The sequence below is a fragment of the Citrus sinensis genome, chromosome 2 (assembly GCF_022201045.2).
Source record: "Citrus sinensis cultivar Valencia sweet orange chromosome 2, DVS_A1.0, whole genome shotgun sequence".
NCBI classification, from domain to species: domain Eukaryota; kingdom Viridiplantae; phylum Streptophyta; class Magnoliopsida; order Sapindales; family Rutaceae; genus Citrus; species Citrus sinensis.
Genome location: NC_068557.1, coordinates 23,377,304 through 23,493,421, shown reverse-complemented (window position 1 = coordinate 23,493,421; position 116,118 = coordinate 23,377,304). Strand labels below are relative to the sequence as shown.

At 30.5% G+C, this 116,118-nt stretch overlaps 13 protein-coding genes and 1 pseudogene across 20 annotated transcripts in view; 6 read left to right on the top strand and 8 right to left on the bottom strand.

The window, feature by feature from the left end:
- Positions 1–2,245: 2,245 nt before the first annotated feature.
- LOC102629809 (probable ascorbate-specific transmembrane electron transporter 1) lies at positions 2,246–3,535 on the bottom strand. The gene is made up of 4 exons (XM_006469269.3): positions 3,269–3,535; positions 3,127–3,175; positions 2,832–3,031; positions 2,246–2,629 (listed from the first exon to the last, which is right to left on the bottom strand). Exons 1-4 carry the CDS (start codon positions 3,425–3,427, stop codon positions 2,372–2,374), a joined length of 666 nt encoding a protein of 221 aa, XP_006469332.1. The 5' UTR covers positions 3,428–3,535; the 3' UTR covers positions 2,246–2,371.
- Positions 3,536–4,398: 863 nt separating this feature from the next.
- LOC102616642 (probable transmembrane ascorbate ferrireductase 3) lies at positions 4,399–5,769 on the bottom strand. Its single transcript, XM_006469233.4, has 4 exons — positions 5,490–5,769; positions 5,325–5,373; positions 5,021–5,220; positions 4,399–4,923 (listed from the first exon to the last, which is right to left on the bottom strand). The coding sequence occupies exons 1-4, from the start codon at positions 5,652–5,654 to the stop codon at positions 4,663–4,665; spliced, it is 675 nt and encodes a 224-aa protein (XP_006469296.1). The 5' UTR covers positions 5,655–5,769; the 3' UTR covers positions 4,399–4,662.
- A 23,499-nt stretch (positions 5,770–29,268) lies between these two features.
- LOC102616939 (probable xyloglucan endotransglucosylase/hydrolase protein 28) lies at positions 29,269–31,808 on the top strand. Its single transcript, XM_006469234.4, has 4 exons — positions 29,269–29,662; positions 29,766–29,866; positions 30,193–30,401; positions 30,930–31,808. Exons 1-4 carry the CDS (start codon positions 29,476–29,478, stop codon positions 31,435–31,437), a joined length of 1,005 nt encoding a protein of 334 aa, XP_006469297.1. The 5' UTR covers positions 29,269–29,475; the 3' UTR covers positions 31,438–31,808.
- A 2,424-nt stretch (positions 31,809–34,232) lies between these two features.
- On the bottom strand, positions 34,233–38,228 carry LOC102617249 (anthranilate synthase beta subunit 2, chloroplastic-like). The gene is made up of 8 exons (XM_006469235.4): positions 37,934–38,228; positions 37,651–37,823; positions 36,826–36,896; positions 36,632–36,669; positions 36,410–36,520; positions 36,088–36,187; positions 35,605–35,740; positions 34,233–34,698 (listed from the first exon to the last, which is right to left on the bottom strand). The coding sequence occupies exons 1-8, from the start codon at positions 38,046–38,048 to the stop codon at positions 34,591–34,593; spliced, it is 852 nt and encodes a 283-aa protein (XP_006469298.1). The 5' UTR covers positions 38,049–38,228; the 3' UTR covers positions 34,233–34,590.
- An 8,808-nt stretch (positions 38,229–47,036) lies between these two features.
- LOC102618872 (RNA demethylase ALKBH10B) lies at positions 47,037–52,122 on the top strand. The gene is made up of 8 exons (XM_006469241.3): positions 47,037–47,744; positions 47,961–48,086; positions 48,359–48,456; positions 48,545–48,662; positions 49,861–49,980; positions 50,093–50,205; positions 50,288–50,442; positions 51,058–52,122. Exons 1-8 carry the CDS (start codon positions 47,327–47,329, stop codon positions 51,791–51,793), a joined length of 1,884 nt encoding a protein of 627 aa, XP_006469304.1. The 5' UTR covers positions 47,037–47,326; the 3' UTR covers positions 51,794–52,122.
- Positions 52,123–52,209: 87 nt separating this feature from the next.
- Positions 52,210–55,748, top strand: LOC102618387 (uncharacterized). 3 transcript variants are annotated; one of them, XM_006469239.4, is made up of 9 exons: positions 52,210–52,357; positions 52,467–52,539; positions 52,656–52,859; positions 52,976–53,051; positions 53,162–53,234; positions 53,342–53,437; positions 53,730–53,780; positions 54,325–54,693; positions 55,282–55,748. In XM_006469239.4, the coding sequence occupies exons 3-9, from the start codon at positions 52,658–52,660 to the stop codon at positions 55,624–55,626; spliced, it is 1,212 nt and encodes a 403-aa protein (XP_006469302.1). In that variant the 5' UTR covers positions 52,210–52,357; positions 52,467–52,539; positions 52,656–52,657; the 3' UTR covers positions 55,627–55,748. The 3 variants fall into 3 exon arrangements, with proteins under 3 accessions (XP_006469302.1, XP_024950292.1, XP_015382834.1); XM_025094524.2 differs by having other exon boundaries at positions 52,274–52,539; XM_015527348.3 differs by lacking the exon at positions 53,342–53,437 and having other exon boundaries at positions 52,274–52,539.
- LOC102618098 (purple acid phosphatase 8-like) lies at positions 55,650–58,856 on the bottom strand. The gene is made up of 6 exons (XM_006469238.4): positions 58,467–58,856; positions 56,864–57,020; positions 56,609–56,716; positions 56,383–56,510; positions 56,141–56,269; positions 55,650–56,053 (listed from the first exon to the last, which is right to left on the bottom strand). The coding sequence occupies exons 1-6, from the start codon at positions 58,653–58,655 to the stop codon at positions 55,778–55,780; spliced, it is 987 nt and encodes a 328-aa protein (XP_006469301.1). The 5' UTR covers positions 58,656–58,856; the 3' UTR covers positions 55,650–55,777.
- A 1,407-nt stretch (positions 58,857–60,263) lies between these two features.
- LOC102617818 (purple acid phosphatase 8-like) lies at positions 60,264–63,244 on the bottom strand. The gene is made up of 7 exons (XM_006469237.4): positions 62,941–63,244; positions 61,755–61,911; positions 61,510–61,617; positions 61,244–61,371; positions 60,998–61,126; positions 60,776–60,843; positions 60,264–60,667 (listed from the first exon to the last, which is right to left on the bottom strand). Exons 1-7 carry the CDS (start codon positions 63,121–63,123, stop codon positions 60,454–60,456), a joined length of 987 nt encoding a protein of 328 aa, XP_006469300.1. The 5' UTR covers positions 63,124–63,244; the 3' UTR covers positions 60,264–60,453.
- A 12,071-nt stretch (positions 63,245–75,315) lies between these two features.
- LOC112497129 (uncharacterized) lies at positions 75,316–77,335 on the bottom strand. Its single transcript, XM_052434976.1, has 8 exons — positions 77,116–77,335; positions 76,925–77,012; positions 76,687–76,811; positions 76,348–76,565; positions 76,190–76,245; positions 75,721–76,006; positions 75,571–75,639; positions 75,316–75,468 (listed from the first exon to the last, which is right to left on the bottom strand). Exons 1-8 carry the CDS (start codon positions 77,333–77,335, stop codon positions 75,316–75,318), a joined length of 1,215 nt encoding a protein of 404 aa, XP_052290936.1.
- Positions 77,336–86,065: 8,730 nt separating this feature from the next.
- Positions 86,066–86,623, top strand: LOC107174340 (protein NAR1-like; annotated as a pseudogene).
- A 2,578-nt stretch (positions 86,624–89,201) lies between these two features.
- LOC102618769 (receptor-like protein kinase 7) lies at positions 89,202–91,118 on the top strand. Its single transcript, XM_006492236.4, has one exon. The coding sequence runs from the start codon at positions 89,299–89,301 to the stop codon at positions 90,925–90,927; it is 1,629 nt and encodes a 542-aa protein (XP_006492299.2). The 5' UTR covers positions 89,202–89,298; the 3' UTR covers positions 90,928–91,118.
- Positions 91,119–98,064: 6,946 nt separating this feature from the next.
- LOC102623700 (annexin D5) lies at positions 98,065–100,254 on the bottom strand. The gene is made up of 5 exons (XM_052434975.1): positions 100,179–100,254; positions 99,281–99,426; positions 98,918–99,175; positions 98,636–98,833; positions 98,065–98,517 (listed from the first exon to the last, which is right to left on the bottom strand). The coding sequence occupies exons 1-5, from the start codon at positions 100,252–100,254 to the stop codon at positions 98,224–98,226; spliced, it is 972 nt and encodes a 323-aa protein (XP_052290935.1). The 3' UTR covers positions 98,065–98,223.
- An 8,187-nt stretch (positions 100,255–108,441) lies between these two features.
- On the bottom strand, positions 108,442–111,543 carry LOC102623400 (type IV inositol polyphosphate 5-phosphatase 9). Of its 3 annotated transcripts, XM_025093008.2 has the most exons (8): positions 111,192–111,543; positions 110,893–111,059; positions 110,676–110,783; positions 110,262–110,577; positions 109,906–110,090; positions 109,257–109,365; positions 108,985–109,136; positions 108,442–108,874 (listed from the first exon to the last, which is right to left on the bottom strand). In XM_025093008.2, the coding sequence occupies exons 1-8, from the start codon at positions 111,210–111,212 to the stop codon at positions 108,646–108,648; spliced, it is 1,287 nt and encodes a 428-aa protein (XP_024948776.1). In that variant the 5' UTR covers positions 111,213–111,543; the 3' UTR covers positions 108,442–108,645. The 3 variants fall into 3 exon arrangements, with proteins under 3 accessions (XP_024948776.1, XP_006492310.2, XP_024948777.1); XM_006492247.3 differs by lacking the exon at positions 111,192–111,543 and having other exon boundaries at positions 110,893–111,185; XM_025093009.2 differs by lacking the exon at positions 111,192–111,543 and having other exon boundaries at positions 108,755–108,874; positions 108,969–109,136; positions 110,893–111,185.
- Positions 111,544–115,167: 3,624 nt separating this feature from the next.
- The window catches only part of LOC102618207 (cyclin-J18), a 7,706-nt gene continuing 6,755 nt past the window's right edge, over positions 115,168–116,118 (top strand). For all 4 annotated transcript variants that reach the window (XM_006492234.4, XM_025093006.2, XM_025093005.2 and 1 more), the window contains exons 1-5: positions 115,168–115,416; positions 115,524–115,600; positions 115,699–115,801; positions 115,901–115,999; positions 116,101–116,118. In XM_006492234.4, the coding sequence (XP_006492297.1) occupies positions 115,357–115,416; positions 115,524–115,600; positions 115,699–115,801; positions 115,901–115,999; positions 116,101–116,118 (357 nt within the window). In that variant the 5' untranslated portion in view covers positions 115,168–115,356. The remainder of the gene's footprint in view (positions 115,417–115,523; positions 115,601–115,698; positions 115,802–115,900; positions 116,000–116,100) is intronic.

Sequence of the window (116,118 nt, the reverse complement as noted above, 5' to 3'; positions counted from 1 at the left end):
TATCATTTATAATAACAGTTGTGATTATTATGATATTATTGTTGTTGTTGTTTTCATTATTATTAATTTATAACAACACCAACAACAAAAAATAACAAGGATAAGAATAATAACAATATTTTATTTGAGGACAAAAGTAAAATTACGAAATGTAAGTGGGGTAAAATGGTGAGATTAAGGAATGATAACTTGATTTCCAACCCCACATAAGAATCAAGTTCATATTCTTTAATCCCAAAAATATGTGAACTCCAATCATTTCATTTACGTTCCCTCTAATATTTTAACAAATAAACATTATCAATCCTTCTTATAATAGATTTATAGTCTCATTCTAATTCCCTAATCTCATAAGTCAACACACCATAAATATTTAGATCTATCATGTTCCTTGTTGCTCTCATTCTCATCATACAATAAACATATACTTCATTTGTTATGAAGCTAAAAAATATGCTATATTTTATTCTTAGCACCCAATAAATACACTAATTTATTTTTTCTTACTCTATATATATATATATATATATATATATATATATAGTTGAAATGATGAGTTCAAGAAATGGGAGTTTGATTCCCAACCTTGTATAAGAATTAAGTTCTTATTCTTTAATTAAAAAAAAAATATATGTAGGCTCCATACATTTCATTTTTATTCTCTATTATATTTTAATAGATAAACATCATTAATCTCTAGATCCATCCTGTTCTGTGTTGCTTTCAATTCTCATCATATGATAAACATATGCAACATTTGTTATGGAACTACAAAGCGTGACACACTTTATTCTTAGCACCCAACAAACACACTAATTTATTCTTTCTTGCTTAAGGAAACGGAATAGTTAAAAAAAAAAAGAAAAAGGAAGAACTGATTTGACACCGTTGAAGCTGTTATCCAATAATATTATTGTAATGAGCCACTCAGGATTATGCCCACAATTTATGTTGGGACCATTGAGATGCCATTGATTACGTCTTCTTGACTTTTTAATTCTAATAATAATAATAATAATAATAATGAGTAATTAAAAAATTGAAGGTGATTGGAATTCAAGGAATCAAGGACAATTGGACCAACCACCCCTTGGTTAATTGGAGTCTGTGCGACTCCATGGTGAGATTTCAGTGCTTCCTCTTATTGTGATTTATAATAAATCTTATCGTATGCTTATTAAGACAGCATTAAACCTAAAAGATTATTATCATCTTACTAATAAAGCATACACTTAATTGAATATTAATGAGAGATTTTGATTTGAAGTGACATAATTATTGTCCTTGCAGACAAATAGCAATTGTGGTATTATTTTGAGCCACTAGATTATTTTATTCCACAATATTAAAGATGTTTCTTTAAAGTCAAATTAACAAAAAGGATAATAAAGAGAACTTACTTTTAAATTATAAATTTAGACAAATCATTTCTTATCTAATATACTCACTTTACAGTTTACATATAAATTTAAAATAAACAATAGTAAAACAAATTAATAAAGCAAAAATATAATTGAAAAGTGGTTGTAAGGTGAAGAGAATAAACAATTCATTTGATGAAAAAAAGCATGAGAGACAAAAATGACTGTAAAGAAAGCATGAGAAAAACAGTATTTGTTACTGCTTGGCAAAAAAAGGTAACAAGTAGAGAGATCTAATCTTTGTTATGTAGGGTTTTTCTATATACACTAGGACATTTTAGAATTAATAAAATATTATTAGGGTATTTTCGGGACTCTATATGTTTTAAGAAAGCTCAAAAAACTCTACTTGGAGAAGCCCAATTTTTGAGCTTCTCCAAATAAGAGCAAAATAACTTTTTTAAATCTCAAGAACTCCTCAACAACAAATACAACCAAATAACTATATTTTTTCAAAAGAACTTTTGGGTTTAAAAAAGACCAACCGAATACAAACCTAATTAGGACTATGGGCCTAGACACGAAACACGTCCACTGTAGTTACGCAAGCTAGATGAGATCACAGCTCTTGCTATGGACCATGGGGCGACCCGATATGTTGGGCTCAGTTAAGCCTATTAGACTGCAGCCCATACGTCGGGTTGACCCATTCGACATTTTTCAATTTCATTTTTTATTTTTTTGTGTTGGGGGGGAATAGTAACTGTAATTTTTGTTTATTTATGTTGAATACAAATTATTTAATAAGTGCATTACAATATTATATAAAATGCTAGATTAAATTGGCAAAAACAATATCCTTTGAATAGGATACAAATGGACCATATAATGCTTATTATGCTCTTTCTTTTACAATATGAATGTTGTCCGACCCATATGCGAGGGAAAAAAAGTATAATAATATTTAGTTAAAATTGGAGATAGAATAATATGACCAGCCAGGTTTATTACTAAGTTGTCGGAAGAACAACAGTGAGGCCAACGCTGATTCCGAAGAGAAGGATCAACAATCCGGTGAAGTTGACAATAAGTGCTTCTTGGTCCCGAAATAATCCCAAGAAAATGAACTTCTGAACCAACCCCGTCTCTGCGGTGCATATTGCCAAGAAGAAAATCACCAGCCCAAAGAATGAGTGCCATGGCAAGAATGAGCCTCTTGCCGACATTTCCGCACCTGGGAACACATATGAGAAGAACGCAAGCAGCCACTGCACAATTGAATTAAATTTTAATCAAACAAAGGCTCTGTCAGTTCTTCATTTGCGATCCTAGCCAGGAGTCCGCACATTTTAAAATGCAGATTTTGAAGCTGGTTACTTAACGGTGGCTGTACATTAACTGTACTTTTAAAACTCTGTTTTACAAAATGTACGGATGTCAGCGCTTGATAATGTTCATAAACTCAGTTACCTGCAAACCATATAGGCAGATGGTAATCATGCCGAGCCAAGAATGTAAAGTATACATATTTGGGATTCCTGATTCGTGATGAAACTTGAAAACTGCATAAATCCCTATAACTCCAGCCAAAAGAGCTATCAAATGCAACAGCCAATGAACTGTCTTTTGTGCTCTTCTTGTTCCAGGGATTGTCTTGTATGCCATGACAGCTGACCTCAATTTATATTCAATTAGACACTTGCAATCATTTTTTATGTTCATAAAAATCAGTTTTAATAAAACCCCTATTTCTTTCTTCGCTTACCTTCTCCTCCAATTAACACAAATCCAATTATCATTAGCAGTGGATGCAGCTGCAAATTAGAAAGCAAAAGGAAAGATGAAACGAGTGGATAAATATGCAATACGCAAAAGTTTTTGCAAGATACTTGTTTAAAGGACCGCACATTGAAGATCTTCAATTGGTTGTCAGATTTGAAGGCGAGGCCTTCTCGTTTGTCTACGAGCCATACAAGCAAAAGCACTGTCACTGCTACGACCAACAAATGCGCAAATATTGTAACTGGAGTTGCCGAGACTTGGTAGCTGCTTTTTCGCGGCGCCATGGGATTAGCAGGCTATTGTGCGTTGGAAGGATATGAAATGGGGAACTGTTTTCCTAATCTCATTGCATTGATTTGATCAAATCATAACTGTGCTAGCTATATAGTCTGTTTTAGAATGGACAAAAAGAGGGTACAGTTTTGTAAAAAATTATGTGGTCAATGCCTTGAAAAATTTTGCAATGTACAAATGCGAAATGTACAAAGTGAGGGTTTTGTTTGCTTCCCAAACAAGAAAGTTGGAAAAACCGCCCTGCCGGCTTGATGTAAGATGGCAAGTCTAATGATTTGGGAAAAAAAAAAGGTCTTCCAAGTCAATGAATTTAAGAATGAATAGAAAAACCCATTACAAATCAAACATAGAACTTCGGAAAACATGTGAATTCATTTTTTTTTTTTTTTTAATGTTTATATGATGACTTGATGAATTTGCAAATGAAATTGTGTCACTTGGGTAAACTGTTTTGTATTCAACTTCGACTAATATTAGGCATTGTGTGTAGAAGTTAAAAGTTTAGAAAGATTTAAAGAAGTTTGTTTGAGTCCAGAGTTTAAATTGAAACAGATTAGACAAATATCCGTCTGATAACAACATTCAAAATGCTTTTGATTATTTTGTGTGATTCTAAATGCATGTCAGCCAATAGAACAGGACAGAACTACCTACAGGCTACAGGTCACATTCTTCCTTTTTCTCACTCTCCAAGCCCCAAATTTTTAGAGCATGATTGAATATGATATGTCTCGAATTAATCATACGTTGAAGATCCCATTTATAATTGTTGTATTTTATTTCAAATTCGAAAGCATATTTGGTAAACAGTCTCAGTTTCGCTTCTAAAATTAATACGACTCTAATCAAATGCTAGTTATTAAAATTGATAGCAAATTACTTGCGTAGTGGGAGGAGCGGAGGGGAGATGGAAAGGGAAAAAGTAAAATGAAAGAAAAAGAAAATTGCTCAATGTGCTTTAAGATTGAAGGGCATCCTGCTTTAGAATTGTCAAAAATCAAAATAATATTATGTTCTTCACTTGGAGCTACTATTTTTTAAACAATCAACACATGGACTTTTTCCTGTTCAACTTAATGGAAAACATATAAACATATGAATAATCGAAATAATAGATGTTGTAAAACACCAATACAATGCAAGCTGAATTGCAAATAATAAACCAAAAAGGAAAAATCACACACCAAGCCCGAAAGAATACGGTGTCCAACTAATAATAATTAAATCACACATAGCGCGCAAGAGCAACAGAGAGATCAACAAAAAGGCCGAAGAGCAGGATTGATAGTCCAGTGAAGTTGAGCAAACGACCTTCACGCTCGTGATGCAGTTTCAAGAATGTAGCTGCCTCCATCAATCCTGTTAGAGCAGAACATATTGCCATGTACAGGAGCGCCCTACCCCCGCATACATGCCATGGCAGCATTATTGCCCTTCTTGCCTCTGTTGGTCCTCGAAGCATGTATATAGAGAACCCAAACAACCACTGCAAAACAATAAACTCGCTCCATTTTATTAAGTATCAGGTGGAATCTTCTTTAAGTGCATCGTAACAATTTTTTTTTTTTTTTTCATTTATTTACCTGTAAACCAAACAAGCAAAAGGTGCCCATCCCAATCCAAGAATGCAAGCTATACATATCCGTCAAACCGGCCATATCATGATACTTGAAAACTGCACATAAGCCGACAACTCCTAGGCAAAAGGCAGTCAAATGAAGTAACATATGAACAGTCTTCTGCACTATTCGCGATGCAAACACTGTCTTGTATGCCATCATTGCTGCCAATGCACCAAATTGAAAAAAAAACCGTTAGGAACTTGTACGAGAAGCAATGATTAGTTAGCATTGTCGGATTTGGCAAAATTAATAGAAAAGTGCGTACCTTGACCGGCAAGGAACACAAACCCGCAGAACATAAGAAATGGGTGAACCTATGAAGACAAGAACAATAATTAATTTCTACTATCCACTCATTTGAATTCATTTTTTTAAGTAGATTGAAACATTTGTAAGAAATTGGTGAAGAAGGGGATTCTCCTATAAGTACATTGAAAACGCGGTGTGGATCGTCTGAATCATACTCGATTCCATCTCGATAATGCAGCAGCCAAACGAGCAGAAGAATGATGGCTAATATGCCAAACAAATGCGCACCTATGGTTAAACGAGAGGCTGACCGCCTGTATGAGACCCTGTCAATAGAATAATCCATGGCTGCTGCTGCTGCTGCTGCTGGTGGTGGTGGGAGGAAGGTGTCAAGTAGTTGATAAGGCACTTAACGAAATTGTTCTGCTTAAATACTGGCTTGATTGAAAGACTAAAAATCTCTTTGAGAAAGTGAAATGGAGAGTTGTATTATTCCTAGAATTGCTTGGCTTGTTGGGTTTGGTATATCAGGGAAACTTTGTGCTTTAGTTAAGCATCAAAAGTACGACAAAGGGACTAGTAAGAGGTAAAGGTAGAAGGAACCCCCAGAGACGAGAGTAAAAATTTATACACCGTATGATGACTAGAAGAGCTACAGTTTAATTTTACTCCCCCAACTGTTCAGCCATGCACTTGTAGACTGCATATTTTTTAATGATTTTACTTCGTTCCTTCTAATATAACCTCCGCCTTTTGTACATTCTAATAATTTTTTGTTTATTTTTGGGGATAATTGTAACTTCTAATAATTTCTTCTAGTAATAGGAGAAATTTTAGAATACATCTGAGGTATCATATCACTCATACAATAAGTAAATGATATCATGATATGTGCGTATTTATTTTGAACCACTATCATACAAGTGATAGTTATATTAAATTTAATTACACATATTATAGATGCATCAATTAATTATAGTACATCTAAAGTATTCTAAAATTTCTCTTAATAATAGCGGTGGTGAATTGTGTCATTGCGGTGTTGCTTCATTGTTAATTAGATTCCCAACTTTTTAGATGAAAGAAAGCTCCAAGCATGGAACAGCCCATTAGTCTATATGGGCTTTTGTTTGACACTTGAATGTGTGTAATTAAGCAGATGAATGATGAAAAATTCTCGAATTTTTTTTTCCCGGAGTGGCTTGTAGGTTAGGCCAAACAAAGTTTCATAAGATTCACTAACATGATAAGACCTACACGATAAAAACGATTGCCAGGTTGGCTCATTCATGGGTCAACCCATTAAAATATAATCCATAAGGGTTTGGGTTTGGATTTAAGCATCAAAACCTATTTTACCCAATTCATTAACACTTAATACTAATAGTTTAAAAAATTAACAAATTAAATTATTAATTTTTAAAGAACAAGTAAATTGAATTTTTGTTAATATTATATGCAAAATAAAAAAATGACTTTAAACTTAATATATTATTAAGTTATCACAATTCTTAAAATTCCTAGAGAATAATTATTATAGAACTTAGTCGTAATTAGCTCATTGTATGATTCTTATGATTTTTAATCACTAATATTGGTGTCTAGATTTAAATTATTGATTATTTATGGTCTGTATTATTGGATCGTGTTAAACATTACGAATATTAAGGTTTTCTGTCATTTGGTGTTATATTTTTTAAAAATCTATTTTATAACTGGTTATGTGTTTTAAATTAAAAATTATAATCAATGGATCTTTGACCTAGAAGGAGAATTCCTGCATAAGAATATTATGGGATTAGTTAATAGATGAGTTTGGATATATATATTAACTTAACACTATACGATAAAAAATAAAAAATAAAAAAAGACACCAAATCGCCTAAATACGACCCATGAGCAAGCATATTGTAGATTAACCACGAAAACAAAACATACTTGATTGCATCTTTTTATGTTGGGAACATAACCTTACTAACAGCAAAGCTTAAAATATCAAACTCATAACTTCTAAGAAACCTAATGTTTAAACGACGGCACGTGTCTGCTAAAAGCCAAGTTTTCATAGAATAGTTAAACATATACTAAAAGTCTACCGGGCGTGGTCAGAGAAATCTGTATCAATGCAGAAAAAAATAAAAATAAATAAATTTCATCGAATTCCATGAGTCTCTCTTGGGGTTTAAGTGTTCCTGTTCGCACCTCTTTAAAGTCCTCCTTTTCTAAAAGAAGCCTATATAAAATTTAACGTATTTTCTGTTTTGAAATTTTTTTACTTTAATGCCATAAATACCCCTTAATTCACCCTTCTTAATAACGTCCCATTATATTAACATATTTCTTTCTCTTTTTCAGAGAAAAAATATTTTAAACCATGATCGTTATTCTGCACAACAATCGATCCAAAAGTCTTTTGCTGAAGAAATGTCGAATAAAATAATATTAAATTCTTTAACCGTTGAATCTTCACCTTAATGGTTCGTTTACTTCATAAAATAATAATGTGGTAGAATGAGAATGAGTTGAGAATGAGAATAGACTGAAATGAGAATGAGAAATAAGAATGAGATTCTAATGTTTACTTGACAAAAATAAATGGGAATGAGAATGTAGTGGAATATTATTGATATGTTTATTTGGCAAAATAAATGGGAATGAGAATCAATTTATCAAAATAGCCTTAGTATTAAATAATGTAATTTTCATTAACTAGATACATATATAAATATTATTATAAAAATGATATTAATTAAAATAATAAATGCTAATAATAATAATAACAATAATTAATAATATTAATATTAATAAAAAATAATAACAATAATTAATAATTTAATAATAATAATAATGACATATAAAATAATAAAATTAATTGTGACTTGAACGAGGGTAATTTGGGAAATATGAAAAAATTAGAGGGATATAAAAGTAAACATGAATTTCATTCTCATTTTCTCATTTTCATTCCCAACCCCCCGTAGGAATGAGATTCTCATTCCTTACTCCCAAATTGTTTGGCACCCACATATTTTATTTTCATTCACAAATTACATTTTGTCAAGTAAATATGTGTTTCATTCCCATTTTTTTATTCTCATTCCCTAAACCCCCAAGTAAACACACCATAAAAGTATAAAAAAATCCACTTCTCCATGATAATCTAATATAGTGATATATGTGATAATAAACAATAGTGGAGGATAATTCGCAATCAATCAGTAAATGTGAGGGAAAGAAAAATAAAAAATAAAACACATATGCCACACACCATTAATTAAATTTCATTTAGAAGACATGAATTTACTTTTCATACATCTATTTATTGTTACTTTAACTAATTTTCAATACTGCAACTTAAAAATAAAGTTGACGTTGCATTTATCTACAATCTACTTGACAGTTTCTAGTATAATAAGAAGAATGATTATTCATGCAATGTTGTCAAATTTTTGGGTGATTATTTTTATTAAAACACTAGGAAATAGAACCGCACTTCGTGCGGTTTTAAAAACAGAATTTAGTATTATTTTTTTATTACTTTACACTTGATAAAACTGATAAAAAATATGAATTTTTTTTTAAAGATGACGCAGCCTTATAAAACTAATGTTATTTATGAAAGTTAATTATTTTTTTGTTAACTTTTAAAATATATATTAATGTGTATAGTTAAGTGTACATAACATTTTCATTAATAAAAATTATGTTCACACTAATCAACTCTTCATTCTTCTTGGTATTAACAGACTCCCACATTTTACAAAGCCTAACCCTTATCATCCAACTATCTTTATCATTGTTTAACTCATGAAGAAAAGAATATTCCATGAAGCACACAATACAAAAAATTTAAATAAGTCAAAAAATAAAAACACAAGAACATTTCTAAAGAGGATGTTGGTTAAATAATAAAAAAAAACCCAAACATGACCAATATTAAATACTTAATATTTATATAGTTTGAAGAAACCAAAAGACACTAAATAAAAGGTTGCATAATTAAATATGAAATTATTCAATTAAAATTAGGTATAGTGGTATTGGTGAGGGAAGATGAAAGAACCTTTCTTCCTATATTAATTACTTGATATATTTTAAACCACTAAAGTTTAGTTGTTGGCTTAATAAAATAAATGAATGTTTCAAAACTATAATTAATTTATTATTAATGGTTACATATTGTTGAATTTAAATAGAAAGAAGAAGAGACATGTAATCTTTTATAATCTACTAATTATTTTCTATTTTTAATATTTTGTAATGTAATTATTTTTTAATCTCAACCAATATATTAGATTATAGAGAATATAAAAAGATGAGAAATAATAATGCCACAAATCTTAACTACTTAATATTTATAGAGTTTGTAGAAGTCAAAAGGCACTAAACACAAGGTTGCATGATTAAATATGAGATTATAACATTAAAATTAGACCCTAATGGCATTATTGAGGGAAGATGAAGGAACATTCCTTCCTATATTAATTAATTGATATATTTAAGCTACTAAAGTTTAATTGTTGGCATAATAAAATAAATTAATGTTTGAAGACTTATATTTAATTATTATTAATGGTTACATATTATTGAATTTAAATAGAAAGAGAAAGAGACATATAATCTTTTATAATCTAATAATTATTTTTTTTAATATTTTGTAATGTAATTATTTTTTTAATATCAACCAATTTATTAGATAATAGAGAATACAAGAAGATGAGAAATAGTGATGCCACATCACCTCCTCTAGTCTCAACCTTATATATATATATAGATTTTTAATATTTTGTAATGTAATTATTTTTTAATCTTAACCAATATATTAGATAATAGAGAATATAAAAAGATAATAAATAATGATGCCACAAATCTTAAATATTTAATGTTTATGGAGTTTGTGTTAGCCTATATGGCTATAAATATTGATTTTGATGATAACAAACCACATGTATTTATTAAGTAAAGATTTATGAATTGTGCTTTTATAATAAGAAAATGATGTTATGGAATTAAAGCATTTTGGACTAAAATGAAAGTAATTTCAAAATCTTTGATAGTGTTTTAAATTTCGGATTTGGACCTATTTGAAACTATTTAAATATTTTTGGGTCATTTTATAATTTCACAAAGTTTGGGCGAAATCATAATTTTAAAAAGTTTTGGGATTAACGAAGCATTACTTAGAAATTCTGAAATTTGACATATTTGTAAAGTTTCATAACGTTTTAGGCCATACTACAGTTTTATAAAGTTTTGGGGTCAAACTGAAAATTTAAGAAAAATTTCACTGTAGCAGGTTACTGTAGCATCCAGCGTACCGGTTATAAAAACCGAAAAACCGGATTCGGAGTAGAATGTATCCAAAACGAAAACGGCTTACCGAATTCCGAATCCGGCAAGCCGGTTAGGTAAAATTTTGCCTTAACGGTAACATAAATCCGGCTTACCGGATTCCATAAACGACAAACCGAATACGCCTAGAATGTGAGTAACGGCTAGTTTTCGAGCTCAAACTATAAGAACTCAAATCCAACTCATTTTGAAGCTCTCCAACAAGCAAAAACAAAAAGCACACGTGATATCTTGAGCATTCAACTTGCAAAACACAAATCATTGAATCATTCATTGTTCTTCATCTTTGAATATCTACTTATTGAGTGAGTTTCATTGTAACTTTCATTTCTTCAATTCATTTGTAAAAGTTTGAGTGTGTGAGACACTTGAGTGAAGAGATTGGAGATATAATCTCTTGTTGTAAAGGTTCATTGACACCTCGAAGTCAATTGTAATCGTTGAAGCCTTGGAAATGATTGGATAATGAAATCCTCGAGCTTGGATCGCTTGGAGGCGTGGACGTAGGCGGGGATTGCCGAACTACGTAAAAATTCGTGTGTTTGTTTCTCTTCTCCCTTACTCTTTAATTATTGTGCTATAATTGAACTTATTGTTTTCAATTATTGTTAAGACATTAGATTGCTTGTTGTGTGGATTTGTTAGGATAAATTTTAAAATTCCAATTCACCCCCCTCTTGGGTTGCACACTTATATTTCAGTTTGAAGAAGCCAAAATGCACTAAACAAAAGATTGAGTAATTAAATATGAGATTATGACATTAAAATTAGGCTCTAATGGTATTGTTGAGGGAAGATGAAAGAACCTTCCTTCATATATTAATATTAATTAATTGATGTATTTTAAGCCACTAAAATTTAATTGTTGGCATAATAAAATAAATGAATGTTTCAAGACTTATAATTAATTATTATTAATGGTTACATATTGTTGAATTTAAATAGAAAGAGGAAAAGACATGTAATCATTTATAATCTAATAATTATTTTCTATTTTAATATTTTGTAATGTAATTATTTTTTAATTTTAACCTATTTATTAGATAGTAGAGAATATGAGATGATGAGAAATGGTGATGCCACATCACCTCCTCAAGCCCTAGCTTTATATATATACTAAGAAATAGAACCGCACTTCGTGCGGCTTTAAAAAAAATTAGTATTATTTTTTTATTACTTTGCAATTGATGAAACTAATAAAAAATATGAATTATTTTTTTTAAAGATGACGCAGTCTTATAAAACTAATGTTATTTATGAAAGTTAATTATTTTTTTGTTAACATTAAAAGTATATATTAATGTGTATAGTTAAGTGTACACAACCTTTTCATCAATAAAAATTATGTTTATACTAATCAACTCTCCATTTTTCTTAGTATTAACAGACTCTTACATCTTACAAAGTCTAACCCTTATTATCCAACTATTTTTATCATTGTTTAACTCATGAAGAAAATAGTACTCCATGAAGCATACAATACTAAAAATTTAAATAAGTTAAAAAATAAAAACACAAAAACATTTCTAAAGAGAATGTTGGTTAAATAATAAAAAAAACTCAAACATAACAAATCTTAAATGCTTAATATTTATAGAGCTTGAAGAAGTCAAAAGATACTAAATAAAATGTTGCATAATTAAATATAGGATTATGACATTAAAATTAAGTCATAGGGCATTGATGAGGGAAGAGGAATGAACATTCCTTCCTATATTAATTAGTTGATGTATTTTAAACCACTAAAGTTTATTTGTTGGCTTAATAAAATAAATGAATGTTTCAAAACTTATAATTAATTTATTATTAATAGTTATTTATTGTTGAATTTAAATAGAAAGAGGAAGAGACATGTAATCTTTTGTAATCTATTAATTATTTTATATTTTTAATATTTTGTAATGTAATTATTTTTTAATCTCAACCAATATATTAGATTATAGAGAATATGAAAAGATGAGAAATAATAATGCCACAAATCTTAACTACTTAATATTTATAGAGTTTGAAGAAGTCAAAAGGTTGCATAATTAAATATGAGATTATGACATTAAAATTAGACCCTAATGGCATTATTGAGGGAAGATGAAGGAACATTCCTTCCTATATTAATTATTATATTAATTAATTGATATATTTAAGTCACTAAAATTTAATTGTTGGCATAATAAATAAATAAATGTTTCAAGATTTATAATTAATTATTATTAATGGTTACATATTATTGAATTTAAATAGAAAGAGGAAGAGACATGTAATCTTTTATAATCTAATAATTATTTTTATTTTTAATATTTTATAATGTAATTATTTTTTTAATATCAACTAATTTATTAGATAATAGAGAATACAAGAAGATGAGAAATAGTGATGTCACATCACCTCTTCTAGTCCCAACTTTATATATATATTTAATATTTTGTAATGCAATTATTTTTTAATCTCAACCAATATATTAGATAATAGAGAATAAAAAAAGATGAGAAATAATAATGCCACAAATCTTAAATATTTAATATTTATGGAGTTTGAAGAAGCCAAAAGACACTAAATAAAAGATTGAATAATTAAATATGAGATTATGACATCAAATTAGGCTCTAATGACATTGTTGAGGGAAGATTAAGGAATCTTCCTTCCTATATTAATTAATTAATGTATTTTAAGCCACTAAAATTTAATTGTTGGCATAATAAAATAAATGAATGTTTCAAGACTTATAATTAATTATTATTAATAGTTACATATTGTTGAATTTAAATAGAAAGAGGAAAAGACATGTAATCATTTATAATATAATAATCTATATATATATATATATAAAGTTAGGATTTGAGGAGGTGATGTGGCATCACCATTTTGCTTCTTTGTATATTCTGTATTATCTAATAAATAGAGAATTTTTTTTAGATTTAACTTTTCATCTTCTCATAATTAATTTGATTGTATTTAACTCATTTAATAAATAGTAACTTTATTAATATATATCATTCTTCATCTTTTTATATTTTTTATTATCTAAAATATCTAAAATATTGGTGAATATTCTTTGTACTTTTTTTCTCTTTCTATTTAAATTCAACAATATGTAATCATTAATAATAATTAATTATAAGTCTTTTGAAACATTTATTTATTTTATTATGCTAGCAATTAAACTTCAGTGGCTTAAAATACATGAATTAATTAACATAGGAAGATAGGTTCTTTCATTTTCCCTCAACAATGCCACTAAGACCTAATTTTAATGTCATAATCCCATATTTAATTATGCAACCTTTTATTAAGTGTCTTTTGGCTTCTTCAAAATTTATTATGCTATCAATTAAACTTTAGTGCCTTAAAATACATCACCTAATTAACATAGGAAGAGATGTTCTTTCATCTTCCCTCAACCTCATCTTTTATATTCTCTATTATTTAAAATATCTAAAATATTGGTGGATATTCTTTGTACATATTTCTTCCTCTTTCTATTTAAATTCAACAATATATAACCATTAATAATAATTAATTATAAGTCTTTTGAAACATTCATTTAATTTATTATGCTAGCAATTAAACTTTAGTGGCTTAAAATACATGAATTAATTAACATAGGAAGAGAGGTTCTTTCATCTTCCCTCAACAATGCCACTAGGGCCTAATTTTAATATCATAATCTCATATTTAATTATACAACCTTTTGTTGAGTGCCTTTTGGCTTCTTCAAATTTTATTATGCTAGCAATTAAACTTTAGTGCCTTAAAATACATCAACTAATTTATATATATATATATATATAAAGTTAGGACTACAAGAGGTGATGTGGCATCACCATTTCTAATCAATTCTCATATTCTCTATTATCTAATAAATTGGTTGAAATTAAAAAATAATTACATTACAAAATATTAAATTTAAAATAGAAAATAATTATTAGATTATAAATGATTACATGCCTCTTCCTCTTTCTATTTAAATTCAACAATATGTAACCATTAATAATAATTAATTATAAGTCTTGAAACATTTATTTGTTTTATTATGCCAACGATTAAATTTTAGTGGCTTAAAATACATCAATTAATTCATATAGGAATGAAGGTTCCTTCATCTTCCCTCAACAATGCCATTAGAGCGCAATTTTAATGTCATAATCTCATATTTAATTATTCAATATTTTGTTTAGTGCCTTTTGGCTTCTTCAAACTCTATAAACATTAAATATTTAAGATTTGTGGCATCATTATTTGTTCCTCTTTCTATTTAAATCCAACAATATGTAACTATTAATAACAATTAATTATAAGTCTTTTGAAACATTCATTTATTTTATTATGCTAGCAATTAAACTTTAGTTGCTTAAAATACATCAATTAATTAACATAGGAAGATGGGTTCTTTCATCTTCTCTCAATAATGTCACTAGGGCCTAAGTTTAATTTTAATAATTTTAATGTCTCTTCCTCTTTCTATTGAAATCCAACAATATGTAATCATGAATAATAATTAATTATAAATCTTTTGAAAAATTCATTTATTTTATTATGCTAGCAATTAAACTTTAGTAGCTTAAAATACATCAATTAATTAACATAGGAAGAGAGGCTCTTTCATCTTCCTTCAACAATGTCATAAGGGCCTAATTTTAATGCCATAATCTCATATTTAATTATGCAACCTTTTATTTAGTATCTTTTGGCTTCTTCAAATTTTATTATGCTAGCAATTAAACTTTAGTGGCTTAAAATACATTAATTAATTAACATAGGAAGAGAGGTTCTTTCATCTTCCCTCAACAATGCCACTATGGCATAATTCTTCTTATTCTAAATTTAAGTTTCATTTGCTTGTCATCATCAACAACACAAGTCGATTATGATGCAACTACCATTATAATTAATGGAGAACGACGAGTTATCCTTTCATTATATAATCAATTCATTATATTTTTGCAGCAGTCCACAAGTACTGTATGCAAATAATTAATTTACAATTTCTCAAATCACTTGCACTTTCACATTTTCTTCTTCTTTTAACCCAAAAAAAAAAAAGCTACTTTGCTGCGAAAATATTATCTTAATTTTTTTTTCCTAACAAGCCAAACATGATCCCACATTCAAAACAGTGCGCTTTCATGTTTAGGAAAAATTATGGGCAATATTTTTGGATCCAACAGCATTGTTATTCTTAAAATATGTAAAATTTGACATGATTTATTTCTATATGCATTATATTTGTGCAGATGTGGCCAGATCTTATACAGAAGGCAAAGGATGGAGGGCTCGATGTAATTGAAACTTATATTTTGTGGAATGCTCATGAGCCTCAGCATCGTCAGGTGCCAATTATTATTATTATTATGTGCGATCGTTATTATTATTGAAATAAACATACAAAATTAACTTGTTTAATCTTCCTTTTGAGAAGAGATCAGAACGATTTCTTAGGAAATTTGAATTTCATCAAATTTTTTATTTTTAATTTGATATTTTTAAAGCCGCGCAAAGCGCGGTTCTATTTCGTAGTTATTTTCTATTTTAATATTTTGTAATGTAATTATTTTTTAATTTCAACCAATTTATTAGATAATAGAGAATATGAAATGATGAGAAATGGTGATGCCACATCACCTCTTGTAGTCCCAACTTTATATATATATATAGATTAATTCATGTATTTTATGCCACTAAAGTTTAATTGCTAGCATAATAAAATAAATAAATGTTTCAAAAGACTTATAATTAATATTATTAATGATTACATATTGTTGAATTGTTGAATTTAAATAGAAAGAGAAAAAAATTATAAAGAATATCTACCAGTATTTTAGATATTTTAGATAGTAGAAAATATAAAAAGATGAGGAATGATATATATTAATAAAGTTACTATTTATTAAATGAGTTAAATACAATCAAATTAATTATGAGAAGATGAAAAACCAAATCTAAAAAAAAAATCTCTATTTATTAGATAATAGAGAATATACAAAGAAGTAAAATGGTGATGCCACATCACCTCCTCAAGTCCTAGCTTTATATATATATATATATATAGATAGAATGAATTTGTTTTGTGAGGGATTTGAACGGATGCCATAGTCCAACTCCTTGGGTTAGCACACTGGGCCCAGAATCTGAAGTTCTTTCTGCACCGGGCCCATATCACAACATCCACTTTAGATTCTATATATATATATATATATATATATATATAGATATAGATAGAATGAATTTGTTTTGTGAGGGATTTGAACGGATGCCATAGTCCAACTCCTTGGGTTAGCACACTGGGCCCAGAATCTGAAGTTCTTTCTGCACCGGGCTCATATCACAACATCCACTTTAGATTCTACGGGCCACAAAAAGGGTTTCGACAATGTTACCTAGTCCTGCGAGTGTCGCGAAGAAGTATTTTCTAAAGCTGGTTCGCACGTTGCAGCGTCAAAAGCACTCAAACACAGAGTAGGAGTAAAATCATTTGGCCACACAAAAAATTTCCTCCTGGAATTTTCGCAATCATCTTTTGGAGTAATATTTTAAATTCATTCCATTATATTGATGGGGGTGTTTATGATTTTGCATGCACTTGGGTTGACAAACAAACAAGGACCACACTCTATGGCGATTGCATAACCATTTATTTAGGGTTTTTTAAGTTACCACCTTTTTTTTTCCTCTATGAACCCTAATGATTTCATTGCCTTGCTATTTCAAACTAAACACTAAAGAATGGGGGCCGAAAAAAAAAAAAAAAAGACTACTTGAGGGTTCGCAATGATTGATACAAGCATTAGTCGTTGAATCAATCCGCCATTCAAATATCAAAATTAATATATCAAATTTTCTTTCTTTCTTTTTTTTTTATAAATGAAAATAGAAAATTGTTTTGTCATAATTAGTAGGTAGATTTTGTGGGCTTTTTAATTAATAGGATTAGGAAATGAAATCATCGCAGCATATAGTGGTTGTCAGCTAGCATTCTTCTCAGAGCCTTTTGTCTAATAAACTTGTATTTCACGTAACCATATTGATTTTATATTCAGTGGTCCATAATTTACATGTGAAAATTATATCGAAGCAACTTCCGAAGAGATTGTCCACCAGAAAGACTATACTTTAGGCAAAGCCAATGAGTCATGTGAATGGCCATAGTAAAACTCAAAAGTGTTTCACAATTTCACAAGTCTGGCTTATATTAATCTCCTTTAATGTTTTGTGATCTCGTGACCTAAGATCCATAACCTTCAAGAAAAATAATAAATTCGGAAAGTTAATATGATTCTCTTGATATTAACAAATATTTATTACTTTTTGGTTTTTTTTTTTCTAATACTATTTCCTGACCCATTTTTTTTTAATATTTTTGTTGTCATTTTTCCCCAATTAAGCATATCATTGCATGCGCTAACATATTTGAAATCTAGATAACCAGATCGCTTTTTATTTTAGTTTACTTTTTAGTCCATCTAATTTTAGGCTAAAACAAGACACTGTCACTTTATTTGATTCTCATACCGTATACTTAGATGAACGTTATGCAAAAGATTAATTAACCCCACAGCAAGCAACTACACTTTTAAAATACCCAATACCAAAATCAGCAACAACACACCAATATTGCAAGCCTGGCAATTGATTAGCAAGATGGGTGATTCCATATTGTTTTATACTCACCTATATTCTCAATTCTCATTATAGCAAATTATGAAATAATTATCAAGCTGGTCTTTTCTTAGTGGTTGATTTGTTTTGTCAACATTGCACGCATATAGCCTTTAATCCTCCATTGTCAATAGTAGGCCAACTTGGGTATTGTCTAGAGTCCACCACTAACCACTTCCTACCCCATCAACCACCCAACTCATATTATGTTTACATAAATAAGCAAGTAAACAAGTATGCTTCCTATTTTGCTATTTTTCCAATTTTATAAGTAAACAAGTATGCTTTCCATTTTGCCTTTTTTTTCCAATTTCATATATCTCCTTTTTATTGGTTGGTAATTAGAGAAACGTCTAGTTTCTGAAATTGCATTGTTTTTCCGTTGTGTCACCAAGTCCTAGCAAAATAACACCACATGAATTGAATGTTAATGGTACCATTTGATAACATTATCATCATGTATACTTTTTAGTGATGTTCAATGTCATATTTATAACGTGTAATATCTTAAATAACATTCACTATCAATTACAAACATATTATATATTGTTAATTACTAATTAACATTGTACGTGCATTGCAAGTATCACATTATGAATTACTAAAACATCACATTAACAAAACATACATTATAAATTACTAGAATATGTTATTTCGATAATTTTTTTTCCCTAGATAAAAATCCTCGTATATATAACATATTTCCTGTTGTTGGAGATAATCCATTTCTCTCTCCATACTTGTAGGAATAGTCCACGTCTATGTTAGTGGGTAAATACTTCATTAATATCAGAGTTAGATTTTATAATGTAATTTTTAGAAAAGAAGAAAGACAGTCTCTCTTAAACCCAAAAAAATATATATATATATTGAATTCTTAGGCCATATTTGATGTGTATTGCTTGGGGGGCCACAGTTTTTGTTAAATGCCAAACATGATAATGGCTAGATGATATTGATGATAATGGCTAGATGGCATCATTATGATTTAAAGATATACATACATGTCATACTCATACACATCAATCGACTACTGACGTACCCTCTGATTTGCCCATTTATGTAATCATCGTAATTATTCATTTTTTTGGGCCATTCTGGGCTCCATACTGTGTACACACTACACCATGCCAAAAATAAGAGAAACCCAAAAAATTGACCATTGATTTATCAGGAAAAGTACATTATCTGATTATCGTTGGCCATCAAAATTAGTTTTTATAGATTATTTTGTAAGTGGTTTAAGACTCTTCGGCTGCTTAAATTTGCCCCACAGAATGCTGAAATTTTAATTGGTGCCAAAACTAAGGACGGCTGTATGATTTTGATCCCATTTTGTTTATATTATTACGTACAGTTGTGGTGGACAAAGACTCATTTATTCTACAGCATTTTAAATTGACAATTTTTCTTCTTTTGCTCTATTATTTTCAGTATCAGTTGAAAAGACCGTGAAAGCATGAATAAATGAAGTCAAAATGTGATTTTTTTTTTTTTTTTTGCTTTCTTGAATATCACGATTTCAAGTTTGAAGATTTTGCCATGCAAGAACGTTATGTTCAAATTCCGCATGTACATTATGTCAATAAATTTTTTAGCTAGTTCCAAAATAAAACAAGTGAAAACACGAAGGAAATTTCTTGGAAATTCACAAAACTAGAAATCCTCATGGGATATAAAGAAACAATTGACATCAACTAATCAATTAACTAATTAAGCTTGGCACATAAAATTGTTCTTGTTCGATAGCATCCTTATGAAACAATACTTCAGTAGAGTTTATTTCCAAATTGTAGCATATCAACATTTTTCTTGATTTTGAAAGTTGTTGCATAAATTCAAATCAAGCATTACAAAATACATTAACAATTAAAGCATAACCTTCGGTAACGTTGAAAATACTACTAAACACGAACCTCAACAAGTATTAATTACTAATTGAGAAAAAAAAATCAAGAAAAACACAATATTATGAGTGTGTGTTGAGAGAGAGAAAATGAAATGAGGGATATTACACACACACACACACATATATATATATATATATATAAAATAATAATGATGGAGAAATGGGTGATGGCTAAGTGTCAAAAGGGGGCTAAGCTGTGGTGCTCTGGTGTGCTATCATAGGATGATGAGATGAGATGAGATGAAGATCAGATCAATTAAAACCCTTAAAAGGGATCCCCACAAACTCAATAAGAACAAAAGCAAATTATTTATTTATTTATTTTTAATTTGCAAATAAAACCTAAAACATCATACTCATGCATGGACGATGAGGGCTCCAGCTTCTACAGAGAGACCATCAATCATCAATTCATCACCATTATATTTTTCTTACGCATGGGGTCCATCCGTAGCTTTCCTCAATTTGCTCACGCCCAGCTATTGGAATGCAACTCTCTTTGGACCCCATATATTCGTTTCAATCCTTTTCTTCCTCCATTTATTAGCAAGAAAAAGCAACTTTCTCATACCTGGATATCCGATATTTGCAAGTTCGCTTCGAATATCATCGATGCTATCTAAACAAACAATTGGAATTGGTGTCTTTGATTAACCGAAAAATAAAAATCTCTTAAAATATGTGATAAACTCCAGCTGGGGGCTGGGGCATAGAGAGATGGAGAGGATAATGAGTTGAGAATTGTCTTACACATTTGATGTGTCGGGAATAAATGATGTGAATGGACCTACAAAAAATAACCCAAATTGCTTTATTGAAATAAATAAATGAGAGGCCGGAGTTGTTGAATCAAATGAACAACCCCACCACTTGCACAGAGATTATATTGTTTTTCTTTTTGGCCTCATTGCTACTTGCTATAGAGCTCCTGTGGAATCTATTCATATTTAATTTCGGTAATATGATGTTCGTTATATCTAATGAATTTCTATTTCTATATTGTTCTCCAATAATTTAATTACCCACTCACTAACCCACGTTGCTTTGCATACATATTCACTTTTCCCATCTTTTCATGATAAGATGGCACGCAATGAACAAACAAATACAGCCTCAAAAATCTTCAATCTTTTGATTACCGTTGATTGTATTACGTTCATGAACTGCAATTATTTCTGTTAAAGTTTTTTTATATGGGGACATATCAAAATGCAAATCTAATTAATAGCCAAAGAATTGATTCATTGAACATAAAAATGATAGTTGTACTAATAATCGAGGCTTGTAACGTATAACGTTAGACTAGGATGCCGTTTTTTTACACGAGAGATCAATTTAGGTGAGAGTGTTACCGTCAGTTGACATTCTGGCAAAGTATTTTTAAAAATTTTTATAAGGACAAAAAAGATGGTAGAATAAGTTTGTAATGCAATAATAATAAAAATGGTATGAGAAGACAATACTTGACTTAATCAGTAATCTTGTGAACCGAAAGGTACTCAATAAAATATTAGTGGGTAGACCCATTTTTTGAATTTTTTTTTTCTTTCCATGCCTTGTATGCTAGAGATTCCTTTGTTTTCTTCCGGATACAAAAAGATTATTGATTGATTATTCTATCATTATTTGAAATAAAATAATAACCCATGAAAGAGGAAGGCAAGAACTAACATTGTTTGATATATATCTTATACAATTACAACAAAGTGTACTTAATTTAAACAGAAATAGGTTATCTTCACTTAAAGATGAACATGTTTGTTTGTTTTTTTTCCTTTTTAAATTAAAAAAAAAAATCCTCCTCAAAGCTTTGACGTTAGTGAAACGTTATGTCTCTTAAAATTTACGAGTTGCACCAATTTGTACTCATGAATGGGTGATTAATTAGGATAGTAGGATACAACAAGTTGTTGTAGCAATAATACAAGCACATGACGAGGATTGAGGGTTCTTTTGTGGTGCTTGAAATCCCCTGTAATTAAAGCCAACCCTCGTGACTGCTTCACGAGCAGTTGGTACTTTGACTTTGACCTCTTCAGAGTATATCATCAGCTGTTCTTCCTCGCTGTGATATTAGTATAGCATTCTCGCATGTGATCAAATAGTTCTTTTTTACACATTATTTGACTACTCTACTACAAATTAAAATGATTTGATTTACAGTTTTGAAGGTATCTGAACATGGCTTTACGGTGAAATTGAGAAACTAATTAAGGTAAGAACTGTCCAACCAAAAAAAGCATTCGTATCATTATTGTTTGTTTGAGTTTACCTTTATTATTATTGGATGATATAATTTAGCATTATTGAATTAAGGGGGTGGTGGTGGGGTACATTTAGAGATTTTGATACGTATAGTCGAAGCAAAGAACAAAAATATGGACCACACACCCCACAATGTGAATTTTGATAAACCCGAATTCGGCCGCCAAAAAAAAAACAAAAAAGAAGCCGCGAGGTTCTCCTCTGATGAGCTGCCGCCGGTACTTCTCGGGGCATTTACACACGTCAGCAAGAACCCTCCCCCCTTCGAAATAAAGAAATAAATAAATAAAGAAACAAACAAAAGGCTTGATTTCTTACAAGGCAGGCAAACATCCCCGTCGACTGAATCTTTTCATTTTCGGTTTGTCTCTGAATATGCTTTAAAAAAAAAAAAATTTCCAATTTGACTGAACTGCCCATGTGGGGTTGACTAATATTACCAGTCTGTCCTAGATTCTCTCCACGTGCGGTCCTGCTCCTGATATATATATATATATAATTTTTTCTCAACTTCTATTTTTTTTTTCTATTATAAAATTTATCTTTTTTTTTTGTTTACGGCGTTGATTACTTGTTTTATTAATTTTTACTTACTACACATTATTGTTGGTGTTATTTGATTTAGTTGTCGATTTTTTTTTTTGTGTGTAAACTCACCTCCATTATATAGATAGGGTTTATAATAGTTAAAATATTTGTAGATGTTAATTGATTTAATTGTAAGAATCTCATCAAATGCCTTAAGAGGAACAAAGTTTAAATTTATAACAATGGGCAGAACTTCATTAAGGCTTTCGCATGACGTATAAAAAGTATTATATATATATATGTGTGTGTGTGTGCGCGCGCGCGCGTGTGTGTGATTTGGTCATATATTTACGTTTTTCTTTAGACTTTGTCACTTAGAAATTTACTGTCTTATTACTTATAACCCCCTACAATCGCTCAATCTATTTTATCAACTCCACCTTTTAAGAAAGGGCTTGATTAATTGGTATTTGCATGAAAAAAGAAATAAAAATATTAAACATGTGTTGAGCTTTAGTTGATGAGTGTGGATACCACATCATTTATGTCTTACGATGAAAAATTAACATACATAAAAAAAACATTAGGAATTTTGAATAAAATTATCCATAAAGAAATTAGGTTATAGGTTCTTCAAGTCTAGTGCATGCGCAGATGCTTAAATTGAAAAAAAAAACATATGCTCTCAATTTTTTTTTTTAATGAGATGACTATTTCTTACTTAATTCTTATGAACATGTTTAAAACTTTTTTTCCTTTTACACACATGCAAATTTTTCATTGCAATAGATAAAAGTTCTTTGAAAAATAATTAATAAAAATCTTTTTGAAAATTCTTCTATAATTTGTTTTTAGATAGCTATGCAAGGATGTTATTGCAGAAATATACACTAGGCTGTCAACCTATCTAGTCACTTTCTTCTCATTTATCTTAAAAATTAATCTAAATTGATTATTTGGTGAACAACGAATATCAACAACTTTTGATCTTAATAAGAATTCTTATTAAAAGAAAATGAGAAATTATCATTGCACCACTTTTATTTTGCATTATATTTATCCAATCATTACAAAATTTTAATATGTACTTTGCATCACTTTTCTTTTCACATTTATATCAACTAGCCACTTTTGTATTAACACTATTAAATAATTTTAATAAAATGATAATTTTACACTCAAATAAATTAAAAGACTATTTTATCTTATAAAAATTTTTAAAATTAAAAATTATAATCATAAAAAATTCTTAAATTTAATAAAAAAATAAATCCCAAAAAGAGGTGCTCAACTAATTTTTACTAAATTTAGATTTTACAAAATTTTAATAATTATTTTTATTAAAAATTATAATTTTACAAAATTTTAATAAAAATAAATGAATTTATTTATTAAAATATTATAATTTTGTAATATTTTATTAAAATAACTGAATTTATTTCTTAAAAGAATAAATCTTAAAATTTTAATAATTTAGGGGATTTTTATTAAATCCCAAAATTTTGCAATTATTTTTATAATTATAATTTTATATTAAAATAATTTTTATTAGAAATACAAATTCTAATTTTGGGATTTATTTTTATTAAATTTAGGGATAATTTTATCATTATATATTTTTATTTTAAAAATTTTTATAAAATAAAATAGTCTTTTAATTTATTTGGGGTAAAATTATCATTTTATTAAAATTGTTTAATAGTGTTAATGTAAAAGTGACTAGTTGATACAAATGTGAAAAGAAATGTGGTGCGAAGTACGTGTTAAAATTTTATAATGGTTGGATGAACATAAACCAAAATAAAGGTGATGGAATAATAATTTTTCCAAAAAAATTAACAAAGCATTTATGACGGAAAACTAACAGAAAATACATACCTTATATTATGACACGTATTCATTTTGAAAAACTACCATATAAATAGAAGTTATATTAACTATAATTACACAAATCATATATGTATAATTAATTATATTAACTCTGAAATTTTATAAAATTATTCAAAAACTATAGCTTGAGACATGGATCGTACGTTTATCAAAGATAGCTGCATGGAGATGTAATCTGGATCAAACATAGCATAGTGATGTTGGGAATCTAGGATCTGGACCATATCATTGTTACCGAAAAGAAAAAAGAGCGGTAATGGTTCCAAATTTCAACCATTCATTAGTCAACAAAAATTTATGTGCCTTAAATTTATACAATAATTAACCAACCAATTTTTCTCTTTCTTCCTTCTCAAGTAGCAAGGCCTTGAATTTCAAAAAGAGAAAAAAAAAAAAAAAAGTAGAGCTCTTGGTCCTCGCTCATGCAGAGTCTTGCCCTTCGAGTAAAAAACTTTGAGGCAATTTACTGTCTTTAAAGACAAAAATGTACATCCCCCATTTATCTATCATCATCATTATTGCTCACTTGGTAAAAATAATAATTAAACATGGATAATTGACCCAAGTCAAAGATACCCACTTGGTAATAATAAAGAATAAAAAATATTCCACGCAACAATTTAACCGTTGGGTTGTTTTTTTTCTTTATTTAGCAATAATTAGACATTTATAATTTAGTGTACAAAATCTCTTATGTAATTCGGCGTTGGACACATAAGCCGCCACTTAAGATTATTAAAAAAAAAACGATTTTGCAACAGTGTATTTGTAAATATACATATGATAGCTTTTTTTTTTAGTTACACATCATATTACTGTAATGACAGATCTAAAAAAATAATTTACCGGAGGCTGGATTATATAATAGTAAAATTTTAAAACTAAAACTTTGAATGTATAAAATATTTGTTAATATATTTATAATTGTTCTCGATGTCTTTTTAATAATAGAAAAATATTTATGGTGATGACCTATCATTATTTTTAATTAGTGTGGGCTTTTATAATTCTAAAAGTTAAAATTTAAATTTTGTGCGTTTATGGATTTATAGGGTCAATTTTAATAGATTTAATGGGGGCTAATTAGAAATCTTAAATATTTTTCTTTTATTCTTAGAATTTTTTTTAGCCAGTGGGAGCTACAACCCCCCACTGGTCAAACATTACATCCGCCGCTGGATTACTATATTACATAAATATTTACAATTGCTATGTGCTATTAGGGCAGACATTACACTTATATTTATAATCAAATATATAACTGAGACTTATGTTATTACATTAATTCTATAAAATACAGATTTAGACATATAATCCTTACAGACGAAAGATATCTCTGCTCTATTCGTATTTCACAAAGAAGAAAGACTTACAAATTAACTCTACATAATTTTTTATTTAATTAAAAAAAAATTAAATTTATAGAGAATCGAATTACTATTCTCTTAATTTTTATTAACTTTGAGATTAGTGGCTCATTAATTGGCTAAATCCCAAAGTGGCAGAATAAAATTTATTTAGTCCCTGACAAGAGCCCCCGTCATGGTGATAAAAAATTCTACCGTCATCGCACTCCAACATTTTGGTCAATATCATCTTGTGACTTTGAAAGATGCCAATTTAGGGAAGTGAAAAAAAAAAACATTATTGACAAGCAACGGCTGTGATTGGCCAGAAGATCCAACCTCTACTTTTGGGATTCTAATTTTGATTGAAAATGCAACTCAATTAGGCTAGCACTGGCATCACCCTCAATGTACCTTGGGATCCCTCACTGGATCCCGTGTTCCCCATGTAAAATTATCTGATTTAATGTCCCATTCAATGCATGCACGCACATTCACATCACCTCGTGTGTACGTTAGTATTCTCCCTCTACATTCGCTAACGTACACTCGACAAGCACAGTGAACACTGGACAATACCGTTGAGTCCTTTCCCAAGCAGGTTCACATTTCCCTAGAGAAAATGAAGACGCCGTGAAAGCTTTTTAAAGTTTTTTTGGCCATCAAATCTGGTTTTTTTTTTTAAAACAATTTTGTAATTGACGCGTGAAGTTCTGTAACGTCGGGCCCGCGAAATGTAAAGTGACGCCGTTCTCGATGGACGTCACGAAAGCTTAACACACTCGCGAGTTTTATCGGTGCGACTCCGCCGAATCGGCTTTATATGAACTTTAACATTGACCCCATGATTAACGGCGTTAACGTCGCTTTTGGCCATAGATTGCGGTATGAGTGAAACTTTCTATATATTTTCTTTGTTTTCGCAGGCATCAGAAAATGGGACCCAGAGATTGGGGCAACGGCTAGTAGGTGATGACGTGGAACAGACAATATGTCACGTCAGATCAGGAGCTAGTGTTTACTGTAGCCTACTAGGAGAACATTGGTGCCTAGCAGGCCAGAAGGGGAAAACAAAATGAAAATAAAAAGAATATAAAAAATACAGAAAATTGTTTTATTTTTATAGATTAACAAAAAAATTTATTTAAATGAATTTTGTAAAAAGTTTTTTTTTAAAGTAATTTTTTCCCATTTCAAAAAATATTTCATTTCCACTTAAATTGAGTATCGAACACGCACGAGTAATATTATTTTTTTGTCATTTTTATTGATCACGCGTAAGAACCTCATGTATTATCTTAGGAGCTGAAAATCAGACACATGGCGTATCCGTGTCAAGTGCATGGTTCTCCTAGTTTAGACGCGGACCCACAGGATTCTCGTTTGACGGGAGCGTTACGTGAGAGCCTTTTTCACTTCTGTTCCATTAAATGCCCTCTTCTCATGCTGTCCATTTACGAAAACGCCACCGAACAATTTTATTACGATGGGCAAATCAGTACTTTCCGAGCCGCATGGCTGTAATAGGCTGATAGCCTGAAACGGGGCGGCGCGGGCGGTTGCCCGACCAATAGTGTAACCGAATCCGCCCGCCCCATTCATAATTTCTGTTTATTTAATTTGCTTTATGCATTAAAAGAATAAAAAAAGAGAAAATTATTAAAGGAGAACATCTTTTCGGCCCCCAAAAGTCTCGGTAATCATTATTTTTTCCCCAATGATTCATACTTTCTTGTATTGTGCTTGTTATCTTCCCCTTCTGTTGTCCTCTACCTTTATTTATTTATTTATTTTATTTTTGCCTATTCTTGGCTTTTGATTATAATAATTTTTGGCACTTTATCCCTCTTACAAGGCGTCAAAGTTTGATTTTCAAGGTTATGAAATTATTTATTTCAAAGTCTTGGAGAAGGGATAAAGCGGCTAAACCATTGTTTAAAGGAATAATTGTAATTAAGAAATATGTACAATAAATATATCTTTTTTTTTCCCAATAAGGATAATGATTATCTATCATGTTAATACTCTTTTGTAAATCTTTAGACTGACTTACTCATTAGTCATTACACGCAATAGAAGATGAGAAAAGAAGAAAAAAAGTAAATGCATAAATTTATTTTTAATATATTCTTTAACTTTCAAATAATTTCTTTTATCAAAATATCACGTATTTTCATACGTGCATACGTAGAAACATGATTTCATTCTTTCCTTGTTAGTTGTCAAGTAAGTAAAAGTGTAAAAATTATATTTATTTAAAAGAAAAAAAATCAAATTAGTGATCATAAAACAAAAAAAAAACTTTATTTTGTATGTAGACTGTTCAAATTTTAGATTCAACTTTTTACAAGCAAACCATTTCATATATTCTTGCATGCATGAAAACATGATTTCATCGGTTCCTCGTCGACTTTCATGTTAGTGAAAGTGTTTAAAACGTGTATACAAATACTAATGAGTAGTCGATGCAAATAGTTATCTCGTATTATTAGGGATTCAGTTATACTATGTGTACCTCCCTCCAAACAAGGATTTTGTTAAGAGCATAGATAAGTCCTTTTCTAACAAATACTGAAATTTTCCTTAAAAATATTTTCAAAATTATTTTTACTGACTTGCATTTTTTAAACATTTTCTGTTAATCTCTTTGATGTTAAGTTACTCTAAAAATACTTCCTCAACATTGAAGGACAAAATAAATTAATTAATTAATTAATTAAAAAGAAAAATTAAAAAAAAAAAGAGAGAAAAAGAATCTGAGCAGACAGGACATGTGTTGGCAAATACTTCATGGCTCTTGTCTCCGTTTCATGATTCCTACTAAAACTTTACTTTTGGAAAATAAAAATAAAAATTCCATAAAATAACTAACAATAACAATAGAAAAAAATGTATTAAAAAAATAATAACAAAAAAAGACACAACAAAATAAATAAAATAAATAAAGGCAATTTATAATACAAAAAAAAATTAAAAATGTCAGAAAACTTACACTCACCAATAAAATGAACTCCGCTTGTCTTCCTTTCTCATGAGCCTTTTGTAACTCTCTCTGTCTCTCTCTCTCTCTCTCCCTCTATCTCACAGAACTCTAGTCTCTCGGTCTTCCTCTTCTTGACAAACACGGAGAGATAATATTTAATTTCACCCAAGAGCAGAAATACACGCACATATATATATAAACATACACACACAGAGACAGAGCAAAAACAGAGAGAGAAGAAAAGATGGTGGTGTCTTATGAGGGTTGTTTTCTTCTAGTATTTTCTCTTCTTGCTGTAGTTGCTTCTGGGTTGTACAGAAACCTGCCTATTGTGCCTTTTGATGAAGGGTATAGTCATTTGTTTGGGCATGATAATCTTGTTGTTCATAGAGATGGAAAATCTGTTCATTTATCTCTAGATGAAAGAACAGGTCTGTGTTTCTTCTTCTTATTCTTTTTTTTTTTCCGTTTTTGTGTACTTAATTTTTGTTCCTGTTAGGGTTTCTGAGTATGACTTTTATTGTGTGTATACAGGGTCTGGATTTGTGTCACATGACCTCTATCTTCATGGTTTCTTCAGTGCTTCAATAAAGTTGCCTGCTGATTATACTGCCGGCGTTGTTGTTGCCTTCTATGTAAGTCATCTTTCCAACAGTTATTTTTTTCCTGAAAAAAAAGGTTTTTTTTTTCCCTCGTTGTAAGGTTAGCTTTGAAGTTTAATCCGATTCTATTAGTCTGACCCATATGAACCAAGCTTAAAAATCTGATTAGACCATTGATATTTGAATGGTCCGTTTCAGAAATTTTGTTTTTCATTTTTGATCATATTGGGTAATTAAAAGCTGAAAAAAGAAAATATTAAAACGACACCCAGATGGATTTTTTCTTCTATTTTTAAATTTGCAAGTTCACGTGCTTGTGTATCGATGAAGAGCTGGGAATTTTCACTTTTGGTTTGCAGATGTCAAATGGTGACATGTTTGAGAAGAATCATGATGAAATAGACTTTGAGTTCTTGGGTAATATTAGAGGCAAAAATTGGAGGATTCAGACTAATATTTATGGCAATGGAAGCACCAGCATCGGAAGAGAAGAGAGATACAATCTCTGGTTTGATCCTTCTGATGATTTCCATCAGTACAGTATTCTCTGGACTGATTCCCAGATCATGTAAGCATCAAACCTTGCCCATTTCCTCTTTTTTTTTTTTTCTTTTAATAAGTTAATGTGACCTGTGTTTACTGATTCTGGGTTGTTGCGCGATGCTAATGTTTGGGGCTGGAGGTTTCTATTTTTAGGAAGTTGGTAGTTTGTATTTTGCAGCACATGCTCTGTTTATTTCCATTACTTGCAATCCCCTGTTTCATCAAAACCACTCTCCTCTGTTGGCCAAAGCCAAATATAGTTGTTCCTTGTTTCCTTGTGGAGAAAAGATATAGGAAAAGCAAATAAGAATGAAATTGTGGATCTTTTTTTAGGTTCGAGAATCTATATAACCATGATGTTCATGTGATGATTTAGCATAACACAAATCATTCATCTTCATTCAGATCAACTTTTAGTGTGAGAAAGCCAAAAGGCCTTTGTATTTTTTCTGTTGTTAGACTAGCAAAGAACGGCAAATATTTGACATTGTAAGTTAATGATAATAAGGTAGGAAGGATTAATTAATCTCCATGTCTATTATTTTCCTTGCAGATTTTATATAGACGGTATTCCAATTAGGGAGTTTAAGAGAACTGCATCTATGGGAGGAGATTTTCCTGCTAAGCCGATGTCTTTGTACGCCACAATCTGGGATGGCTCTGATTGGGCTACAAATGGTGGCAAATACCGAGTGAACTACAAATATGCTCCCTATGTGACTGAATTCTCTGACTTCGTACTCCACGGATGTTCATTTGATCCTATTGAGCAAACTTCTTCCAAGTGTGACATAACCGAAAGTTCCAAAGTATCAATCCCTACTGGCGTCTCCCCATCACAGAGAATTAAAATGGAAAACTTTAGGAGGAAGCATATGACCTATTCCTACTGCTATGACCAAATTCGATACAAAGTTCCTCCATTTGAGTGTGTGATCAACCCCCTTGAGGCGGAGCGCCTTAAAGTACACGATCCAGTTACATTCGGGGGAGGGCGGCGCCATCACGGGAAACGACACCACCGAAGCCGATCAAGCGGAACCAAGGCCAATGACGTTTGAGGAGGACTATTATGCTACATGCAGGAGCACTAATTGGTCATCTCTCCTCTTCTAATATCCTTTGAGTTTGATTTACGGAAGTGGGGTTCTGCTATTTTTGTGTATAGAGACAGACAAGGAGATATCAGATAGCACAGATTTTATTGAGGGTGGTAGGAAGGTTTATTGGAATGGTTGGTGGTGGGTATGTATGTGTATAGTTCATTGCCTATTCATTTTATCATTGTTGATGAATGCTGTCTTTTGGCCTTACCTTTATGTATTGAATTCGGTGATGATTTTTATTTTTGTGCATCTTTTTTGTTTGTTTGGGGGGACACCCTCATGGGTTCAATAAATATAATATGTAGCTTATATAGGGTTATCGTAAATTATATGTGTTAGGTATTGATGTTTTAATGTTTTATCATCATTTATTTTGTTTTTATTTCATTTTATATTTTACATAACTTTGGGTCCTAGTACATGAGGGCATTTGCCCAAATATGGTAGCATTTGATGTCTAAAATTTTGGCCCATTTTAGTTGTGTGACAATTATTTTAAGGTGAATCTTGTCATATTAAGAGGACCTTTTGTCAAATGATTTGTTGGAATAGTGAGTTGATGTTGAATGTCACAAGCCACACGGGCGCTGCAAATGGCAGGGATCTTTCTTGCTTTCAAACTAGGACTTGAATTTTCATCAAGCGTTTGTTTGTTCAGAAAATTGATTAGCCTAGCAGTAGAAAATTTTTCTTAATCTAAATGAAAGATCAGAAACATCATGTGAAATTGGACATATAGAAAGATATGAAATAGAAAATTGTTTAAAATATATATATTTCAATAGATGTCCTCACATGGCATGTATCACAAATAGTAGATGGTAAACATTATCTTATGTAGTGATTTGATTTTATGTTATTGGAAAGACATGTCACACGTGTCCAACTAGAATGGGGTACAGATACTTTGTATGCAAGTCAGTGCCTTAAACCACACACCATTAAGAAGATTTTGGTGAAAGCTACCTAAAGAAGTGGACAGCAGGCATAAAAAATTTCCTGCAAGTCATTATCATTCAGCATTAAATGTTAAGAGCCCACCTGGTCACAAGATTAGCTGCTTTGTAACGCTAAGATTGGTTGCTTTAATTGCGTAACCAAAAAATAAAGAAGAGTGACCCATCTCTTTCAATTCATGGAAAATTTAGGCATTTGAGGTGACAAGAATTTGTCCTCTTTTTTCTCTTTCTCTCCAAAATAAACAGTAAAAGAAAACAAAAGTAAAGGATCACCCCAAAAGAGAGAAGAAGACGACAAGCCGTCAGGCAAATTATATTTTTTCTATTCAAAGACTTTTTTTAATAAAAATAAAATAAAATTCTCTTGTACTTTGGTTTGGCTTCAAAGAAAGTATGAAATAATTGCTGGTTAAAAAAAAAAATTAGTACAAAAGATCAAATTATTGTTAACTTTTGTAAGAAGTTTTCTACAGGAAATTCTGAAAAATGGGCTGCGATCAACTGCTGGTAGATTCATTTATGTTAAATCTTTGCAAATATAATTCTTTGAGATCTAATATCACTGTTTTAAATTTGACCAAAAGAGTAGGGTTATTTGAATTCTAAATATTATTTAGAACACTTTATTATTTTATACACTCATTTATTAACTTTAAAAAAAATTGATCTTTTACTTTGTACGCTCTTTAAAATTCTAAAAAAAAACTTCACCCAAACTATTGAATTACTTGACTTTATTTAATTAAAACAACAATAAAACTATCCAACACATTCAATTTTAAGAGATTTAATGCATATGTACAACAATATAATAGAACAAGTAATAAGTTTTTTTTTTAACACAATCTTAGTTTTTTTTTTAATTCAATATTGGATTTTCACCCAAAATAATTTGCAATGAGAACATCAATAGAAAATATTCTGCAAATACTACCGAAGAAGAAGAAGAAGAAGAAGAAGAGGGTTACAAGAAAAAAGATAATGGCAATTATATTAAAAAAAATATCACACATACTTTGTGCTCATTTTATTTTTTTTTGTAGTCAAAATTTTTTCCCCAAAAATATTGAATTGATTCCCTCATTGTTCATCTAAATATTGATTAAAGTTTTGAAAATAAATATTTTAGGACTTAAGGCAAGAGAATTATGCATTGAATGATGAGTGTGCTATATGAATATTGAAAGTAATTATGTTATATTCACTTACAATAAAATATCTTTAAAAGTAATTCACATGATGAGTATTTTTTGTAATATAAATTTTTATTAAAATTAGAGTGTTCAAAATAATTTTTAAAGCGTAAGTAGTCCCACCCTTAAGCAAAATATTAAATTTCATTTGAACAAAAGCAATTTTTTTCCTCTTTTTGTTTTTGTTTTGGGCTTATTCAGTTACAGAGGTTTTGGTAAATCTGCTTTGGCAATCAAATAGAGATATACAAACTACAAAGAAATGAAAAATCTTGAAGGAATTAGCTGTACATTTCCACATCACTCGACTTGTCAACCAGCTGCCTTTGAACTGTAATGAAAACTCAGCAACTAGTGGAATATTACTGTAGATTCAAGAGTTCAAACTCTTAACTCTCTTAGTTATCCAAAAGCACTTTTCTCCAAAGTCACAGAAGTCATAAGTGATTCCCATAGAAAAGCACTTCCCACCATCCCATACCGGATGAGTCTTTTGTTTTCCCATTATTATTATTCGTTTTGAACTTGACAAGCATTTCGTTGACTAAGCTGCAAGCAGATACCAAGGTTTATGAAAAGGAAAATATCAAGACATCCATCATGAAAACTTCCAAGAGATTTATGGGGATTAGTTATTATAAAACATTCATCTTATCAAATTATTTTCAAAGCTGATTGTTTCAAAATCTAATCTAAGAACAAATCATTTGCGAATCTAATGCAACCCCAAACATCCCCTTGAATACAAATCCTCTCCCCAAGAGAAGCCAACATAGATTGCAACAAATTCTCAAGAGTCAAAGACACTACATATTAATAGACAAGGACCACAAACTTTTGTACTGAATCTTGTAAGGAAAAGAAAATCACTGCAATCCAGAGGCACTGCATCAGTAACTTTTGCTAGAATAATGAGGTATGCTTGATTGATGAAATATTGCCACATGGCTGATAGTCTAATTCTGAGAATCAGCTGCTTCCTTTCTCACTATCATTTTGATGAAATTGCGAACAATTGTCTTGCCCTCGGTGGTTATAATGCTCTCCGGATGAAATTGAACCCCCTGGTTATACCAGCAATAACAGTTTCAGATTACGTGCAACCAGAGAGGATGGAGAAGAATTATACTTGCAAATCGAATATTATAATTTTTGGGAGCTTATATAAGTTCTTTTAGTACTTTTTTTTTGGGGGTCGTGACAAGATGACATACAACCAATGTTGCACAAATATTCTCTTGCAGGACAACTACGGTCGACATTCATTGCCTTTTTTCAATCAGATGTTTGTCGTTCGACCACATAAGCAGGTGGGGTATCAGAGGCCTTACATGTAATATGAAGGAACTCCACAAGGTGGGGTATCAGAGGCCTTACATGTAACATGAAGGAACTCCACACCCATGCAATATCTTACTGGCATGGGGCAAAGAGTCCCAAAATCTTGTTTTAAGAATTTAAAGGACAGTCAATAAAAGAAAGCTTCAGCAAGGAAACTTAAATCAGAGTGGCACATTAAATTGGGAGAGTCAGGAAACTCAATAACCATATTACTGGATAATGAGATTTTATTTTGATTCACCCACTACCAATGTTTCACTGCAAACTAGATGGGGTGTAAGTGTAACCTGTAAGCACATAAGTTTTCATACACTGCTAGTTGGACAATGCAGAAAATTTTGAACAATCAACTTATCCATCTGCAGTTAGAACGGTTTGCTCACTGGAAGCATGAAAATACAATGGTTGGATAAGGACCGGAGGGAGGTGTCACCTACTCATTCTTAAAAAAATTTCAGATGTATGACAATTTGAATTAATTCATGATGAGGCATTGTCAGACATTTTTCTTTTTCATGCACAGAAAGACATCATTTACCAAAACGAGCACATGCTGACTCTCTTGTAATTTGATAACCAAGCTACTGAAGATAAAGAAGAGCAGAGTGAAAAAGCACAGCGTGTCTTACCTGCAGATGCTTATATTTCTTGTGACGAGCAGCCATTATCAGCCCATCTTCTGTCCATGCTGTAACTTCCAGCGCATCACTAGGAAAGCTTTCTTTCTCAATCACAAGGCTATGATATCTACCTGCTGTGAAAGGACTAGAAGAAGTACACAGATACAAATCATAACCACATTTTCAGTAGCTATTATTTATTAAAATTGAAAAATATTAAATTAGAAAAAAATGCTGCAATAATGATGACTATATGTTCGATCAGTGATAACATTCATCAAATGCACAATAGCCAGGAAACTTAGTTAGTAAAAGTGGCAAAATTGAAGGTAAGACAAAGAGGATGTAGCCAATAAGCCCATTGACTAGATGAACATTAACTAATGCTTGCAACAAAGGACAACTCTAATAGCAAGATCATAATTAGGAAGCAACTGAAACATGTTTCAATGTGCAAAACACTGAATATTGTAACAGGAAATGGACACATACTTTGATAGTCCAGCAAGCAAGCCATCCTCCCCTTTCTCATCATAATACACAAGAGAACTTTTTCCATGCATGACACCAAGCGGAGAACGCACAATCTTCCCTGGAACATGACACAGCCAAACAAAAGTTTTAAAAACCAATAGAGGAATATTTTTGCAAGCAAGAATATGTTAGATGTACAAGATTACTCAATCCATCTTCCAGTCACATTTAGAACTCTATGCAAATATGACACATTTGAAATCAACGTAATTGTACACTCAAATAAAAAACAAATATTTGACACAAGTTTAAGAGCTAGAGGACATCTTTGAAGACTCACCTCCAAAAGCCTCTCCAATGCACTGCAAACCCATACAAACACCAAACAGAGGCACAGTAGGTCCAAGTTCCAAAACAGTCTGCAATGATATTCCAGAATCTTGAGGTGTGCCTGGAGAAAAGGACACATAGAGTTTTTTATTCTTGAACAGCTCTTTTGTAAGATAACTTTCAGAGAGTCATAAAGTAAGTAATACAGAACACCATAAGTTTAATCTGTTACCCGGCCCAGGGGATATAAGCACTCCTCTAGGATTTTTCCTACAATAAGATACTAAATAGTTAACAGACATTTCATAATCTCAGAATCAGTTAATCAGATCAAGGAAGTAGCCTAGCATATTTTTTCTATTTTAAATGTTTCACAATCCTATTGATACACAAACCGTATAACGTCATCTAAGTACAAATTCTTACCGTTTTAACTCCTCCACAGTTAATTCATCATTCCGATAAACCTCAAAGTGATAACCAAGCTCGCCCATATACTTCAAAAATGTCATAGATAACTTATTAGAAGAAATAGTTTTTAACCGATTAAAGAGTAAGAGAGAAAACCAGAAAACAATTTCACAAGCAATGCGAAAACAGAAAATTTCCGTGTTTCCTACAAAACATTTCATAAGCTAACAAATTTGCATAATGGGCAAAATAATTTGCCAGGAAAACAACCATCATTTGATATTCAACAACCAGCTATGTTCACTCCAAGAAGACCTTCCAGATGGCATGTTAATAACTCAAGCACAAGTCAGTGATTTCAAGAATAGTTTAAAATCTTAGGGGGGATTGATACAATCCCCTGTCAGATTGCCTATATAAGTAACCTTACATAAATACTAGTTCCGTCAGACTATTAACAAGGGCTTTTTTTTTTCTCTTAAAGCTCCACCTGTATTAGCTAATTAATAGAAAAACTAGGAGAAGAACACATCTACTTTTTCTATAGCTTGCCTTAGTTAATGTTGTTGGACATTAGTATCTATACGAATCATCAAACACTTTACTTTTAATCATGCCATCTCCAAAATTTTCAAATTCAAATTCTTGCAGCATACCACCAATAACAGATCTTTAAAAAAAAATTCAATTTCACTGACATTCTAAAACATTTACTTTCATTTTGGTTAGACACAAGTAGGACTGCGATGAATCTGGCGAATGAGAATAACAATAACAATGAATCAAAAGAAAAAAAAAATCAAATATAGAAATCAAGAAACAAAAAAGAGAGCAACAAACCTGGCAGAGATTGTAAGTGAAACTATCATAATTATCAATAACAATGATGGGATTTTTATTATTCTTGCTCTTCTTATCATCCAAATATAAAGACTTCGAAATGGGTACTGCCTCTGCCACAGCCATTGACAACTTTACAGCCCCATTTCCCTTCTTAGCCCCCAACCTCAGCCCTGCAATAATAGAAACCAACAACCTTATCCATAACCCAAAAAAAAAAAAAAAAAAAAAAAAAGAAACGAAAAGAGCGAAATCTCAATTAAGTATTAAAGAAAATAATAACCTGGAGAAGGCTCAGGGATTGCAGAGAGACGATTGGGTCGAAACCGTTGAGAGGGTTTTAAAGAGAGAGACGGTTTTGTTTGAATGAGAGTTGACTGCGAAACCATTGCCGCCATTGTTGCTAGAGAGGAGAGAGCGAGACTGAGAATATGAAACTAAGGCGCTTTTTAACTTCAAAGACAACAAAAAACTGAGCAACTGTGCGATTGCTTCAGTTACTTCTTATATATATATATTATCCATTGGGAGTGAGATTGAAAACGGTTCGTTTTTTTGTTCTTGTTTTTTTTTTCATAAACTTATATTTAACTTTACAACATAATATTGGACCAAAAAAAAAAATTAAAAATTTACAACATAATATAAATTTACATTCAAAGCTTTATTTTACCAAAACTTAAATAAATATCTTATACATCTACAATCAAAATCCAACGTGTCAAACTTAAAAGTATACAACTAAAATTCAGCATTAAAAAAATTAAAGAAAGATTCCTGCAGACTTAAAATCTTTTACATTAAAATTGGAAAGGAAACAAAAAAAAAAAAGTACCGACCAAGTTCTGCTTTTCAATTGAAAAAGCAAAAAGGGAAAGTTTGCATTCAAGCTTCATGCTGACAGACACAGTGCCCCCAATCATTATGGGCACGCCCACATGCATCACGTGCAATATTTATTGTACAATTTTTATTATTAGTAGTAGCAAATTTTTATTTTTATTTATTTATTTTATTATGCCGTATTTGACTTATCAAAGTTATTATTTATAACGGAAAATTTTTGACAAAAAATGTAGCATACACATGATGTATTGTTGTAAATTTACATTCATTTAATTTTCATTCTTTAACCTATTTAAAATTTAGAATGCAATCTCTTTGTAGAGCTAGCAAAATAGGTCACAATCAGTATTTGTGTCGTTTCAAATTTAGACTAACGCAAATATAACCTATTTAATAATCATGTCAAAATATTAACTTTAACTAACATAAAAAATAAATGAATTACCCAATAATTATTTAATACTATATAGTTAACAAGATTTACATCAAATATTTGCACCACATATATAATATATTACAAAATATATACATCTACTAGAATGTTATGTATTTATAGTATTGAAGTTTTAATTATATAAATGTAAATAATATTATATATCCATATTATAAAGTATAGATGTATACCAATATTTTATCCATTTGCATTATTAAAGTTTTAAATCTATATATAATTTTAAAAACAAAACACTATGTATACATTCACCTTCCAAAGGAAAGAGAGAGAGAGAGAGAGAGAATCATGTCTAACATTTGAGTTTTAATAATGAGAACATAAAAATTGACTTTAAATATAAAATATAATTGTGTTATTAATCGGGTAAATAGGTCAAAAATTTCAATATAACGCAACAAAAAAAATCATGTCGATCTGGACCCAACCCATTTAATAATCGTGTCAAATTTGATGATTCATACCCATTTAATAATCGTGTTAGGTAATTGAGTTGTGTCAAATTTTACAAACTCTGCCTCTTTGCTAGTGGGAAGAGACTTGGATTACTCTCACTCCACCATCCGCCTCACCAAAGAGAGAAATTTACACCAATAGCCATAAAAATTTTGGCTTTTTGCATCTTAACTCCCCAAACAAATTTATATCAACATTAGCCATAAAAGAACCTTTGAGACCAAAATACCCCTCTCTCTCATCTCTCCCCCACATCTCTCCCAAACCGAACAAACTCCCATCATCGGCGGTAACATCAGCCCTCGTCGGCGGCGGCTTCATCCCTCATCGGCGTCCGATCTACCATCTATAGTCTTCAACAAAACCTAAGTTAACTATTTTATTTATTTTCATTAATACATAGTGGTATGAGTTATTTTCTGAACTTGCTCGAGAGTTTCAGTGAACTGCAAGTCGTGGGTGAATTTGGCGACAGGTTCCCTGTCGTGTGAAGCTTCGTGCGACAGGCAGCCTGTCGCCAGATTCACCCACAACTGGCAGTTCACTGAAACTCTCGAGCAAGTTCAGAAAATGACTCATACCACTATGTGATGCCGATTAGTGTTGGATCCGGATAGATTATGATCGGATTTCATTTTTATCGTTGCCTTTTGTCATCGCCGTTGGTTGATGATTCAAGAGTGGAAAGCTGTCTTTAGTTTGACGAAAGAGGAGAAAAAAAGTTGCTTTTGGTTTGTAAAGAAGGGTAATTTGAGGAGAAAAGCGTGTGTTTGGCTAATGTTGATAGAAAAAAGTTGAGAGGGTTAATTGTGAAAATAGCAAAAGTTTTATGATTATTTTTATAAATTTCCCCACCAAAGATTTTCTTTCTTTTTATTCTAAGTTACACCAAAGACTCTTTGAAATAGACATTGTTGAGTCAATTATATCATTCACTTGTAATATTCACTCCACCCATAGATTTTTTTTTTTTTTCTCTTTCAAGCGGTTGAAGGTTTTGACAATTACAGGCTCCTTTGCTGTGAATATATAACGCATGTATAATATTAAAAAGCTGTAAGAAGAAAATTCAAAATAATGTAGTCCTTCTTGACGACTAATTAACACAAAGCCACCAGCTATTGGTTATTTGAATTTATGGCGGAATCACACTGTGTTGTTTTTCTTCCTATGTGCTCCGGTCGGGCGCCGCCACTATTTGACCAGTAATAAATGGCCGCAGTTCGCTTCTCCTTGGACGTTGCAACAACTAATAAGAAGGGTCAAAATTCATTTTCAATGATTTTAATTTTTCACATACGTGAAAACAATGATTTTATTTTCCTCATTTTGATCATTTCAATGAAGAATTTGACGAGCACACGCACTGTTCTTCTTCATCCAATCCGAACTCATAAGTTTTGAAAACAACAATCAAATTTAGACAACTTTTCTATCAGCAGCCTTGGTTAGTATAAGCTGACATCTCATGGGTAAAATTGAAGTTAACTGGCTGTCTGGCTGGCTTCAGGAATTGCAATACTTAGAATTTACGTAAGTGATATCATACAAGGATCAAGATTTCTAATAGTTTGAAATTTTTCTGATTTGAAATTGATCTGGAATTTTTTTGTGAGTAAGAACTAAAAAGCTCATGTCACCATCAGATTTGAGCAAATTATTAAGTTAGCTCCGCTGTTGTGACTGGAATTTAATTCAAGGGTTTTTTCTTTTTTAAATGATCGATTATATTGTATGCAATCCAACCGTCAACGGATTGTAGATACGCCAAATTATTGAAGATTAATTTGAGCTGCCTGAAATTTGTGTTTTTGGTTTTAATTATTGGTTATTCACCTAACGTTTTGACTTTTTTTTTTTTCTTTTTTACTTGTTTCACTAATACACGATTATTAAAAACATTGGAGGCGGCGGCAGTAGTTGTCCGACTCTAAGAAATATTGGTCAATTGGTTAATAAGATACCGGATAATCTTTGACAAATTTAGGTCATGTTTGGTATTAATGCAATACGACTTTTGAGGTACAGTTGATATAAAGAGAAAGCTGTAATTCTGAAATAAGAGTTTATAATACGTAATAAGTATAATTTTTAAATAATAATTTTGATAAAAAATAAGATGTTATAAATTTTCATTATGTAAATGTGAGATAAAATTATTTTGATTTTCAAATTACATGTATTTATCAAATACTTTAGTGTTATAATTTAAAAAAACTATAGTTATCCAACTGCAATACCAAACAAAATATTATTGTGCGACTTTAAAATATTTTTTTTATATGAAGTCATGTCACAATTTTGAGGGTCGAGATATAAATTCATATATATTTAATTATGGCTTGTGAATTGTTTGTTTCCATGAATTTAATTATACTTCGAAAACAAAAATGGCCATGACATTTCATTATTGTTAATATTGTCATGAAATTTATCATATGGAAGATGGATTATTCATCACTTATTAGTGTGATTGCTTCTCATAACTTTCAAATTCTAGCCAAGATTTGAAGCTAGTAATTAAAACAAGAATTTTTAGAAAATAGGCAAAGTCAAGTCAGTTGTGCAAGGTATACCATTCACCTTTTTATAAGCACAAGAAAATACCTTCTTTTCTGGCACCAATTTTTATAATATCATCACTGATTTTGAGTGAATACATTTATGTTTTTTTTTTTTGTCTTTTTTAATCAACATAAACATTGATTTCACATAATTCCAAATAGAATATGTGTGTGTGGGTGTATATAATATAATACAATAACTGAATAACACATCCGCAGCACTCAACAGTCATCTATTATAATAATCAATTAGACTATTTTGACCGAATACTGAAAACAGTGTCTGCATAAATATTAAAAACTGTAACAAATTTTGGGAAAAGTGGGAGAGTGGATTTGGAAGAATGTTTATTCGTATCCGAGAAATTATCTTTATACCATCTATATTTTATCGGGTAAAATTCTGTTTAGTCTTTATATTTTGATATTAGTACTTATTTAGTCTTTATATTTTAAAAATACCTCAAAACATTATTACCGTTAAGTGTTGACACTTGACACACTTACTGTTACTTTTTGTTCTTTTTGACTTACTTTTACAATATTATCCTTGTACAATAATATTTATTCTTTATTGAAAATTAATAAAAAATTAAATTATCAAATTAACCCAAAAAAGTAAAATAGAAACAAAAAAATTTATATTAATTTTTTGGAATACTCCATGAGGAGTTAATATATATATTTTTATTAATGTCCAAAAAATTAATAATTAATTTTTTAAAATTTTTTCTTACATAACTTCCACAAAGATTAATATATATTTTCTTTGTTTTCATTTTTTGGGTTAAATTGGCAATTTTATTTTTTATTAATGTAAAAAAAATTACAAAAAAGTAATATTGTAAACGTAAGTTAACAGGAATATAAAGTAACGGTAGGCTGTCAATAGTTAAACGACAATGATGTTTTGAAGCATTTTAAAAAAATATAAGGAATAAACAAACACTAACCTTAAAATATAGGGACTAAATAAGCTTTTACCCATATTTTATCATATGTATTATAAAATTTTGATATAATTTTTGCACTACTTTTGTTTTAAGCTTATATTAGTCAATTACTTTAACAATAAAAATTACTGTTTTACCCCTAATTAAATTAAAAAGCTATTTTATTCTTTAAAAATTAAAAAAATTATGATTACAAAAATACCCCTAAATTTATTAACATAAATAAATCTCAAATCCTATATGTTAATTTTTTATAATTATAATTTAATTTGAAAAATTATCACATTGATTTCTTTTGTGATTATAATTTCATTCAATTTGAATAGGGAAGTTTCTTAGTATTAATTATAGAGAAGTTTAAAATAATTATATGATGTTTTTCTCTTCATGTTAATTTTTGTAACTTCCCTATTCTTAATTTAGTTACAAAAATAAAATGAAATTATAATTACAAGATGTTAATTTTTTTAATTATAACTTTATTTAAAAAATATCGTCATAGATTTTGAGCTTTATTTATTTTATTGAATTTAGTGGTATTTTTGTAAATATAATTTTTTATTTTAAAAAATTTTGTAGAACAAGATAATGTTTTAAGTCATTTGAGGATAAAATTGTTATTTTTAGTGTCAAAGTGATTGATTGATAAAAACTTAAAAACTAAGACAGTACAAAGAATATGTCGAAATTTTGTAGTGGTTAGATGTAGAGTGCAAAATAATTCCCCTTCAAATGCCTTTGAAAAAAATAATTAAAAAAAATCAGTTTTCTAGTTGAAACCAAAACTTAATTGGGCCAGCCCGTGGCCTTGTACTTTGTTTGGTCCATCTAATAGATAATTAATTTAGTGAATACTTTTTGTTTGGTTATCAAATATTGAATAGTTATTATGTTATAAACAAATTCGCATGTCATAAAACTCAGAATACGAATCCAATTAGAAAACTAGTAACACAAATTCAACGTAATTAATATTTATGTGATTTTAGGCTAATTCAAATCCGCTAACTTTATGTTGTGCTTGTGTTTATATAGCAATTCATAAAATAGAGCTATTTATTATACTTTAAAATACACTTACTTTGAACACCTTTTTATATATTTACACGCTGAAATGTACTCAAAATGCAATCGCATTCGCAAGTAAAATTATTTTTCAAATTTTATTAATGTGGGAAGAAACTTCTATAGAATAAAGCTGTGGGGGACCAAAATTGCACACAAATTTAGGAAATTTTGCCCCAATATCTGAGTGCTCATTAATGAAATTTTATAATGTGGCATGGGCAGATACTCTCCAGAGTCGGGAGACCACCCTATAAGAGAATCAATACCAGCGATAAAAAGTTTTGGAAGGCTCTTCTAAATGAGATAGTAATTTTCCCTCTTCAATATTAATGATTGGCTTTTTTCCGTAATATTATACTATTATTTATCATTATTATTGAAAAAAAGAAAAATATTTAACTATACTATTAAAAGGGTAAAATTTCACTTGGTTTCTATATTTTAAGATTGGTGCTCATTGAAAATTGTTGTATATATATTTATTTTATTTATTAGATTAATTTTATAATTTAATTTTTATTAATATAAAAAAAATACTATTGTAAAAGAGTATCATTGCAAAGTAAATAAAAAGTAACCGTGAGGGTATCACTAATTTAATAATTAAGATATTTTGAGATATTTTTCAAAGTATAGGGATTAAACGGGTATTTAAACTCGAAATCTATGAACTAAATGTGTTTTTACTCTTATTGAAAAAACAGAAAGTAGTTAAGTTTAATGAAAAAAGAATTTATTAAAATAATATAAATTTATTTCTATTTAAAGTATTTTTTGGAGAGAGCTTATTTTTAGTCTCTTCTATTTGCCACATAAATAAATAAACATATAAGCATTTGAATTTTGAAAAGTAAAATCGGATAAGTTTTTTGGTGTGCTCTGAGACCATAACCAAAAAAGAGATAGATTATATATGAAAACTCCACAAATTTGTGCTGGTTTTTGCAATTTTGATGATGGGGATCTAATTATTTTTATTTCTATCAACTTAATATACATCCAGGCTAATCTAATTTGATCCTAGTGTTAAACATAAACGATAATAGACATTTTAACAAAAGAAGTATAGGAAGATTTGAAACAATCACATTTCTTATAGAAACTAACCACATTTCTTATAAAGAGACAGGCCACGTCCCTGTAATAAAGATCAAATTTCTTTTTATTTTATATATATTAGGTTAAATAAGATAGTTAAAGAAAAATCTTCCTAAATTATTTGTATTACTAAAATACCAAGTTACATATATCCTTAAAATAAGTTAACATCAATAGTGGATCATGTTTAACGCTTGTCATCTCTCCAAATTTTTAATTTGGTGGTTCTCTCTTTCTAAACCCTGTTAAAAATTCTCAATTCCCAATTTCCACTTATTTATTTTTTAGCTTCTTTATTTATTTTTCAATTGATAGTTTGAATTATTTTTGGATTTTGATAATTGATTACGATGAATGTTGCTTGTATCCTTTTTTTTCTTAATTTTTCATTGTAACTGATTGGAGTCTAACCTCTATAAACAATAGTTTATACATTTATACATAAAAATAAAAACAACTATTTTCCTTGCTTGCGCTTTTGAATTTTTTTTTTTTGGTTCATTATGTTAATAAATACTTACTAAAATTAGAAGATTTTGATATTTTTTTTTTGTAGTAAATTCTTTGGCCCATATACCCAAAGTTTAATTTTCTCTCTATCTTATGATTAACTATTTTGAAAATAAGTTTAGCTGTATATCAATGATAAGGATGGACATATGGATGACTTACGTGCTTACTACATGTAAGTTTTTCTGCAATCTTAATTAATCAACTTAGGTCCAATTTGATAATACTGTAATTTTTAAAATAATTGTTGTTAGTTGTGTTATACAAATAATCAGCTGTGAAGAGAATCAATCAAATGTTTGGTAAAATTTATTTTTAAAGGTACTATAAGTTTTAAAAAGTCCTCTTATATATTTAGTAAATCTTATAATTAAATTTATTGATGTAAGAATACAAAGAATTGAATTGGGCATAATATTGAATAAAATTTATTTACATATTTGTAAACATGTATATGAAATGCTTTTTTTATTGTGCATATATAATAATTGATAAAAAATAAATATTTAATAAACTATTAATTTTATTTTTTATTTTGTTATCCCATTATTTGGTTATAATAATAATAATAATAATAATAATAATAATAATAATAATAATAATCTCTATAAAGTTAACAATTTTATTTCATTAATTAATAAGGATAATTTAAAATTTTTATATGGAATTGTATTAATTATAAAAGTGATTTTCAAAATTAGATTTTCAAAAGTTATTATTCTTCCCCAGTTTTCAAAATATGCATTGAGTGATTTTATCAAAAATAATTTTTTAAAAAACTTTACCAAACACTAAAATTATCTTTTAATTTTTTCAAAATCATTTTCATGTCCCCGAAAAGTAACTCCAAATGGACTCTTAACAAATATCAGTAACGTTATATTCACTTAGTTTGTATCTTAACTGATGTGGCAAATAATGTGTCATTATCTTATTGGTTCAATTGATAGATAATTATGAAGTTTTATCATTCTTAATTTAAATAATGAGTTTTTATTAGTGACATGTCAATTAAAAAACAAACGCGACCTAAGTATTCCAACTAAATATCCATAAAATCACTTAAAATATATTATTAACAAATGAATATTGGTTTAAGAATCTTAAAAGACTCACACGTAAGATACCATTATGCTATTGCATATTGATCACACAATGAATCAGAGTACTAGATGATTTAGACTCCTGATAAACAGTTATTAAGTTTTTTTTAAAAATTACTTAAAAAGAAAAAAGAAACTTCGAAAATGATAGGATTAGCTCACATGCATGAACTCCTCAGCAAAAGTGACTAACCCGAAACTAAACGGGAAGCGAGTGTAAACACGAGGAAACTGGACGATATTAAATTTATATCCCGAAAATACCCTTACAATTTACAGAATATTTCGTTGTGGTCCGGTACACACTAAACTCAATTAAGCTCGCAACAAAACGAGTTATTGGAAATTGTAGGCGCAGCCACCATTTAAGACTCACAAGCGAACTCATCAGTGCTACGGCACATTACGTGATGCGTGTTCAATAAGCCAAACCCTAGATCTCTCTAAGATCTCAGATCTCCTCAATTCCACTTCCAATTTCGTTTTTTCTTTTTAATTAAACACAGATCTATCTCTACACTGCACATTGTTATGATAATATTGACGTCGAACTAATCGGAAAAAACAAAGTTAGAATTTTTTCTTTTTTTGTTTGTATGTGCGTGCTTAATTATTAGTTTTAAAAAAATGGCAATGCCTGAGAAAATGCAGCAGTTGCCGGCGGACGACCCGTTTGTGATGTGGTTACGGGGCGAGTTTGCGGCGGCGAATGCGATCATCGACACGCTGTGTCATCACCTGCGGGTGATTGGCGAGCCAGGGGAGTACGATTTCGCCATTAACTGCATTCAGCAAAGGAGGTGCAATTGGAACTCGGTGCTTCATTTGCAGCAGTACTTTTCTGTTAGTGAGGTAATGTTGGCTTTGCAACAAGTCGCTTGGAGGAAACAGCAGAGGTCTTTTGATCATCATCATCATCATCAGCAACAGCATCATCTTAATAGAACTAAGAGATCTGCTTTTGTTAAGAAGGATTTTCATAATAATAATAATAACAACAATCATGCCTTTGATTCCAATTCGTCAGCTTTCGATGATAAAAAAGGTAACTTTTTTCTTTTATTTTTTTTCCTCTTTTGTTGCCATATATGTATTGGTACGTTTTCTCTAATTAGAAAACTGGATTTTGTTCTGGTTGGTGGTTATTTAGCTTGTGGGCACATATGGAAAGTACATCAATTAATATTTATGTACATATAGCAAGTATTGGACACATTTTTGGAGGACATATTGTTATTTCATTGTGTGTGTATTGGAGCAGATGTTGTTATGAAAGCTCATGATGATGGAAGCGCAAAGAGTTTAGGAAATTCAGAAATCACCCAGGTTGGTGATGCCGAACCTAAAGCTGAGGCATTGGATGATGGATGCACACCAGGCCTTAAAGGTATGCCCTTTTCTTTTTGGCTTGGGAGTTGGGGGGTGGGGTGATTCTGCTTGTTAGATGGTTCTTTACAATTTGCGTTTAAAGTTTAATTGCCATTTTGTTTGGATCTAAATGATAAATTGGACAATTATCTTCCATGATTGGGCACTAAACAGCTGCTAGTTTGTGTACTTGTACAATGTGAAAATTGACTGTTGTTGGGCACAACGGTTTGATGTTTAACTTGTGTTATTTTTGTACTTACTTGGATTCTGTATTTATGGTTCCCCTAGAGAATGATTCACAATCCGTCCAAAGTCAGAACGAGAAGCAGAATCAATCTATGGCTGCAAAATCTTTTGTTGGTACAGAGATGGTGGATGGCAAGATGGTAATGCAAATTGATTCATGTATTGTATATAATGTTATTGTTTCTCTTGCTTCTTCCCCTTTTAACATCTGCATGTTTTCATCTCAAGGTAAACGTGGTCGACGGACTGAAATTGTATGAAGAAGTAAGTGGTAATTCAGAAGTTTCAAAACTGGTTTCATTGGTTAATGATTTGAGAACTGCAGGGAAAAGAGGACAAATTCAAGGCAAGTTCACTGCTTTTTTCAATTTTTTTTCTTTTACAAATCCGAGTATCCCTTTCTCTCTAGAGGTCTTTGCACTTTCCCAGAACTGTATATGATCCTCAAAAAGTTCTTTTTTTACTTGGAAACATTTAGTGCACCTTATATTAGATAACTTTTGTCTGTTTTCTGTTATTGGATTTTAACCCCCAATGCCTGGCCCTGGAGTGATTATTAGGGTTTTCAGAGTATATATATACAATGTTACCCTAAATGATAATTGTTGAGACACTGAATAGGAAATTCACTGTTCTTCTACTTTATTCTTATTAACAAAGTTATTTGTTTCTTATTAAAGATGAATGTTGCTTCCTTTGAATAATGGGTTACCATGGTCAAATGATTCTTCTGATGTATAAGGATATGTCCATCTTTGGGCAGCACAACAAAGAAAATACTTTTTCATAAGGCTTTTAGCTTGATTTTTAGTCTCTTTTGATTACCATTTTGGGCTTTAATCAGTATCATAGGTGTACAAACCATGTGAGCCAATCTATTTTGCTTAAGCTTAGAGTGTCCACTCTGATGGAGCATGTCCTTCCATGTTTAAGTGCTATATATCTGTAGTATTTACTCATGAAACGTTCTGGGATTCTGTTTCAACACCTTTGCTGCCTGCGCCTTAGGTTTGCAAGTTTCTTCTTAGTATCAAGAGAAGGGAAGTCAATTTAGGTGTATTTACTACAGTCTACTGACAGTTTGTTATTAAGAGTTTTCCTAATAATTTTACTGGGGAGAAATCTAGGGTTGAAATTCAATGGTATGGCCATCATTGTGCTAGTGTTGGAAATACCGTTTAATATATGTCAGTAATTTGTCACTTTTGCAGAATCCTAAAGCTGTTTGTCGTGTATGCAGTGTGCGCCCGCAAAATCCAGAGCTAAATCTTGAAAGTGCTACAATTGTTGCTCCTACAGTTATTTTTAATATTAAAACTTTAGCATTGATCATAAACTGTTGCAAAGTTCAAGATGTGCTCATGTGAGTGACAAGCAGCCTGCAGTTGAGCTGATGCTTGTGTGTGTTAGTTTCTATGATTTCATCTATTTTTACACAATATTATGAACAGCTTTCTCTGAAGCCTTGTAATGTGTGTCAAATTGTAAAAGTATGTAGTACTTGAATGTTAATAATTGCCTAATTTTTGTTCAACAAGAAACAGGTCCGGCATATGTGGTCTCAAAGAGGCCCATAAGGGGACATGGAAGAGAGGTGATTCAACTGGGCCTCCCTATTGTAGATGGCCCTCCTGAAGATGAAATTGCAGCAGGGACCTCGAGAGGCAAGTTCCAGTTCTGGATTAATTCAAAAAGTACTTTGTTTATGTTCCTTTTTCGTTTCTGAATAACGAAGAATTGCTAACCTTGTTTTGCACTTATAAATCAACTTTTTAGACCGGAGAATAGAACCCATACCTTCCTTGCTTCAAGATGTTATTGACCGGTTAGTTGGCTTGCAAATCATGACAGTGAAGCCGGACTCTTGCATCGTTGATGTCTTTAATGAGGTTTTGTAATTTTGATATTGTGCTTAATGATTTAAGATAAATGTAAAAAGTGAGAGAAGCTAAGTTTGTGATGATTCTGCAGGGTGATCACTCACAGCCTCACATTTCACCATCTTGGTTTGGAAGGCCTGTTTGTATCCTGTTCCTGACTGAGTGCGACATGACATTTGGCAGAATGATCGGAATAGACCATCCTGGTGATTATAGAGGCACTCTCAGGCTTTCTGTTGCTCCCGGGTATTTGTTAACTTCCCTTTCTCTCTGAGTTTCTCTGCTTGTTGCTGTTTGTAAATATTGGCATCAATATTCATTCTCTAGAAAATGCCACCCTAGTTTTTGATCTTTTTGTGGCGTGCGTCAAACTTGGCAAATATCTGGAAGTAGGTTAATTGTCAAGTATTTAGTCATAGTCATAACAGAAGCTGATAGACTGATAGTCCCAATGAACTGGTCTGAGGTGCCATATCTTATACAGTGGCCTTCTGGAAACCATTTTTCAGTGATGTTACTAACTCATGGCCCAAAAATACGACTGCTTTATTCTGCTGTCTGAAAAACTTGAAATAATCAGCCAATGTACTAACAAATAATCAGATATACTGAAAGGAGGTTTTTCCTAATCGGGACCTCCTCAGACGGTATCTATACCGGCTTTATCATTATCCTTCTTCATCACAATACCGAGCTCCTCTAGGTGCTTTAAAATTGTCCTTAATATGAACGAATGCAGTGCGCGCTATAAGCAACACATTAGAATTTATTTTCTGATCTGTTAGATTTATTTTTTATTTTTTGAGATTCCCCTTTAAGGTTTGACATTTGTGGTATTCTCTCAATTTTGTGAGAACACAGATCTCTGCTTGTGATGCAAGGAAAATCTGCAGATATTGCTAAGCATGCAATTTCTTCCATTCGAAAACAACGAATTCTTGTTACCTTTACTAAGTCTCAACCAAAGAAACTGACACCTACTGATGGCCAGCGTCTTGCTTCACCTGGAATAGCCCCATCACCCCACTGGGGTCTGCCACCTGGTAGACCTCCGAATCATATACGCCATCCTACTGGCCCCAAGCATTTTGCACCAATTCCAACAACTGGCGTACTGCCAGCTCCAGCAATTAGGGCACAAATTCCACCAACGAATGGTGTTCCGCCCATTTTTGTTAGCCCACCAGTTACCCCGGCAATGCCTTTTCCTGCACCGGTTCCCATCCCACCTGGTTCAACAGGATGGACTGCAGCACCACCAAGGCATACTCCTCCTCCTCCACCTCGCCTTCCTGTCCCTGGAACCGGGGTTTTCCTTCCTCCACCAGGTTCTGGTGGTTCATCATCTCCTCGACAAGTATCAAGTGCTGCAACTGAGCACTTAATCCCAGAAATGGGTTCCCAAGCAGAGAAAGAAAATGGTTCAGGGAAATCTAATCATGAGACAAATGCTCCAAAAGAGAAATTGGTTGGGGAAACACAAGGGCAAGGCTGCAATGGTAGTGTGGACGGAACTGGTAGTGTTAAAGCAGTGATGAAAGAAGAAAACCAACATCAAAGTGTCGAAGATACTAGTGTAGCAGGCAAGGATAGCTAGTGCAGTTTAAAGAAGGGAAGAGGGAGCGGACTGTTAAATTGGTTGAGGGGAGAGGAAAAGGATAGGCTGAAGATTGCAAATGAGTTTGAAGCAAATGTAAAAAGCGGCTGAAAATTCAGGACTTTTGACATTTACATATTCTACCACTACTGTCATCAATCATGGCTCATGGGACAAAGATGGGAGGAGTAACTAGTCGGTTCTTTTTGCAAAATCCATTGTTCCTTTTATCTTTGTGGCTGTCACGTATTATACATATAATACATATACACACGTGAACTCTTTCTTACACTTGGTGGAAAACTCATTCTTAATTTAGTTGTTGCTCATTTTTCTCCCAGATAAAAGTTTTGTTGGCGAAGGACTGATTTTTTGTTTATTAAGTAATTCACTTTCTGCTGGCCGGGTATGCTGATCTTGGGTTGGTGTGTTCTTTCGGCCGCGTCCATATTGTATAAAAATAATACTATCTACAGAACAACGGCCATACAGCAGATACAACCACGAATGTGCAATCCAAGTTTCTGGTTACATACAAAGCTCTAGATTTGTTTTTTTCCCTTCGTAAGTGATAGTTGTCAACTTCCTTCAGTCCGATTTTATTACAAATTCAATTTTTTGAAAGAACTCGATTAAAAAAAAAAAAGGAAATGAAAAAGAATTCTATTGAAAGGAACTGGGTGATGATGGGAGGAGATGGGAGAAACGGATTTGGGCTTCTTCATTGAATTTTGAGTGAGGCCCAGGTAGAATTTCAATTTCTTTATCATCTACACTTTACTTAATAGATAAATACGAGTGTGTGCGCCTCTCTCTCTCTCATTGTAGGCTATTAATCAATTAATGTTAATGAATTAATTAGCAATGGCGACGGCGGAGACGGAGAGTGAGCGAAGGAGAGTAATAGTGAGGAATATGCTGAGCAAGGAGGAATGCGAGGAATTAGAATTGATACACAAGAGCTGCAGCACAGTCGGGTACAGGCCCAACGTATTCTCGACAACACTCTCTCACCTGATCGCCACTAATTCTTCTCACTTCATCGTCCCCTTTGTTCCCATCCGAGGTCAGACTGACTCTGACTCACCTCTCTTTTCCTTCTTCTTCCTCTAAAGCAAAACACAAAAACAAAATCATATTTTGCATCTGCCTTTATGTTATTTATTAATCTTTCAATGGCAGAGCGATTGAAAGAAAAGGTCGAGGAATTTTTCGGTTGCGAGTTTGAGCTCGTTATTGAATTCACCGGCTTAATCAGGTTCATTCATTTTTTTTTTAATGATATTAGATTAGATTAGAGTATATAAATAAATAGATAAAATATATATAATAATGCATTATCATCAATTACTAATTAGTAAATAGCAGCTGGGCAAGAGGAGCAAGTATTGGATGGCACTGCGATGACAACCGCCCCTATCTCAAACAACGCCACTTTACGGTCTGTCTGTTTGTTACTCTGTTTAGCTAGTTAGTTATATCTCTTCCCTTTGTTGTGCTCACTTCTCCTCACAATTTTCGAGTTTCTGTTGTTCTAAAATAAAAAAGGCAGTCTGTTATTTGAATAGTTATGGGAAGGATTTTCAAGGAGGGCTTTTTAGGTTCCAGGATGGGGAAACAAAAAATTTTGCTCCCTCGGCTGGAGTAAGTGCTGCCATCACAATGCTTCTTATAATTTTTTTTTTTTTTTCCTTCAGTAAATAGATTTCAATATAAAGATATAAAACGGTGTGGGTATGCTAATATGAGAATTCTTAAAAACCGAGCATCAGTATGACAAGTTACAAGGATACGTATTTCCACTATGTAGAGTTTTACTGATTGCTGTGGTAGTCTCTCAAACTTATATTCAATTGAGCACTTGAGGCTAGTTGTAGGTTGTCATATAAGTTTTAGTGATGCAAGATTTCATGCTCATTGAATTATTGTATTCCAGGATGTTGCGATGTACACAGCTGACAGCCGCAATGTTCATTCGGTTGATGAGGTTAATGCTTTCTATTCTCCTCTGTAGTCTTTTACTCTCTTGGTGTACTGTATTCCATTCTTTTTGGTTAAAAGATTGTCGTGCAGTTAGAGAACGCATCCATCTCTCTCTCTCTCTCTTTCTCCCCCCCTCTCTCTATTCTCTCAGATTTCATTGTGGGTTCTGCAGATTGATTACTGTTTGAACTAGGGAGAGATTGATAATAGGGATGTTTAATTTATGCAATGACACCTATTAGGAGAACATTGTTTAATTTATGCAATGACACCTATTAGGAGAGCATTCATTCATAAAGAAACTTTGTGTAATTAATTAGCACATTACTCTGGATTATAACTCGGACAATAATCTTCTTTATGGTTAAATCATAACTGGGTATTTTTTATACTTATTTTGTTTCTGAGCCAAAAAAATAATAATGATAATAATAAACTAAAAAAATCAAAACTTTTTTTTTCCTTCTATTTGGCAAAACCAGAGCGAGTTATACTTTTTATCTTTAACAGACTATCAATTGAATCTCATGCTATACATCCATTTCCAGGTAACTCATGGGGAGAGACTTACTCTTACTTTATGGTTCAGTCGTGATAGTTCCCATGATGAGGATGCTAAACTTATTTCCATTCTCTCACAAAAACTTCTCCATAGGTCAGATAAGGTGCCGCAGTTGTGCCTACCATTACCAGCATCAAGTAATATGTACTGGTTTAGTCCCAATCAGGCTTCTCCTGATGAGTTGGGATGTAATATATGCTGGGCAAGAATGGATGTCCTTGGTTATGATATTTATTATTCTCAAAACACAAGCAGCGCCTTGGATTGCTCAGAGCTACTGTTGGAGCCATTGCAATTAGCTAGGGGAGATAACTTGTTCCACCAACCATTTGCCAATATTTTGCATGCACTTCAGGTATTTCAACTGTTTTCCCTTGAAAACATGTTTTATTGTTGGCATTCAGAAGATTGGATTTGCCTTTACGTAAATAGATTTGAAGCACTATAATGGAATCGGTATGCTTTATCCAGTCTTCATGTTAAAAAATTTAAAAGCTATGATTTTTCTGTCTGTCCCCATTTTGGTCCTCTTTTCCGTGTCTTACAGATATCGATTTAATGACTAAATACTTCAAATTGGGAGCTGCATGGTGTTGCTTTACCATTACTGCTCTCTGTGTTTTAAGAATATTAAAGGAATATATGTAACCAAGAAAATTTGAATAACTCTAGTTCTCTTAATTTACATGTTAGGGAATGTATTAATTGCACCTTCTCAGTAGGTGAAAGTCTTAGGTGCTTTCTTTCACAGTGGTGTCTGGTGTGGTAGAAGGACTAATGACTTTCACAATATTTTATTGCATGATTCCTTTGGAAATATTTAATCTCTTTAACATAGAACACATGGTTCTGTAATGCAAATATGCATTATGCCTGCTGAAATGTACATGTAAGAAACATGATGTGGTAGTTTTGACCTAATTGACTTTGTGTTGCTAAATAGGTAGTCCAGTTTTTCCATTGGAAAGCCTCTGAGTTCCCTACTTCCAAATTTGAAACAGAAGCTAGCAAGGTGTTGCACTTATCACAATCACAAAAGGAGAATATTAGCAACCTGAAATCTGTTTTTGTTAAGAATAATCAATTAGCAGAGACTGTGTTCCGTCCTGTGATCATTAATGAGAAGGAGCAGCAGTCCTTCAGCTGGGCCAATTTTTCTGCTGCAGTTACAGCGTGGGAAGATTATATCCGTAAGTTACATAAACAATTACTAAACAGCTTACCACACTGGAGAACTCATCAATCAATTTTCAGCTGTCCATTAGATGAATCTTTAGAAGGAACTTGAGTATCATGTTAGCTGCTTAGAAGTTAATTGAATTTTTATCTTATTTCACATATACTTCAAGTGGTGCATTGTTTCTCATTTTCACTATTGCTTTTTATATGATGGCTACACATTCTTCTGTCTCCTAACACTAGTTATCGATTCTGAACTCCTAAGCAGCCTTGAGCGGTTCCTTAGGGATGCTCCATTTGTGCAGAATGTTACCATGAACGTCATAAAATAAAACAACAGCTTCAGATCGAGTCATTTTAACTGACATAAAACCTTGACCATCATAGTAGAGCTTCAATTCTTCAGGACTCCACCAATTTCTATCACCTCTCCAAGCCTTAGAGCCTCCTCCACTTGTTAAAAATTCAATTCCGTTGCTACTTATATGCTGCAAGCAGTGGTCGTGTCCATTCACGTACATATCTACATTATTTTCCTGCAAATGAAAATACAGATCATCTTCTTTAGTTAAGTCATGCATCTTAAAACATCATTTTCTGATAGATGTAGCTAAATTTTACACCTCAAGGATTGGGAGAAGCCGAAGTAGGAGCTCTTTGGTGACACCATGGTGTCCGGCACTTTTAATTGTATGGTGACCAACTACTATTTTCCATTTAGCTTTGGAATTCTTCAATGCACCATCCACATCCTACGCATTTTGCAAAATTGAAAACACACCCATTGTATTATTTAAACTCAAAAGTTATTATTATTATTATTTAATATTTTCCATGTGATTTTTAGGCAAATTATTAAGATTACCTTTAAGAGATCTGAAAGGTATTCTTTGCGCCGGTACACTCCTCTCCAGTCGTAGGTGCTGTCTCCAGGGTCTTCAAAGTACTCATCAACAAATGGAGTTGTATCCACAAAGACAAATTCCGCAATTTCTGAAAAATTAAAATGAAACAAATTTATCAGTCATAAGCACAGAATAATTACCAAGTGAAGAATCATAAAAAGGATAAATTAGTAGTAGCAATTATACCTGCATCGAGGATAAATGACCTCGAACAAAGCCATCTGCTGTCCTTTCTAGTCAGCACAGGGCTCAGCTGTGCCTCGACATCGCCTCTGTAGTCATGGTTGCCCAGAACTGTCAAAGCCAAAACACAATACAAAATTATTTTTACTTACAATTGCAATAATGGAGAGAAATAACATAAAACTACGTACTAAGTCATTTTGGTCGTTGAACTAAAAATCAGTAAAAATGACTTGATTAGAATTGGAACTCAGTTACCATTGTACCACTGCTTTTGCAAGCTTGGAGCAGTGTAAATGCTGGTGAACGAGTCTAAGAACGCTGGATCCTCCTCTCCTGTCAACCCATCTTCATAAAAATTATCCCCAGTTGAGATTACAAAATCTATCTCCAGTTTCTCTCCGATTAATCCCATCTACAGAGTATGATTAAAAAGTTAAAATGTTATATAGTTCTTTATTGAATAAAATCTCGAGAATAGGAGGAAACTAAAAATATTATTCAACTCGATCTTGCTCGTATATATTTGACATATTGAATTTAATTAGCCATTGCTTTCTTTATTGCTGTCAAATTTAGTTTGCTAAAATTATTAAAATCAACTAATATTGATTGATTTGGATAAATTGCTATCACGAAGAGACGTATTGCACTTTCAATCAATAGAAAACAAGAAAGAACCCAAAAAATATGAGAAACACATAAATCAAGTGAGCTGTGTGTCAATCTGCGACTTCAATCAATATCGAAATTAATGCCAAAGAGTTAATGGTTGTTTGAATAACCACGTTTCTATTATTAGAGGAGGTAGGGTATGTGTGCATGAACTTCGTCGAATCTCTATTTAGGTCAACTGGCTTGGCGTGTCGTATTATTATCACACGTGTTTTATATTTTTTCAAAGAAATAGAAGGTCATAAATAATACAAAATATATTACAATGTTATAACATATCACATTATAAGAGATTTTTTTCTTCTTAAATGGAAACTCAAAATAGAGTGATACTATATATAAAAGTTATTGTACAAACTAACATGAGCATGCTTTAATATTATTAATAAATACTGTATGTCCTATATTTTATGAAGCATTATTGTTTAAAATTATTATGCTGTATCTAAAAGAGAATATGCTCTGGGTAAGTGGTGAATATTGATGCTGATGTAAATGTTGACAACTTGAAAAATATTCCACATCCATATGGAATTATGCCATCAAATTGATGAGCTTCATAGCACAAAATTTGCAATCAACAGCGACCTGCTTTGAATGACTTGACTTATTACATTTGTGTTTATAATTTGTTGCCTATTTAAAGAAAACAAATCGACGCTGCTTTTAGAGCGACTGTACGTGAATTGTGTGACTCTTCAATATAAAAAGCCACACACCCACCATAGATGTCACATGACACGTTCATTATCTTTTTGAACTGAACATAAAGTAAAAGTTAAAGGCTATTTTAAGATACAAAGAGTATCAATACAATTATTATTATTATTATTATTATTACATCATATGTAAGTCTAATTTAACTATATTAATTTATTATATAGCAGTGTGTTTTTCTTGATGGTTGAACCAAGAAAATAATAAGAATATAAGTTCAATGATAAAATGACAAATGAATATATAAAACAATGAACAAACAAAATGCTATGTATTCATATTAACAAATATAAGTGGAATCTTAGCTTGAAAATCATCACGACCAAGAGAAATTAATTAAAAACGATGGAAACATGTTAAAAAATATTTCTCTGTATATGCACGTATGCCATTCAAATTATATTTAGATGTTCCATGCATGAATCAACATTAAGTCCATTGAATTAAGAATGACAGATTTAATTAGGACCTGATAAGCGACTAGAGACTGGTTGTATGATCCTCTTCTTCCCCAATCTCCGACGACCAGAAAGCTGAGGGAGCCGTCGTGCTTTAGCCGGTGCTCGAAGCGTTGAAGCTCGGCGGCGGATAGCCGTAGACAGGCAATGAAGATTATATGAAGAAGCATAAGTTTCTTGAAGGGAATTTGCATGCCCATGTTAATTGGCTGAAGATCCAGAATTGTTTGACTTTTTTGATTATCAACCTATCGATGCCTCATTTTATATAGCTTTTGTAGCGGAAAAAGTGCAGATAATTTTCTAATACATGACAACCACGACATATAGAGTCGTGATCTATGGCGATTATGGTCACCTAAATTGTTGATTAATTTGCTTCTTTTTCATGGTGCTTTTTATCTAACGACGTACATTTTAAAACGGTTGATTAATTCACGCAATTAATTTGTACCCATCGTAGAAGGCTTGACGTGGTGTACATCTATTGGAGAAATAGGTTAAGTAAAGAAAAGAATCGGAATATGTGTATAAAATAAGCAACCACCAACTTGATCCCTTATGTAGCGTGACTCAAAAGAAGTGCCAATTCAGAAATGATATTTCTATAACTATGTAAAAATTAATTTTAAAAAAAAGTAAATTCTATGATTATGTATAAATTAATTTAGTTAAATAGGTAGTATGAATTTGTGTAGAGTTTAGGCTCTTTGGGCGTTGTTTTGGAAAAAAAAATTATAATAACAAATTGAAATTTTTTATTTTATTTTTATATAAGACTCGAGAATGTGTCTAATAATTTGAGAATGATGGAATATCGTAGAAATAACTGGTTGATGCAATTAATATATATATATATATATATATATATATATTTTGGTTTTTCCCGAATGGTGTTTTTTGCAGGTTATTATATTACTCATCTCCGATTTGTCAACGTACTACAATGAAGTGGAGAGCTTTTGTGGCGATTATCCTGTGGAATATTCTTCTGACGTTTCAACATGTCGAATGAGAATATTTTTGGAATATCTTTATGCTTATACCTTTCCAATTAAATATCTTCTTTATCCATCAACAAGCCAACAACTACTGGACGTCAGTGGATTTATGAATCATGAAATTCAATCGTCGTTGCATTTTCATGCATTAAATTTTTAGTGGTAAATAGGGTAAATGCTCATTTAGTTATTATATTTTAACTTAAATGTTAGTTTAATTCTTATATTTAAAAAAAAAATGCCTTCCTGTTATAAAATATATTACAATCTTTTACAACCCTACCCTTGACTTTAATTTCTTTTGTAATAATACCCTTATACTGATATTCTTTCCTTCTTGAGAATATTAATGAAAAGAAAAAAAATGTTAATTTATCACATTAACCTTAGAAGTAGTATAAAAGTTTCTACAATTTTTTATGTTATTATTTTACTTTTAGGATTAATTTAATAAACTAATTTTTATAAAATAGCTATTAACAAAATTATTACAAGGATATCGAACACTGCTTTAAGTTAGTAGTAGATATTAGTTTATTTATAAATAAATTATTAGCAAGATTGTTGCATGGATACAAAAAATATTAGTTCCTTCATAATGTTATTTATTGGTTAATTTGTTAATTAAAATTTTATAAATAAATTAATTAAATGTCAAGAATATTTTTGCAAGGCATTATTATAAAAATAAAGAAAAATAAGGATTAAAAATATAACATATTTACCTATAAGGATGTTTTGAGTTTTTTTTTTTTAAATATAGAGATTAAATAATAATTTAAGTCAGAATATAGAGACCAAAGGAGATCGTCGTAAATACTTTATAAAACCAACCAAATAGTCAATTACAGTACCAATAAGTTTTAATGTTATTAATAGCTAGACTTGGTGGAAATCAACAGTCGGGCCTACAAGATAGAGACCTTGGTCTCTTTCATACATAAAGAAGTTACAAATACATAACATTACAATGAGAAATAAAATAATTAAGACTACCTTAGAGAGCAGAGTAAAGCTGTTTGGAAGTGCTCCATTTGTGGATAACGTTGCCAAAGATATCATAAAAAGCAACATCAACTTCGGTTGGGGTGATTTGAACCGACATAAAACCTTGTCCATCGTAATAGAATTTATCTTCTTTTGGATTCCACCAATCAATATCTCCTTTCCATGCCTTTGAGCCCCCTCCACTTGTCAAAAATTGAATTCCACTGCAAAATTAATTATAATTTTAATAAAATGATCAACTAGAGCCAATCCTTAATTTGATTAATTTTATACTTGTGAATGGGCTTTTATATATTTTAAAAACTTCGTACCTCTCGGTGCTACTGATGCGTTCCAGGCAATGGTCATGCCCATTAATGTAAAGATCAACTTCGTTTTCCTGGAGACACAAGACAAGATAAATGTCTTTTTTCACAAAATTTGTTTGCTCCCCACGAAATAAGAAATAATAAAATTTCAGCTGTTAATTAATTTAATTAGTTTAATATTATCGGCAAACACGGATATTAAAAAATAATTAAGTAATAGATTACCTGAAGGATTGGGAGGAGTTGCAAGTTAAGCTCATGAGTGTTACCATGATGGCCGCTACTTTTGATTGTGTGGTGACCTACTACTATTTTCCATTTTGCTGTTGATTCTTTCAAAGCTGAATCAACATCCTGCTTTCCCAAAACTTTATAAAGATTAGTAAATATAATAATAAATTAAATCAATTCAGAAAATTCTAGAGGATATAATTTTATTTAATCTTTTTGGGTTTAACAAAATTAATTTACCTTGAGGAGATTTGCAAGGTAAGATTTTCTGGGTTGAATGCCACTCCAATCATAAACATGGTCTTCCGGATCTGTGAAGTACTTATTAACAAAAGGAGTCGTGTCTACGAAGATAAATTCCGCAATTTCTGCCCAAAAAAAAAAAAAAATACATATGTTTATATCACAAATTAAAATCACAATTAATTAATTAAATATTCATAAATAGCCCAATACTACTATTAATTAGAAATCGAAAAGAAAATAAAAGATGCATAAACAATTACCGGCGTTAACGATGAAAGACCTCAAGCAAAGCCATCGGCTGTCTATGTCTCTAAGTACGGGACTCAATTGTGCCTCAACGTCGCCTCTATAATCATGATTGCCCAGAACTGCAAAAGAAAATTAATTAATTAAATATCTGTTAATTACATACTTTGCAATTAAACCAATAAAAATATGTGCATAATAACATAATTTATATGAATTGAATTGAATTGAATTGAACGGAGTGGTGTTTGAATATTACCATTATACCATTGTTTTGCCAAGCTTGGAGCAGTGTAGATATTGACAAATGATTCAAAGAATGCGGCATCGTCCACACCGGTCAGTCCATCATCATAAAAATTATCTCCGGTTGATATTATGAAATCAATCTTCAGCTTCTCTCCCACTATTCCCATCTATATTTCAACCAACCAAATAATAAATAAATAAATAAAATTCAATTTAATTATCTATATATATATTAATTATAACCTCACAATTAGGTGGAATGTTATCACTTCGTACATCTAGACATTACCCATCAGGGGACAAGAAACTCACAGTCCTCGTAAAATTGTCGTTTTCAATAAAATAACTTGAAAAAAATGAAATCCTTGTAATTTGAATTTTTTTTGTTTATGTGTTTACATGTGGAACATGAGTGGTGTCATTAAGTTGAAGGGGACATTATTTGGGATGTCTACTTTCTAGGAAATTTCTTGCATCGTTTTCTGTTAGGCCCACAATTAATTAACTCAATTGCATTTGAGGGAAATCAAGCGCACAGAAACTTGATAATTACAATGCGTTTTAAGATTTCAACAACAAATAATTCGATTTAAAAAAAAAAAAAAACAAACCAACCTCATGGTGTTGTTTCAGAGTTGATTCTTGAAGTCAAACAAAAATTCTTATGGGCGAACTGCCATAAATATTTATTTTGGTGCCGTTGTAATTGGTAAATCCTGTGAACCGTACTAAAAAAGCATAAATTAATTGTCAAACAGCCAATTAGATTAAGACGCTTGTCATTTTTCCTATTGCCCCACTTCTAATTGGCCTCGATGCAGCATGTCATGCAGCAGGGAGAAGAGAAAGGATATGGAATCTGAAATGGAATTATCCTCTCTTTGTAAAGCCAAAAGAAAAGGAGAAACGAATATAATAAAGGGTTCTGAAATTGACACCCGGGGTAGGTGTCACGCTTTCACTTGTTGGTAATTCTCTTCCTACATTTGTCAACGTCTTTCTCTCGTTATAATACTCGAAATTCCTAGAATATTAATGCATGCCGTGTGAAAATTTTACATCATTTGATTAACATGTTCAAGTTAAGTATGTTTTAATATCATCATGATACGTGTATATTCGATATGATCAAGAAAATTAACTATTAAGTGATATAATCAATTAAGGAGGAAGATTGAATAATAATATAATATAACCTGGTGGGCAACTTTAGTTTGGTTGTAGGCCCCTCTTCTTCCCCAATCTCCGACGACCAGAAAGCTCAGAGACCCGTCGGGTTTGGCCGGGTGTTCGAACCATGGAAGCTCAGCTGATGAGGGGCAAAAAACGTACAAGCTGCCTAGAAGAGCAATGAACGTAATAATAAGTGTTAGGCTCATGGCTCTGTTCCTCAGACCAGCCACGAAATGAAAGCGAGGGAGAAGTTGAGGAAAAAGTAGCTACCAGAGAAGCTAGCTTTGGTTAATGAGTTTATGCACGCGTGGGACTTGGAAGGCAAAGACTAAGGTTTATATAGACCATGTCACCAGTTTGAGATAATTAATATCATATAAAATACAATTTAATTAATGCACACAACTTGGCACGGTGTGAATTACTTTTACAGTGACGTGTACCGAAAACGTTACCAAAATGGTCTATGCGGGGCATCCACAAAATATTGCCACGCATATTCTTTATCAAATTATATTATTTTTGGGATAACGATATCCATTTTTATTCATTTTTAATTTGCTCATTATTCATTGGCTAGGAACCCATACTCCATTTGAGTGACCTAGCAACCGAACATTAATTATCGATCTATGGATTTTCTGCGTGTTCTTGGGTTCTGCAGACAAATTTGCATTATTGTTGTTCTGGATAATGTGCATGATTTGCTTTTTTCTTGAAAATATATTATATGTGCGTGATGAAGTAAAGTTGAGCTGGGGACATGCACTATTTCAGACATTATTGTTGATGTTATATTTAAATATACACACTTTAAATTATGAAAATGACACTAACATATTAAACCGTTTGGAAAAGTTAATTAACTAAAGTGGTTCCGAGTAAGAATCCAATATCTTGAAGTCGATCGATCTTTTGGCATATGGCTTTTCACGGGGACAAGAAGCACTTTTGTGAAAAAAAAAAAAAAGTCGGTACTCGTGGCTCTTGCATATTGCATATTGCATATTGTAAGGCTTAAATCTAAAGGTGAGAAAAAGGATTGAAGTATAGGTTAAATTTTTCCATTAACAATTAATTAATGTCTCTTTCTTGAGATCATCTCGTGAGTAATTAAAGTATGCTGAAGTTAATTTTTGAGTCCAACAAATTATTTTTTACATTGGAAAATTTCAGATTTCTCTTTATCAATTTTTTAAAATAAAAAATTCACTTTATACGAAATTTTCATAATTTCAAAAACATTTCTTATGCAATCAACAAGAAAATCAATATCATTAATGTCATATTTGAGCGAAGAATAAGTATTTCTAAGGAATCACAGTGATTTGACGTGTAGTCTTTGTTTATTATTTTGGTCCCGGGATAGGATCATCACCACAAGAAATCGGCACCAGATAAGACATGTTTCCACATTAATCAATTATTAATTATTTCATTTCAAATTAGTTAACTACTCCCCTACTTATCGTCTCACTCAGCACTCAACTGCAGGCTCGTTGCTTACTTTTATTTATTTATTTGAAATTCTCATTAGAAAATTTAAGATTCACTCAAAAGAGGGACACACAGGTTAGTTTGTATTCCTGGCAATCCTAAACTACTTTTATCTTTTGTGTAATTTATTTATGGGGATAAAGTTTTTGGTTTAATGCTTTTGACTATCGGTTAAACTTTTCGTATTGATTTAATATTATCACTATTAAAATATTGTTATCCATTTTTATTAAGTTTATTATATAAGGGTCATACTAAAGTAGCAAGATTAGGTATGAATTTTCATTCAGTGGAGGAGAGTTGCTTGCTTAGTAATAGTTCTCTAGATTTACACCAATTTTTGCTTTATTGTTCTGATTTTACAAACTGACTTTTGAAGGCGTTTTACTGATGATAAGGGCTTTTGGGAATAAATGTGTATATTATTAGAGTTAATTTCATATTATACCACTCATGAATTGACTTTCTTACAATCGTTCCTCTTATTTTTAAAAAAATAATGATATAGTCACAAATTCTTGTACAAACTTATTTTATACAAACTGATGTAAAATTTAGTATTTTTTTTCTTACTTTACACTTGATGAAACTGATAAAAAATATGAATTAATTTTTTTTTAAGATAAGGCAACCTTATAAAAAAATAAAAAAAACTATTAGCCAGCAATACAAATAAAGAAGCAACGCAAGATAAAGAATAAAATGAGAGAATATATTATTAGAGTGATTTTATTCATTTCAATTGTGTGTGTACAAAACAAAAAGATGAGCTCTCCTTTTATAGTTATATAATCACTCCATAAATACCTGTATTTCTCCTTTTATAGACTGAAAAACCATTTGTATCCACTGTTGTCTGATCATTAAATTTTTTTGGAAAATGTTTTGTGCACTTGTCTTGCATCATGCATGGAGAGTGAGAATTGTGTTTTCCACAGGGTCCATGAATCATAAATTTGTTAACTGCATTATAACCATCAGGATCAACATTTAAGTCAGGGATTTCTGCACTTATTATTTTATCAATATGGTCTGCAGAAGGATTTTTCATTGTTGGATGCAAAAAAAGCAGTATGTGTGCATGGGGCAAGCCTCTTTTTTGAAACTCAATTGTATATAGACCTGCCACAAAATGGAGTAAAATTTAAAAGTTAGAAATATTGATTTCAATTGTGAAATTATTGTTTTTCCCTGCACTTTTCAATAACAAATGAGTTGAATTTGTTATGGATACGAATTTGAAGTGAACTTACATGCAATTATTTTTCCAAACGGTTGATCTTTTTTCAAATCTTGCATTAGTTGGAATAATTTTATCTCGAAAACTCTGCATATGATATCGACTCGATTGTCATCATTCTTTTGTCCAACTAATTGGAGCATGTTGTTTATTTCTTGCCACGTTGGGTTGCAAGTGAAAGTAAGAAATAAATCAGGATATCCTGCCCATTTACAAATTGCAATAGCATCTTGATAATTTTGTATTTTATATCATGGTTCCCCCGTGTGTGATGAAGGTAGAATAATCGATTTTTCAACTTTCGAACAATCAGAATCACCTCGATGAACAGCATCCATCAAACCAGAGAAAAGGTTTGATCTAAGTTTTTGTTGATTATTCCGGATCCAACGAAATCTTTCTTCTTCAATTGCCATATAACAATCAACTATATATTGTTGGAATAGTCTACCAGCTTGAAGTAGAGTGTGTCCCTCATTCAATATTTGTTGCAACCTAAAGCAATAATATTGCCTCATTGTCAGCTTTTGCCTCTTAAAAGGGCTATCAGTTATGTCTCTTAAAGATATGTCAGGTCTATATCCATCTTCGCCATAAGGATATATTAACGGGTATGTCATGGGCATGAAGCTTGGATGCAAATCTGTGATTCTCCGAAGTCCCTTTTTGCGATGCTCTATAATAACATCGCGTTGAAAGTTTGCTTCACTGAAATCACCAACTATTAAGCCTGCAACTTTTGAAACTGTTGGTATATTGTATCAACGACCATCTCTTGTTCTACTATTAAGGAGTCGTAAACAGAATGTAGATTCTGGTTGTGTTTTGTATCTATCCCTCGCCATTCTAAAAGATTTGACCAAATTATTATGTTGGTCCAACATTTTAGATAGTTCATGAAGAATTTCGTGATCAATTTCTGTCTTCATCCCATGTTTTAATAGAGTGTTGATTTTGTTGTCTATCTCATTTTCAGTATCATAGATATAGAGCTGAGCAAACTGTGGTTTTTTTCCCAACTTCTGGCAACAAAGAACCAATGTGATGATAATTCTGACCGCTCATCCTGAAAACATAAGGACCTTTTGATCGATTGATTGATGCATCAACTCAACCTCCCATAGATGTGAAAGCAAACATGGAGTTATAAGCCCTGATATATTTTCGAAATTTGGAACCCTTTTGTCCAGAATCTGCCCCGAGAAGATATTTGAGTAAAGGAGGTGTTTTCTTCATGAATGGAATCTGCACACGACCTTCCATACAACAAAATGTGAATTTGGGATGTGAGACCTTTTTGGTTTTCTTGTTCCGTTCCTCGTACCATAAAATGGCACCACAATATTGACATGTGTATGTAGGGGGTCCAAAATTCTAAGGCGTTGTGTAATGAACTGTCAAATTCAACAAATAATAATATTGTAACAAAGTATCTTATTTCGTCTAAGTGAATATGGTAAGAAAAAATATATTAATATTTTCATAATATATTACTAAATATATTAATATTTTCATTGTACATGTAGTTTCATGCAAATATGTACCATTATTTGATGTTACACCATCCAATGGAAAGCTTGCGGACTGATCTATATTCTCATCAAAAGAGAGACATGCTCTTTTAGTTGTCCATGTTCAACTGCATATTTTTAAAGTTCCAAAAGCAATGAATAAGTTATTAGTTTCAAGTATTACAAGCATGATGAATAACTAATAAAGCTCGATAAATGTAAATATATATACGTACCTGTGTGAAGAAGGTGCTTTCCTCTGTTTGTTTGACTCTTTGGATTTATATGTAATGATGTTTTATTATTATCATATCCAGCTTTACCAAGAGATTGAAGGAAATTCCCAACTGAAATATGTTAGAAATATATATATTTGTTAATATATATTAACATAAATAATTTAAATTATATAGGGATAATTTTTGTAATTTGTATAGTGGGAATAAAAATCATATTTTTAAGAATCACATACCGTTTGAGTGAAGCAATTTATTGTCACTTCTAATGTCGTCCAACTTCATAAATTTTGTGTAAAAATTCACAATTTGTAGCATCAAAATGATTCTCCTTTTTAAATCATGTTTGTATCTATTATGAATAATCATAATTTTCCGCTTAAATCTTGCATGCTTGAATATGGCCTTCTGCACGACAACATATCCATTGTTTATTATGTCACACTGGAAATTTGATGCATATTTCCTAAGCTTTAATTTCATAATCCTTTCGTGCCGAGCTAAAGATGAAAGTTGATGCCGCAAGAGACAAACTTCTGGCGGAATATTCCTTGAGTCACCGAAATCATTAATAGTTGCAGAAATCAATTCCATTTACTCTGGTGAACAATAAAGTGAATTCAATATCACAAAATATTCTAAAATTAACAAAACGTTTTATTACAAATCATAACAAGAGAAACCGAAAATATAAAATGTTTTTTTTCAAAAGAGATAAATTTTTTTTTTCAATTATTGAAATAAGAATTGCAATGAATTTTTCGAACGAATATATACCATATGTTAGAAAGAACAAAAAACAAATCACTAAAAACAAAACAAAATAAAATGGGATTTAATTTAACCAATTCAATTTAATTTTAAACTCATGCCACTGTCACATTGGCATTAATTTTTGTTGTGCTTATAGCCACGAACAACGGCTTTTAGATTACTTCTTTATTAGGTTATTATTCTTCGAATTTGGTGGGTAAATTGTGAGCTTTTTCAGTTGTGATATTATCAAATCAATCCATGCAAAATAATCATTAATGTAATGTTTTTGTTATTTTCAAACCGATAAATAATTATGAATTTTTTCCATAATTGTGTATTTAGAAACAACGTTAACACATTTTTTCGGAACAAACTTCTAAGTTTGATTGATTTTAGGTCTAATTACGATACCCTAAATTAATATAGGAAGTCAACAAAAATCCACTTTAACAGTTCTAATGTAAATTTAAAGGCAATTAATTTTGAGTAAATATGAACTAAAACAAAACTTGAACAAAATCTGAATTTATGTATAATATTAAGGTAGCCACATTGCATTTGAAAATGTCAATTAGTGGGATCTAAATAAATAATCACCTTGGAATTTTTTAATGGTTGTAAGAGTTAATATTACAATACACGGACTGTCATCTTTGTTGTGCAAATTTCGATCAAACATCTCCCCCAACTTTTTCCATAAAGTAATATTTGATATCACCGAGCTATCCATAAAAATTGCCACAAGTGAATAATGTAAAGAGAAAAACTCATTATAAGGATATCATATTATCATTAAATTCGAAAAGTTTCGAATTATGTTATTATACAATTGGTTACTTTTTTTAATTCTAAATCACCAATATTATTATTCCCTATTTCAATATGAATATTACCACTTGACTTTTTTATTTGTGTTTATGAAGAGGTGGGGTGTGAAGAAAAAGAAAAAAGTGTTTTTCTTAAGAATTAGAAAAAATAATTAGGCAATAATTCAAGGAATTGAGGTTGTTCATTCTACATTCCATTTGGATTTAGAGTGATTTTCATAAATTTTTTCTTTTATTAATTATGCTAACTGCCAAGTATTGTTGTTTATTCTACTGCGTTTGGGAGAAGATACTTAGGCTGCCTAGAACATATTTTCTAATTAATTTTTCTTGTGAATACATTGAATAATCTCTAAGGGCTATATCCTTTTTCATTTTACTTTAACGGTTTTTCTTCAACAAATATTGGATGTATTTAGTGAAAAAGAAAATTAAAAATTAGGAAAGAATTAATAAAATTAGTGAAGTCAAATTGTCGATCAATTCTTATGATAAAACAATAATTAAAAAATATATAGTCATAGTTTTCTTGATTATATTCGACTTATTAATCTGTTAAAACTTTTTATATATTTTTTTCCAACTTCCCCATTTGGTGAACTGTAAAAATGATATGTTTTTTCCACCCTTTGTCTCTATCTTTTTTCACTCACAAAGAGTTCATAGTTATTAATCAATTTTTTTTTGTTTGCATAAGAATTAATAATATTGCACACATTTATTGTGAAATAATTGTTTGTTCATAATTATTTTTTGCATTTTTTTAAAAGTCAATAGTCAAATTAATGATATTGAATTAAGACATTTCGAAGTTTGCTATTTTGTACTTCTAAGATTTCCTAGAAATGCTTGCAAATGGGAGGCATTAATTTTTCTGTTTACTTTATCGAATTTCATAAAATTCAATTCAAACCAAAAATTGAAGGTTAGAAAAGCAGTTGGATAGTTTCATAAATTTATTATTTTATCATTTAAACCACATCAATTAGGACTAAATATTAGAATCATTAGCATTGTTCCAATCACACAGGCAAAATCTATCACTCAATAGTCAAGTACATTGTACAATGCAATTGAGAACAACTTAAGCATTCAGTTAAACCTTTTCTATCTGTTTATTTCCACAAAACAACAAATATCCAGATTGACACTAGATCCTCCGAGTCAAATATAGCTAGTTCACGTTCAGAAAAGACCCGCCTCTTTTAATTGTACCTCCTGCATTTATATAACAATTAAATAAAACTACACCAGAGATTAATTAGTCAATAAATATAAACACGAGCTAAAACATGTGTCTACTAATAATTCTTAAACAGGTCTAAGCTTTCAAAGTTTGCATTGAAAAATTAAAGTGAAAATCTTCAATACCTCCACGTGTAAATCGCATAAATTAGACAACCAAAGATTATTCAAAGATTTTTCTTTCTTACCTTATGCTTTTTCGCAAACAAGTAGATAGCAACAATTGTAAAGACAAGTGAGCAGTAATCTGTTAAAACAAAGTAATCCGGTGTTAATGAAAATAAGAACAACATATTATGTTTAAAACTAAGTTTTCATAATAATGAAATCGAGTAAACTTATTCGATAAGGATAAACAAATAGAACGCATTGACAAATTGGCATCAAATTAAATTGATCCAAAGAAATTGAGATGCTCAAATTTGATTACGTACACATTAATTTTCAAATAATTAATCCACACATTGTTTTATTCTTCAAACATCTTTAAACACAGGAGCCAACACTTTCACTCTTATATATTACTGCCATAGTAACTTGAACTTGGTGATCAGCTTTTTAATTGATTTGCAGTAGCTCACAATTAATTAAGCTTGATCATCAGTAGCTAGTATTGATCATAAAAATATTTGTTTAATTTACAATCTAAAGTTACTCTCCATACTCTATATATGTGAATTATATATTTGCATCATCAACATTAACATTATAAAATAATATGTGCAATAGGATGCTCTTAGAGTATTTTATTTTCATCACAAAATATATTAAAATTATATTAGACAGAGAATATATCTAACACTTTCTAAACACTAATATATAATAGTTTCTACAAAATTATGAAATATTTGTACTAAAATACCAAAATATAAATATATATAACCTAATTGGAATCAATAATCAAACTTCAAACATGTCATACTCTAAAGAAATTAAAGCATGATAGTCTGTGTGTTTGACATATTCAACTAAATGTTTGATGAGAATCTGTGATTGTTAACAGCCAATAATGGTTTCTTTAGCAACTCAACTCAACTCAACAAAACCACAACCAATTACATTTACCAACTCAACCCCTCGCTTCCCCAATTTCCAACATTCTCTTCACATTTACAAATGGTAGGTGGTCCTATAAATCCCATTCAAGAATGAACAATTTTTTTCAGTTCCTAGTAGGTGAAGTTTCTTCCACATTTACAGCAATTTCGACAGCATCTCCCCATAGTTCTCCAAGTACACGACCTAGATTTATGCATTCATCTAGTATGTACCCAGAGAACATGAGGAGCAGCTATCGAAATTTCCTTTTACGTGAAACAAAACTTCACCTACTTGGAACTAAAAAAAATTATGCATTCCCAAACTGTCCAAGTTGGGACAATTCAAGAATTATTAATAGACATATGATCCTCTTGTCATCCTAAGATGACACTGATAAAACATGTGTCTACTAATAATTCTTAAACGGGTCTAAGCTTTCAAAGCATGCATTGAAAAAAAAATCAATATATATATATATATATATATATATATATATATATAGTTGAGTTTTTTAATATTACCTGGGTTTGGCGGAGAAAATATGAAGAAGAAGAAGTAGTTTGGGCAAAAATCAAAGGGTTTTGATTTTCATTATTGATCAATTGAAATAGTAGAGTACTGGACCTTCCCAGCTAGTTCAATGGATGTTAATAAATCTAAAATTTGTTAGCACTTAACATTTGCTAAAGAAACCGTCTTAAGTTTCAATTCTTTAAATTAATGTTAATTAGATTTGACATTGAAGATTAATTATTCACTAAGGCTTATCATATTTTAAAAAAACGAATATAAAAGGTTGCATATTAAATATGAGATTATGCAATTAAAATTAAACCCTAGTAATGGCATTGGTGAGGGAAGATGAAAGAATACATTCCTATATTAATTAGTTGATATATTTTAAGTCATTAAAGTTTAATTGTTGGCTTAATAAAATAAATGAATGTTTCAAGACTTATAATTAATTATTATTAATGGTTATATATTGTTGAATTTAAATAGAAATAGGAAAAGACATGTAATCTTTTGTAATCTAATAATCATTTTCTATTTTTAATATTTTGTAATGTAATTATTTTTTAATTTAAGCTAATATATTAGATATTAGAGAATATAAAGAGATGAGAAATAATGATGCCACAAATCTTAAATACTTAATATTTATAGAATTTGAAGAAGCCAAAAAGTACTAAACAAAAGGTTGCATAATTAAATATGAAATTATGACATTAAAATTAGGCTCTAGTGGCATTGTTGAGGGAAGATGAAGGAACCTTCTTTTCTATATTAATTAATTGATGCTTTTTAAAGCCATTAAAGTTTAATTATTGGCATAATAAAATAAATGAATGTTTCAAGACTTGTTGAATTTAAATAGGAAGAGGAAAAGACATGTAATCTTTTGTAACCTAATAATTATATTCTATTTTTAATATTTTATAATGTAATTATATTTTAATCTCAACTAATATATTAGATAATAGAGAATATAAGAAGATGTAAAATAGTGATGTCACGTCATCTCTTGTAGTCAAGGCTTATAATTAATTAAGAGACATGGATGAAACTAATGTTATTTAAGTAACACATAGTTGATTTATAAGCTTAATGTGTCAAAATTGTTTAAACCTTTCCAAGATTAACTATTGTTTTCTTATTATTTCTTTTATCTAGGTTTAAATTTTAGGAGAAATTTGTCAATTTTCAATTATTGGGTGAAATTGGTACGCAAATGATGTGTTTTATAGCAATTTGCGTCTTTCTCATCTTCAAGACTATCATTAGTCGATAATGTTGCTATTACCTCAGGCTCTCGTGAGTCTAAACATTTTCTAATTAATTGAAAATGATATAATGATTAATTAATTGTTGATAATAAAACCAATTTAATACGACGTCTCCCCATTTCTTTCTTTATTTCTTTTAAACCTCAATCATTGTCAAAACCGTTAATGGGTTGCAATTAAACACTTAACAAATGTTAAACTTGTTGTTAGCAATTAACATTTGCTAAAGGAACCGTCTTAAGTTTCAATTCTTTAAATTAATGTTAATTAGATTTAAGACGAAAATTAATTATTCACTAAGACTTATCTATAAATAAAAAGTAGATACAAATGTTGTATAATTAAATATGAGATTATGGCATTAAAATTAGGCCTTGGTAGTGGCATTATTGAGGGAAGATAAAAGAACCTTCATTCTTATATTAATTACATTATATGTTATGACGTGAAAAAATAAACAGTCCATTTTTGTATTTTGTAGTTTGTGAAGATTTGAAACAATGTGCTTTCTTTTCAGACTGATAATAATTGGATCCATTGCTTTTTCCTTTTAATGTTTTATAAACATATATTGTCTATTTGCATCAAATAAGTCCCAATCTCTTTTACAATCACTAATAAAACACCTTTCAATTATTAAACTATAAGTATGTGTCATTCAAAATCCAATTTTGTTGAATCTAGATTAAGTGTTAATCTTTTTTTATTTATTTTTTGATATGTGTATATTTATAATAATATATGATTAAAATTTAGTTGTATCTATATTGTTATTTAAAAAATATTAATCAAACGACAAACCTTTATAAAATTCATTACAAAAATTAGATCAACATTGAATCTTTATTCAATCTCGGTTAGGAACCTATTTTATATAAATTGATAAACAATATCCTTATTTGATAAAATATAGGGACATTGATATTATTATTATCCAAATTTCCTTTTGGCTCTTTTTCAATGCTATTTTTAGATTTTATACGTTATCATCTTTTCTTAATTTTTTTATTCTTGAATACAACAGCTGTCAAAAACCAAAGGATCAAATGGGCTTTTTTGTGTTTGAATTTTCAAAGTTCCCACTTATTTTATTTATTATTGGAGGACAAAAATGTTTTCTTAGGCAACTAAAATGTAAATTAAGTAAAACATTCCTCCCTAATTAGTTTTGGGTAACTTTGGAATTTAAGGCTAGGAACATGTTGGACGTTAATATATCAAAAACAGAGCAAAACTTTCAGGTGCCCAATTCATTAGTTTCATCATTTAAGTCCTCGTGCGGGGACTTGAGTCACTTAATTTGACCAAGTTGATGGCTGGTTAAAATGGTTAGAAAGAGTAAGAGAGGGCAACAAATGAACGAAAAAAAGATTTTCGGTTTTGCATTACAAACTTTAAGTTTATAAAGCCGATCAACAACAGACTTCGAGAGATTGATTTGTGATGGAAGATAGAGAATTTAGGGAGAGTTTCTTCTTTGAAGAGTTAAAAAAAATTGAAATTTAAAAATTTTCAATAAATACAAATATAAGATGAATAGTTTCATTTGTTCAGTAGACTAATCATATTAAAATAATGTTAGTAAGGAAAATAATTTAAAAAATATTCGTAATTAAAATAATTTAAAAAATGTAAATTACCTCTCTCACCTCATTTTTTAAGCAAAAATAAAAATAACTTGAAGTTTTAAAAAATAATAAAGTAATTTAAAAATAATCAATTTGGAATAATTCAAAATTTACCCAAGAGATTATTCACAATATCAATCAATGAATTAGAAACATTATGTGTTAAGCGGTATAACATATAACTATTATTTTTAACTTATTGATCTCAATCTTGAGCGTTCGGATTAGATCTTTGGGTTTCATTTTTCAGATTTCAGTGATTGAAAGTATGAAACTCAAAGTAACAAAAATTAAATTTATATTTTATCGCAAGTGAAGTGTAGGGATTAATCCAATTATTTGCGTCTAGCGTTTCTTTTTGTTGCTATCACTCTTGTTGATGATGATAAGCCTTTTTTTTTTTTTTGCATTGTCACTACCAATTTATTATCTACATTCATCTATAGAACGGAGCAAGATGCCAAGAAAGAAATATAACACAAGAAAATAAAGTTCTTTCAATCGTTCAAAACAAATACATACATAGCCAGAAAAATAAGACATATCATATCACACTTAAATATTACCACTCTAAAAAGAAAAAAAGGTCAAAAGACTAACACACATGTAAAAAGACGACCAACAACAATACTAAACATGTTTTGTGTATTGATTACTTCCACCATCACTAACTTCATCATCATCAGTAATTTGGTTTTTTTTCTTTCTATTCCTACCGGCATTAGTACCATGAAAATCTCCCACAGAATCTTCCAAATTATTTGATAAGATATCATGAGGATCCTGTAATTTTTTTATCAAGGAAATTAAAATTATAAGTAAACTGAACATGCTAATTTTAATCATAAAGGAAAACAACTGGGAAATAAGAGTAAATAAAATTACCATTTCTTGGGAATGTCCTTCCTTTCTTTCATATATTTCCACATTTTCATGATTTGTATTGTTTTTTTCCTACAAAAAACAACAATTAAATATTTTTTTTAACATTACATATATTGCCTACAAATTGAACCTAGCATAGGTAGATAATACCTTCTTTAATTCTTGTTCGAGCTCCAATTTCTCATCAGGGGTGAAAAGCTTTGACACAGTAAAATTCTCAAGTCCCTCTTTCAAATTGTAATCATTCAATTTCAGTTTGTAAACAAAATCTTTTCCACAAAGGCTTTGAATTTCTATAGGGACATCCTTACTATATAAAGGTAGTCTATTAAACAACTTATGGGCTGATGTATCAAGTAACTTCTCAGCTACATGATTGAATAAGACAAAAGTTGTCTCTGCCGTTTTATCCATGACTTTTATATGTATTTTGTACCTACATTAGAATAATGAATTAGAATGAAAAACTAACAACATAATAAGCAATTTTTTTAAAAAATAATATTATTTTTCTTACATCACAAGAGGATAGTCACATTCCTTTTTGCAAGTGCCACACATATAAATATCATTTGTAGGTATGACCTTTTTTATGCATGTTTTGCACGAAACATAGTACCATCCAAAGGAGTTGTCTATTTCACTAATCTTGGCCCGCACAGTAACAATATATTCCTACAATTAAACAATAAATATTTACAAAAATAATAAGGACATTCCAATATTTAGGAACAAATAACACAAATGGATGAGAAGGAAAAAAAATAGAAAAATCACCTTCACTTGAGAACTCCAATCAGCCTCCAATAGTTCTTTAATGCTCATCCTGTTAAGAAACATCTCTTCCTCAAAAGTAATCTTATTCACATTTGAACTTTCAATAACTTGCACAACGTTGGAGACGGTGGAAAATCCTTCAATTAATAATGCTACATAATCTATTTGAAGATTTATATAGATTTTGCTTGCACTTGTGGTAGAGAAATTAACCTCACCTGTTTAGAGCAAATGTAACGTAAAACGAAACTTGAACAAAATCTAAATTTGTGTATAATATTAAAATAGCCACATTGCATTTGAAAATGTTAATTAGTGGGATCTAAATAAAATAATCACCTTGGAATTTTTTAATGGTTGTAGAAGTTACTATCACAATATAAGGACCCTCGTCTTTCTTGTACAAGTTTGGATCAAACATCTCCCCTAACTTTCCCCATAAAGTAATCTTCATTGTTACCGAGCTATCCATAAAAATTAGCAAAAATTAATAATGTAAAGAGAACCAATAACTAAAAAATAACATAAATAACTAAAAAATATAAAGTCATAGTTTTCTTAATTATATTCAACTTACTAATCCATTAGAATTTTTATATCTCTTTTTTTCCAACCAGCTCCAACGATCTCAATATCACCCACACCACATAAACTTCCAATAACATCTGCAATATTATGAAAAAATAACATAAACATGTTAAAACATAAGGATTAATAATTTCTAATATACACTTAAAGATTAACAAACATTAATAATTTAAAAAATACCTGAGAGGATTGTGTTATCATTCACACGTAAATCAATCAAATTCGGAGATACGAATTGAAATCCATTAATCGGAATCTTGACAGTTCCTTCTTCTAACCTCTTAAGAGAAGTTATAACCAAGAAAATAATCTTATACTGATTTGAAAGTGGTCTGTACTCGCCTGTAGTTGAAACAACTTTCAAATTCTTGACATTGTACAAAGAACCCTCACTCAACATGTGCTTAAACCTTGTCACTAAAGTTTCCTGATTGTTGCATGCATTAGATTTTCCTACGAAAAAAAAAACACATATTACATTTAGTGTGAAACAATTGGGAAAAAAATTAGAGAAAACAATGGGAGAATAAAGTTTTTATACAACCTTTTCATCAATAAAAATCATATCAACACTAATCAATTCTCCATTTTTTTTAGTATTAGTAGACTCTCACATCCTATAAAGCCTAACCCTTATCATCCAACTATCTTTATCATTGTTCAAATCATGAAGAAAAGAGTACTCCATGAAGCACACAATATCAAAAATTCAAATAAATCAAACAATAAAAATATAAGTATTTTTCTAAAGAGGGTGTTGATTAAATAAATAAAAAAACCCTAAACATAACAAATCTTAAATATTTAGTGTTTAGAGAGCTTGAAGAAGCCAAAAGGCACTAAACAAAAGGTTGCATAATTAAATATGAGATTATGTCATTAAAATTAGGCTCTAGTGGCATTGTTGAGGGAAGATGAAAGAACCACTCTTTCAATGTTAATTTATTGATGTATTTTAAGCCACTAAAGTTTAATTGCTAGCATAATAAAATTTGAATGAGCCAAAAGACACTCAACAAAAGGTTGCATAATTAAATATATGATTATGACATTGAAATTAGGCCCTAGTGGCATTATTGAGGGAAGATGAAAGAACCTCTCTTCCTATATTAATAAATTCATGTATTTTAAGCCACTAAAGTTTAATTGCTAGCATAATAAAATAAATGAATGCTTCAAAATACTTATAATTAATTATTATTAATAGTTACATATTGTTGGATTTAAATAGAAAGAGGAAGAAACATGTACAAAGAATATCCACTAATTTTTTGAATATTTTAGATAATAGAAAATATAAAAAGATGAGGTTGAGGGAAAATGAAAGAACCTCTCTCTCTTCCTATGTTAATTAGTTGATGTATTTTAAGGCACTAAAGTTTAATTGCTAACATAATAAAATTTGAAGAAGCCAAAAGGTACTCAACAAAAGGTTGCATAATTAAATATGAGATTATGGTATTAAAATTAGGCCCTAGTGGCATTGTTGAGGGAAGATGAAAGAACCACTCTTTCAATGTTAATTTATTGATGTATTTTAAGCCACTAAAGTTTAATTGCTAGCATAATAAAATTTGAATGAGCCAAAAGACACTCAACAAAAGGTTGCATAATTAAATATATGATTATGACATTGAAATTAGGCCCTAGTGGCATTATTGAGGGAAGATGAAAGAACCTCTCTTCCTATATTAATAAATTCATGTATTTTAAGCCACTAAAGTTTAATTGCTAGCATAATAAAATAAATGAATGCTTCAAAATACTTATAATTAATTATTATTAATAGTTACATATTGTTGGATTTAAATAGAAAGAGGAAGAAACATGTACAAAGAATATCCACTAATTTTTTGAATATTTTAGATAATAGAAAATATAAAAAGATGAGGTTGAGGGAAAATGAAAGAACCTCTCTCTCTTCCTATGTTAATTAGTTGATGTATTTTAAGGCACTAAAGTTTAATTGCTAACATAATAAAATTTGAAGAAGCCAAAAGGTACTCAACAAAAGGTTGCATAATTAAATATGAGATTATGGCATTAAAATTAGGCCCTAGTGGCATTGTTGAGGGAAGATGAAAGAACCTCTCTTCCTATGTTAATTAATTCATGTATTTTAAGTCACTAAAGTTTAATTGCTAGCATAATAAAACAAATGAATGTTTCAAAAGACTTATGATTAATTATTATTAATGGTTACATATTGTTGGATTTAAATAGAAAGATGAAGAAATATGTACAAAGAATATCCACCAATATTTTAGATATTTTAGATAATAGAGAATATAAAAAGATGAGGTTGAGGGAAGATGAAATAACATCTCTTCCTATGTTAATTAGGTGATGCGTTTTAAGGCAGTAAAGTTTAATTGATAGTATAATAAATTTTGAAGAAGCCAAAAAACACTCAACAAAAGGTTGCATAATTAAATATGAGATTATGGCATTAAAATTAGGCTTTAGTGGCATTGTTGAGGGAAAATGAAATAACCTCTCTTCCTATGTTAATTAATTCATGTATTTTATGCCACTAAAGTTTAATTGCTAGCATAATAAAATAAATAAATGTTTCAAAAGACTTATAATTAATTATTATTAATGATTACATATTGTTGAATTTAAATAGAAAGAGAAAAAAAGTACAAAGAATATCCACCAATATTTTAGATAATAGAAAATATAAAAAGATGAGGAATGATATATATTAATAAAGTTACTATTTATTAAATGAGTTAAATACAGTCAAATTAATTATGAGAAGATGAAAAGTCAAATTTAAAAACAAATCTCTATTTATTAGATAATAGATAATATACAAAGAAGCAAAATGGTGATGCCACTTCACCTCCTCAAGTCCTAGCTTTATATAGATATATAGATATATAGATATATAGATATAGATATATAGATAAATAGAGAATTTTTTTTAGATTTGGCTTTTCATCTTCTCATAATTAATTTGATTGTATTTAACTCATTTAATAAATAATAACTTTATTAATATATATCATTCCTCATCTTTTTATATTTTATATTATCTAAAATATCTAAAATATTGGTGGATATTCTTTGTACTTTTTTTTCTCTTTCTATTTAAATTCAACAATATGTAATCATTAATAATAATTAATTATAATGCTAGCAATTAAACTTTAGTGGCTTAAAATACATGAATTAATTAACATAGGAAGATAGGTTCTTTCATTTTCCCTCAGCAATGCCACTAAGGCCTAATTTTAATGCCATAATCATATATTTAATTATGCAACTTTTTGTTGAGTGTCTTTTGGCTTCTTCAAAATTTATTATGCGATCAAGTAAATTTTAGTGCCTTAAAATACATCACCTAATTAACATAGGAAGAGAGGTTCTTTCATCTTCCCTCAACCTCATCTTTTTATATTCTCTATTATCTAAAATATTAGTGGATATTCTTTGTACATATTTCTTCCTCTTTCTATTTAAATCCAACAATATGTAACCATTAATAATAATTAATTATAAGTCTTTTGAAACATTCATTTATTTTATTATGCTAGCAATTAAACTTTAGTGGCTTAAAATACATGAATTAATTAACATGGGAAGAGATGTTCTTTCATCTTCCCTCAACAATGCCACTAGGGCCTAATTTTAATACCATAATCTCATATTTAATTATGCAACTTTTTGTTGAGTGTCTTTTGGCTTCTTCAAATTTTATTATGTTAGCAATTAAACTTTAGTGCCTTAAAATATATCAACTAATCTATATATCTATATAAAGTTGGGACTACAAGAGGTGATGTGGCATCACCATTTCTCATCTTCTCATATTCTCTATTATCTAATAAATTGGTTGAAATTAAAAAATAATTACATTACAAAATATTAAAAATTGAAAATAAGTATTAGATTATAAATGATTATATGTCTTTTCCTCTTTCTATTTAAATTTAACAATATGTAACCATTAATAATAATTAATTATAAGTCTTGAAACATTTATTTGTTGGCATATAACATTTATTTGTTTTATTATGCCAACAATTAAATTTTAATGGCTTAAAATACATCAATTAATTAATATAGGAAGGAAGGTTCCTTCATCTTCCATCAACAATGCCATTAGAGCCCAATTTTAATGTCATAATCCCATATTTAATTATTCAATCTTTTGTTTAGTGCCTTTTGGATTCTTCAAACTCTATAAACATTAAATATTTAAGATTTGTGGCATCATTATTTCTTCATCTTTCTATTTAAATCCAACAATATATAACCATTAATAACAATTAATTATAAGTCTTTTGAAACATTCATTTATTTTTTATGCTAGCAATTAAACTTTAGTTGCTTAAAATACATCAATTAATTAACATAGGAAGAGAGGTTCTTTCATCTTCCCTCAATAATGCCACTAGAGCCTAAGTTTAATTTTAATGTCTCTTCCTCTTTTTATTGAAATCCAATAATATGTAACTATGAATAATAATTAATTATAAATCTTTTGAAACATTCATTTATTTTATTATGCTAGTAATTAAATTTTAGTAGCTTAAAATACATCAATTAATTAACAGGAATATAATATGAATTGATTATTAAAAATTGATTTACTTATCATTTGGGCGTACTTAAAAATTATATATCTTCTTAAGTTATTTTATATATCTTCTTAAGTTATTTTTTTACTAGGACAAAGTGAACATTGATTAATGGTGATTGATGAGATGAAAAAGAAAAAAAGATCAAATATCATCGCTCTAATTGAATGAGATTTTAATCTAAGAATGAGTTGAATGGGTTCAGAAATTACCGGATCCAATCTATAAAAACTGTTGGATTTGGACCAACAAAATCCCACTTAGACTTTTCAAAAAACAAAAAAAAACCAAAAACTGATCGATAGAATCATGTAAGAATTCGAACTTATATGGGGGACAATTTTTCCACCTCATTTTTTTTATTGCATTCAGATGCGATGTGTCATTTTTCGCATCACACTTTACTCATCGGAGACTTTTCTTCTTTGTCGTCTTGGGGACTTTTAAAGTAGTCCAGTTGCAGGAGATAAGTTGTGGCCCTCTAGCTTTATAGGGTTTAGCCATCCACGAGACCTGACATTTCAGTTCAATACCTAGTCTTTGACTCGAAAGTAGCGTGGGTAGTTGAATAATTAATGCTCAGCCCCACAATGTGTTTTACTGCAACAATGATTTATAAAATGTGCAGAGGTGGATGCGGGGGCAAAATAGGACGCAGCTACTTTGCGTCATGGGTTTCGTACCCAAGTCGTTTGTCTTGTAGTATGGTGACCGTTAGATTTCATCTCGTGGCTGCAGAAGAGACACACAGACGCAAGAGAGTAACCTGAGATAAAGGTAATGGGCCGGTAACACTGCAGGGAATCAACTTTTTGACCAAAAAAACGCCTGTAGTGGTTGGAAGTTGTAACAGTAACGCATGTAAAATAATTAAAAAAAGTGCATGCAAGTATTGGTTAAAAGCCAGAAGTTGGAAGCGTGCAAGTATGGATTGGGGTTAGAATGATTTGAAAATTTCGAAAATAGTGACGAAAACATTTGGAAGTGGATTTAAGGTAATGAATTGCGTGCTTGGTGGGAAAAAAAATGCGAAATATCAACTGTAATTTTAAAAGTAGCCTGGCATGAATTTACAGTTGAGTTAGTGTATAATTCGATTTTGTGGGAAATTTGCGTATGAGTTGAGTAAATGAAAACCATATAAAAAAAATGTGAAGAAAAATTATGTAGCGTGTAATAATAATAATAATAAATAAAAAATAAAAAAAATGATCAGGCAATGCATTGCAAAAGTAATTGGTGGGGAAAAAAGGGAAAATTCCGTTTAACCTGAATAATATGTAATTTTAATTTTATCCTTAGAGTTTAAATAATAGGCCATGCCATTTCCAAATTTGAACAACAACAATAATAATAATAAAACTAGTAATGGTTAATATTATAATTATGACGACGACGACGGAGATAATTTGTGTAATAATAATAATTTTAAAAATAGTAAATCATCAACCAATAAATGGAGGCTTTTTTGAGATGACTGATCAATTAAAAGAGGAAAAAAGAAAGAGAAAAATATCTTCGACACTCTATTTTAACTATTTTTTGTGACAGTCTCAATTGTTTGTTGTAAGTATAGAAACTATGAGTTTTATAGTTTGTTACAGAATAAGACCCTAATAAATTAGCATAATTAAAAAATTCCGTATTAGATGGATTGGAAAAGGATTTAAGTCTGTAAATTTGGAAAAATTCGTGAAATCAGGAGAAATAGTATATATTGAATTAAAAATATAAAACTGAAAAATATAGCAATGGTAGTGAGCAGTACAAAAAAATGTAAAATTTAGATATAGTTAAATTAACACAAGATTATATCTAATTTGATAACAATTTGAAAAAAAATAAAAAAATACGTAAATATAGCTTTGCAAACATTAAGAAATAAAAAGCAAAACAAAAAACATAAGCTAAACAAAAAATTTTGGCATATAACACCGAAGCTATCCCCGACGGCATGCACAAGGCATAACTATTTCACTTCACCAGTTAAAGTAATTAAATGTAATTGCTAACTTTGTTTTGAAGCTTCTTGAGTTTCATAATTTTTTGCCGTTACACCGAAACTCTGAAGTTTGAACTTAGAAATTGATAATTTTAGTTACATTTGATGTACTGATCAAAACAAATGAAAATTTGTATATCGGTGTGTTAAAATTGGGAATTATGAATGTATTATTGTAGCTTAATATTAATTAATATGTTGTTCAATTATGATTTTAACTGGTAGTAAAGTTAATTTTACATTAGAAAATTTAATTGAAAAAAAAACAATATGAATGAGATATTTGTTTATATAAATACTGCGTAGATTGGATGGAAAAAAAATTGCATCTACAAATCAATCCGCCAAACGATGGAGTACATATGGATTGGGTCTAATTTGCATCCAATCCGTAAAAATATGAATTGGAATTCGATTCAGTTTAAGTAATCAGTGGATTTGATTTGATTGAACACATTAAAATCCGTAAAATTGTGGATCATATATGGATTGATGTGCAATCCGCAAAATCTGAGACGTGAATACCCGTAAAAGTGAACCTTCGTGTGCAGGGGGATGTGGACCAACATATCCAAATTAAATGAACAAGAACATGTGGTAAAGAACAAAGATGAACGATATTGGCGGTGGATGAGAAGAATGAAGGCCTAATTATGTTGTATAGTGACATATGCACCCCCCCCCCCCCACGGCCGGAGGCGATAAACAATATCAATCGGACACCGAGATGTGAATCACACGAATGTCGGCATCAATAAGAAAATTGTAACGCACAGGATGCAAAATGTCTCTCTACCCATCAATAAGGTATGAAGGGTTATTTAAAGTAAGAATAATACAGTTTCCTTTTCAAATTAGAAGGTGAAATTCCTGCCTCGTACCTAAATATGTTACAGGACTTTCGAATCTTATGTTCATCAGGGAAGATAAAAGGGTTATGTTAGAAGGCATAAAAGATAGTTCCTTAGAAAACAATAATTTGATAGGAGAATGTCCCATAATCTATTAATGTAGGCTAATATTCATTGTTGACAATTTCAAAATTAAGTAATAGGATAATTATAGCAGAAATTATTTATTAAAATAAAAAATAATGTAATGTATGCGATGAGATTAAAGTAAATTTATAGGAATGAAATTACATGTTAGATTTAATTAATTTGAAGAAATAAGATGACGACAGTATGAGGAGATGCTTGACATTGGTACCGAAGCATTTAGTAAATATATATGCAATTGGAAAATGGAAAAATTGGTACATGTTAATTTGCGTGATGATAATTTGCGTAATAATAACAACAATAAATTTAAAAATAGTAAATCAACAACCAAGAAATAGCGGCTTAATTGAGATTAAGGATAAGTTAAAACAATAAAAAAGAAAGAGAAAAATATATTCGACACTCTATTTTATTTGTTGTAAGTAATAGAAAGTATGAGTTGTATAGTTTGTTACAGAAGAAGCCTGAATTAAATTGTAATATTTAAAGAAGTAATAAAATTATCTGACATGTTATTTAGTAGCCCTTATTTGTTTCGTATAAGAGTTTAAAGAAATTGTGTTGGATATATGCATCCCTTTTAGTCAATATGTTTTATTGTAAATCTTAATTTATTAAGTAGAAAGCATATAATTCTCCTAATATAATAACACACAGAGAGTCTTCTAGGCGACACAACTTAAAAGTAATTTTTAACTCTCAAGTATAAGAGTGTCTTGTTATATTATAATTCAGTGACTTCAAGGTCGATACACAAAAAAAGATTTATTTGTTTATTTTACTTTTGCTAAAAATGGTTAGGGTTATGGATCCACCCTTAGTAGTAAATAAAATTTAATAAATTCTTTTCACCATTTTTTATTTAGATTTATTGCCGAAAAGATTAATTATATAAATTATCATTATTTTCCTTTTAATTTTATGATGGATTAAGTATTTATTGTGCCAAAATTTAATTTGTCTACAATAAATGAAAATATCATTTTGTCATACCTTATATTAAGAATGAAGAATTTATTGTGTCAAACTCCCTTGTTTGTCTACAATAAATCAAAATTTCAAAATATAAAATATGTAAAAAATTAAATAGAGTTTATGTCCAGTCACCTAGAGGGGAACAACTGCTTAGTAAAAAAACACATGTAGTAAGTTGAAAATATTTTTACAACTTATGTGTTTAAACAAATAACAAACTGATGTATGGAGTTGAGGTTGCAAGCGTTCCCCTTTGCCATTGAAACTAGCTACGAAGGTCTTGAACGTTCTACCTTTTCCACCAATAAATGTATTATTGTTTTAGTTGGAGATGTTAGAGTTGGCACCCTAGTGCTACAGGTAAAATAACAATACTCTTATTTCTTGTGTTTTCTTTGCTTGGCTCCATTAATATTTTACACAAATTACTTTTGTTTTAAATTTTGTTGGTGGCCTGCTTTGGGTATTCATTGTGGCACTCTCATTTTGTGGGTGAATGATTTTCATAATCTCGATTTACTTGCATTTATTTTCATGCATGTTTTATTGTTGGATATTCTATATTATGGGGCATTATCTTGACCAATGTTGATGATGAAGGACATCTTTATGGGGTCGCTGGAAGTTCTGGTGGTTATGCAGAAACAGTATTCAGACATGCTGCCAAAACACTATTTGGAAAAGTTATTGAAGGTCATCTAGAATTTAAAACCATCAGAAACTCTGATTTCTGAGAGGTGGCTCTGGAAGTGGAGGGAAAAACGTTGTTGAAATTTGCCCTATGTTATGGCTTCCAGAACCTGCAAAACATTGTTAGGAGAGTGAAAATGCGAAAATGTGATTATCACTTTGTAGAGGTCATGGCATGCCCTTCAGGTTGCATGAATGGTGGAGGTCATGTCAAGCCTAAGCCAGGACAATCACCGAAGGAGTCGATTAAGACACTGGAAACCATCTATTTGGAAAATGTAATGGTAGCTGATCCTTTCAAAAATCCTCTGGTGAAAAGCTTGTATGATGAGTGGCTTGAGCAACCTGGTTCAGAGAAAGCTAAAAAGCACGTGCACACAAAATATTATCCTGTGGTGAAAAGTATCACCGCTCAGTTGCATAATTGGTGAAAGCATTCACCATCCCAACACTTGAGATCGTAGACAATTTTGGAACTTAAGAACTCTCTTCTTGTGCCCCATGCCGTCTTCGGGTTGTTTTAGCAAATTTCAGACATGGCACCACAGCGATGCTGGCCATTTTTTGTCAATCATGGGATTGCATTTGCAGGGAAGTCCAATTTTGATAGAGTAAACATATATTTATTTACTTCAAAGGTTTTCACTCATGTACATACTATGTATTAGAAATGTTACATATAGAAGAAAGCATTGAGGTAGGCACTGATGCCTCATGGCACTTAATTTCATTTCCTTGTATTATTTTTTTCTTAGTTGAACAGTCCGAATAAGATTCCCTTTGCTCAAAAAAAAAAAAAAAAAGCTTCGGGGTTTCAATACCCAAGTGAATTAATGAAACATGTATTGAATAGCAAAGCTTACTCTCTCATCTGCTGGGATTGTAAATATCACATTTACTGGGTAGAAATTGAAGAAAACTCTTCTACAATTTCAGCCGTAACCACCTATATCACCAATTCTTCAATTTATTCATAAACTATTTTACCTTACCCTCCACAGAGCCTGCAGTTGACAAACTAGCCAAAGTAATTGTAGGCAGAACCCTCGCATATCATACATTCAAAACAATTTAGACTCATAAATCATAATTCTTGAATTTACCCCAACGGAAAATGAAATTACAAAAGAAAAGAACAAACAAAATCAATTAACAATCATATAAACAAAACTCAGAAAAACAAAATAAATTAACAATCATACCAACAAAACCTAGAAAAACAAAATAAATTAACAATCACATGAACAAAATAGATGCAGCACAATTTACCAAAATACAAACACTTGAACATAGCTTAATTTTATTGGAAAGCAATTCAAAAAGTCAATTAATTAATACAAAATGAAATTCCGACCAGATTTTTCAGCCCCTATTTATTTGTTTATTATGATTTCACAATAACGAACCGGACTTAATTTGATCCAAATCGGAACTGAACCCGTCATGTCGTGCGGGTTTTATTTTTATTTTTTAAAAATCATTAAGTCAAGGGATGGGAAAAGGAAAAACCCTAGCCCCAAATTAGCAAAGCAAGCCGCCCACTTCTGCAAACTCAGAACTCAAGTTGGCGCCTTACATAGATGCAGCAGCAGCACCACCACCATCACTAGGCGAATCAAAGCAGAGACGTAGCAGCACCACCACTAGCTGAATCAGAGCAGAGACGAAGCGGCAGCAGCAGCAGCCATCGATTCTCAATTACAACAACAACAGAGCAGAGACGCAATCGCAATAGCACACAGAGCCGAGATGCAGCAGTAGCTTTCTCTCTCAACGCAGCAGCAGTAGCAGCTTTCTCTCTCAATGCAATAGTTGATTTTGCTTGAAGAACTGTGACAGTCAATTGTGGATGAAATACAAGAGTATTCACGAAGAGAGAGAGAGAGAGAGAGAGAGAGCTCTGCGAAATTGGATTGAATTATCTTTTTTGTTTTCGTTTTACTGGTATTACAGCTTCAGCCGGTTACCCATTTTCCAACCGTTAAATCTCAGCCATTAACTACCTTTGTTAACAATCTAAGGATTCATTCGCTAAGAGACAAATAACTGGGGTACCAAACCCATGACGCAAGGTAGCTGGACCCGACAAAATATTGCTTTGGTGATTTGTAAAAATTAGGACAACGTAGTAAATATAAATTTTTAATAATATTTTTAATAAAATCAATAAAAATATAATTTATTTTTTATCATATAAATATAAAATTAATTTAATTTAATTTTTAAATTATAATAATTAATATTTATTAAATATTTGTATACTATAATTTAAAAATAACAATTATTATATTTATAACTCATATTGTTTTGTTTCAGAATTTATAATTTTTAATAAATTTTTAATTCTTTAAATTCCACGACAAAACAACATGGGTTATAAATATAATAATTGCCACTTTTACAGTTTTCTATCGACTGATTGAGTTGATATGCACGGGGTTATGGAATATAAAATGATTTTTAACAGTTTAGAAGTGATTGATGATGTTGTCAACAAAAATAATTTTTTTTGTTCTTTCCTTCTAGAAGGACGCCGTTTTGTCTTTGAAGTTTCTTGTTTTTCATTTTATTCTTGCAGGTCAATGGCCTGTTCTCCGGGGCTGCCTCTACCCAACTTTAAGCAAATAGTGGCACCTGTAGGTTTATTTAATATTGAACCAAAAATATAAAAAATTAAAAAAAGGAGGATAAGAAAAACATCATATTATTTTTAAATTCAAAATCGTTTTAAGAAGTGCTGTTTAAGTACATTTTCTTTTTTTTTTCTTTTTTAAAATCCCATCAGGTTGTAAATCCGACACCCCTAATAATTTTTTTTATTCTACCAAGATATTATTAATAAATATCCCGTGAGATTAACGTTTGACTTAGTACAAAATCCATTAATTTAAGATTTTACCTTAAGAGTAATTTAATGCATTTCGAGATTGATATGTAATCTTACTTGTTAATTTTTAGGACACGTTAATAATTATTACTCTTCATGTAAAGCTTCTTGTAGAGTTTGCTAGCCGTAACTGTAAGTATAAGTGACTTTATCTCTTCACCTGTTTTCAGAATGGCTCTTCTCTAAAATTGGTATCATCTCTTTCGTTGGCCAGTGCAAATGTCAACCTCTAAGATTTCTCTGTGTCTCCTCCTTTGTCTCTCCTTCTTCACCTGCATCAATTCAGATGAGCTTCAGATTCTACTAAATCTCAAAACCTCCCTCAAAGATTCGAAATCCAATATATTCTCTTCCTGGGTATCAAATAATCACTTGTGTAACTTCACAGGAATCACTTGCAACTCAAACCGTTCTTCTGTTCAAGAAATCGAGCTTTCCGATCGAAATCTGACAGGAACCGCTCCTTTTGATTCAATATGTCAGCTTCAGGCATTGAACAAGCTCTCACTTGGCTTCAATTCTTTGTACGGTACAATCTCAAAGGACTTGAACAACTGTGTCAAGCTACAGTACTTGGATCTTGGCAACAACTTTTTCAGTGGATCGTTTCCAGACATATCCTCTCTCAGCGAATTACAGCACTTGTATCTCAACCTCAGCGGATTCTCCGGCGTGTTTCCATGGACGTCACTTGGAAACATGACCAATCTTGTTTCGCTGAGCGTTGGCGATAACCCTTTTGATCCCACCCCGTTTCCCAACCAAGTCGTGAAGCTGAACAAGCTGAGTTGGCTCTATTTAGCAAACTGCTCCATTGAAGGTCGAATTCCTGTTGAAATTGGCAACTTAACGGAGCTTATCAACCTGGAGCTCTCTGATAACAATATCTCTGGGGAAATACCATCAGAAATTGGTAACCTTGTAAAGTTATGGCAGCTCAAGCTCTACAATAATCAGTTGTCAGGAAAGCTTCCTGTTGGATTGAGAAACTTAACCAATCTTGCAAATTTTGATGCCTCGGCCAACTTTCTTCAAGGTGATTTATCTGAAGTGAGGTTTTTGACGAATTTGGTGACTCTGCAGCTGTTTGAGAATCAGTTTTCTGGCGAAGTACCGGCTGAGTTGGGGAAGTTTAAAAAGTTGGTGAATCTTTCTTTGTTCACCAACAAGTTGACAGGTGCTCTACCTCAGGAACTTGGTTCGTGGGCTGATTTTGATTTCATTGATGTTTCGGAGAATTTGTTCACCGGGCCAATTCCACCGGATATGTGCAAGAGAGGTACCATGAAGATTCTGCTCATGTTACAGAACAATTTCACAGGTGAAATTCCGGCGAGTTATTCGAATTGCTTGACTTTAGAGCGATTCAGAGTTAGTAACAACTCGCTAAAGGGGACCGTTCCGGCTGGAATATGGGGGTTGCCCAAGTTAACTATTATAGACCTCGCGTTGAATCAGATTGAAGGGTCTATTACTCAGGATATTGAAAACGCCAAGTCTCTTGCGCAGTTGTTTGCTGGATACAATCGGTTATCAGGTGAATTACCTGAAGAGATTTCCAAGGCTACATCATTGGTTGCTATTGAGCTGAATAACAATCAGTTCTCTGGCAAAATTCCAGCATCAATTGGTGAACTGAAGCAATTGAGCAGTCTCAAGTTGCAGAACAACATGTTGTCTGGCTCAATACCAGAGTCAATGGGCTCATGTGATTCTCTCAGTGACCTAAACATGGCTCATAACTTACTTTCAGGCCAAATTCCATCGTCTTTCGGCTTGCTGCCGACTCTGAACTCTTTGATTTTATCAGAAAATAAGCTTTCTGGTCAAGTTGCAGAACTCTTTTAATTGTTGTTATGTTGTTGCTTCGTGTGCTTTGTAATTATGAGTTTTAATAATTTTGAGTCATTATTTTAGATTATGAGTAAGTGTGTTGATTTGAAAGCAAAACCGTGTAAATATATTTTTGGTACACTTTGATTTTGTTTGTGGAATGAAAAAAAAGGGAGCGATGAACTGGAATCGGGGGATTTGTCTTATGCTGTTGCTTTAATTGTTGCTATGCTGTTGCTTTGTGTGCTTGGTCATTATGAGTTTTAATATTTTCTCTCCGTCATTGAATCGAAATGCAAGCTGGAAATTGTAATTTCAGATAAATATATTTGGGGAAAATGATGATTGCCGAATAGCATTGTATTTGTGTTTTAAGGATGAAGAATACATATATCTGTTTTTGTTTATGCCATGAAATACTTTATGCCATTAATTTGAATTGGTGAAGTTGTATTGGAATATTTTTTATTTTGGACTGTTGAATTTTTAATCTATGACATATTGGTAAAATGGCTTTCATGCTATGTTGAATTTGATTAATTTCAAAAGTTTGAGCTATGTATGTTTAGAAGTAGTTTCTTTAATTTCATTAATATTTGATATATGTTATTTTTTCTAATTTTCTAGTAACAAGATATGGATCCATATGATGTTGATGGTGAGGATAGCAAGATTTGGTTACCAATGAATGTCGCAGAGATGAATGCTATAAGAGATGGGATTGCAGCTTCTATGAGGCACGATTACACATAATGCATAATGTGTACCATATAATTTTTTATAATTATTTTGTTTAAATCATGTGTTGTAATATATATCTTAATTATAGTGTAAAAACAATGACAATGTAAAACTTTTTTTAATTAATGGTAATTACAAAACTTTATCATCATTTAATTTTTTATAATAATTTTGCTTAGATTATTATGGTATATTTGTGTATGTAATATTGTCACAATTATTTTCTAACTATAATTATAACTTAAAATGCTTAGTAAAAACTGTTTTTGAAAAAGGTATTACCGAACGCATATTATCTGTTTTTATCATTTTCAATTATATCTACCAAACGCATATTACTGTTTTTAGTTTGAAAATATATGATACATAAAATGATACCAAACGCTTACTTAAATTCAAAATACAGAAACTGCAAAACACCATTTTTATTTTTATTTTTATTCTTAGAAAATACAAATTCAGAAACAATACCAAACGGACCTTTAGGCACTAGATATTCTAGAACAAAATTAATTAAAAAGTAAAATGTCAATAAACTAGTAAGGAGGAGATGCATTAGGTGTTGACTTGTCGCTCACAAAATTAATTTTCCACGTTTGCTTCTAGAGAAAGATATGTAATAAATTTGTTAATTTAGGTAAATTAATTGATGACTCAATTTGTATTTGACCAAGCAATCATCACTTGGTATCTGGATGATTAAAAATTTGAGATTAGTTAATTGAAGAACATACATCACGTTGTCTAGCATCAGTGATGTATTGAAAAGTCTTAACATTCTGGACAAAATATATACCCAAGAGATGAGATCAATTATGAGAAAGAGATTCCTTAATTACTCAATTTAAATCATGTAAGTGGTGTTAGTATATTCAAAGAATTAATAAAAATTACTTATATTTCAGTTTAAAAGCAGTATTATTGATATATCTAAGGAATTAACGAGCGGTGGTGGATATGTGAAAAATTGAAAAGAGAAATCGTGGATAAGTTTAATTCTAATTAAATACGAGTCCTTAAGTGTAATTATGAGGATAAAATGGGTATTACAAGAAGAATTAACGGGTGCAAATAGTAGCTTACTAAAGTAAACAACCAAGTTTACCCATTCCTTAGTGACTTGTCAAAAGATAAATAAAATATAACGGCATGTGAATATTTTTATTCGTTTATAATTTATTTGTTCTCCCGTTTGGCAGGTGGTGGGTCAACACCCATAGACGGAGCTGAAGCCCATAACCTGCAGGATTATTATTATTATTATTATTATTTTTCTTTTCAGGTATATGTTTTGAATTTAGAATTCTAAGTTTTGTTTGGACTTTTTTTGGTTAATCTTTTTGTTAAGGTCATAATTCGCTCTAAATATTAGGTTTTTTTTTTACAAGCGACCAAACTTTGAGAGGGACAACTCTGGAGAATATAATAAAAATAAATTAATTTTTTTTTGGTTACAATGTTTTTATGAGAATGAGAAATCTTATTAGTTAAATATCAACATTTCCTCCTATTGTTGCTCGAATTCATGATTCACAAATTTTGATATTCAATCATCATATTTTTATATATAATTACAAACACCCACAGCATATTTTAATAACGACAAACATGTTATGATAACAATTTTGGTTTTATTTTGAAAATTTTCATTATATTTACTTCAAATCAAATATTTATTTATTTATTTTTTTGGTTGAGAAATCAAATTTTCATTATATTTACTTCAAATCAAATTTTCATTGCCCTAGAATGTTATTGTTAAAATTTAGTAGGTACGTATTTACTCTTAAATGATTAGATGAGGGATATACATATATAGATATCATAAATTGAACTTTGTAAAATTGGAACAAAAACATAAACGGTGGCGGAAAATAAAACTTTTACGGTTGTTTGTTTTCAACGTGGCTCAAAAGAAAATAATCCTATGCAATAGCTGGGGATTCTTCCATATTTCCAATTCCGCTATTGTCATGATTCGACCTTATATGCTATGCTTAATTACGAATATCAATTTCATTTAATTCTTATCTTGATATTATTGAAGATCCTTATTTTACACACACACACACACACATATATATAGAGTTCTAATGAGGGTTCTCTTATTTTATTAAAAGTAATAAATTAGAGTCTGTATTTTTCTTGTTTTTTAGTTTTTCCTTTAGAGATCCATTATTACTTAATGAGACTCTCTATTTATATATTTTCACGACAAAAAAATTCCTATTTGCTGGCCATTTCACTGGGAAAAAAAAATGCCTGTTTTTCTGTTTAGATGGGGATAAAGAAATTGATTACAACTACCATTCAAAATTTCTCTTACATATAGAAATAACCTAACTAATATATAAGAGTAATGATACAGCCACAAACTCTTGTACAAACTTATTTTGTACAAACTGACGTGGCATTAATTCATTGGTTGAATGAAAATATAAATTAATAAAAATAAATCATGTGGGCTAAGTGATATTTAATTCAACCAATCTTATCATGCCACATCAGTTTGTACAAAATAAGTTTGTACAAGAGTTTGTGGCTGTATCATTACTCAATATATAAACTTTGCCGAATGCCACTCTTGTGATCTAAAAGACCACAGAAATGGTCAGCATTGAGAGCCGTTGGGTACTAGGAAATCCACAGATTTGAATAAACTGATTCAAGCGAGTCCCTAAAAAATTTCACGCGTGATTTTGTAATTGTTCTTCTATTATCTAATAATCTCCATCTTGCAATGATAAGAGAAACATTAAAGGAGCGTTGTGGTATCAAGAAGATATATATCTGATCAGGATCATATGGAGCGGGGGGGGGGGGGGGGGGGGGAAGCAAGAAATAGCTAAAAGATCGTGATCAAAATATCCGATATCGATTTTTTTTCTTTTTCTTTTTCTTTTTGGTGGGTCAATTCTAAGCTGTCATCAGATAATTTTCTTGGCCACATGCCCACATTGTTCGCAAGAAGATTCTTCTCATTTAAGTGCCCAAAAAAACCCCATATGTAGGACATCAAGTTGGATAGGTAGCAAACTAAATGGCTACCCAAGGGAGATCAAATTAAGCTTGACGACAGAGGAGAACAAGGAAAGAAGAGATAAGGTAGTAGGGTCATGGATTTGGAGCCAAGGCTTTTTGTAAACCCTAGCTAACAATTGCAATTACAATCGTGTATGAATTTGTTTTTCTATGTTGTAAAACTTACTTACGCCCTCAATTTAGGCTAATTATTTTGTTGGCATTTTTTTTAATGTGAATATGTCTGAATTTGGTTGAAATTTGATTGCGTCTAAATATAAATGTTTAAATGATATATTTGTTTTTCTATTTTTAATATTTAAATATAAGTAGTATCTTATTTATTTTTATAAATAAAAAATAACTTAAACATGATTATCTGACATTTATCTTCTTATAAGTCAATACAAATAAAGGGATTATGTTTTAGAGGTTAGGAAAAAATATATTTAATAGAAATATTTTTGAGATATAAGATTTACTTCCCACTAAGATAAAGTCACAAAAATTTACTTTTTTCTATTCAAATGTAAACATCCAAAAATCAAACATAAATTACAAAAAAAAAAATTAAAAAGATTGAAATTAATAAGAATTTCAGACTTCAAATACTTAAAGGTTGGTATTTATAGGGTGAGACGTGATTTCTTATCCCCGTCCCAACCTTTAAGCAAATAGTTTTTTATAATATTATTTAATTAATCTATATTAATCATTTAAGGATAATGTGACTGATCTATTCGTCCACTTAGATTTTAGAAAAAAAATCATCAACCACTTAATGAATGACACATTATATACCACATTATTTGAGATGAAATTTGAAATAAAATTTTGAGCTCTTTTGAAAAGGACAATATCATTAAAGATTAATGATTATGAAACTTAATATCTAATCTTTAGAGCTTTCAAAATCAAAATTTTAGATGCTTGCTTCAATTTCAACTTTCAAATAAAATCATTGGAACAGAAAGTCCCTTAATTTATCTTTCATCTTTGTTAAGAGGACGAAAAAAAAAAACACACTCACACACACAAACACACATCAACTCACTCCCATTTTTCCCATATCTTTTGACCAAATGTAAGAATAATTTGAGATTTTCAAAAATAAGAGAGACGATTTGAAGATATTTAATTCACGAAGGGATAATCCAAAATTTACCCTTAAGATATTCAATTAACTTAAAAGAATCTTATGATGTGCATTTAGAAATTTGGTTTGACTATTAGATGGAGGATCTAAATACTAAACGCTATAAAATAAATTTAGAAGATTTGACTCAAATAACAAGCTAATGATGCGTTTACTTCCTGAATTTAGGAATTGGAATCCGGAATCAGGATTGACAGTGTTTACGTCACAAAAATGAAGTAAGAATCGGAATCAGAATCGTGGGGCCCACCATTATTTAGGAATGTGGAATGAGAGATTATTGATTCCCATGGGGATGGGGGAGGTGGGAATCAATCTCCCATTCCTTAGAGTTTTAATTTTGCCCTCATTGACATTCAAATATTCCTAAAATGCCCCTTCTTTAAAAATAAAAAATATAAATATCAAAAATAAAAAGCCAAATATATAATTAATTTATATATTATTATAATTAATTAATTAGTATATCATAGTTAATTAAAAAATTGATAAATTATAAAAAATAATTATTAGTAATTGTAATTTTTGAATAAATAATCACAATATTAATATATTATTATTATAATTAATTAATTACTATACTATTATAATAATTATTATAATTAATTCATATATTATTAATTAATATATAATTATTACTATTAATTAATATATTAACACATTATTAACAATAATATATCAACAATTATAGTTTTTGAATAAATAATCATAATAATTAATATGTTTTTATTATTATAGTTAATTAATAAATATACTATCATAATAATCATTCATATAATTATTATAATTAATTTGTATATTATTATTAATAATTAATTAACTGTTATAACAATTATTGATATAACTATTATAATTAATTCCTATATTATTATTATTATTATTAATTAATATAATTATTACTATTAATTAATATATTAACACATTATTAACAACAATATATTAATAATTATATTTTTTGAATAAATAATCAAAATAATTAATATTTGTTATTATTATAATTTATTAATTAATATACTATCACAACAATCATTAATATAATTATTATAATTAATTCGTATATTATTATTAATTAATATATTTTATAATAATTATATTATTAGTATATTATTATAATTAATTAATAATTTTTAAAATTAATTGATATATCAATATATTATTGATAATAATAATAATTTTTGAATAAATAATCACTATAATTAAAATATAAAATAATAATTATGACAATAATTCATTAAGTACTTTTTAATAATTTGTTACAATCTAACTTACTCCGATTTCAATTTCAAGACAAAGTAAACACATTTATGGCAATTCATCTCATTCTGATTTCAATTTCTATAGTTGAAGTAAACAACGTATTCTGATTCTCCTTCCCTATTCCCATTCTAGCCCATTCTTATTCCTACCTATTCCGATTCCAGTTTAGTAAATACAGCATAAAGTTAATAAATTCTTAACACGCACTTGGGTTGTATTTAGGTCTGGTCGTGTTGAGTCCAATATGTTTGGGTCAATTTGATTTTTGTCATTTCTAAAGGGTAAAAGTCCATTTAGTCCCTGTATTTTAAGATTAGTGATCATTTAGTCCCTATATTTTTTTAAATGACTTGAAACTAGGGATGGCAAAATTTGGGTCCGGGTCCGGGTTTAGCCTTTCCGGATCCGGACCCGGATACTATTTTCTTTTCCCGGACCCGGATTTTAACCCGGATTTTTTCACCCGGGTCCGGGTCCGGGTTTCCGAATTCCGGGTTTTGAACCCGGATCAATGAATCAATATTAATTTCTAAAATTCTAAAAATAAAAAAATTAATACATTTCTAAACAATAACACATTTAGATTAATCAATAAAATTAATTAAAAAAATAATATTAAAATTAAATATCCGGGTCCGAGTTCCGGATGTCCGGGTTAACCTAAAAGTAAACCAAAAGAAATAAAAAGTAATGTTAGGGGTATCAATATTTTAACAACAGAGATGTTTCGAAACATTTTTAAAAATACATAGACTAAATGGACACTAAACTTAAAATACAGGGACTAAATAAGTTTTTACCCACCTCTAAATTCTGATCGAACTATTACTAAGGGTATAATGTGGTTTGAATATTATTACTCACAAATTATTTTTTAAAATTAATATATTATCAGGGCTTTTATGCTCGTTCGAGTACTCCATTTCATGTCAGCTTTTTTTTTTTTTTTAAATCAGATTTTGTGTGGTGTGATCCGAGCCGGTCCATCCATTTTACTACTCCACGATAATAGTATGACTTGCGGTGATATTTCATGAAACTTAGACATGCAAGTATGGAGGAGATATACTTGAATTAAAGGAAGTTGAACCATTCTGTTGTTGAAAGTTGAAACAGCCGGTCAGAATTGATTAAATTTAACAATTAGGGCCTAAAAGAGCAAGCAGAAAGGTTCTGTAATAGCCGGAAGTCTCAGAATGGACAGCTTCGTTCAAAGTTTTGCCATACTTGTTTATGTAAGCAGCCTTGATGTACCGCATATCAACCTCAGCCCTCGTAACAATTATCCATATCAATGTTGAGTCATCTGTCCCAAATCCCTTCATTGCCTTTCTCAGCAGCTTTGCAAAGTGTATTGCCGGATTCTCCACAAACCGCAATATCGTTAAAAGACCATACATTAGATTCCCCGACGTTTCCTTCTTTATTGCCTACATGCACCCCCAGCATGCAAAATTCATTTAATAACATTAATTCTTTCAGATCATATACATATATATTTATAATATACGAAGAATTAGTGAATGATTTAGGAGATCATGTACTTACGTGTTCTAATGGTTTTCCAAACATGGATTTGTAAGTAGAAATAAGAGCGGACATATGAGCTTTGCTTCTTTCGGTGAAAATGCGAATGAAAAAGCTATTGTCCCTGCCTTTGTTGATGGCTTTAGCATCGTCCTCTACCAAGATTTTATCAATTTCTGGGCCTTCGTACCGTGTTGTATTAACATATCCAAGCAGTAACTGGAGAGAGAAAAAAAAAGAAAAGAAAGAATCAAATTAATTACTTGAATTACCCACAATATTGGTCTTTAATTTAAGAACAACTGAACGGGGCTTACGATCTTGCGGTTCCATTCTTGGTACCTTTTTGTGATCACCATAAGTGGCACTTTCAATATCGTGTTCAAGGCGAGCACCGCAGTTGATGAGATAAACTTGTTTGAGTTGACGAAGCTGGGCAGGAGTCCGAGAACAAATTACATCCGTAGCAGCTTTGAAATCCGTAACTGTTGCTCTTAATGCACGCTTCAATACATTTGCATCTCGTGCGGCCGGTTCACGTACCCACAGACAAACCGCTCTCTGAATTACCAGGTAACCACTTAATTAATTAACTTTTCAAGCAGAAATTAAATTAACAAAAATTTTACAATATGTTGTTACATATTGGGTAATCAATTGAAGTACCTTGAAATCACCATGAAGCTCAGAAGAAAGACGTTTTCTAAGAACATCTGAATATTTATTGTCGTATTCTTGTGTGATGAGTTCAACTTGTTGAGAATCTCGATGGGCAAGAATATTGATAATTGTACCACTGTCACACCCTAATCCTGAAAATTATAGTTGAATTTATTATGAGTATCAGTTTATTCTTATCTAAAATCTTCTTTCTTCACCACCTTCTTTATAACTCTAAAACTATTCACGTATATGCATAATTTTACATGAAATTGAATAGTAATCAAATATAAAAGTTGAAATATTCGACAAAATGTCATTACTCACATACTCTATTTTACCGTTAACTCTTGCTAGAAGAAAGTTTCATCTCCATTCCGTCTATATTTTAGTGTTTGTTTATACAATTGTCCTTCAAATCAAACTTATATTTATTTAGTCAAAAATCATTAAAAAGAAGTACAAATAATTGACAATTTAACTTTTTTTTGGGGGGGGAGTAAATTATGTCAGTAAAGAAAATAAATAAAACCAAGATTTGATGTTTACACAAAACATAAATCAACTGGTAGATGATATTTTACCAAATTTATCAAAAAATGAAAACGCTATATTTTTTTTAAGCAAACTTCCGCAAAATGAGAAGTAAAAAGGGATCTATTGTTTTTGCCAATCACGTACCTACATGCAACCGTTTCTTTATATCCCACGATTCTACGAGCGAAAGGGAGAAAAGAAAATCAAGCAGACAAAAAGAAACAGTACATAACAACAATTTAAAAAAAGAAAAGAAAAAAAAGAACCAAGATTCACAAGAATTATTAATTATTCCTCCGGTAAAAATGAACTGGTTATGTATAAATAATAATGGAGAAATTGAAGCTTAAAATGAAAATGTGAATACCTTTGAAAGCTTTGTGAAGGTTCTTAGCATCCTCTCGGGCTGTAGGTATAACCGGCGGTATCGTTAGGGTTGACATTCTGTGTATTAAAGAAGGGAGGAAAAAAAAATTGAATGAAAGCAAACACAATGAGGTAGCTAGAGGAAGAGATGCCGCATCAGGTTATTAAAGAAGAAGGAAATATGTTGTGGTCACAAAATTTTCTATATTTATAATTTTTTATGGGTTATTATGATTACATATAATATATATAAAATAGTAAAACAGATCATCATCAGCAGTAAAATAATTCTAAAGAAACAGTACAAGTAATTTTAAATTGGTTCTTTAGTTGTAACAACACACACAGATATATTTTTAGAAATCCAATTGGTTCTGATATATGATTGATTGTAAATGAACTTCTACAGATACAATTAAGATTCACACAACAGATTAATGTATAATATAATCTTAATCTATAATTAAAACAAATTTCTATTGTTAATTAATCCTTCCCCCAAGTCAGGAAGTATCTCATTAAACTTTTACATTCAAATAGTAACATTTTTAAAAATAATTTCCTTATGAATCTACATTTTCTGATTGATTGCTATGGATTTAAATTAATTAAGTTTTTGAGAGATAACATTTATTGTTTTTAAATGATCAGTTTTAATGTTTTATGTCATCTAAGAAGAACTATTGTATTTCTTGAATCGAATATTCACTATCTTGTTTGAGAATGAATTTTGTTAAACATATATATATATATATATATATAGCAGTATGATCAATAAAGCGTTTTCTAATCATTTTTAAATTTAAGTTTCCATTATCATTAGGTTAAACAAAATAAATGATTTAGTAGAATTTGTTTAGAAAATTTGTAAAGATCCCTACGTACACCGGTTTTTATATTAAAGATTTGGACTATTAGCACCCTCTAAAATTCTCTTAATACAACTCTTTTAATTATACCCACTTCTTGGCAAACGTACCCTTTTCTTTCTAATCTAGTTTTTGATTAATTAAGCAATGTCAAGTGCTTAAATAAAAATTGCAGGCCTTGGCTCGCTGCTTATATATATAATATCCAAAATCTTGGAGTCGATAGAGTTAGTGTTGTGAATCCTAGAATAATGGGGGTTTATGGTTTTATCAAGTAATTAATTGGGGTCTTTGGTAAGGGAAGACATAATACTCTGCTCATGTAATTACATAATAATATTAATACATTTACATTTTGGGTTAATAATTCATTAATTTGCAGATTTGAAACCAATTCCAACTTTGATATAAATAAGTGGAGCAAATACCAAGAGTCAAGATGACATGGAGACAACAGAGCAATTGTTAATGTTAGTTTAAAATGGCGTGGGTTCATAATTGACGATGAAGATGATGAACAAAGGACATCAAGTCTAGGATTTATCAGAAAAAAAAAACTATCCGTTTGATGTATTATATTTGGAATTTCGAAGAAAAAATATCATACTTGTGCAAGTGAAAGAAAATTGAAGAGCTTATTAAGAAAAAAAAATGATGAGTTTAATTTTATTTATATTTATTTTTAAAAGATTAATGAAGAGGTCCAATAAATTAACTGTATTAAAATCATGCTATGATGTTTTGTCGATCCTCCCTAGGAGTTGAGCCCAAAATCTAGTTGGCCCAGCTGTCAGCCATATTGTCGGCAATTTGAACGTATATGTTGTCGTATTTCTTTTCTTTCTTTACTCTTTTTTTTTCTTTTTTCATTGTACTTCGAAAAGTAAGATAGTGGGTAGGGATGGCAAAAACAGGGTCTGAATTTGGGTTCAGTCTTTTCAGTTCTGGACCTGTATACCAATTTATCTTCCCAAATTCGGATTAAAACTCAGATTTTTTAACTGCGGGTCCGGAAAAGTTTGGGTTCCCGGATTCCGGATTTTAAACCCGGGTTGTTGGGTGAAGAGAGGAAGATGAATTCTCCAAGCATGCTACATGCCGCTTTTGGCTCTATGGAATTTGCAGAAACAGTAACATGTAGAACAAATTTATGAGATCTCAACTAAATTTACTTACATCAATAATAAAGTTTACAATTATATCGATATTATGTGTTTAAATTTTGTATTTGGCTATTCACAACAACAAAAACTTCAATAATTACCACAGCGCCGATGAAAAGAGGTTAGCGGTTTCTTTGAGACGTCAGTTGAGGCACTGGCGAGTCTAGGAGATGGCAGCCATGAGAGCGGCAAGCAGTGTCCGAGATCCAACATCCACGAAGAAGATAGGTACCTTCCAATCCCTTGGTTGATGATGATGGATGATGAACAGTGGTAGAGCTTGGTTGTTACTCTTGATGATTTAAATTGATGTTGAGGATGATTTAAATTGTTGTTGCTCTTGATGATGAATTGATGTTGATGATAAGGAAGATTGGGGTGGCAGCTAGTGTGGGGCTTTAGGGTTGGTTCTGTGTTTTTGTTTTTGTTCTTTTGTAACTTTTTGCTTTATATTTATATATTATAATAAAAATTAAATAATTAATAAATCATAAAATTCGAGTTTGGGTTCCCAATATCCGAGTCTAGCTAAACTCGGAATTGGACCCAGATATATTTAGGTTTTAAAAAAAAAATTTGGATTCCTCATTTTTATACATTCGGTCCGAGTTGAACTCAGATCGGATCATCTCGGTTTGTCCAGATCTGGGCCGAGTTCAGAAAAATTTATCATCCCTAATAGTGGGTAAAGTCCAAATCAACTTTTTTAGTCCCTACCTCTCTTAAACTCAAATTCAGATGACTAACTAAATAAAACTGTTTGAAAATCACTCAGTCAAGCACCTTTAGGGTTGTCTTTACTTTTAGTTCTTTCCAATAATTAAAAGGTTTGGACTTTAATATTATTCCATTAGAATTTAAAATGGTTACACATTAGTAAAATAAAATGTTCAATAAATTTGAAAAAGAAACACAATCAACTCTTGATGCATGAATAATTTTTCTTTAGAACAAGAATATTCCTAATCACTTGATATGAACAAGCAAAATATTTTATATTTTCATGTAAGGAACTCAAATCAAGAAATTTTCATACTTAGAAGGGTTCCTTGTTCATTTAATAATTAAATAAATTTAATAATTAAAAAATCAATTTGAGACAGAAGTATTATGTGCGTGGAATGCATAGATATATATATATATATATATATATACACTTAAATTTGAAAAGTAAGCAAAGGCTTATGATTCCTTTGCCCAATTGTATATACTTAAATTAATGAAAGATACTTAATTATATACATTCAATGTACAAAAGATTTAGAGTACGTCATGCAACTACTCTAAAGGGCAAAATAAATGATCTTATTTCATTAATTTGCGGCATTTTTTTACTCTCATGATCTCTAGTCGTTACGTTGATCTGATTAAGAAAGCAGTGCATAAGAATACCCCTTATTTCTACTGCCAAATTGTGCCATACGTTTGCGTTTCTCTTCCAACTATTGTACTAATTTATTATAATCAACTTGTACCATCAGTACGTAGATGAGTGCATATCTTCTTGTATATTACAATTTAATATCATGGATACGCAAAAATCTTGATTCACTGTAAAGTGATTTAAAAGATAAGTTCATGTTGCTGTCAAAGCTTCACAGTTCCATAAACATATATACAGTAATTCTCCGAAACAGGCGTTTGAACTAAAGAAAATAAGGATTTACATTAAAGCCATACATCTACAGCGTCCATTGTCCCATGGCTAGGGGCAGAGCCATAATAAATAATTTAGCGGGGCGATACATTATAGAGGTAAATATAATTTTAGGGTTAAAGTGAAAAAAATATATAATTATTCAAGTGAAGTGTTTAACTTTTATGGCTATATATAAGAGCTATATCAGCAAAATGACTATTTTAGAGATTTTTTTTTTCCCTTCAAGTAAAACTCCTTTTCATCTCTATAGTTTGAGGCCATGACCTAATAACTTTTGTATTACAAAATTACTCTTGCATGTTTGGTTCGAAAAAATATAAAGAGAGGAAATGAGGAGAGGGGAAAAAATAAAGGAAGAAAAATGAATTCATTGTCCATCCAAACAATGAAAATGAAATTGACATTCTTTTTTACTCATTTTCTCTCCCCTTCTTTGCTTTTCATTCATTTCCTCTCCTACCATTTCTTCCAACCAAACATGGGCTAAAGGTTCATGTTGTGTACCTATTTTATTAAAATCTACCTAACAAGATCATCTATTTTTCATATGTTACATATATATCAATTTTTTTTTTAAGTTATATCCAACAAAAATTCTATTTTTAACTTTGACAAGTTCAATCCGACAACTATACAAGAAGTGACCGGATGTTTTAGATAATTTTTGAAAATATAGAAATTAATTGAATAATTAACTCATAATGACTAAAAGAGCATTTATCCTTAGAAAAGAGCGATACAAATCTGAAAAGACAAATGGTAATTTGTCGCGTTCTTATGCATGGCCAATAAGAAAAGGAAAACTATATTGGCCCCCTGTATATTTACCTATGTTTTTATTGCAACTTGGATAGTTGACTTCTCCACTTGAAATTAACTAATACATTTTGAAGGTTAATTAAGATCAGCTTCTAATCAAAAGGCTAGGTTAGACAAACAAAAGCATAAAGACTAGTGCAAAAGCCAATGAATTTTTATTTATACGAATCTGAAAATAAGAAGTACATAAAAAGGAAAATTACAAAGTTTGGACCAATTGAATCGTAATGGCGGGCGGTGACAAACTCGTTTTCGCACTTTAATATTTCAATTTGATACCTTCATGGAACCTCCCAATATTTAGTAATGTCTAGTTGTTGCCAAATAATTAATGTTTCTTTCATTTAAATTATCAATGAAGGAAGGAACTGATCACAACATCACATCACCAAATCTCAGATTGCCTGGAGCCGGAGATCAGTTAATCCTTCCGATTGAGAGTCAATTGCAATTACTTAATACAAAAATGGTATTTTATTAAACAACTTGTGAATATAATTATATACAAACACTTATCTTTGTTGAAGAATTCAGTCCCCGATCTCATGCTCATAATTTAATTTATATTTGTCAAACAAAAATATAGGATTAGCCAAATATGTACACTTTTTTCTATTTCACAGTAGATATGCCATATATAGCAAACAAGGGAATATTCTTTTTTTCTTTCTAGATATACATGTTTGGGTGGTTAATTAAACTCACTATTGTATAAACAAGGGATGCGACAGAAAGGATCGCCTCCAACCTTTTTCTCTGTACATTCTGGACCAAAAGTAATTAATTCATTATCTACATAAGTTTAATGGCTTTCGAAGTGAAATTAATTATTCAAATTTTTACCGAATATTGCGATCTATCCTTACATCACATGGATTTTAAAGTATCTTGTCTATGTTGTTGAGTTAGATACTGTTTTGATCCATCAATTAATCCTCGAAAACACAGTATTTTTATTAGCCAATTTTGAGATGAAGAGTGACATTTCCCTATATATATAAGTATTATAATATGTTGTTAATTTTTTGTTGTCAAAATTCTAATTAAAAGAAAAGTGATTATTTTTTAGCTGTGACTAAGATGAGATTTTTGGTGAAAATTTTGAGATCGGAAGAATAATGAAGTATTATGAATATAGTAGAAAATAAAAAGTGGAACTTAAAAAATTGTAGGGATAAAAAAAATTGTAGGGATAAAATTTAGGTTATTGAAGTTCAGCTATCTTAATCCGAATAAAAGAAATAAGTCCCTAGTTTTCCTAAAAATCATAAGAACGAAAAGTTTGCCAAATTGATCATTACTTATCTAAATCGCTCGTGTTTCGAAATATTTGTTTTCTTATGAATCACAATGACCCTCTAATGGCAATGGCTATCAATTGGTCAATTTGCGTATATTATATAATTAACACAATTTTAAATTTTTGGCAACTAACTTCTTTGAACCACTTGCCCTGTTAATTAAATTATATATTTGGTATTACAATGAAAATAAAAGAAGTTTATTCCTATCTCACAAGTTAATTAAGGGGCAGGTTTAGCTTATAAGGACTGAATCAAGTGGTTATTTAAGTTTGAATCTTAGGAGAGATGGAAGATTAAAAAATTAATTTAACAAAAATAAATAAATAAATAATAAATTATAAGGGATGCTGTTCAAGAGACGCAGTTTTAAATATAACTTAAGACACAATTTTTTAACTATTAAATTCGAGTTCATCTTAGAATTTAGATTAAAATGGACATAAAATTGATTAAGTTTAAACATTAACAAATTAATGTAGGTCTTGTTATCGTAATTAATTATTTTCCTCATGATTCTTCTCTCTTATTTAGCGAGTTTCATCTTTTTCCCATCACAAGATTACCATAATTTGTCTTCTTTATTTTAAACTCCTATCAAAACTTAAAAAAAGAAAAAAAAATTGTAGATAATAACTAAACAAAAGCGTACGAGCATCAAGGAACCGAAAAGAAACAAAATACTTCCCTATGAAGTTGAATTTATGTGCCAACAGATGATCCAAGCATTCAAATTGAATTTGTGTGCCAACAGATAATCCAAGCACTGGTAAGGACCGTTTAAAAGTGATTTTGAAAATCTAAAAAATAATTTTAGTGTTTGGTAAAAAAAAAATCAAAATCACTTTTTGTCAAAATCAACCCCTCCTAAAGCTGATTTTAAAAAATAGGGAAGGAGTAACTTTTAGATTTTGATTTTGATAATCAATTTTATCCTTAAAATTATTACCTAAATCCAAAATTATCCTTATTGAAATTGGAAACAAAATCAATATTTTAATAAAATTTTGTTATAATTCATCAATATAAATTTATTAATATCAATTTGTTGGTCAAATTATTATTAAATTTATTTCACTATCTTATAAATTTGATTATCAATTGTTTTAAGACAAAAAAAAAATTAAAATCAATATATTATAGATTTTATTTTTAGTTAAAACTATTTTAATACACAATTAAAAATATTGTATTTACATATTTTTATATGTATAAGTAAATTTTATCTTACATTATGTATATTTTAGTAATTTATTTTCTCTCAGCAGTTTTAGAGTAAAATTTACCAAACGTCTATAACTACTTTCAAAACTCACAGTATTTCTGAAAACAAAATTTATCAAATACTTAACTAATTCTCTTCACAGTTAATTATTTCTACAGTACATTTAATAACAATTATTTTAAAAGGTACATCATTCCCAAACTGACCCTAACTCTTAAAATCAAAATCAAGAATGAAGTCATCTCTCTGTTTATAATACCCCATTGTATACCCGGATGTAGCACAATGGTATAACATTCAAACAATAAACGGCGAGCTCAATGTTGCACGAATACTCACTAACTTTTGAATATTATAATTAAATAAGAGAGAACACACTGAGGAAAATAATTAATTATTATATAGGACTCTTGTTAATTTATTAACTAATAAAGCCACGAATAAACGCTAATATAATAATTAGAAAAGTTTAGTGTGTAGATAAGTTAGCATGGGGTTGTTCTATCTTAACTAGGGTCCTTAGTTCGAAACTTGGGAATGTAGCTGCGTTAAATATTTGTTGGGAGAATTTTACCGCCCTAGTGGTCCTACACGGCTCAAATATGAATTAATCGCAACCTAATGTGATATTTAAATATCAGATGATTTAATATAAAAAAAAAGTTTGTCCCTTAAACCTAACACATTAATTAAACTAAGAAATAGATGATGCTCCCACAGTTCCACAAAGAACCAATGGCCTTGCTTATATTTATCATTCCGAACTGCTCAATTATTGCCATTTTTTTTTAAAAATAAATTTCGTATTCTTTTAATAAGAGATCTTAACGTTTTTGAGATCCGCCAATCAAATGGATTCTTAGGCTGCACTAATCATTTGAAAGTTGAATATATAAAATGGACGCCCCGTGGTTTGCTTGGAGGTTAGCTTGCAAAATCCTAATTTGTAGCAGATAAAATAATAATTAAATTCCGACCATATGTGTGTGTGTGTAGATTAGAGCGAAACAGACGTTAAATTTTATAATTCAATGAAAGCGAAGGGATGGGAATTGACTAGGATCGCTTACCAGCTTACACAAACGGAAGACAGCATCACTGTAGACTCATCATCAACCCTAAATTCAACTTAATAACGTAGACTAGAAAGTTCTATTGATTTTTTTTTTCTTTTTCATATTTCTTTGTCGTAGATGTAAATGCTCCCTTCAAATTTGAGATTTCACAAACATATAAAAGATTTTTACAATATTGTAAATTAATTTTTCATCAGTTTACAACATCGTAAAATATTTTATAACATTATAAAATTTTAACTCCGCATTTTAAAAATTGTGGACATCCACACTACAGAAAGACTCTGTATAACCACTTGCAACATCACACAACCATTTTACAAAGGTTAGTTTATAGTTTAATTGGAAAGCTTGATCATCTACTGGAACATAAGAAACAATCGTTTAGTGACATCTCGAAATGGCTGGTAATTCTCTCAAATCTTTCTGATAAGAAGAAGCTTTGAATTCCTTTCAACGTACGTAAAACCCTAACTTCGACAGAAAATATCGCCTTGACTGGTCTGTGGTCTGACAACTTTGATTCACCTCTTGCATATAGATGTTGCTTTAATCCCCTTCCACACCAAATTATCCGATCACACCTGAATGATCATCACAAACTAAATTAATCGAATAATAAACCCATTTAACGATTTTTTTTAAATATAAATTTAATTATTAAGGAGATTGATTTACATAAATCGTATGTTACCATGCAGGTGATCGTAATTTTTTGCCGTTTTTGCCTCGAATACATCCGTAGTAATGCTCAGAATTTGGAAAATATTTGTAAGTTGGAGCAAATTTGATTGTACCTTCATTCCAACCTTCGAATAATTGACCTTGCATGAGCTCCGTCCTCAGCTTCATTTGAACAATACAAATTTAATGCAAGTTAGATAATTGAAGGAAAGATCAACTCATTCTTGATCAATTACATAGAAAATAATTGAATATTTTGAATTTATTATTAAAAGAAATTACCTGATCGTTTTCTAGCAATACATTCCATTCGCTTCTTTCCACCAATAATCTTGTTGTTGCTTCTGGTAAGGAAATTCTATAATTTAAATCCCCCAGCAAAATTACCCGGCTGCGTTTGTAGGACCAATTAAACATAAATAGCTGATATCATCAAAGATATTTTAGCTTAAATAACTCTTGATTAGCTGCTTATAATAACAAAAGACGGTTTAGTAGGTGGTTTAGAGCTTAAAGTAACCTTTTGATTAACTTTTTGATTAAACAGTCAACTTGGCCCAAAAATGATTGTTTACGAGAATTGGAAGTAATATTTGCTCAATTGGTTTATCTTCCAATTTGCGAATATAAAATAGTCACTGACAACTACCCAAATTAAAAAAGTATATGTACAAAATTAAGGTCTCTGACAAAATAATTTTTATATATTAAGTGGCCTCAAAACGAGACCGGCAAGTGCCAATTTGGAAATTAGCAGTAGTAGCATATGAGCTCTTATAGTTTATTACCGTATTCCATGTCTATTTTTAAGGGATTTGCAGTGAAACAAACATGATGAAGAATTTAATTAAATTAAGGAAACAGCATGATTAAGAAATATTTCGGACTATTTCATCAAGAAACTAAATTAATCAAGTCTTTTTGTTCGTACTCATGATCTAGAATATTTCGCGGCAAATTAAGCAAAGGGCCTCTGGGAAAGCTTGTACGAGACAATATTTCAGCAACATCGGAATTTCTGTATTTCTCATCCCCTTCTTTACCCCCCGAGGCTAAATGACTGCATACAAAGCAGAAGCTTGTTTCATATAATTGAAATCTAACCGACACAGAACCCTGCAACCAAGGTTAGCCACAATATTAATTACAAAATTTAATATAAATTAGTAAGATAACCAATATGAATATTGTTGAATTATCAGTCATTCTTGCATGCTCATATAATCACATAACGTAAACAATCAAGGTACCTGATAGCACTGGGTATGTAATTTATAAGCAAATTACCTTATTTCCGAGGCAGCCCATGATGCCACAACCTACACAAGAAACACTAGGATGCCGGATGTACGGACGGAGATCGCTTCGAATCCAAACTGATATGAATATGCCAACCATCTGCTTACATATTATACACCGAAACCCGGGAGAAATTTGGACATCGTTGTCCGGAGAGATGCTTTGCAATTTCCTAAGTTTGTTGTCTTGGTAGGGTGTTTTTTTGTTCAGAGCTTCTCGGATCAAAGAGTTCCATTTCGTGAAAATCTTATTGTTCTCGGATCCTAAAACATTTGATGCTCTTAGAGGCACAATTTCCTGAAACCTGAGAAAAGACCACACATAATTAATTAGTCACTATCATAAGCTTTCGTGATAAATATTTTCGTTTCTTCTTTCCACTGTTTAAGATTTTGTAATTACCCTAAAACATATATGTCGCAAAGCGTGTTTGGTGTATGCAGCCAATCTTCCATGTCAATATCTTCGGTTGGTGCAACCCCTCCAACGTTCCATGTGCTAGCAAAAACCCTTTAAAGATAAAAATGAAAATGATCAAAGAAAGATAATTAGCATACATGAATCCTACAGCTGAAGCACGCATGCAGACATTCAATAATATGCATTTATTTATCTTTACTTGTAGTTTTGTGTCTCCTTGTTGTCATGGCTCAAAGATTGTTGTTTATCTAAGCTTGGGATTCTGATCAAGGTTTCTTCATCATTGCTAGGAAAATCAGCGACAAAGCTGTTGCTTCCCAATCTTTTTCTCAGGAATTTATTGGCTACCAATCGAGGCCACATGACCTGATCATGAAAACGGCATAAACATGATATGCTCATAAAATCTGAAGAGAATTATACTATAGAAATTATAAAGAAATAATAAATGCACAAAAGTGTGGGAGAGCCAGCTGCTAGAGACGAAGTTCTAATTACTTCAGCTTGGTTTCCTTGCATATAGAGAGAGCAAGAGAGAGAGAGAGAGCTACAATAATGGTAATTCAGAATAAGAGAAGACGGGTTGTATAGCAAATGCCAAAAGAGATAAAAAAAGAATAATAATGGCAGCAGAGATCATGCTGAGGAATCCAGAGAGAGACCTCTGCAAGTTGAGAATAAATGGAATAAGATCACCTAGATATTCATGAGTGACGTTATTGGTGATGCACATGCGCTATTGATAGCTAGCTACATTACTTATGAATTTATTTCAATATTAAGAAATCAAAATCTGTTTGTAAAAGAGAAAGCTAAGAGAAGAAAACATTGGTCTTTTTGCAGGCTTAAGCTTTTCTGTTTTGTTAAATAATGGTAATTGGAAAGAAAAGATATATTATATTTTGGGAAAAAGAAAAAACGTGCAAGTGGGGAAGGAAGGGTCCATGATACAAGATATTACAGTACTGTAAACCTAAACTATGTTTTTGCTGACGTGTCAACACAATATTGGCTAAATCACGCATGGTCTTGAAGGACCAAATATCTTTTTCTTTTTTTAATTGAAAATTTTTCATGTAATCTTTGGTCTAAAAGACAGAATAAATTTCTTTTGGATCCAGTAACTTTATGACATGTCAGCAAAATCATGTATATTAAATAATGCATTTTAAGAACAACTTGTTTTCTTCTCCAATCTCCACTTAGAAGGTCTATCTTTTTGGGGCTCCAGGTTCAACAACTACACCACGCGAATTCGTAGAACAAGTACTTGATAGTTGATAATAAAACGTTATCGTTATGTATTGGGGACAAATTCAACGGATAAAGCGATTGCAGATCCATTGCATGGACATTGAACTAAATTTCCCAAATAAATTTGTTCATTAGTATCCTATCCAGGCCTAATAATTCATGTTGTGGTGTAAACAGGCTGTATGCACAAAGTACGTAGATTGGATGCGATGTGCAAAAACATTGATAAGGAATTGTAGAGTTGCAAATTAAACAAATTCAACTGGCCACTTATTATTTTTGCGATGTGATTGTTGCACCAGATTCAACAATAGCTGCTAAGAATCTAATAGTTAAACAAAGAGATTTGTCCGAAAATTCGATGACATATCTTAAACGTTCCATTAATTTCCAAAACAAATAGTCATTTTGGTTTCGGCTATATCTATTAATTAATACAGTATTTGGATCCTGAGGCTGAGAGCGAGTCAGGCTGGAGGCCAAAAGTGGCCGGTACAAGTTGGTGCATTATGCATACATATGCCGAACAATCAACAAGGATTAAAAAAATAAAATGGTCCTCTTGTGGGCTTCTGTCGTGTAATGGATATGATAAAAAATTCTTATGTGACCTTGGAATAGTATCTAACCTAACCCTATAAAAAGTTTCAATTAATTCTTATAAATTCATAATTTATGCTTATCCGACGAGCTAGAACAGTGCCATACACTAGCCTAAAACACATCAAATTAAATTGATACCATGTAGCGTGTAGTATGGACTATCTACTTTATCTTATTCGATTAATAAACACTCTTTTTTTTTTTTCCTTTTCCATATTGTCAGCTTTTATTTGGAAAGTATTGTTATAAATCTTGCAGCTGGGTTGAATCTCATAAGAATGAATTGGCTGCCACAGAAACTCAATCACAAAAGATTGCATTTTATGGACGCTGACTCCCTGCATTGTCTATCGATTTGCATATATATGATAGGTTAGAGCTGAAGTTTTTTGTTATTTATAATAGGTTAAAGCTGAAGTTTTTATTTATCTTAACATATAGATAATTCATTAAAAAAAAACTCAATAATGCCATATTCAACTCACTTGGTAAATGATGTTTGATTATTTGATTAGTTTAAGTGATAGATAATTATGAAGTTTTATCATTTTTAATTCAAATAGTGAATTTCTATTGGCGACACATCAATTGGGATACAAATTAAGTATCTCAACTAAGTAAATATAGTATCACTCTAAAAAAAAAAGAAGATTTGGCTGCATTAACTATAAAATCATTGAAATTTTTATGTGTTAGTACTTAACAACTCTGTTTTTAATTAGGTAATTTTAAATTTGGCAAACTTAAAGATAGTTGTGTTCATTTGAGAAGCAAGGTGATCAAAGGCAGAATCTAACTGATTACCACAATACAATATTCTGGAGAAACATGTAATGATAAAGTTATCGAAGGGTTTTAATTAGTTATTAGCCCATGATACTAAGTAAATTAATAATGATTAAAGTGGATCAAAACAACCAACACGTAGAAATATAATAGAGATAACTTGTGGTCCAAAATATCCCTATCAATGGAGCAACAATAAAAATCATCCGTGCAATTGGTCATTAATAATTTCCTCTCACTTGAAAGATAGTCTAAGCTTCACCACCCGATACAAATGCCACGAATCGATAAAACGGAGAAATTTTTGGAAGTCACCTTATGCCTTCCGTTGATTGATCTGCGCAAGTTAACGGATCAACTTGAAATGACCAGTGCCCCATGCACATCATCAGCCCATTATATTTGGCTAATCCTTCAGTAATTTTGGTTCGTGATTATCAAAATTTAATTAAAATGAATTTATTTTGTTAGACCTGGAGACCCATTGAATAACTAAAGATACTCACAAGTTGTGTCGTGAAAATATTTCTTCGCACATTAAAACAATTAATTGCACCGTCTCTCCGTAAGGTTTTCGAATAATCAAAGATTTGTTGATGTAATTAGAGTTCAATTATAACATGTTTAGTTCAACTAAGACTTAAAATAAACATTAAAATAAAGGTAACCTGAAGCGCAAGAACGACCATATATGACAACAACTACCAAATTGATCTATCTAATGTACATGTATAATTAAATTCAATTGCTCCAAAATTCTTTAGGGTTTTAGTCTGGTTTTCAATTTCGGATTGAAAGGTACTTCAATTGGGCATCTGCACTGGCTTTATTCTTTTGTTTGTTCCTCGGCTTACAGATCCAATTTGAATCTAGACTGTCATTTTAAGCTTTAAATATTATCAAACTTCCAGAACCAGAAGAGCACAGAAACTGCAATTAAATTAATTAATTATTACACTGCATACACAATAAGGTGCTAAATATATAAATAATGTCGGTTCACTTTCTTCACACCTATCGGGATATGTTCAAGTTAGTTGATGTTTAAATTATTTATTAAAAAGCATCTCATAGTTGCTTCTTCTTGTTTCCTAGGTTCTCATTTATCAATTGACCCAAAATAAAAAAGTTGACCCCATTTAACTATAGTGATTATTCGTACCAACTCTAATTAGATTTAACCACAACACTGAATGAATCTAACGACAAAATTCAAAAGTCACTTAAAAAAGTATTGCATGGTCGGTGTGACGAGTCAAAATTCAATTGTAATATGTAAGAGGATCAGGATAAACTTAATCTTAAGCAGTCACTTTGATTATAGCACAATCTAAAGGTACGCATAGGTTTATCAAAATTGTGAATTTGTGAATTGTCAAAGTAAACTAACCAGTAGATTTATAGTTTGAACAATGGTAGGAATTCTAACATTTCAACCTAATTAATCTAATATTTATTTATTAGATAATATAATAGTTATTTTATTAATTATAAAATTCATCATCTATTAGATAATATAATAGTTGTTTTATTTATTGATGAATTATTTTTCATTTATCTCAAATTTGTCCTTGTTACGAGTACTGTCATTTACCCTTTTTTTTCTTTTCTTTTCATGATCATTAGCTGAAAATTTTCAAAAATAAGATCAAATCCTATCAAAAATTATGTTTATTAATAATTTTTTTAGGCAACTAAAATAAAATAATTGTCAACGTTTAAATCTTAAATGACGTGGCAATTGCCATATGTCAGTCAATAATACATACCATTACTCTTAAATATTATTCAGATCCCAGCATTATTGGCTATGCAAAATTTTTTCAAAAGATTATTAAGAACACCAAACCCACCCAAATTTTTTTTGAAACTTTCTTCTTAATAAATGTAAGCATGCCACGTGGATAACGTTCTCTCTCTCTCTCTCAGATCAGCAAGCACAGCATTTAAAATCGAAGCTCCCGCCTAAAAAACGAAATTGAATCGTTTGAATTACAGAAGATAAGAGAGACGGAGAGAGATGGCGGCGATTGAGTGGTCTTGGAGTCGATTAATGGAGTTCATGATTCAATCTGCTCATGTGAGTCTCTCTTCTTCTTCTTCCTTTCAATTTTTATCAATTTATTCTCTTCTAATTTACTTTTTTTTTGGTTAATTTTTCAATGCTGTAATTAATTAATTAAAAAGCAACTCGAAGTTTCGCCTATTGTCAAATACTCTGCATTGTCCCTCTTCGCCGATCGATTTTGCCCTTCTCTGACCAGGTTTGCTTATATACTAATTAATTAATTAATTGAATCATATTTGCTTAAATTCCCAAATTTAAAGCGTGTTTAGGAAGCAAGTTGTATTGTATGTATAGATATACGGTGGGGAGTAATGGCAAGGGAAACTGGCTTTTGCAGCCGATAAGAGAGAGCAATTTGCAGCTATTTGCTCTTATTGCATTATGGATTTCAAGCAAGGTTTGTTTTTGTTTTCTTCCCTTTTTTTATTTTCATCATTTATTATTTAAATGATTGTGAACCACAATTAATAGGATACATTACTCATATATTTTGTAGATACATGATTCGCGTCCCGTATCTGTGAAAAGTTTCAAGTCTCTGGGAGATAAAATCATTAAGGATGAACATTTTACGACTCGTGATTTCTTGGAAGCCGTAAGATAATTATTGTATAGCCTATAATAATAATGCTTTGGAAATTGGTTTGTTATATCAGTTAATAAACGTTGATGATGCATGGTTGATGAACCTTGCAGGAGATTGTCTTCATGCAG

What these genes read in the sequence shown, in the direction of transcription:
- LOC102618872 (XM_006469241.3), top strand. Translation starts at nt 47,327, where the DNA reads ATGGCAATGCCTGAGAAAATGCAGCAGTTGCCGGCGGACGACCCGTTT. An exon ending in ATGCACACCAGGCCTTAAAG is followed by an intron (nt 48,087 to 48,358) that starts GTATGCCCTTTT and finishes TGGTTCCCCTAG; the next exon opens with AGAATGATTCACAATCCGTC. An exon ending in GAAAAGAGGACAAATTCAAG is followed by an intron (nt 48,663 to 49,860) that starts GCAAGTTCACTG and finishes AACAAGAAACAG; the next exon opens with GTCCGGCATATGTGGTCTCA.
- LOC102617249 (XM_006469235.4), bottom strand. Translation starts at nt 38,048, where the DNA reads ATGGCGGCAATGGTTTCGCAGTCAACTCTCATTCAAACAAAACCGTCT. An exon ending in GCTTATATCCCCTGGGCCGG is followed by an intron (nt 36,521 to 36,631) that starts GTAACAGATTAA and finishes CCTTTTCTCCAG; the next exon opens with GCACACCTCAAGATTCTGGA. An exon ending in TTGCTTGCTGGACTATCAAA is followed by an intron (nt 35,741 to 36,087) that starts GTATGTGTCCAT and finishes TACTTCTTCTAG; the next exon opens with TCCTTTCACAGCAGGTAGAT.
- LOC102618769 (XM_006492236.4), top strand. Translation starts at nt 89,299, where the DNA reads ATGTCAACCTCTAAGATTTCTCTGTGTCTCCTCCTTTGTCTCTCCTTC.
- LOC102618387 (XM_006469239.4), top strand. Translation starts at nt 52,658, where the DNA reads ATGGCGACGGCGGAGACGGAGAGTGAGCGAAGGAGAGTAATAGTGAGG. An exon ending in ATGTTCATTCGGTTGATGAG is followed by an intron (nt 53,781 to 54,324) that starts GTTAATGCTTTC and finishes ATCCATTTCCAG; the next exon opens with GTAACTCATGGGGAGAGACT. An exon ending in ATATTTTGCATGCACTTCAG is followed by an intron (nt 54,694 to 55,281) that starts GTATTTCAACTG and finishes GTTGCTAAATAG; the next exon opens with GTAGTCCAGTTTTTCCATTG.
- LOC102623400 (XM_006492247.3), bottom strand. Translation starts at nt 111,095, where the DNA reads ATGAGCATATCATGTTTATGCCGTTTTCATGATCAGGTCATGTGGCCT. An exon ending in AAGGAGACACAAAACTACAA is followed by an intron (nt 110,784 to 110,892) that starts GTAAAGATAAAT and finishes TTATCTTTAAAG; the next exon opens with GGTTTTTGCTAGCACATGGA. An exon ending in TGCGACATATATGTTTTAGG is followed by an intron (nt 110,578 to 110,675) that starts GTAATTACAAAA and finishes GTCTTTTCTCAG; the next exon opens with GTTTCAGGAAATTGTGCCTC.
- LOC102623700 (XM_052434975.1), bottom strand. Translation starts at nt 100,254, where the DNA reads ATGTCAACCCTAACGATACCGCCGGTTATACCTACAGCCCGAGAGGAT. An exon ending in CCTTCACAAAGCTTTCAAAG is followed by an intron (nt 99,427 to 100,178) that starts GTATTCACATTT and finishes TATAATTTTCAG; the next exon opens with GATTAGGGTGTGACAGTGGT. An exon ending in TTGGAAAACCATTAGAACAC is followed by an intron (nt 98,518 to 98,635) that starts GTAAGTACATGA and finishes GGGTGCATGTAG; the next exon opens with GCAATAAAGAAGGAAACGTC.
- LOC112497129 (XM_052434976.1), bottom strand. Translation starts at nt 77,335, where the DNA reads ATGTTGAGTGAGGGTTCTTTGTACAATGTCAAGAATTTGAAAGTTGTT. An exon ending in TGATAACACAATCCTCTCAG is followed by an intron (nt 77,013 to 77,115) that starts GTATTTTTTAAA and finishes ATAATATTGCAG; the next exon opens with ATGTTATTGGAAGTTTATGT. An exon ending in ATTGGAGTTCTCAAGTGAAG is followed by an intron (nt 76,246 to 76,347) that starts GTGATTTTTCTA and finishes GTTTAATTGTAG; the next exon opens with GAATATATTGTTACTGTGCG.
- LOC102616939 (XM_006469234.4), top strand. Translation starts at nt 29,476, where the DNA reads ATGGTGGTGTCTTATGAGGGTTGTTTTCTTCTAGTATTTTCTCTTCTT. An exon ending in ATCTCTAGATGAAAGAACAG is followed by an intron (nt 29,663 to 29,765) that starts GTCTGTGTTTCT and finishes GTGTGTATACAG; the next exon opens with GGTCTGGATTTGTGTCACAT. An exon ending in TGGACTGATTCCCAGATCAT is followed by an intron (nt 30,402 to 30,929) that starts GTAAGCATCAAA and finishes TTTTCCTTGCAG; the next exon opens with ATTTTATATAGACGGTATTC.
- LOC102616642 (XM_006469233.4), bottom strand. Translation starts at nt 5,654, where the DNA reads ATGGATTATTCTATTGACAGGGTCTCATACAGGCGGTCAGCCTCTCGT. An exon ending in ATCCACACCGCGTTTTCAAT is followed by an intron (nt 5,374 to 5,489) that starts GTACTTATAGGA and finishes TTGTCTTCATAG; the next exon opens with GTTCACCCATTTCTTATGTT. An exon ending in TGTGTTCCTTGCCGGTCAAG is followed by an intron (nt 5,221 to 5,324) that starts GTACGCACTTTT and finishes GTGCATTGGCAG; the next exon opens with CAATGATGGCATACAAGACA.
- LOC102629809 (XM_006469269.3), bottom strand. Translation starts at nt 3,427, where the DNA reads ATGGCGCCGCGAAAAAGCAGCTACCAAGTCTCGGCAACTCCAGTTACA. An exon ending in ACCAATTGAAGATCTTCAAT is followed by an intron (nt 3,176 to 3,268) that starts GTGCGGTCCTTT and finishes TCTAATTTGCAG; the next exon opens with CTGCATCCACTGCTAATGAT. An exon ending in TGTGTTAATTGGAGGAGAAG is followed by an intron (nt 3,032 to 3,126) that starts GTAAGCGAAGAA and finishes AATTGAGGTCAG; the next exon opens with CTGTCATGGCATACAAGACA.
- LOC102618098 (XM_006469238.4), bottom strand. Translation starts at nt 58,655, where the DNA reads ATGGGCATGCAAATTCCCTTCAAGAAACTTATGCTTCTTCATATAATC. An exon ending in AGTCTCTAGTCGCTTATCAG is followed by an intron (nt 57,021 to 58,466) that starts GTCCTAATTAAA and finishes CATACTCTGTAG; the next exon opens with ATGGGATTAATCGGAGAGAA. An exon ending in ACCTTTCAGATCTCTTAAAG is followed by an intron (nt 56,270 to 56,382) that starts GTAATCTTAATA and finishes CAAAATGCGTAG; the next exon opens with GATGTGGATGGTGCATTGAA.
- LOC102617818 (XM_006469237.4), bottom strand. Translation starts at nt 63,123, where the DNA reads ATGAGCCTAACACTTATTATTACGTTCATTGCTCTTCTAGGCAGCTTG. An exon ending in AAACTAAAGTTGCCCACCAG is followed by an intron (nt 61,912 to 62,940) that starts GTTATATTATAT and finishes GTTGAAATATAG; the next exon opens with ATGGGAATAGTGGGAGAGAA. An exon ending in AACTCCTCCCAATCCTTCAG is followed by an intron (nt 60,844 to 60,997) that starts GTAATCTATTAC and finishes TTGTGTCTCCAG; the next exon opens with GAAAACGAAGTTGATCTTTA.